The 121,896-nt window shown below is 34.7% G+C and overlaps 13 protein-coding genes across 22 annotated transcripts; 5 read left to right on the top strand and 8 right to left on the bottom strand.

The window, feature by feature from the left end:
* Positions 1-414: 414 nt before the first annotated feature.
* Positions 415-7,446, bottom strand: LOC140038324 (ankyrin repeat-containing protein At5g02620-like). Its single transcript, XM_072083608.1, has 3 exons — positions 6,084-7,446; positions 3,129-3,538; positions 415-1,626 (listed from the first exon to the last, which is right to left on the bottom strand). The coding sequence occupies exons 1-3, from the start codon at positions 6,574-6,576 to the stop codon at positions 766-768; spliced, it is 1,764 nt and encodes a 587-aa protein (XP_071939709.1). The 5' UTR covers positions 6,577-7,446; the 3' UTR covers positions 415-765.
* A 4,885-nt stretch (positions 7,447-12,331) lies between these two features.
* LOC113737032 (valine--tRNA ligase, chloroplastic/mitochondrial 2) lies at positions 12,332-36,574 on the top strand. 4 transcript variants are annotated; one of them, XM_072083602.1, is made up of 27 exons: positions 12,333-12,683; positions 13,114-13,210; positions 13,410-13,536; positions 14,222-14,305; positions 14,559-14,653; positions 16,153-16,244; positions 16,518-16,571; positions 16,946-16,998; positions 17,090-17,157; positions 19,713-19,788; positions 22,486-22,569; positions 23,099-23,247; positions 23,386-23,503; positions 23,589-23,705; positions 24,103-24,323; positions 25,776-25,865; positions 26,543-26,654; positions 28,206-28,316; positions 28,454-28,591; positions 29,957-30,007; positions 30,083-30,195; positions 31,479-31,626; positions 32,926-33,030; positions 33,150-33,251; positions 34,617-34,689; positions 34,841-35,007; positions 35,884-36,574. In XM_072083602.1, exons 1-27 carry the CDS (start codon positions 12,431-12,433, stop codon positions 36,004-36,006), a joined length of 3,021 nt encoding a protein of 1,006 aa, XP_071939703.1. In that variant the 5' UTR covers positions 12,333-12,430; the 3' UTR covers positions 36,007-36,574. The 4 variants fall into 4 exon arrangements, with proteins under 4 accessions (XP_071939704.1, XP_071939703.1, XP_071939705.1 ...); XM_072083604.1 differs by lacking the exons at positions 12,333-12,683; positions 13,410-13,536; XM_072083605.1 differs by lacking the exons at positions 12,333-12,683; positions 13,114-13,210 and having other exon boundaries at positions 13,466-13,536; positions 14,222-14,291.
* Positions 36,575-36,794: 220 nt separating this feature from the next.
* Positions 36,795-38,608, bottom strand: LOC113737033 (guanine nucleotide-binding protein subunit gamma 1). The gene is made up of 4 exons (XM_027264289.2): positions 38,044-38,608; positions 37,848-37,900; positions 37,255-37,299; positions 36,795-37,160 (listed from the first exon to the last, which is right to left on the bottom strand). The coding sequence occupies exons 1-4, from the start codon at positions 38,311-38,313 to the stop codon at positions 37,079-37,081; spliced, it is 450 nt and encodes a 149-aa protein (XP_027120090.1). The 5' UTR covers positions 38,314-38,608; the 3' UTR covers positions 36,795-37,078.
* A 1,877-nt stretch (positions 38,609-40,485) lies between these two features.
* On the top strand, positions 40,486-44,615 carry LOC113737031 (pentatricopeptide repeat-containing protein At3g20730-like). 2 transcript variants are annotated; one of them, XM_027264279.2, is made up of 5 exons: positions 40,486-40,748; positions 41,469-42,341; positions 42,454-43,615; positions 44,099-44,165; positions 44,328-44,615. In XM_027264279.2, the coding sequence occupies exons 2-3, from the start codon at positions 41,531-41,533 to the stop codon at positions 43,542-43,544; spliced, it is 1,902 nt and encodes a 633-aa protein (XP_027120080.2). In that variant the 5' UTR covers positions 40,486-40,748; positions 41,469-41,530; the 3' UTR covers positions 43,545-43,615; positions 44,099-44,165; positions 44,328-44,615. The 2 variants fall into 2 exon arrangements, with proteins under 2 accessions (XP_027120080.2, XP_027120079.2); XM_027264278.2 differs by having other exon boundaries at positions 42,448-43,615.
* Positions 44,616-46,954: 2,339 nt separating this feature from the next.
* On the top strand, positions 46,955-49,476 carry LOC113737030 (uncharacterized). Its single transcript, XM_027264277.2, has 2 exons — positions 46,955-47,312; positions 48,871-49,476. Exons 1-2 carry the CDS (start codon positions 47,037-47,039, stop codon positions 49,138-49,140), a joined length of 546 nt encoding a protein of 181 aa, XP_027120078.1. The 5' UTR covers positions 46,955-47,036; the 3' UTR covers positions 49,141-49,476.
* Positions 49,477-50,718: 1,242 nt separating this feature from the next.
* On the top strand, positions 50,719-54,683 carry LOC113737029 (reticulon-like protein B11). Its single transcript, XM_027264276.2, has 6 exons — positions 50,719-50,922; positions 51,370-51,550; positions 51,841-51,982; positions 52,078-52,147; positions 52,243-52,424; positions 54,197-54,683. Exons 1-5 carry the CDS (start codon positions 50,865-50,867, stop codon positions 52,410-52,412), a joined length of 621 nt encoding a protein of 206 aa, XP_027120077.1. The 5' UTR covers positions 50,719-50,864; the 3' UTR covers positions 52,413-52,424; positions 54,197-54,683.
* A 1,676-nt stretch (positions 54,684-56,359) lies between these two features.
* LOC113736795 (polygalacturonase-like) lies at positions 56,360-58,189 on the bottom strand. Its single transcript, XM_027263952.2, has 4 exons — positions 57,732-58,189; positions 57,260-57,549; positions 56,947-57,175; positions 56,360-56,838 (listed from the first exon to the last, which is right to left on the bottom strand). The coding sequence occupies exons 1-4, from the start codon at positions 58,164-58,166 to the stop codon at positions 56,620-56,622; spliced, it is 1,173 nt and encodes a 390-aa protein (XP_027119753.1). The 5' UTR covers positions 58,167-58,189; the 3' UTR covers positions 56,360-56,619.
* A 3,844-nt stretch (positions 58,190-62,033) lies between these two features.
* On the bottom strand, positions 62,034-63,628 carry LOC113736707 (polygalacturonase-like). Its single transcript, XM_027263782.2, has 4 exons — positions 63,174-63,628; positions 62,785-63,074; positions 62,430-62,658; positions 62,034-62,319 (listed from the first exon to the last, which is right to left on the bottom strand). The coding sequence occupies exons 1-4, from the start codon at positions 63,606-63,608 to the stop codon at positions 62,101-62,103; spliced, it is 1,173 nt and encodes a 390-aa protein (XP_027119583.1). The 5' UTR covers positions 63,609-63,628; the 3' UTR covers positions 62,034-62,100.
* Positions 63,629-69,288: 5,660 nt separating this feature from the next.
* On the bottom strand, positions 69,289-72,874 carry LOC113736468 (polygalacturonase-like). The gene is made up of 4 exons (XM_027263473.2): positions 72,443-72,874; positions 72,043-72,332; positions 70,935-71,160; positions 69,289-69,602 (listed from the first exon to the last, which is right to left on the bottom strand). The coding sequence occupies exons 1-4, from the start codon at positions 72,872-72,874 to the stop codon at positions 69,375-69,377; spliced, it is 1,176 nt and encodes a 391-aa protein (XP_027119274.1). The 3' UTR covers positions 69,289-69,374.
* A 3,213-nt stretch (positions 72,875-76,087) lies between these two features.
* Positions 76,088-77,902, bottom strand: LOC113737762 (polygalacturonase-like). Its single transcript, XM_027264941.1, has 4 exons — positions 77,471-77,902; positions 76,903-77,192; positions 76,448-76,673; positions 76,088-76,318 (listed from the first exon to the last, which is right to left on the bottom strand). The coding sequence occupies exons 1-4, from the start codon at positions 77,900-77,902 to the stop codon at positions 76,088-76,090; spliced, it is 1,179 nt and encodes a 392-aa protein (XP_027120742.1).
* A 2,434-nt stretch (positions 77,903-80,336) lies between these two features.
* LOC113736218 (polygalacturonase) lies at positions 80,337-83,198 on the bottom strand. The gene is made up of 4 exons (XM_027263089.1): positions 82,715-83,198; positions 81,679-81,968; positions 81,294-81,522; positions 80,337-80,820 (listed from the first exon to the last, which is right to left on the bottom strand). The coding sequence occupies exons 1-4, from the start codon at positions 83,153-83,155 to the stop codon at positions 80,602-80,604; spliced, it is 1,179 nt and encodes a 392-aa protein (XP_027118890.1). The 5' UTR covers positions 83,156-83,198; the 3' UTR covers positions 80,337-80,601.
* Positions 83,199-91,359: 8,161 nt separating this feature from the next.
* On the top strand, positions 91,360-98,613 carry LOC113737027 (26S proteasome non-ATPase regulatory subunit 1 homolog B-like). Of its 5 annotated transcripts, XM_072083597.1 has the most exons (8): positions 91,363-91,688; positions 94,445-94,533; positions 94,827-94,932; positions 95,138-95,246; positions 96,266-96,396; positions 96,649-96,880; positions 97,063-97,231; positions 98,306-98,613. In XM_072083597.1, the coding sequence occupies exons 6-8, from the start codon at positions 96,830-96,832 to the stop codon at positions 98,347-98,349; spliced, it is 264 nt and encodes an 87-aa protein (XP_071939698.1). In that variant the 5' UTR covers positions 91,363-91,688; positions 94,445-94,533; positions 94,827-94,932; positions 95,138-95,246; positions 96,266-96,396; positions 96,649-96,829; the 3' UTR covers positions 98,350-98,613. The 5 variants fall into 5 exon arrangements, with proteins under 5 accessions (XP_071939701.1, XP_071939699.1, XP_071939700.1 ...); XM_072083600.1 differs by having other exon boundaries at positions 91,360-91,688; positions 94,445-94,932; positions 98,265-98,613; XM_072083599.1 differs by lacking the exon at positions 95,138-95,246 and having other exon boundaries at positions 91,362-91,688.
* A 2,142-nt stretch (positions 98,614-100,755) lies between these two features.
* On the bottom strand, positions 100,756-103,161 carry LOC113736464 (polygalacturonase). Of its 2 annotated transcripts, XM_027263468.2 has the most exons (5): positions 102,862-103,161; positions 102,627-102,726; positions 101,818-102,107; positions 101,517-101,745; positions 100,756-101,306 (listed from the first exon to the last, which is right to left on the bottom strand). In XM_027263468.2, exons 1-5 carry the CDS (start codon positions 103,062-103,064, stop codon positions 101,088-101,090), a joined length of 1,041 nt encoding a protein of 346 aa, XP_027119269.1. In that variant the 5' UTR covers positions 103,065-103,161; the 3' UTR covers positions 100,756-101,087. The 2 variants fall into 2 exon arrangements, with proteins under 2 accessions (XP_027119269.1, XP_027119267.1); XM_027263466.2 differs by having other exon boundaries at positions 102,627-103,161.
* Between the last annotated feature and the right edge of the window lie 18,735 nt (positions 103,162-121,896).

The raw sequence follows: 121,896 nt of genomic DNA, 5'->3' as shown, positions 1-121,896 counted from the left end.
GAACAAGATCGAAAAAGCTAACCACATGCAAATTTGCTTCACTCACCAACTAATATTTCATGTCACCTGCCTACAGCTTTGGATATAGTTTCAACATTCGCATCCCACAAAAAATAGAGGAGAAGAAAAAACATCAAGTTCCTTCTAAATCCTCTGTCATGCCTCTCTGTTCCAAGTGCTTTTGTCCTTCCAACACAACTTAATGCATAGTCTACACCTTTAGGTTTCTACTTGACGATCAAAACCATCACTCGGTTCCCCTTGATCACTCTGCAGAATGACCTTGTTTCCCAGTTTTTTCTTTTTTTTGTTTAACCTTGTTCCCAGCTTGAATATCTTGCAGACTTGCGTTTTTTCCAAGTATTAACAAGAATAGGAAAACTGAGATACAAAGATAATAAAGCAGAATGGGGCTTCATGAAGATTAATATCAGCCATTATTACTTTATGTAACCATAGATTATTTGTAGCTCAAAACAGCATGCACCCAGAGGTTAATTATACAGAGGATACAACTCAAAATCTCACCGTCAGCACTCTCTCTTTACCTGTACAGAATCCTGATTTGGGAGCCATCATAGCATACTAAATCTAAACCCTGGTTATAATATGGCTGATGAAATCTTCATCATCCTGAGCTTCAGTGCCAAATGCAGCTCAACGCAATATGATCCAGCTAATATTGCAGGATATTGATACTAGTGCAGAAGTCATTGAAGGTATCTTTCTGCTCCAGATGCCCACGCTCACAGGAACTGACTGTCCCTACACTGCATACATCCTTTTATACTTTTCACCATATAACTCCGGATCTGATACCATTGACACTGAAAAGGAACCTGATAGTGTCTCGGCTCTCCTTATGCTCCTCATCTTTGAGTCTTCCAACCTATGCCGGACCACACAAAAGCACATTGAGCCAATTGTAGCAAGCATTATAGCACCACCAATTATGGTTGCATACACAGCAAGCCACTGTTCATGACGTCCAACAACCACATAGGTGAGAGAAATAAAGGCAATTGAAATGAAGAGGCATGCCGTCCACATAAGCTTGTTTATCACGAACATAAGTTGCTTCTTTGCCCTCTGTTCTATCACAACAATAGATGTCTGTACCACCACAACAGCAAGGGAGATAAATAAGGCCAGACTATCGCACAAAATGAAGACTAAGAAAGCTGCCTTTTTAGCTATATGGGCTTGCCCAAGTGAAAATCCTGCTGTTCGTTCCTCGACATACTGGCCGGGTACAGTGAAGATGGCTGCAAAAGCAACGGTTGCAATCAGGACAGCAACAACAGTTGCAGAGTTGATGGCATTGTTAAGGCCACTAATGTGGAGCTTCTTCACTTTCTTAGCAATCTTCCTTACTCTAAAGCCAGTCTGACGGCATTGTTGGAGTTGGGACTGCACGTCATGTTTTATGTCACTGACAGTCTGTTTGAGTTGCTTTGCAGCATTTGGTGGTTTTCCATGATCTTGAGAATGAAGAGCTCCTGCCTCTTTTAAAATGCTATCTAATTCTGGCATTGCAAGCTTTTCCGAAATATCAAGGGGGGTTTCTCCAGCCTTATTAGTTGCATTGATCTCAATGCCTTCACTTGCTATCAGACTCTGTACCATCTGCAACAGCACAGAACTAGGTAAGAACATTGTCATTGAAACCAGACAATAATAAAATAAACCCCCAGGTTTTGCTAAATTGAACCTGTAAAAATGCAAGAATCTGCCAATTCCAGATAATTCCAATAAGCCAAATTCTTTTCCCAAGAAATGTCAACATACACGCTTGTTTGACAAAGTTTTGCAATTAGATTCCAATTGCTATTCAAATGACCATGCAATTCATGAAGAAAGATTGAACCCTGCTCTTAGATGAACAGATGTCAATTACCGCGTGGAAGTAGCTAAATTATCCAACTTATGGCTGTCGTAGGACTATAATTGTACTAAAGCCTTATCAGATTAAAAAAAAAAAAAAAAAAGAAAACTGGACTTAATAGATTACTAAAAAAGTTATTTCCTGTCTGTCAGCTTGTTGACTGTATGAAAACCAAGATTGACAGTACAATAGAATATGACAAATAAAATGGTAGCTTAACCAGTGTCCCTGGAGACCATGTGCCATAAAGAAAGCAAGTGAAAAATTCTAAAACACTTCCTTGCTTAGAATGGTTCAAATTAACTGGAAGCAACCAAGAAGGCCAGATTCTGGATTTCAGCAGGTTATTGCAAATTAAAACATAAAATGCATCTGAAAATTTTCATGGCCAGAGTAAAGTGGACCAATCTGCATTTGCGCAAGTAAATTGCTTTTCCACTAAGATAGATCAAGCTATAAAGGAGGAGATAAGAAGAGCAGGCAAAGAACTTGGTTCAGTTCTCACTGCCACCTAATAGAATGAATGAAAAATCTGGACAGAGTAGAAGAATTCAAAAACATATCAAGGGACACCATTACAATGTTCACAGAATGTCTTCTCCAACAACTCAAGCTTTGCGATCACAATGTTCACAGAATTCAATCCACATGTCTGCATATAGTGTGAAATTTCAGCAAATGAGAAAGTTGGACAGAATCTTATGTGGTTTAAGGACCACTACAATTCAAGAAAGTTGGAGAAAACACTAGCCATCCTTCCAGAAAGACAGCAGATTAGTAATAAAAAGTGCTGCCCAGGACACATGTACTTTTATTATGTTCTATTCACCCATCGTAAGAAGAGTAACACAAATAAACACACAATGATTCATATTGTCACTTAGTTTAGCCAATTTTTTACAACTCATGCCTTGAGTCCATGGACAAAGTCATGCCAAGACTAAAAGTTTACTCCAAGAATGCACAGGCCTGCACGTAAAGACAAGTTAACAGAGATATAAATGCACAAACTCCATTCCCCATTTGTTTTTAAGTTTTTTAAACACCTTAGAAACCAAGAAGGAAGTACATGAACCTATAAGTTGGCAAGGGTAGGCAAGAAATAAGCTAATTTTTTTAGAGACATTGCTCACAAAATGTTAATGTTACATGTCCAAATATAAGAAGAAATATATCAAACAGGTAGAAACCCAAGAAACTTTGTCAAGCATAAAAAAGAAATAGACAGAATAAGTTGCACAACCTGAGTTCGACCCTTCCTTGTTGCGATGTGGAGTGCCGTGTTTCCTTTGTTATCTCCCAAGCTCAGAACAGAGGAGTCAGGTTTTATTAATTCCTGTACAATCTCCACGTTTTGGCCCTTCACAGCCATGTGGAGTGCAGTTTGACCTTTCTTGTCAGTCCTGAATCCTATGCTGGGATCCTTGCTTAAAAGTGATTTCACAACTTCCAAGTGACCCATTCTTGCAGCCGTATGAAGCACAGTCTTGCCATTGTTTCGAGCTATCTTAGCGATGTTAGGATCAATATCAAGAAGCAGATTGACTACATCAACGTGTCCTTGAGCAGCAGCTGTGTGTAAAGCGGTAGTATTGGATGAATCCGTGGTCATGTTCAGGTTGGGAAAAAACCGCAATAGTTCTTTCAGCACTTCTGCAATTTATACCAAAAGATACTCCAATAAGATGAATTTTAAAAAAATTTTAAAAAACAAAAAAAAAGAGCAAACTGACCTCCGAATACACATTTGAACTAAGTTACAAAAAAATTCTATCCCTTCGATGAATATCTCATCATATGATGTTAACTCACTCTTAAGGTATTAAGTACATGAATTTTAGCAAAACTTTCCATCAGAATCCAAATGCAAAACATAAGAGCCAGAATATCCAATTTTAATTCATAAAAATATTATAAATATCAGAAAAAACTGACTCTTGCATCAATAATCTGATGTGACAAAAGGAAGATACTCAGTACCAAGGGCATTTCCTCAACCCTAAAAATAAAAGCCGTAACAAGGACAGTGCATGGTCCAACTCGAAACTCTCATTGCCTCTAAAATGCGGAAGTTCAAGCTTCAGACCTTTTTTTTTTTTTTTGATAAATCAAGCTTCACACCTTTATGAGCACAGTTTTAAGAAAATACAGGATGACAACAACAGATGAAAAATGTCAGATTGTAAGTCTTCATGGTCAGTAATTTCATCAGCAAAAACTTTGCAGCCAGACAACACCTGCTAGGACATAAGATTGTCTTAAACAGGATGCCTTGGTCCTGTAATTAGATCTTTAGGGGGGCTAGGTTTAAAAGGTTCTCCACAAACCAAAAGCTCTTTTCATATTCCAAACTACCTAGTTGACAGCAACCTGTTTGTTGCACCAAGTCTTGCCCTTAGTTGTGGACCTTTAATCATTTCACCAGTTTCTTGTCAGGCTACAAAAACATCTCAAAAGGAGATCATCACATTCTCAGCTCTAACACTCCCCAGGACACTGGTCAAATTGCACATGTCCTTCAGATCATAAGTTCAGAAGGTCAGCTAAACTAAACATAACACAGCTTCAAACATTGTATAGACCTCAGTTACAATATCTCAGAACCACTTCTTGACAATCTTCACCGGCTGTCAGATTGTCTAACGTGTGGCTCTGTAGATCCTTTCCAGACAAATTTTATTGTCACGTTGAGCTAGCAAAAGTAAGAAATGAGAAATTTATTTTTTGCAGCTCCAGTTTGATACAAAAAATGTTTTTGTTTTGGCAAAAAGAAATCTTATCCTAAAAACTTAAGATACGCAAAATGCTTTATAACAGGCAGTCATTAAATAGTGAAAAAGAAGTCAAAGTTGTCCCTGTTACACCAGGTACCATCGGCGAAAAGCATATAGAATACCATAGCACACAGAGGTGCAGATTTTGAAGCTTACAAAGCATTTGATTGCAGTGAATTGCATGGTTTGAGATGACATGCAAAGAATTGCATGGTTTGAGATGGCATGCAAAGTGGAGCCTCCCTATATTTGAGTATTCACTAAATATGTTAAGAAGCAAACAAAAATCCAATCGCAACTCTCATTTTTACATGAAAACAGTAACTAGACAGGCTGCCGCCTGTAATGGAACAATTTGAAGATAAATCCTTCACGGACTCACCAAACTCTTCATATTTCTAATATTTCATGAGACTACCATATGCTTTTCCTAGATGACTCGCCGAATCTTGTTCCCTATAGCAACAAATCCTACAGAGGACCAGGGTCATCATACATTCTCTACGTATCAAAATCCAATTACACTGGTTACTAAAACAATAGTCAGAACCCTAGCTATCTTAGACGATATTTGGAGTGACAATACCACAAGTTCCAGAAGGAGAATTACGTATGTGCCTTACATACATATGGGAAGAAGTTGTAAGCATAGCTTCAATCCGCTGACGGATCTGAATGACTGGTAAATTTCATTCTTGAACTGGTGCCAAATCCTTAAACTGAAGATTGAGAATTGTGGAAGCAATTATAGAGTCTAGGATGGGAGATTGAGATGCTAGTTTCAAGCCCCCAAACAAAAAAGGATAGGGAACCTCTCACCCATCCATCACGCTCTCACTTCGAGGGCAAAACCTCAGAAAAGGAAACAAGACAACCACATGTATTTGTACATATACATAGAATGCAGATGCAACTAAGCTCTGGTAAGAGGTAGAAAGCTGCATTGCGTTTTGTGTTAAATTACATGTACAATCTTTTTAGTGACTGCAGCTTCAGATAACATCACATCTTTGAATGATCAATAACCAAAAAACACTGAACTCCTTAGAGGAAAATGTACTGAATGGTTGAAGAAATGGAGTTCACGAAGTTAGAACACTTAGGTAGACATTTTTCAAGAATAAAAAGAAACTGATCACTACTATTACTATCATTTGTTAGCATAGTATAAATGTCGATACTCTGGATATTTACTGTTGGTCCCTTTTAGCAACCAAGTAATCTTAACAAGCATCATATGACAGGTACAAAATCTCAGTTAGAAGCTTAGGTTAGATTATTGCTCATAAATTTAGCATTTGCAGACGCTAAAAGAACACTTCCCACGAATGAAACAGATTTTCTATGTATAGCTGGAAAAGGCATGAGAGAATGAAAATTATTGCATTTACATATAATGGAGGAAAAAAGAAGAAAGCACTCACCAAGTTGGCCCTGCTTTGCAGCAACGTGGAACGGATCATAACCGCTATTTGCACGAATGGAGGCAGTTTCAACATCAATGTATTTCAAGAACTCTCCAACAACAAATGCATGCCCATTCTCAGCAGCCACAAACAAAGTAGTCTCACCTTCCTGATTCTGCTTGGACAGCAAATCCTTAATGACACTACCATCACACTTCTGAAAAATGTCTCTCACCTTAGTCAAATTCCCAGCTCTTGCAGCAAGATGAAGAGGGGTGTCCCCTCGTTTTCCAGGAGAATCTTTGCTCCGTTTCTTCTCACCACCAAAGCTTAGCTGCCTCTCCATAGCCATCCTGAAACTCTTCTGCTTCTCCATTAATCCCTTAAAGCTCTTCTGCTTCTCCATTGCCACCCCACCCTGAAAACTTTGCTGTTTTTCAATCACCCCATGAAAACTTGGATGCTTCTCAATTCTTGCAGGCCTGAAGCTATTCTGCTTCTCCATGATCATACACAGAATCCAGGAAACCTTACTTGAAAAAAAAAAAACTTGAAAAAGGGAACAAAGAAAGTTCCTCCCCAATAGAATTTCAAAAGTTTTTGGCCATCATCAACTGCAAATTGTAAGAAAATTCTCTAAGAAATCTCAATCCAACACCTTCTTAGCTCAAATCCAAAATCTCAAACAGCCTCAACTTGAAACTTCACCTCAAATTCGGAAGAGATCAAAGCTCCTTAGAAACTGGACGTTTGCACCAAAAGTTTCATAAAACCCCAGTAACTTCTATTGTAGAAGCTCAAAAGACCTATAAATCTCCTTGATTAGTAACTACCAGCCTCAACAGTCATTAGAAACCTATAAAGATGCCATCTTTTCAACGAGCCACCAGTTAAGAACAAGACCCAGAAATCCAAACTCGATAAACTTATAGTAAACTTTACCCCAAGAACCAAATTTTATCCAAAGATGCTATCAAAAAACTTACTCCTACCCCAACCCAGAAGATAAAATCAAGAACACCTGAGAAACAAATCCAACCCAGATAGATTCTTTCTTCATAAAGCCCCAAGAAGCAATAATAATGGAGAAATTTGCTTTAAGGTCGGATAACCCCACACAGGACAAAAACAGAGAGACATCCTCCACATGCGTGTTACAGTGATAGATTACCAAAAGCAAAGATAAGATAAGGAGTGAAATGCTTTGGCCCTCCTCAAGATAATTCAGTACGAAACTTATTTTAACACTTCAACAGTCACTGAAACCAAACTCGACCTAACATTTCATTGAAAATCTTACATTTGCTACCATATATACTTCAAAAAGGCAATACTGCCCAAAAAATCCACTTGGATAGTGTAGGTAGTATTAAAGTAGTTTTTTTTTTCCTTCTAGAAACAAAACATTTAAAAAAAAGCTCCTAACAGTTAGTGCAAATAATGGCCGCCATTGATGATTCCATCACAAATGCAACACTAAAAGACATTAGAAATCGGGCCAGCCACCCCACCGTGGCGTGAAGCACTACGCATATATGGCCATTTTAGTGGTCTAATCGGGACCCTACTTGTGGGACCTGACTTTTTCATGGGACCTTCAATTATTATAAGGAAGGAAAACGTACAATTTCAAGTTGGTCTTGGATGGGTCTTTCATTTTCGATCAAGGCAAGTCCAATTTTGTTACGCACTTGCCATTTTATATGGTGTCTATTGCAGCAGGTTTTTTTCTTGTGGGAAATATATACATTTTGCCCACTTTCTTTAATTTTGTGACATTGGTTGCGTCGAGTTGCCGTCCCAAAGCTCGATTCCATTTGTATAGTTAATTTAGAATAAAACGTCTCGTTCTACCTCACGGAAGTGTGGAAATCAAGTTTCTTCTCACTTTCATTGTGAAGAGCACGAAGATGAGAAATTAAAATATCTTTTAAAAAATATGCCAAAGTTGCCGTTGCAATACTTGATTTAGTTATTATTATGGTTAATTTAGAACGGAACGTTTAAAGGACATACGAATTATACAAGCACGAGTATTTAACTCTCAACCTTACTTATTTCATCTTACAAAATTAAGTTCTTCTTATTGTCGTTGTGAATAACATGAATAGCAGAAAGTAAAATCTCTTTTAAACAATACACAGATGATGACGTCAATTTGACCAAAAGTAAAATTGCTCCAAAGATTACGATTGATCTAGAGTGACCAACAAGTTCAATGAAAATGGTAGACCAAGCGTGTGAGTTTACACTAGATCAAATCTTTTAGGGGCTAAATGTGATTGATCTTTTGCCCTTTTCTTCTTTTTGAAGAAAATTATGTATAGTCTTTCAATGATAATTCTCTCCTTGATGTCTTAAAAATGTCAAAGTTACATCAAGACTCTCTCTCTCTCTCTCATGAAGAATGGTGGAATTCTTTTACCATGCTGTGGCCAAACTGGCCATTAGATGATCCATGGGACCAACAACATATCCAAAATGCAAAACACATGGTCAATTGACCCATTGGATGCTGCTTCCATCCCAATTCCTAAGCATGTTTGTTAGTTATCCTATATGATTGATTGACACATACCAAAACCTTGATAAACACAATAACAAGGTGTCATGCATGGACTCTGATAATCCAATGTGTCCAAACCATGGGTCAAATATAGCTGCATAATATCCTAGTGGTGGACTTTTAATGTTGTATTAGTTGACAGGAATATTGTGAATAATGATGGGTCAAAACTGTTGCAAGTTTTTTGTACATAGCTTCAAGATTTACTTGGGATCACCTGTTGAATCTTGAAACCAGAGTCTTGAATAATTTTAAAGTTGGAACCACAAATATAAATAAGTTAGTCAAATTACTTTGTAGCAAACTTAGAGCAGCTTATGTAACTTGCTTTACTCATTGGTTTAGTCATGTTTGACTTTTTCTTTCGTAAAGAAGAGAAACCTATTATCATTATTATTCCAATATATATATTCCAAACATTCTTTGTTCAAACCTAATCTAACAGTTTCTCCAGTATTCCAAAGGGAAAAAAAAAAAGAGGAAAAACCCTTTAGTTTCTCCAATATTGGAAGAGTATCAGGAAAAGATGAATCAATTTTTAGCTTACATTAGATACTTAAAATTGCCAAGTACCTCAAAAAATTTTGACGTACGTGTTCTACTCATGCTGAAAACTTGACATTTGATTAATACGATGATATTTATGTTATATCGAGTCTTTTATATTTTACTTATGTGTGTTTGTTTGGATAGAGTAGTATTATTTGAAATAATTACTGTAGTACTTTTTGTGATGTAATGTATGTGAAATAAAAAATTATTGGAAATATAAAAAAATGGGTTGGAAAATGTGTTTATGATGCAAGCGAACTATTATTTGGGATAATTTCACTGTCCAAACACTCCGATTTCACTGTACTGATTTTTTTTTATATTAACAGTTTTGAATGTATGTCACATATGGCATGATTTGAATTTCAAGTTAGAATTTATGTTATGTAATATGATCTAAACCTATTTGTGTAAAAAAAAAAAAAAAAAATTACACTGGCAGTGGTGTATAAAAAAGTTAAATGATATTCACACTCTTATTTTATCCTTTGGAACTCCACAATGTTAAAAACCTGTGTTGTACCATACCCACACCCCATATTTGACTAGAAAAGATCTCAACTGCACAGCTGAAAATTTTTCCAAAATGCTTGAACAAGAATAGTCTAAAAAGATACATTTAGTAGCATCCAAAACTAAACAAGGATATAATCCATCCAGATTCAATGAGCCTTCTCTGCCTTGATCCTATGGAAAGCCAAGTTTCCTCTGGGGAGCCCAAAAACAAAGAGTTGAGGGCAATTTTGCCATAAAAAGTACAAAAAATTGCTTTGGAGTATCTTAGACTAATTGAAAAGTGCAAATATCATTTTTTTAGTTTAATATCACAATAACAAGTAGGTAAATATAATCCAATTGACAACTTTGTGGCCAAACTTCTTAGGTCTAAAGTATGAAGTATTCGAAATGAAAATTAAGGGTGTAATTGTGAAATTAATGACATTAAGGGTGCAAAATAGAATTTGTCCAAATTATTATAGTTTGGATAGCAAAATTAATTCAAATATTATTGTTTTCCTTGCATCACAATCACAATTTTAGTCAATTTTTTTATTTTTCCAACTATCTTTTTATCTCACGTACTCGTATCACAAGATGTGTGACAATAATTATTCCAAATAATCTCCTGTCCAAACACAAACGGCTTTCTTTGGCACAATGTGTCCAAGACAAAAGTTTTGAGATGCAATGCAGCCATAATTTCTAACCTTTTATGATTGAAGTGGAAGAGAGAAAATTAAGGGTGTAATGTCATAATTAATCATTAACTTATCCATCAATGGTGCAAATTAAAAACAAAATTACTAAAACTTTGGAAGAAACAAAACCCATTTTCTATTGGCTTTGATGGATATTATTTAGTAGTTGATTTTTGTAGTTTTAGACTTTTAGTAATTCCTACTTCTTGAAGCAAAGCTTAATCATCTTGCATTTGTCAACTTCTTAGACCAGTCACCTTTGTGCTTTAGCAAAACTTTCTCTTGGTTTGGAACGTAGAACTGTCTTAAGTGGGATGATTTTCCTTCTTCACTGATCAAAGGTAAAGAAAGCTGCATCCTCCTCTTCCTCATGTAAAGAAAGAATTGGCCTTAAATAATTTAAATTTCAAGTTTCCAAAACTTTATAAGAACAATAGCACAGTCTACAATTGCTTCTTTATATGAGCTTGATTAGTACCTCAAAATCTTCCACTGCTCATGCTAAAAAATTGGCATTCTGTTGAGTTTGTATTTTTTGTTATATCAATAAGTTATATGCATGATTGTAAAATCTTAGATGTTCTTAGTTAACTGTAATCTTAGTTAATTAAATCAAGCCTATGCCCATGGCAATCTGATTAAGTTATTGTAGCATAAGTTCCAACATATCCTGGATCAGTGTCATTGAAGCAAAGCATCCAGGCTTCGTTATGCTTCTGTGCCTTGTTAAGCAACCTTTTGAAGAATTAGGTTCTATTTGATAATTCAATTCAGCACTTAAAGTTGTTGGATTCAGATTAGATGCGTTTGATAAACAAAAAATTGAACGTCTGAATTAATTAAGTGGCACCGTCTTTTCTAGACAAGACTTGATCCCCCAAAAATAAATGATAAATTATTCATTTATTATTTAACATGTATACGCTCAAATGTATCAGATTTAGTATTTAATGATTTAATAACTTAATGGATTTAGATTTCAAACTTTTCAAATTTCAATTTTATCAAACGCACTCTTAGTAGTATTTCTTGTCATCAAAAGTTCTTGTCGCGTTGGTTTTCTTCTCTAGTGGGTACTTGTGGGAGGGATCAGGGTGGGGTAGGGAGCAAACGAGTCGAGTTTTGACTTAATCGAATCAAGTCTTGACTTAGTTTTATCAAGTTCGAACTCGAATTCGACTTCGACGAGCTGCTAATTTAAAGTTCGAGTTCGAAAAAATAAAAAATAATTATTTTATTTTGAAAAAATAAATAAAATGAAAATTTTAATATAAATAATAAAATATTAGGAATATATATATAATTTTACTATTAAAATAATATATACATATATATATACTCGAACTTGCGAGTCGAAGTTAACAAACTTAATATTTTTTAACTCGAGTTCGACCTCGAGTTCGATTTGGCTAGCTCAAATTCGAGCAATATCGAGTTCGAATTTAGTTTTGACTCGAGCTGCTCTAGAGCGGTTCGATTCGTTTGCAAACCTAGGACAGGGGAAGGGGGCAGAGGATGGCGCATGGTAGGACTGCAAACGAGTTGAATCGAATTGAGTTTTAGTCTAATTAAGTTGAGTCTTGACGTAGTTTTATTAATTCCAAATTCGAATTCAAACTCGATGATTTGACAATTTAAAACTGGAAATCGAGTTTGAAAAAGTAAATAAAATAATATTTTTTCATAATAAATAATAAAATATTAGAGATATATATGTAATTTTATTATTTATATATATACATATATATATATACACACACACACTTAAGCATGCAAGCCAATGAAATTAATATTTTTAAACACGAGCTCGAGTTTGAGTTTAATTTGACTAACTCAAGCTTAATTTCGAGATGAGCTTTGACTCGAACCACTCTTAAGCTGATTCGTTTGCAACCCTAGGGCAGGGCACTAGTATTCCTGCACATTTTCTTATTTCATGCATCTAAAACAAAAGTTCAAGATGCATAATGTGGTCATTCTTCCATAACTTTATGGTATGAAGTGTTCAAAAATAAAAGTTAAGGGTGTAACCTGATAATTAATATTTAATGCATGCCCAGTTTCATTCTCAGTTTTTTCCTTTCTGTTTTTTGGTTGATGTTTCTGGGCAAACCAAAATGGCATTCTATCTCTCGTTATCTTCTTCTTCTTCAGCTGCTGCTACTTCTTGTTGCTGCGCTCCACCATCTTCTCTGTACAGCAGGCTTAACCCTTTATTCTTCCCTCAACGACGCCGTAACTTCACTTCCACACTCTCCGGACTGAGAAGAAGAAGAAGAAGCAAGACTAAGTTCTACACTGGCAAGCGCCCCCCTCCCCCTCTCTCCCTTTTCTTCTTTCAATTATTAAGCAAAAAGAAAGAAATCCCATTGAAAAAATTAGGCAAGTTGCGAGTACAGAACAGCGGCAAAGAGGGTTATATCAGTTCTAATGCATTTCATCTTGTTGCCGATCGGTTGAAATTCCCGGAAGTTTTTACTTTCACTTCAATTTTCTGGAGTTGGGACAGCAAGAATTTTAGTTTCAGTTTTTTATAATTTCTATTTATACAAGAATTGGGCTAAATTTCACTTTTTGGAAATGGGTTCGGAAAAGATTAGCGCAAGGATTAACTGCTTGAGAATTGAAGAAATAACTGTTGGCTAAAGAATTGACGAAATGGCCTTTTGTTTTTCGTTTCTTTGTTATCCTGTTTGTTAGTTGTCTAAATACGGGTTTGTTTGAAATTCAGTTGCAGCAGCGGTATCAGCAGAGAATGCGGGCGTTTTTACTTCACCAGAGACGGCCAAGTCATTTGATTTTGCTAATGAGGAGCGCATATACAAGTGGTAATGTTTACTTCATTTCTTTGTTTTGATGGCAATTGCTCGCGCTTGCTTGTTTACAGAATAGCTGTTATCTTCCGGCACAAATCCTTGTGTTTATCGGCAAATGAATTTAGTCATCGTACTTTATCTAAAGCCACCTTTTACTAAGCCAAAGGGCTTTGTTTAGAATGTGTAACTGAGAATGCATGTTCGATATCAGGTGGGAGTCTCAAGGGTACTTCAAGCCGAGTTTTGATAGGGGTAGTGATCCTTTCGTAGTTCCAATGCCGCCTCCTAATGTTACTGGTTCTTTGCACATGGGGCATGCTATGTTTGTCACTCTTGAGGTATGACAAGATAGTTCACTGAAAGCAGTTTAGCCTCTTTTCCTCTTTGTGATTTGCTTACAACTTGAGTTCTTGTTGTTATTTATTATTTATTTATTTTTTATCAATTTTCGTAAAATCAGTTAAAACTTAGAAGTGTTGATTTAGGATTTGATCAGATGCTTGGTGAGATCTTATTATGACCTTGAATTATGGATTCTAGGTTTTTTGGTCAGATCAATGTTGATCACTTTCATGCTTATCTTATCTTGTTTACCATAGGCTATTATTTTAAAATTTCCTTTTCTATTACCTTCTTGGGCCTAAAATATATGCATTGTGTGTGGTAGTGGGAACTCAGTTTTAAACGGTTTCATTGCATGCCTTAGGATTTAAGAAGTAGCAAATTTCTGTTGATCTTGTACATGTGCTTAAACAGTGGGGTAGGATTAGTTAGGGGGGAAAAAGAGGGATGATCAATTTGATTGCTTGCTCCTGGTTACTCGCGTCATTAACTGTGGAAAACGTGACTTGTTTACCTACGTTTATTTTATTGAACAAACACAATTTAGTTTTATCTTCCTTGCTCTTATATGTTTACATCATACTGTCTGGGGGTTATCAGCTCTGGTAGATTTATTTGTGCTCTGTTCCCAATCATGCATCATCATATTTTATATTCCTGTTTAAACTTTCAATTTTTCAGGATATTATGGTAAGATACCATCGCATGAAAGGAAGACCTACACTTTGGCTTCCCGGGACTGATCATGCTGGTATTGCAACTCAGGTCTTTCTCTAGATTTGAAACGTATAATTTGGCATCGGATTTTGTACGTCACCATAGTATATAGTAAAACCATTAGAAACATTATTTTCCCAGAATAATCTCTTTTTCCTTAAACTACTTAAATGTTAATCATTCAGTCTCACTGAGATGAGACTATCAAGCATCCTCTTTCTCGCTTACTTCCACCAATGTATGATGTCAGTCTACAAGTAGGATTAGTGCTTCTCTAAATATATTTTTCTCTTGCTTTCAGTTGGTTGTGGAGAGAATGCTGGCATCTGAAGGAATACAGAGGGTTGATTTGGGTAGAGAAGAGTTTGCAAAGCGAATCTGGGATTGGAAAGAGAAGTACATCTTCTTTCTGTTCTTCCTCCAAAATTTCTAACTTGATATCTCCCACTTCATAATTGATTTGATCTTTGCATTTATATGTTTATTTAAAGGCATTAATTCTTTAGCATCTCTTTTAAGGATATTTTAAATGCTTGTGACATACTTTTAGGAGAATGTGGTCTTTTTTACCTTTTCTTCATTGGTTCACCGCAAGGGTGTGCATTCTACTTGATATTTTAAATGCTTGTGGCATAATTTTAGCAGAATTCGGCCTTTTTTACCTTTTCTTTATTGGTTCACTGCAGGGGTGTGCATTCTACTTGTCATATGATAATCTGGGACTTTTCTTTTGTTTTTTGCAGTTAATTTGAATTTTTTGGATGCGAATGAGGTAATGAAATTGGGTTTGCATAAGATAAAATAGTATGGAAATAGATAAGTTCACTACAAAAGTAGCCTCGTTCGTTATCAATATTTCTGTTACCTTGAAAAAGGCTTGTGGAGTTGCAGACAAATAAGGTGTCATCATTAATGGTGATCCTAGTTCTCTTCCCATATGGAAAATGTACTTGCCTCTTGATATTGCCTGATTCCTTTGAGTGCCTTCCAAATAAGCACAGTGAAAGTGTTGTTAACATTTGATCTGGTCCATTTTTGTCTACTTCGAGCTTAAATTCAGCAGGGAAAAAAAAAGATTCGAAAATCGCCCACAGAAGAGCTCTTTTCAAAAGTTCAGACATGACCTATCTTATTTGAACAGTTTTTTCAAGGACTTCTTTTACAATCTAAATTTAGAAAAGCCAAGTGTTAGCAAGTTATGCAGACGCATTTTGACTTGCTATAAGGTTGGCAAGATTATTGGTTAAAAAATCTTTTCTTTCCCTATACTGTGCAGGATTTCATTCTCTGTTCAGTTTTGCTTTAAATTTCTCCCCTTGATTCCTTTTTTTTGGTTGTAGACTGGCCAAGATATTTGGTGCTTAGTTGGTGCTTCCTTGTTTGACAACATATACTTCTGATGTTTTTTTTTGGTGTAAATCCAGTCATTGACAATTTATGTCTCTTGCAAGGAGGACATCTTCTCATTGGCTAGAGAATTAAACTAGTTTTTTGCTCTCCTAGCTTTGATAATCTCTCCTTTATTAGGTGAACATTAGACTCCTCTTTTCTGAGGTCAATATCTACTTGATAATCATCATGGATCCCTATGCATAAATCATGACATAAATATCAAGCTGACTCAAATTTCATGCAAGATCAGATTAAAATATTTGACAACTAAGGTGAGCATTATCTGACGCTGCTTACAAACTGAAGTTGAATTTAATAGCCCATGTTTTATATTGGTCTCCTTTTTTCGATGTCCTGCGTTTGCTGTACTACATTATTGTGAACCTGTGTTAATGTATTCATCAAATTCGGTTTTGGAGCTCTTATGGTATTCACGTGCTTGTGGAGTTATTCTCAAATTCAAGGACTATATTATGCTCTGCTTATTGGTATTCTACTTTTAGGTATGGTGGAACCATTACGAATCAGATTAAGAGACTTGGTGCTTCGTGTGATTGGACTAGGGAACGATTTACCCTGGATGCAGAGCTGAGTCGTAAGACATCTTTCATTTCGATAAACTCGAATTAGATATTATTTCTGTTAGGTAGCAGAAAAAAGAACACTGACAATTGGATAAGGTAACACATAAGGTTTGTGGTAAAAGTTTATTGCGTTGGCCTCTGAAGCCCTGTCTCCATTCTTTCCTGTCATATGGTTTTACTTTTCTGCTAATGTGTTCATTTCTGCTGACCACATGGATATTTTCTTGTACTAATTGAAATATGGCAAAAAGTATCCTAAAGCATTGAAACTCCAATTGTTGCAGGAGCTGTTGTGGAGGCTTTTGTTAGGCTGCATGAAAAAGGCCTAATTTATCAAGGTATGGGCTACCTCTTTTGTTATGCAAAAATTTACACATTTCTGGCAGACTAGGCAAATAAATTTTAATGAGTAAAATAATCTGAATGTCCAGCAACGTAAAATAATTGTGGAATTAGGATGGGTTTAGCTCTTTTTCCATTTTCTGGTTGCTGGGGCGATTTTATTATATCAACCAACAAACCGAGAAATAACATGACATCTCATCCAAACAATTGGGGGTGATAAGACATACAAAATTGGATGTTAGGTTCTTTCTCTTAGTTACCACGACATTGGGAAAGAAGAGATTTGGCCCTGATTAAGCTGGTGACAGTGGATGAATTATCATCTATAAGGGTTATTTCTACGGATCTAGTGGTGGTTTTGATGCAGGTTCATATTTGGTCAATTGGTCTCCTAATTTGCAGACTGCTGTTTCTGACTTGGTATGTTCAGTTATTTGGTAACCTTTTGATATCACAGCTGTCTTTGCTGCTTTATTTTTGTCTGTTAGTTCATGTTAATCTTTTTTCGTAGGAAGTTGAATATTCTCAAGAACCTGGTGCTTTATATTACATCAAGTACCGTGTAGCTGGAGGTTCGAGGTATAGATCAGCCATTTTTCTGATGAATATTTTGCTTACTTTTCGTTGCCTGTTGTTAGTTGATTAGTAACTTTTTTGCTTCAAGATATTGAGATGCATTCCTTATGTTGAAAATAGAGAGCATCATCTCCTTGAGCCTGACTCATGCATACCCATATGGAGAAAAAACATAGAGTTCATACCCCTTAGCACTTATCTTAGCTAAGCTTTCAACACAATCAACTAAAATCCATGAAAGGCTTTCCACTGAATATGACACTTTGGTGCTAACTTCTAAACGTGCATTGCCGTTGTCTTCTATTTATCAAGCCTATATGTTTGTGTTAAAAATTATCTCTTTGCTTCCCTTGAGAGTTTGTGTTGCTAGATTGCCAAATCCTTTTATTTTCAGAGATGTTATTAAGCACAAGCAATGGTAGAAAGGACTAGTTTCTATTGAAATTCTCAAAAAAAATTGATCACTTGAAGTTTTGCCATGAAGCTGTGATATAACATACACCACTTATACAAATATATGCTGATTTAACATGACTAATTTTAGAACCAGTTGCAGCTAGAAAAAGGCTACCACATGATCCATCAAACACATGGAGACCTCACTACAACACAACTGATTTCAGTTTACTTTCTCCTACGGAGACAACTGTGTAGATGCTCCAAATAGTGATTCATATCAAATTTATTGTTAGTGATGTTACAGGAGATAGTTTGTGTGCATCAGGCATTGGTAAAGAATTTAGGTAAAGTCATGGATTTTTCTTGTTAAGGTGTTCAAAACCAGTTCCTTCTTTCTCACTGGACTCCATGAACTGCCCAACGGAAGACGAAAAAAAAAAAAAAAGAGAGTTTGTCTCTTGAAAATGGCTATAAACCAGTCATTTATATTTTGTTTGATGGGTCAGCATCGACGGATAAGAAGGCAACCATCTGGCTAGTGCCTTGGACATCATTTTGGGTGAGGAGTGCAATGTGATTGGGCAGATACTGTGCACCATTAAGCATGGGAATGGGTAGCAATCCTCTCATGAGTTCTTATGTTTCATGGTCAAACATTTGGAAAAAAAATTGTGCCATTTCAGCTGAAATTTTCAGATAGCAAGGGCCTGATGGAATCATCTTACTGCACATAATGCCTAAAGAAGGTTTTGGCATAATGGCCTTCAATTTTTTTCTGATAGTACCATTTAGACAACATTTGCTAACTACTGAGTGTCATTCTTTTGTATTCTGACTCTTTTTTTAACCTCCCACTTTTTTCCTTAGCAGAATTAACTATAAATATCAGAAAATGGGCTTCAGAAATTAGGGTAAATGTGAAATTAATTACAGCATCGATTTCATTGGTACAGAATAAACATTGTAACAGCCATTTGACTCTCAAATCTGATAAAGTTGATGGCTGAATCATGCCAACCATTAAAATGCATGGCTTGTTAGTCACAAGGAAGAGTCGTAACATTCATTTTGTTGACAGAAGTGTAAAAGCATACATCTCCACAAACCAATGCATAATAGATATCTAATAAAAAATTTACATGTGAGTTTTAGGGGAGAAAACTGTTTAAACATCTTTGGCAATTACCAAGATCATGGAGGAATTACTTAACAAATCCCTTCAGTCCTATATCACCAGTATGGAGCCAACTGAGTCTTGATTAGATTTGAACCTGCTGTAGTATGTCTTTTAGCAATTCTAAACCATAGCATTCGTTTTGGCAGTGGGAGTATCAGGACTGAAAAGGATCCTAGGGATCCATTCATTCAAGTGCCTCATCTTGAATGGTAGAATTATAACTGCAGAAATTCCATTGCTTCAAATATTATATGCAGATTCATGACTGCAGCAGAAATTTGCCTTGTAAAAGACCCCTGAAGTTTTTTGAAGTCTACACAGAATGCAGTGAATATGGGCACATTGAAGACTCAATTTACATGGATAATAGTGTATTAGGACCATCTTCATCTTCATATGATACAACCCGTAACACCAGACCTTGAAAAATTGTATTACCTCTCTTTTGCTCAACTTGTTGGAGACAAATGAACATGATTATCTTTAGACTGAAGTAACTTGTTGCGGAGGTTAATTTGAAGGATACATAGATGTGAAAAGGCCTGGAGAAGATGTAAGCAGATGGAGGAAATATCCCAGGAAAAATGCAGTGAGTACTCTTTGCTGGGTGTGTCTGTTTATCCTTGAACATAAGCTCACAGGCCCTTGCTTGATGCTCTGCTGTTATGCTTCTGTATTCTCATAAATATTTGGAATCTGGAGGCACTTATAACTAGAATGGGGCCAGAAATTTGGACAGAATGAACTGGTCTGTCCCATAAACAGGTCCCTCTTCGAGAACTAAGAACATTTTTTACATGTCCACATTCTAGTGTATGGAAACTTATTTTAAGATGTAAACTGATGAGGCCCTTAACATGCAATTTCTGTCTTCTAAAAGCAAGCTGATTTACCATTTGTTTGTTAACATATTTATTTTTCATAGTGGAAATCTAGGACAAAGTTATCGTCTCTTTTACTTATGCTATTTTTTTGGTTGTAGGGATGATTATTTGACAATTGCAACCACACGTCCAGAGACCTTATTTGGTGATACAGCTGTTGCTGTAAATCCTGAGGTATGTTTCTGCCAGAAATGGCACTATTGTCTATTAGATTAATAGTAATGAATTCTCATAAGCATCATTTTATATTTAATATTAACGACAAGATCTATTATCGCTTTTTGCATGTCCTCGGAAATTTAAAGTTGGTGCGAATTCTCCCAATTTGTGGCCTACCATATGATCTGTTTTATAAATAGGCAGATGCTCTTTACCATTATGGATACCAATGGTATGTCCTATCATTGTGGGTATAATGGTAGATGCCCGGGATCAAGTTACTATTATTTCTTTTTCTGCTTTTGTATTAAGTTTATCAATTTTTTTTTAATAAATGATTGGCCACAAAAGGATTTTTTTTAGTGAACGTATCACAGCTTACTCTTTTCTTGTAAAGACGAAGAAAAAACTCTAATTTTTCTCCTATTTACGACGGGACGAAGAATGAAATTAACACTATATTTATTCCTTTTTCTACTTTTTGGGTTTAAGCTCTTATTTGCCCCCTCATTTGCTCTTTCTGTTTAAGTTTTTGCTCATAAATTGAAGAATAGTTCGCTCTTGCATTTTTCATGCATATACTTGAGTTAGCAGTTGCAATAGATTTCAAAGAGATGGAGAGAGAAGTTTTATCTTAATGAAGCTAACACAGTGGTTCTTGGGCATATGCTTGTTGGTCTGATTTCATACAGGATTAGAACTGTAACTTGGTTTTGCCTGACTGTCTTTTATCTTTACATTTCAAATTTAACTAGAGGGAAAGCTAACTTGATTCACTCGAGGTTTGCTTGATGCATAGCTTTTGGCTTGTAAGGTTAAGCTTTGTCAGTTGGGTCATCATTTAATGCCAATTTTCCAGTTCTCTTGCTGCTTATCTGCTGTACATACTCCTTAATCCCAGAGCTGAAGACAATGGTTAAACTTTTTGGCTTGGCAAGATTTTCTGTCGTAATGTGAGCCTTTTTCTACTGGATAATGGATTTAGGTTTTCCTTTGCCATCTGATTGAGACAAAGTTTTACAAATAGAATTCATCACATTATATTTCAGTGACCAATCAATTGCTGTTTAGCCAGGAATTGTCTTCGGATTTTGCTAGTTTCTTGTCTATTGCCTACTTTTTGTGCATTTTTTCTTAGTCATAATCAGTCTTAATTTTCTTCTGCAATAAAACCAAATTCTGATTTAATTGCTTGTGGAAATTAACCACCCCTTCAGTTGTCTTATGATATCCTTTATCCTCAGTTATGTAACTGAAAAACAATTAAAAAGATGGTAAAGAAGCTTTGAGTCTTGACTTTTGAGATGTAAGAGAAGTGTGCAGTCAGCAAGAATTTCACAAAAAGTAGCAAGTGAAAACTTGGATATTCCGAGTTTATTGGTAGGGAAAAACAAATAATTATGTAAAACTTGGACAAAAGAAATAGTCAACCGCATGCAGACAATGGTTAAATTCAAAAACTCATTCTAGTATTGGCTTTCTGTTTGTAGAGTATTGCAGTTTAGTGGCTAAATAGGACTATTGGACAGAAATGTTTTAGATCATTGATGAGAAGAATTTGGTTAAACAAAAGCGTGGTTTGAAGTTAAATCCATCTGATAGAGTCACAACATTTTATCTTGGTCTATAGTTACTTGTGCTACAAAATGTTTGAACTTCTGATAATTTGGTTAATCTGAAAAGGAAATGCTATGTTCTGGCTTTGGATTTCCTTTTTCCACTATTGCAACTTAATCAGTCACTTTGCTGTTTGCAAAATTAACCAGAATGCAAAGATGAAAGAACTGAGCTTTATTGTGTCAAATTGATATTTACAGAATTCTATGCTGTATAAACCAATTTACTTCCGTTCTGCTTTATTTATTTATATCTGACGCCCATGCCTTGTGAATGACTTAAAATATAACTATAGTGTCCACTAATGGGAAGTATTAAGTTGCATTCAAAATTCTGGATATTAATGGATGTTAGTTGGATTTGTATATTTCTCTCCTTTTTGAATTTCCAACTTTTGGAAATTGATTTTATAATACTACAAATGCATTTTCCATTGGTGTTGCCAGTAAGAAAACATAGTTGATCTGTGCATTGGAAATTCTGCACTCCAATCAGATATTTTATCCACTTGATCACCCCCTTCCAGATGGTGTTGGGGTGAAATGTGAACTTGACTCCATTATTTCATGTTAACTTACAAAGGAGAAGTACATTGAGGCAATATTTGACTTTCACTCTTATAAAGGTACTATAATGTCTTAGGGATATCCAAAGTTTGGATGTGGATGGTGAAGTATTTTTTGTGGGATCTCTGCTGAACAAAATTTGGAAAATAGGTTGATATAAAATGAGATGGAGGGATCAGGGACACTGAAGTTTGAGTGTTGTCTCATTTTAACAGCTTCAAATTGCAGTCAAAAGTTAATTTTCTGCAGAAGGTAAATCTGGAAGCCTACTGCCTGGACCTAGAATTTTTTTTTCATTTTTTTTATTTGAGTGGCCACCCATACCATGTTTTAGGATTAATCAACTTGTGTTCGAGTGAAGTAGAAGACTCTTGTCAGCTACTTCTTGGAGCGCTATTGCATCACCTCTCAGAGGCACCAATGAACTGAATGTATTTTTATTGCAGTTCCCTAGATTGTTGCTAGATGTCTTTTCCTGTGCAAAACAGAGTGCATCATATGTACACTGTTTCTTTTTCATCGTTTGCAGGATGAACGTTATTCTAAGTACATCGGCAAGATGGCTATTGTTCCATTGACGTTTGGACGGCATGTTCCCATCATCTCGGACAAGGTAGGGTGTAATTTCATTTTTTACTATTCTTATTGAATCAAGTTTCCGTGAGATCTAAAGGTGATAGAAAAGCTACTCATATGCTGATTTTGATGGTAAAAGCCTAAATGATGGCTAGAACTGTATCTTTATGGCTGGAATCTCAATAATCTTCACAGCATACTCAGAAAAAATCTGTTTACCTATTTACTTTTCAGCAATCTGAAATTACTTAACATGAGAGATGAGCTTCTTCCCTTATAAGTTGCCTTCTTTTGTCTTTTTTTATAGTCTTGGAATTCCTTTTCTTTCCATTTTGACTCTATTACGTGTTTCTTAACGTGTATGTTGTGTTTTAAATGCTCTATGCCTAGAGAAGTAGATGCATCTGTAAGCTATGTGGCTTTTTGCATATTCTTATTTGGATGAGAACTCTATGAACTTATTTTTCTTTCACGTCTACTTCCAAGGGTTGTCCCTAAAGCCGTTTATGTATGCTTCACATCAATATCATGATCTCTGAATGTAATGGGTTTTTAAAATTCGGCAGTATGTGGATAAAGACTTTGGAACTGGTGTGTTGAAGATAAGCCCTGGGCATGATCACAACGACTACCTTCTTGCTCGAAAACTTGGTCTTCCCATACTTAATGTGATGAACAAGGACGCAACACTGAATGAAGTTGCTGGGCTGTATTGGTGCGTAGCAAGATGCACTTTTGGAACATCAAAGAATTATTTTTTATCTATTATATTCTCTTTTGTTAACATCAGATACTTGTCGTACTGAATAATTTTGTGATTTGTTAATATCTTGGATTGCGCTTCTTCTTTCAGCGGTCTCGATCGGTTTGAGGCACGAAAGAAACTATGGTCAGATCTTGAGGAGACAGGCTTGGCTGTTAAAAAGGAGGCCTACAATCTGCGAGTTCCTAGATCCCAACGTGGTGGAGAAGTATGATTTTTCTTTCTTCACATAAGTTGTGAACTGCTTAAAGGTGATTGCTTATTGGGTTCTGGCGTTATATTGTGATAAGCAGATAGTTGAGCCTCTCATAAGTAAGCAGTGGTTTGTAACAATGGAGCCCTTAGCTGAGAAGGCTCTCAAAGCGGTTGAAAAAGGAGAATTGACTATTATGCCTGAGAGATTTGAGAAGGTGCATATGTTTGTAAAATTCTGTGTCTCTGTTTCTTGCAACATGTTCTTGGTGGCTACTTAGGAACCTTCTTTAAATCTTTGTAACTACTAACTCTCCCATAAGCCACGTATGGTCATTCCAATACATCAGAAAAAAGCTAATGTGTTCCAAGTTTTGAAAAGCTTTTATAGTGGTGGTTGCTCAACTGTCTTTGTTGTCTCTTTTCAAAGGAAAAGATTTCTCTGGCACATGGAACTATTTTTTTGCCTTTTTATATAAAGTGAGATAGAATAGGCATATATTCAGTTCAATTTTACTTTCATGAAGCCTGTTTTGTTATTTATCTCTTGGTTCTGTAGTGTACTATATAACTCTAGATTTTACAGCTTACACGTGTGCTACTTACTGACTCTAGATATACAAGCATTGGCTGTCAAATATCAAGGATTGGTGTATAAGTCGACAACTCTGGTGGGGACACCGAATCCCCGTCTGGTACATAGTTGGTAAGGATTCTGAAGAGGAATATATAGTTGCTAGGAATGGAGCAGAAGCCCTTGAAAAAGCTCAAGAGAAGTATGGAAAACATGTTGAAATATATCAGGATCCCGATGTTCTTGACACTTGGTTTTCGAGGTTAGTAGAATTTTTTTTTTGAGAATACTCTTAAAAGCCTTGCACCTATACCATCCTTGCAATGTGATTTTGTCAAATGGATCCCATTTATGTTGTAATCCCTTTTCCAGTTTCAAACCATACTTTGTTTGAAAAAATATTCAGTACTAGTGTATATATGCTATATTTCTTTTCCATAGGGAACTAAGTAAGTTAATAATTTTAGTCCTGTTTTGGACCAGTATCTGTTTTGAATTGTATTAATCGACACTAGATATAATAGGCTTGTTTTCAACAACTTATATAAGCGATAAGCAAATCATTTCAAATGAAATACAGTTGATTTTGAAAAATTGTAGAGACAACATGCTTTTGTTTTTCATGTTGGAAAAGCTAATCACTGTTTCTAACAGCATCTCACGGGCTTTCAAAAATAGCAATTTTCCATTGTAATTGTGTGCTTATAGATTCTTATGAGCTGTCGAGAGTAAGCCCAATGGCTGGAAAAGTCTGCTTGACCATATAATGTTAAATGGGGTATTCAATTTGAGTTGGACTATTTGATTACTTGCTCATAGATTTTGCAATGCAGTTAGCTCAGTCTGAAAAGTAGTTTGCTTTTCCTGGGAAATCTTCTCTAAGAAGATACTTTTGACTCTGTTAGGATCTGACTTTTTTTGTTGAAATTATTAAATATTATTTTGAATTGTAGATACGTTTCTCTGATAGTTATCTTAGAAGTGTATTACTCAATTTGCTTTTACATGAGAATTCTTTGGATTCTTTTTGGGGGCCTTTTGTTACCTAAAGAAAAGGATCATATTAGGTAATGTAAAGGCTAATACACATTAGGGTTCACATGGTCGTTAAGCATACTTAGTCATTAAACTTCTTTCAGTTCTTTAAACTCTGATTTTAGTTAGTCTAAGGTGCAAATTTTCTGGTTGCATTTTTTTTTCCAAGTTGCTGGTCATCTTCTAAATTCTTGACAAGCATGAAGTACTGATATTCTTCTTGAAAGAAAAGGTGCTTTATGTTGGGATTTAGAGAAATATATTAACAAAGAGTAATAGCAGAGATTGAAACAACCAGGTCAATCTGATGTTTAAATTGAATTGAAACAACCAGGTCAATTCATTTTAAAAACTCTGTTACTTGCCTGGTATATCTGATGCTTGACAAAGTGTCATCCTGTGAAACTCTTGCCAAAAGCTACCCTTGATTCATGAAAATAAATAAAAAAGAAAAATCTAAAAGATGCAAAACTAGACTACTGACTGAGCATTCTTAGTTGTAGATGTTGGTTCTGGTACTTTATTCTCTTCTTTTAATGTCTATCTGCTGAAACAATGAGAGCTAAGTCAATATTGCAGCTTGGATTTGGTTTCTGGAATTCTGAATGGTAATTATAAATCAGACACACTTCTGATGTATGATCTAGTTGAAACTTAACTATTTTATCTTTTCTTCTAGTGGGCTATGGCCATTCAGTACTCTTGGTTGGCCAGATGTGTCGGCGGAAGATTTCAAGCGGTTCTATCCTACATCAATTCTTGAAACTGGGTATGGACATCTTTTATGTCATTGGATTAGTACTATATTTGGGAATAATGAAAATGTTATTAATTGCACAGTTGCTTCTAATTGTACGTCATTTTGCTGAAACAAATTGTTTGTTAAAACATGAAAATTGCTGAAAAGAAAAGGGTTACCATCTCCAAAATACTATTGAACATATGGTAAAGATCATAACATCATGTCATTTTGATTTCAGCAAATAAATTCAGTTGCCAATTTGTTTTGGTTAATGAAAAATGATTTTGGCCTTTTGGAGGTAAAATCTATTCTTCTGTATTTCTTTAGTTATCTTGTTTGTGTTTATATGGTGATGAGGCCAGCAAGGTGCTAAAGGGTCTTTGTCTGTTTTTATTTTTTCCAGCCGGATGTTATTTCTACTATTTCAGTCTAACTGCACCATGGCATGCCAGCACTTGTTTTTATCTTCAGTTAACATGAAATTATAATGGCATACACAATTACTTCACGAAGGAATGTCTTTCTCAGTTGTGTCCTCGACTCCTTAAGTCTTCTCTAATTTGAAAAAGTTTCTTGCCGTGGATGAGCTGTTATTACCCTTTCTAGCCTTGCCCATATACAAATGTATCATACACTGTATGTGTAACACAATTCCTTTTAACTTATGCTCCTTTTGGAACATTGACCCATGTTCTGTTGAACAGGCACGACATATTGTTTTTCTGGGTTGCCAGAATGGTGATGATGGGAATTGAGTTTACTGGGACTGTTCCATTTACAAATGTGTATCTGCATGGACTTATCCGTGACTCTCAAGTTAAGTGTGGTTGTTTTCACTTGCCACATTACCACTTGTTTCTCCAGTTTTCTATGTGTTTTTTTTCCTGGTACAGTACCTGTCTCTCCATTAATTCAGCCACTGAGCATTACTTTTCTTGTCATGTACACTAGAAATGGGTGCTTATTTAATTCTCCTTCAATCTATCAATGCTTCAATTGTTGGTGCGATGAATTGTCATTAACCTTTTGTTTCACAGTTAAATCCTCGTAGTGTAACTATTCTTACTAACCAGAATGAATATTTTCATTGTGTCAACTTGGAGAAGTGTACTTCGTAACTTGATTGTTCGAATTTACATAATTATACGATATTGGCCAACATTTGAGCTTTCAACTTTAAATGTTCTCAGAAGCACTTCACTAGTTTAGTAGACTATGTCTATTTGTCAACTACCTTCCGAAAATGGGCATCTTGTGCGATATGTAATTGAAAGACAAAAGCATAAATATGTTATAGGAGATTAATTGGTGATTGAGTCCAGAAATTTTTGTTCAACTATAAATTAAGTTTTATCTCCTTTACTGGTAAAGTTGTTCAACAAACAATTGAAGGAGGTCTTCAATACTGGATAGAGCGCAATGAGAAGGCATGAATGATGTACTACAGAGAAAAAGTGATTTTTGGACCTATGTAGTGCTTCAAGTTAAAGATTTCATGCCAAAAATTGTAGTATGTGAGAATAGAATGATGGATTTCTTTATTATTAATTCCAGACAAAAAAAGTAGTAGTACAATGCTTTGGCTATGTCGTTCTTTTAGGTTATTCTTCCCCATAGTGTAGATTTTAGAGTTTTAGTTGATCATCAATTCCTCACTGTATCGAAAGGACCTACTTTCTTTACCCTTCCCACTGCTTTTACCCAAAAAGGAATAGTTATTAGTTGTCAGATTGTAATGTTTGTGTTCCATATTTCTGTCGATGAATTTTCTTTTGAAGATATAAAAATTTCCTTTTGCACATCCAAATGTTTCTGTCTGCAAAGGAGGCAATTTTTGTTTTGCTTTTAGTTCTAAATTGCTAACCTTTTGTGCATCTTTGACAAAAATTCTTCTTTAAATAAGAGTACATGCTGCTATAGTTCTCACACTGATCCAGACATCATGTATGCTTTAGAATGTAGGTTAAGATTTATTGTTTACTTGCATTTTTCCTTTAATATTGTAAAATTTGCAAACTGTTGACTAGTTATCTGTGGTTTTCACTTCAATCATTGTGTGATGTGAAGTGGCACATAATTAATCATGCAGGTCACTTGAGGTACATTTGTCAAAATGTATTGACAATCTTAAAAGAAATTGAAGTATATTATCTGCTTGATCTGTTAGGAGAATAGCTTTTCTAGTTGGACCTCTGTAATGATCCTTTAGAGTGACCATTAATTGTTGGCTTGCTGTTTCCTGTGCCGCAGTCTTTTAAATGCACTCTTGGCCTCATCCTTTCTTTCAGAGCTTAAGGTTAACAAATTCCCATGTCCTTTAACTAGTTGCTATTGCTGTAGTAAACCTTTTTAATCAACATGTTTCAGGGTCGAAAAATGTCAAAAACATTGGGGAATGTTATTGATCCACTGGATACAATTCAAGAATATGGGACTGATGCCTTACGCTTCACTCTAGCATTAGGAACTCCTGGTCAGGTTTGTTTCTTTTGAGAAGTTTGTAACTTTAGCAGTTTGTTTATTTATTTGCATGCTTTCTAAGAAAATTGCAAAACTGCTTTCAGGGTTGGCTATTTTGAAAAACTCTTAAAATTTTTGTGCCTGCTTTATTACAGGATCTAAATTTATCAGTTGAGAGGTTGGCCTCTAACAAGGCATTCACTAACAAATTGTGGAATGCTGGCAAGTTTATACTGCAAAATTTGCCAAGCAAAAGCGATTTATCTTCTTGGGAAGCGTTGTCAATTTATAAGGTTTGTATTCACTAATATGGCATGGTTACTATGTTTTTTACTTATGAAAGGTTACCTGCTACAGAATAGGGGAATTAGATGTGAGCCAATGAAAGAGTAACATAGCTATTGGCTTTTAAGTTGATGAATTGAGAATTCATATTTGCGGGTCTGAGTACTTGTTCCTGTATCCTCTTCAATTTTTATTGTAAGCAATTGTAACCCGTATGTTTTTGCTTATACATGTTTTTCTTTGGGGATCAGTACTTCATGGAATAAACATAAAAGTCATTTCAACATTTTTAGAAGCTGAGGTTCCAAGTAGACAAGGATGATTAATTGTTTAATCAGATGGGAGGCTGTGGTTGACTGCATAGGGTGTGTATTGCACAAAAAAGGTTGACAACCTAGCTATGTTTAATCAGACTGTATAGATCAGTTCAACAGGAAAGAGGTGTAAGGTCTTGTCTGGGTTTGTGCACAAAAGGTGTGTGTCAAGTTCCTTAAAGCCAGAGTTGTTAGATTGGTCCCATCATTTTTCACTCTCTGAAACTTACTGTTTGAATCTGAATGGACCTGACTGATTAAATTGGGAACCAAAAAGCAAACCTATTTGTTTGCTGGTGTTGTGCCTGAACGTTCCCAAGCGTAAGGGTAAGGTTCCTTGAGCCAAGTTCTTGATTGTTCACGTGATAGAATGCGTTTTTTGTTTGGGTGAGATTTTTAGGGATTATGAAGTAGATGAAAGATTGGGTAATTATCAATCCTTAAGCTGGAGGTATTTTGAATTATCTTATAATGAAACAGGGACAATTTGCATCTGGATCTTTGAGATACTTGCATTCCGAGTTAAAGTCTTCCCTGCTGCTTGATAATCTATATTGGATGTGGTGAGGCTGGAGATAAAGTAGATAACCCTCTGGAGTTTACTGTTGCATGATCAGTGCTCATTTCGAGGCTTTGATTTGTGAAGTGATTGAAAAAAACTGTTGTTACTTTAAAATATAGGGGATCTCATGCATTAGCCTCGATGATTGTTGGAGAGCTGTTTCCTATTCATCACTGCCATATATTTTCATAGGTGGCATTGTGTGCACTAGTGATACATTAACAAGACACTGCTTAGCACTGTACATTTCTATTCAGGAAATCAGCAAGTTGGGAAGGGCTTTTTTTCCCCCCTTTTTTGGATAATTAATTCAGTAGCATTTACTACGACTCTATAGAAGAGGGCTTTCGTAATATGTGAACATCTCTCTCTCTCTCTTATTTGCTTTTTTTTTTTTAATTTAAAAGGGTTCAACAGTGGCTCTCCACCTAACCCCGGCACTTTGACATCTCTCCTTGTATGTACATATTGCTTAAAAGTGTTCATTCCTTTCTCAGTTTGATATGGTGGAGTCTCTGCTCAAACTACCTTTGGCAGAACGTTGGGTGGTAAGAAACATCTAATACTTGTCATTAAGTCCCAAACCATTACCTCAGTGTCTTAGTGATTTCTTCAATATTCAGGTATCCAAACTTCACATTCTCATTGACACAGTTACATCAAGTTATGACAAATATTTCTTTGGAGATGTTGGAAGAGAACTATATGATTTCTTTTGGGCTGATTTTGCTGATTGGTATGTTTATGTTTTTTCAATTTCTATTCACAATTTATAGAATCTTTAGAGGGGATATTATTTTAACAAAAAGTACATTCTACATGAAGTTTACTGCAAACTTTTCTTCTTGGTGCCGTTAGAATTTAGAAGTTTTGGACATGCACAGGCTTTTTTGTTCATTAATGAAAAAAATTTAATATTCTTCTTTTTGTTTTCCCTTTGGCAGTGGCATATTAGTGTAAATCAGGAGGTTTGGCAATTAAATGCATATGTTGAATTTGCACGAAGCATTCTTATGCTCCCATGGGCTAGGATCTGTATGAGTTTAAGCATTTAACAAAGTGATTATTGCATCTTTATATACCTCATATGCGTATGTCTGTGCATATACTATGTTTCAGTGTTCTTTTGCTGTTCTTACTAAACACAACTAATCTTTTCTATTTATAGGTACTTGAATACTTATCCATTCAAGTCTTACATAGATCCTTTTGGTTATCTATTTTTTAGCTGCAAACCCCTATGTAAATATTAAAACTCCAAAAATAACTAAAAAGCTGCACCATAGGTGAATGGCAAATGATTTTTCACATGAGTTGGGGGAGGAGGAAATAGTGTTCTTAGAACATCATCTTGAATGTGAAAATAAAATTTCTTTAAGGAATATATGGCATTGTTTAAGAACATCTTTACTATACAAAGATATTTCCTTATTTGATTCTCCATAAGATTATCATGCCTAGGCTTTCTAGACTAGTCACTGTAGATCTTGTTGTTTCACAAACTTTTCATCATTTGGGTACAGTTATCTTAGCTATAGTAAGTGTGCTTAATCATTAAGAAGGCAAATAGTTGAAGTTAACTAGAAGGGTGAACGTAAGCTACATGCTTGTGTGGCATAGACGTCATACCTAGGTTTAGAATGGTCCTTTGAAAATTTTAATTTGTTTTTGGCTTCTAATTGGTAGGCTAGATGTTTACCTTGATTAAGATCTGTATTCTACTCCTACTATTTGAGAAAAGAAAAGAAAATATTATAATTTCTTTAGTAAACCTTTGACTTATCTTCTCATAAATCAAAAAATATGAACTTTGTGATATATTCTGAGTGCATTACTTATGATAGAGATGGAAATTGAAGAATTAGATATGGATCTGGTCTTCTGGAAATGATATCTATTTGTTGCTGCCATTTGATTTCTCAAACCTTCAGCCGTTACATTGTTATAAAACTACTCTAGAGGAGCTTATACTAAATCTAATTCAGATGTTTCCTATTTGCTTCTCATGTTCCCTTTCAGGTACATTGAAGCCAGTAAAGCTCGCCTTTATCACTCTGAAAGTCAGTCACGTGCTTCTGTAGCACAGTCTGTTCTCTTATATGTTTTTGGAAACATTTTAAAGATGTTACATCCTTTTATGCCATTTGTCACGGAAGAGCTTTGGCAGGTAAGCAGCTCTCTCTCTCCCTCCCTCTCTCTCTCTCTCTCTCTGCGATGTGCTGTTTTCTGGGTGGCTTATCTATGCATATATATACACAACTAGAGAAGTCAATATAATCTTTTTGTCGTCAACTGCTTCTTTAAGAAGCCATGCAAATTATTTATACAATATATGGTTGGAAATTATATGGGAATTATTTAAACTATATTGCTTCCTTTTACATGCATGAGAAAGATAATAAATGGAATTCAGGAAAAATTAAGATGCCTATGTGTATTGCTTGTGAATATATTTGGTGACCTTTAGGGCTTCAGAAAACAAATCAAGCATTTTAGAGATTTTCCTGTACATGATTTCCAAGTGAAATAATTTCTAATAATAAATAGACGAGTTGGGTGCCTTCTTTTTTGATGTCAAAGACCAGGAGTTAGATTTTGCCATTCCTTGAGGCTCGGGGTACTCCTATGTACTCTTAAACTCCTGAAATTAGGAGTTATAGGATAAATGAGCTTTCCCCTTTGCGTATCAACATGGTTTAGAATTTAGGGGTGTGGTGTGGACTGCCTTTCCACTAAATGAATGTCTGTATTGTCTTTACATTAGAGAAAGAATGGATAGTGGTAATGAATATATCTTCAAATTGGGTAATTGATCCTACTTTTTGTCCTCCTCTTTTTTTAATAGGTGGAATGTAGTATATAGAAAATCTGATTGTTTATCATCATGAAATTTGATTGACCAGCACACTGGTTGCTTATTATTCATAATTGTAATTGTGCAAGAGGTTTACCTCAACTAGCATCAAAAGCAGTCACCTTGCCAAAGTAGGCACTTGTATTTTTACCTCTTCACTAGTAGGCACTTGTATTACTTATGATACCTCTTCACCTTGCCAAAGTAGGACTCAATGTGATCTGGTTAACTAGGCACTTGTATTTTTACCTCTTCACCAGTGTAACGTAAATTTAGCTCAAATTCTGTTTAAATGTTTACAGATGCAAAATCAGAGTGTGGATGTTAATATTACCTTCATCCAAATAACAATTGAAGATAATTTTGACAGAATCCATAAAAGAAGTAAATCCTAGTCTAACTCTTTAGTAGGTGCTTCAGTAAACGATGTTATTCATCACAAATTGAGTCCCAATTTTTTACGTTGAACTTCTGACCTTATCAGATTCTGTTTCTAGATAGTTTGATAATCAGTCTGACGCCTGTGTAAAATGATATACATATTAATAATTAATTTATGTAAATGTCTACCTTGAAGAGCTTTGACTCTTCCATTTTTTAATTCATTGACAGGCACTACCTTCCCGGGAAGAAGCTCTCATGGCATCTGCTTGGCCATTGACTTCACTTCCAAGGCATGTTGAGTCAATCAAGCAATTTGAAAATTTACAGGCTCTGGTAAGCTTCTTCTGAACTTTACTCCATGTCACAGGTGCATCCATCTCTCCAGCTCCAGACTTGTTGTCTAGAATGTATGGCTTTTCCAGGGTCATTGACTTTTTAAAATTTTCATGCAGACAAGATCAATCAGAAATATTCGGGCTGAATACTCTGTTGAGCCCGCAAAGCGAATATCTGCATCCATTGTTGCAAGTTCAGAAGTAATTGAATATATATCAGTAAGTTTTTATCTCATTTATGTCAGTCTACTTGGTGAAAATTTTCTTATGCCTTGAATTTCACTGTTAATAGGTTTCACTTCATTGCTTAATGAAGATTGTTTTAGGTATGGCTGTGATAATGTGCTCAATCATGTTAACAACCTGAGAATCTCTACAGGTGATATGCATCGGGTGCCGCCATATGACTACCAATATTATGTAGTTGTATGTTTTTGCAATTAAACGTGGCCTTCTGAAATATGTATGTAAATGTTCATTCATAAGGCACCGGTGTGCATCGGGGCTCCGTATATAGTGCCTGTAACTAAAAGGAAAGACTGCCACTAGATGAAGATAATTGTATATGCTTTTATGTATGTTTCCTCTGCACGGATAGATGTACAAGAAAGTCTTCCATTGGAAGCAGAAGACTAAGATTAAGGGGCTGATTTTCCGTATTTAAAACAGAGAACTAAAAGATGTTGCCTTGGGGAAGGTGCACCTCAAATTCTATTTAGCCTCCTGCATCAATTATTGTTTCTCTCCTGAGGATAATGTGGAAGACAGAAAGCAGAAGCTAAAACACATCATCTCACTCACTATTACACATCCTTCAACAGTAAAGAAGTTAATTTTTTGAAATTAACTGCATATCTTTGTTTTAGCAACACCGAAACAGATATTGAAGTCTGAATGACTCCAGTTGGTTCCTCGACCGCTGATTAATAGTCTTTTGAGTGTGCTATTTGTTTTTTTCAGTTTAATACAAATAATAGGAGCGTGCATATAGGGGGTATGAGTCCTAAGGTTTGACGGTAAAATGAGAGTAAATTGTAGGTATTTGGCCAAGTTTTGAGCACCGAAAACATACAGAAAAATATAAAGAGCAAAGAGAAGAGGGCCCAAGTCTTGTTTTTTAGTCTAAATTCAATGGATTATTGTTTTTTAGTCTTTAAGGAAATTAAAAGGCGCATCTAAAGAACAGATAGATTATCATAGGCTCGGGGTTTTCCATAATCGGCTTTTCTATGACTTGACCTTGTAATGCCTAAAGTTGTGCAATAGTATCTCTTTTAGCAACATTGGTGTTATACCGATGCATGGAAATTTGCCATTTACAACCTGTTGTATAGTTACCCAGTAAACTGAGACGTCCTTTGTGGTAAATTGTGCACATCAATATTCGTTTCAATTTGGACCTTTAAGTAGAAGCAACGGTTGCTGAGATTCTTATGACTTTTCAGTCTGGTTTTTAGAAAGCACCGTGGGCAAGTAGTTTTGTGGTGCGGACAGTAATTTTTCTTGTCTAACGGAAGTGTGTCAAAATTCATTTTTCAGAGTTGCTCTGATCATATCTTACTCTTTCCTTTTTGCATGATGCAGAGAGAAAAAGAAGTTCTAGCTCTTCTTTGCAGGTTGGACCTGCAAAACATGATCTTTACGGATTCTGCTCCAGGTACAATTCCCGTGAGATTTATGATTGGTGGAAATTGAGATAAAATAAATTTTTGTGTTGTTAACTGTACATTTTTTCTTTTGGGTCTTGTTCTTTTTCGTCATATTTATTGGGATCTGCATGTGGCCTATTTGACGTGGTTGATGTTTAGGGAATGCCAATCAATCTGTACATATAGTTGCCAGTGAGGGTCTGGAGGCATACCTTCCACTTGCTGACATGGTGGATATATCTTCTGAAGTCGAGCGCCTTTCCAAGCGCCTTGTAAAAATGCAAGCTGAATATGATGGACTAATGGCTCGTCTAAGTTCACCCAGTGTGAGTACTTTGTTTCATATTGACTAGGAACCTATTCCTAGCTCTTAATTTCCAAATGAAACATTTTGACTTCTTTTATCTGATTGTATCCCAAAAATGTGGAAAAACTAAATGAAGTAAAAAAGAGGATGGAGTTCCAGTTTAATACGAATGGGATGATTTTCTAGCAGTAAGAATTTGGAGCTAAATTGCTCTCTCTTCTTCTGCTTCGTCTTCTTTGTGGTGTCTTTTTTAGTTCAGGTTTGTGTTTTTTAAACTTGTAATGCTCGAGTGGGGGCTGACAGCCTAAGATATATCAGCATCTAATGAAAGTAGATACTAATAAGAATCTTTGACAATGGAGTTTTCATGGAACCCATTGTTCATTACCTTTTAGGTTCCTGTCATATATAGAGATGTTGCTTCATCTGTTTTTCTGATTGCATAATTATGTAACAAGCTGATTCTGGTGGCTCATTCTGGTGACTGTAGTGGCAAAGAACGTTACCTAGTTTGATTCTGGTGTACACATCGAAGCTTTAAGTTTTTTATTCAACATAAATACATGACGGTAAAAGCCCATGTTTTTAACCAATTAAAGCACAACTAAAGATTTTACCGTTTATCCATCTTCTCACTTGTCCCTATTGTGTGGGATGCGTTGAATGTTTGTTGTGATATAGACGGACTTCTGTGCACTGAGCATGACAAGAGGAAACTTTGTTGCATAATGATTAGTTGACAGTCTTAAACTATGGGGTAAATGTTCTCGTGATGTGTATGTCATATTATCAATGCTAAGCTTTGATGATTAAATGCATAACATGGCCAATAGTTAGCTTTAATTTTTAATTTTCGCGTTTCATGCTCTCATGCATTTTTATTTGCTGTATACAGTTTGTAGAGAAAGCTCCAGAGCACATTGTTCGTGGGGTTCAAGAAAAAGCAAGAGAAGCTGAAGAGAAGTTAACGCTAACTAGAAATCAGCTAGCTTTTCTTGAATCCTCGGTCTTGGTTTAAAAATGATTCTTTTGCATTTAGAGGATGATACGTTTAGATACAGTTGGAAGATCCAATCATGTTCTCTTCTCTCTAGCAGTGCTGGATGCGTGCATTTTGATCCCATGTCCTCCATTTTGAAGGCGTTTGAGTTCCCTACTTGGCTTCAAGACTTGCTATAGTCGGACAGTTTTTCCCATGGGATTTCCAATTACTGCAAGACTCTGTTTGGACAGGAGAATCAAGCATCTTGTCAGAAAAAACATCTAGTGTTGGTAGCGATTCTGCGCTGCATGGCCACCAAGAGGAAAGAAACAGCAGAGCCATGACTGTATAGCCATTTTTTCTCTGGAAGTGCTACGCAGATAGAACTTTACTTCTAGGTTTTGTAGCTAGATGGATCTCCATATGTTATAGCATTCACAGAGTTTCCTTCCCCCAGCAAGCACTACCTAGAGATAAAAGCAGAGACAGACCACTTTTTTCCCCCCTTTGGGCAAGGACTTTCTCAAGATATTCTGTTCATTTTTCTTATCAGGAAATATTTGAGTTAGGCAATAGCAAATCTTTCTTTTGTTGTGGCTGCTTATCATTTTTGTCCTTTTTAAGTATCTGCTTGTGCTTGTACATTTTCCAGCAGGGGACAAAATTGCCTGTGAATTGGGGTAAAACTATTCTTCACTGCACTCATTCTAAGTTTTAATTAGGCAGTTTATTGCTCCTCCTGTTCCTCAAATCACTGCAATCTGAACGCAGAAGACAATTATCTGAATTTCCTTTTCTTTCAAAATTCCATGTAAAAAAAAAAGTCAGGAAGCAAATGACTTGCAACTGTATTAATGTGTCCATATCTTCATGAACAGTTTTCATTATCTAAAATTGCTTCATTTCACGCTCAATCAAAACAAAACAATGCAGTGCCAGTCAACATAGGCTATAGATAGCATATGCCTTCACATTAGTATTACAACATATGAAAATTTCTAGCACCAAAAAATTGCCCAAATAGCAGCACTAGAGCTGTAGAAGCTCTTTTCCTTCCACACCCCCACCCTGTACTGTATATTTCGTCAAGAAGTTATAGAGCCTGCTCTCAAATCCACTTTTTGCGATTTCTCGAGCCATGGCCTCCTTGAAACCATCTATCCCAGCCAGTCTCCACAGGGCCTTTAGTCCTGTAAAATTGCAGATCAATGCAAAATTCACTCCTGGCGACTGATAAGTAAACACTACTGAAATCTGAAATGTAACAGTGATCAAAGCCCTTACTCAGGAAGTAGAGCATCTGGAACAGACTCAATGCTGGTGATAAGCCTGCAAAGGGATATAACAATGGACTAATGAAAAGTTTTCTTTCACATTTTCATTTTATGCTTGAAACAAAAGTAGTGATTTGTAAGCTTCAAGACAAAAACAGTTTGATAGAATGATCGTTCAGAAAAATTAGTTTTGAAGACAATAGCCAAATTTGGCTGGCTGCAGTGATCAGCTTTTGGTTACTTTTAATTACAGCATTTTAAGATCAATCCATTTGTGAAAGTTACATCATACGTGCAAGATGGAGTTGTATTAACAAAAGATAGACTGCTAATATGGTCAGCCATTTTGCCAAATAGGTTAAAAATCCAAAGCAAAATTTTTTTGTCCAAATGTCAAATCCTGGAAACAAGCAAGAGCCCATCTTGGAAAAAGTTACAGTACTAGTACTACACTAGATAATGCAAGTCCTTTTAAACACTGGATAGGTATATTAGTACATCCCCAAACAGGCATAGGCAATCAAGTGGTGAAGGCAACTGAAGGATAATCAAGAAAAACAGGTAAAAGAAAGCCCCTTTTGACTTCTGATTTCTAAAACTTACTCTTTGCAAACGACAGAGGATTGACCTAGTGTATCGAGCTGGTCTAGTTCGTCCTGGATGAAAAAGTGAGAGCTTATTCAGAATTTAGGTAAACAGACATAAACAAATTCAAGAAATCTGCAATTAAAAAAAATGGTTATTTGGATAAATGGATCCAAAAATCTGTCAACAAAAAATGCAATAACAGAAGAGGGACCTGGATGATTTGGATTTGCTGATCAAGATAGCCTATGGCAGCTGTCATTCTGTGCTTTCCCATGAAACCCGGATGAGTGCCTCCCACTCCTCCTATCCCAGAAAGAGGTCTTGGCTCATGCCTAGTTTCTCCTCCTCGTAGTGATGATGATGATGATGATGAGACTACTACCGCCGGCAATGGTGATGATGAGGAGGAGGATGTTGTTGTGGGGTTCCGTGCGTTTTGCTCATTATTATTTGCTTCTGAAGATGAGACCATGTCCATCATGAGGAAGCAGATGCAGACCGCAGAGAGACGGAGGAGGAGGAAAATGGGAAAAGGAATGATGAAAGTTGGAAGGAGGACAAGAAATGGCAGCAGTCAAGGGACCGGATACATTGGGTCAGAGGAGGATGCCTCCCTGCAGTCAGAGTGGACCAAGATGGACGTGACAAATGATTAAAGTGACTGGTGCCTGGTGACGCCCCGCCCCTATCTATCTTCTATATCTTCTACTGTATCTAAAGCATATCAGATACCAGATCCAGAAGGAAGTCAGGTTTCCGCAGGTTGCAGTGGCATTCACCTGTTCATTAATCATTACCACTACTAGTAATACACTTATTTTTAAGTGCGGTGGTAATGTGAATCCTGAAAAAGTGTGAGTGGAGTACAACTTTCTCGATACTGAAATGTAATTTTTAAAAAATGTATGTAGCAATTTGATAAAATATATAAAATAAAAAATTATTAAAAAACGTGTTCACAAAAAATATATTGTAGAGATTTTCTGATGGTAAATCCCTTTCCGAACAAGACGATTTTATGACATGAGATATTAATAAGAATATGTTAATGGTCTAAACGACAAAATGTCTGCATTTTCGTTTTCCTTTTAGAGAATGTGAAGATAACATTATAGTTAGAGGATGTGTCTATAGCTTTGAAAGTCATAGGGTTTGTTTGGATTGTAGTTTATTTGTCAAAATATATTTGCTTACATCATCATTACAATTTCCAACACACCTTTTTATTTTTCTAATTATCTTTTTATCTCACATACATCACATTACAAAAAGTGCTACAGTAAAAATATCTCTAATAATTCCTAATTCCTGTTCTTTCTTTTTTCTTTATTGCTGTATTAGTTTGTAAAATCTACTTAAGAGTTACAAGTTTTGTTCATCTTAGGAAGAGAGAAGGTAAATAAGAGAATATTTCAAAAATGGTTTTTTTTTCTTTTCTTGTACACGTCTTAATTATTATTAATTATCAAATGTGTAAGCAATTTAGGAGGTCAAAGTTTGTAGCCCCCAATTGGTAAGTTAAGATAAGATAAGGTAATTGGGCAGTGGATGGGCAGTTGGAGAATGAAGATAGGCCTAAAGGTCAAAGACAGCTATCTTGTCTCCTTGTCCTTCCCATCATACCCTACTATTACTAATTGACAATAATAGCATATATTGTCGCTCTCATTCTCATGTCCAAGATGATGAAAACAAAATGGAATGGGATAATTTTAAAAACCTTTTCACTTGACTCTTTCAAAGTTTTAAAAATTACACTTACTTATTACCTTTCTCATTGCTTAAAAGAACAATTACTACTACTCTTAAACATTTTAATGAAATTTTCTTGTTTGGTATATATGTGAATACTGAAAATGAAATTTTTCGCTGACAAAACTATAGAACTACTACTGTTGTCTCTAACTTCTATTGTAATCAAATGATGAGCGAGTGATTTTATTTTTTTGATGAATTGACTTCATATGTGGTCCAATGTTTTTGTTGATCTTTGTTTTCCAGTTTTTTTGGTATCAAAATGAACAATAAATAAAAAAGAAATGGCCAAAATTCGCTATCAAACTGTGGTAATCCCACTGTTAGAAAAAATTTACAAACTCTAAAAGGATTTTTTCAACACTTTCTTCTCCGTCGTATAAACCCAAATCTATAATAAAACAGTATCAAAAGTAGCCTATCATAGTGTTAAAATTATTATTATTGTTGTTTTCTAAATAATAAATATAGACATGAAAATTTTGACACATTTTCCTTATAATTGTTCTAGATAGTCTTACAATTGTGTAGATAAGTAAATTAAAACAGTTTGTCAACTGTTTTGACTGCGCGCTTTTATCTCCAATGTTTTGATTTTGAATTATTATATTTTCTTAAATTTTAAATAGTGATATTAAGGGTTTTAGCATGAATCGAGATACAAATTAGAATGAAAATAGTAGTATTAAATAGACAATAATAATTCTAATTAAAATTTTTACTTTTAACGAGTATTTAAGTACATGTTCTCAATATAACTACCTCTAAATATTATAATTACCAATATAAAATTATTTTATGAAAAACATTTAAAAGATTAAAGTTTGTTTTAGTAATAAAAATTTTATTTAAAACATATGACTATAAATATTATGTATTTTTTGATTGCATACGCAACTCAAATTTGTATATCGGGCGAAGCCCGTGAATTGAGAGCCCAATACCATATCGAAAAAGGGTCCGGTCGTGGATCACAAATTTTAGAGGTCCCATATCTGTCCGTTTCAGAGGAAGTTTTGTTTTGTAGAAGCCAGCCATTGATGCAATTTCAGTTACAGAACACAAGCCGAAAAAAAAAACTCCAGTAAATTTCACTTCACTAGACTACTACTATCTTGCTGCAGTTTGCAATCTGCAAACTACCCCGCCTGCTGTTGAAAGGTACCCAACAATTCTTCTTGTATTTAGTTAGACTCTACTGATATCATTTTTTGCTACATTTTTTTCTTAGTATGTCATTCCGTTTCTAAGTGGGATTCATGGTTTGTGCTTTGTTATCTTGTTGGATTGAAAAAGATAGACGCTTTCTTTTTTTGGGGGTTCTTTTTTGGTTAGTTTTTTTTTTTTTTTTAATTAGTGTATTGCACAAATCAGGGTTGTTTCCTAGGGGGCTTCATGGTTTTTGCTTCGTTATCTTGTTGGGTTGGATTTAAAAAAGATGGAAGCTTTTAATTTTTTTTTTGGCTAGATTCTTTTTTTTTTAATTAGTGTTTTGCATAAATCATGGTTCGTTAATTAATTTTCTAAGAAAATATGAAAATGGTTCTTATCCATCTGTTGGCTGTCCCATTCTGCTAAATTGAATTGTTCAAGGTTTGCTGCTTTGTCGAGGGTCATTGCTGCAATCTCAATGTAACTCATGTATTTTTCTTTTTTCCGTCTTTATTAAGTCCGTGCTAAAGACAGTATTGTTTTTCTGTAAGAATAGACCTATAAAGAGTTCCCTGGGCACACATCTTTTTGGTTGAAGATGTCTGCAAATTTTTTGAAATGATGTTGGGCAAATGAGGCTGCTCATGTTTTATTCAAATCTGATTAGTTTTTTGTTCCGTGGATTATTTCTGGAAATGGGTCTGACGTGCATTTGTTTGTAATTAACAGCTATCAAGTTCTGTGTGATGGTACAATCCCAAGTTCCCAGAAGGCTAGGATGATGCCATTTCATGAACTCTTTCCAGTTTATGATCATTGGTACCAATCTGAAGGAAGGAACAAGATTTCTTTTGCTGTTCCTAACTGGTCATGCCAACAAATTCCCAATCTACCAATCAAGGTTGATGCCTCGATATGCATCTCTACGTTCAACTGCGACGTCACCATGCACTGCAGGAAAGTTACGAGAAGCTTTGGCATTCTTTTCTTCTGGACCAAGGCCTCCAGATTATTCTTTTTACTTAAAACTTCTGCAACTGTGCATTGGCACGAATGCCGAAAGACAAGGTCATTCAACTCATGGACACCTAATAATAAATGGCTTTCGTTCCAACATCCATTTAAATACAAAGTTGATCATATTTTATTCGAAATTAGGTGACATGGTAAATGCTCGTAAGGTATCTGATAACATGCTTGAAAGGAGTGTGGTTTCTTGGACTGCCTTGATCTCAGGTTACTCTCAAAACGGAGAATTAGAAGAAGCTCTAAAGGTGTTCTCTGAAATGCACAAGGATGGTGTTAGATCCAATCAGTACACTTATGGGAGTGCCCTACGGGCTTGCACCGGTCTAGTGTGTTTGGACAGAGGAAAGCAGATTCAAGCGTGTGCCCAGAAGAGTAGGTTTGTGGAGAATTTGTTTGTTCAAAGTGCACTGGTTGACTTGTATTCAAAATGTGGGAGAATGGAGGATGCTTTTTCGGTTTTCAGTTCGATGATGGAGAGGGATTTGGTATCTTGGAATGCGATTATTGGTGGTTTTGTTATTCAAGGATTCCATGACAATGCATTCTATATGTTTCATCTAATGCTAAGGGAAGGTATGCCCAAAGAGATGAACTTTGTGCTAATATTTGAGTTTTGGTCCTCTCCTTTTTATTTTTTTTTGGTTGAATTATTTCTTTCTATCATACTTACACTAAACAGCAATAGGTTTGCTGCCGGATTACTTCACCTTTGGAAATGTTTTGAGAGCCTGTGTTGGCAGTGTTGGACTTGGAAAAGTTGGTCTAGTACATGGTTTCATCATTAAACTAGGTTTTGCATCACATAGTAGTTTGACTGGTTCTTTGATTGATGCCTATGTAAAATGTGGTAGTGTCGACAATGCAAGACATCTGTACAAAAATATGCAGAATAAGGACATTATATCATGCACCGCATTGATCACAGGATATGCCCACAATGGTAAAAATATCAATGAGGCTGTGCAACTCTTCAATGAAGTACGTCTGATGCATGTAGCAGTTGATAATATCGTGCTCTGTTCTTTGCTCAGTATATGTGCAAATACAGCTTCTTTGCTCTTGGGGAAACAAACACATTGTCTTGCATTAAAGTATCCAACTCATAAGGATGTAGCCATGGGTAATGCTTTGATTGACATGTACTCTAAATCAGGAGAGATAGGAGATGCAAAGCATATTTTTGATGAAATGGAGGAGAAAAATATTATTACTTGGACAACTCTCATTACTGGCTTTGGAAGGAATGGCTATGGAAATGAGGCTGTTTCACTTTACAAGAAGTTGGAAGATGAAGGATTGAAGCCCAATTATGTGACATTACTGTCTCTTCTCTCAGCGTGTAGCCATTCTGGTTTGACCGGTGAAGGATGGACGTGTTTCAACAAAATGGTGAGCAACTATAATATTTCTCCAACAGCTGCGCACTATTCTTGTCTTGTAGACCTCTTTGCACGCAGAGGATATTTGGAGGAAGCCTATACTCTGATGCAAAACATGAATATTGAGCAGAATGCGACTCTATGGAGTACGATTCTTGGTGGATGTTACATTCATGGAAATACTTATCTCGGTGAAGTAGCTGCCAAACATTTAGTGAAAGTTGAACCCGAGAACTCGGCCAACTATGTGGTTATTGCAGGAATGTATGCTGCTGCAGGCTTATGGGACAGTTCAAGGATGAGCTGGAAATCCATGGAACAAAGAAGCTTATTAAAAGCTCCAGGTTGCAGCTGTTTTGAGTCTGCTAGCAATACAGTTGCTCTTCCTTCACCATGATGACATAGCAAAGTGGCTGTTCCTATTGTGATCTGAGAGTAATATCCCTTGGTTCCTAACTTGAGTAGCAGGTAGCAAACCCATTTCGCTTTCAGATTCACTGTTCTCGGACTTAGCTGTTTTGTTCACTTTTGGCTGTTGTTATTGCTTTTGAAATGAATTACTATTGGATCATTGATTGAGGTGAATAGTCATGCTCACTACCAGTTGTGCCTAATGTTATGGTGGGGGTTAATTTTGTTTACACTCTACCTGGCCTTGTTGATTTCTCCCTGTTAAGTTTACCATCTCATTAATACTGTTCTTTCTGGTTTCTAAATGGCTGTAAACTATCAGTATCATCTTCTTCTGCATCCTAATAAACCTTTCCATGGAAATAGAGCTGAAAATTTATTTGGAGTCTTAGAGCAGCTCAGACGAAAAGCATAAATGGGATTCAGCTTTTGTTTTTAAATTGATTTTTTTTTTTTCAATTTTTTTTAGCTCTCAGGTGAACTGGACATAACCATGCAGAGCTTGTTATTTTTACTTTACTCCTAATTATTCAATTGCAGGTGCTCAAATCATATTCAAGCTGATGCCATTAAAGAAACTGTTCGTTCACACTCAGTTGGGAGTTTGGTAAGCATCCTACAATCCTTGCTTTCGTGGTATATGCACATCTTTAGGTCTTACTTGTGTCAGCATGAAAGCATTTTGCCAGTGTTTAGAAAGTACTACCATATACTGCATGCATGTTTGGACGTAAGAGCCTTCACATATAGCAAATCAAACGTTGTACAGGAAAGTTACTTCATTCAAAGCTGCATCCCCAAGGGTTGGACTGCTGATGACTGTTGCTGCTCAAGACTGCAGTCTTATCTTCTTAAGAGCTCTTCAATAGCTCTCATGCATAAATTTTACATTTCTAGTTCCTCAGAATAGTAGCAACACGAGCTATACTATGAGAAATGTAGTAATTATTCTGGGGTTCAAAATGCAGCAAATTGTCACCATGCCAAATGAGTCTGATATAGGAGATTTTACTCAGTTGGATCAAAGTTATCCTGAATAAGAGAACTATTGCACGAATTGTGTCGACTGTCATATTGGATATGAAGTTTAATATGCAGGGAAACAAACTCTATGGAGTACCTAGGGTGGCTTCTGAATCAACTACTAATATGCTTTTTTTTTTTTTTTTTTGGGTTTTCTGGTTTTTTTTTTTTAAAAAAAATTGGAAATTATATTTCATTTTCAGTTTAATTGTAAAACGCAAACTTATAAAGATTTAGACTTAATTTTGTTCAAGACTTATCCTCTAAAAAAGATTTAGACTTACAAAGGTCATTTCGAACTTTAGAAAAATTAACAATTAATTTGAAGATTAATTTTTGTGTTTTACATGAGATTCTTTTTTAAGTATTTAACCATGATTTGTCATTTGTTAACTTTGGAGTTTGGTTATCTTTTATTAATTTGTTGGGCAAATTAAAATAACTAGTACATTTATAGTCATTTTTCTATATAAAAAAAGTAATATATATTTATGATGTCACTCGATTTTTAATATGGATCCAATCCAGTTGAACTCATTGACATTTGATTCCTGAGTTTTATGAAATCACTCCTCGATCCGAATTTTAAAACATAATTTTCTCAAATCTTAGGTTCTGATTAAGATTTCATCCAATTATGTCACAAAAAAAGGTTCGTTTTGGATACAATTGCTGTTCTAAAATCAATTTATAAAAATAAGAAAATAAATTTAGAACCAAGAAAAATAAAGGCAAGGAATTTAGATTAGAAGCACGGCCGATAATATGTTAAAACTAAGGCTGCAAACAAATCGAGTCGCTTGCAAGCAGCTCAAGTTCGAGCTCAGAAAGAGAAATTAAATTATTTAATCTAAAAGAGTATTCTATTAGAAGAATTTTGTTGAAGTTAAATTCATTTTTGATTGTGAATTTCATTTTGTGTATGCGTGCCTTCCCCCCAAAAAACATATAGTATTCTATCCACGGATCGGGAACAATAAAAAAAGTAGACTCAGTATTTCTTGGAATACTTATTATAATGTTACTACTAATTGTAATAATCCACCCACATATGTTTTTATCCTACCAAAAGTAAAGAAATAAAACTTAACCTCCTTTTGATTTGGGAATGAACTAATGCCTCGCCCCCTTTCATAGTTCATAGAAAGGAGGAGATGGATTTATTGCTGTATTTATTGGATCCGTCGGGACTAGCGGGGCTCGAACTTGTAGCTTCCGCCTTGACAAGGCGGTGCTCTAACCAATTGAACTACAATGCCAGCGAAAGGGATCTTGCAGAGATTTTTATTTTTTTTTATCTCCACATCGAGTCTTTATGAAAGATAGGAGGTTATACCCTCTCAAGATAAATTGAATTGGTGAATTGGGCGAATTATTGGGCCGAGATGGATTTGAATCAACGTAGACATATTGCCAATGAATTTACAGTCCGTCCGCATTAACCGCTCGAGCATCGACCTAAGAAGAACACTTTTAGATTTATTGATAATTCATAATTAAATTCCTTTCAGTACCCTACCTTTAAGGGAAGTCGAATCCCCGCTGCCTCCTTGAAAGAGAGATATCCTGAACCATTAGATGATGGGGGACTTACTTGCCCAACCGCCGTCATACTATGATCATAGTATGAACAGTTTTTTGAAATTGTCAATATAATGTAATGATTTGATTGGATCTTTCTGCCTTTTTTAGGTGTAGAGAATTTTGCGATTTGTCATTCATGAATCGTTCATTCTAATCGCCATTCTCCACTCTATTTATATAAATAAATATAGTTATAGAAATCTATATTATTTAGTCTAATATAAAAAGAAAATCAAAAAGTAGGAAATACAATCAAAAGATTTTCTAATGCATTCAAAACAAAAACATAAAAATGAAATGAATAGAGGCAGATGAAAATACAAGAAATTCTCAGAAAAAATGCGATTAAAACAAAAAATAGATAAATATCAAAATTTAGAGACTGACCCCCCTTAATTTACTTTTTCAATCAATCAAGAATGATCAACATCGAACTCGAGTTGAATTCGAGCAGATCAAATTGAACTTGAATTTGAATTCAAAGATATTCAACTCATTAGCTTGCGAGTCGGCTTGTTTCTATATATATATATATATATATCCTTAATATTTTATTATTTATTAAAAATTATTATTTTTATGTTTTTATGTTTTTAAAGTCAAACTCGATCATTACATTTTGAACTCGTCGAGATCAAGTTCGAATTTGAGTTTCATAAAACTAAGTTGAGACTCGACTTGGCTCGGCTTGTTTGTACCTCTAGTTAAAACTATACTTTTTAACGGTTCGACCGGTTCCGGTTCCAAAATTTAAGAAACCGGAAGGGTGGCCCAAGGAATAGATTGATCAATCGAAATCAGACCGAACCGGAAACCCCCCAATTTTGCTGGGCTTTGAGCGTTTTGCAGAGACCAAGAGATTGGAGACGTAATGTCGTCAGGAGGAGGAAGAGGAAGTAGGGCGATGGTGTCTGTTGCCGCCGGCGACTTGCAAGTGGTAGCGACGTCGGAGAAGCCGCCTCGTCCTCCGTCTTCGTCGTCACTTTCTTCGTCATCCAATGCACTGGTAGAGTACACTCCGCCAGCTCCTAACCCCGAGGAGGAGGATCTCGAGGTCAAGCTCCGCCGTATCATCGACTGCGTCCCCGTTCGTGTTAGTAACACCTCCGGTAGCTCTGCCGGTTCTGGCTCCGGTGACTTCCACCAGGTAATTATTAGTTCTTTCTTCTGCCTGAAGTCCTAAACCCTAGATTCTATCAATTTTCGGTTATACAGTCCTAACCTAACCCTATCACTAATCCAAGTTAGGTTCTTTGTCATTGGAGTTTGGCTTGGCTGTTTAATTAGATGTTTGCAGATTGTATTAAGTCCCGCCAAAGTATAATAACTGAGAATGGTTCCGCAATGCTGATGTAAAATTGACGATGATATGTTTTCGAAAAAATGTAGCTTTTAATAATCTGTGAATTGAGAAGATATCAGAAGATTTAGAGGGGCACTTCGACAGAAGTCCTAAATTTCGTAGAATCCAGCAAATTATTTCATGATTAGCTCACATCAACTGACAAACTAACTGTGTCTTAATGGCTGACAACAGCTTTTATTACATGATTGAGAACAGCTGAGTCGATGCTAACAGATTATGATTTCCTCTATGGTGCCTTTTCACAGAACTGATGCTGGCGTCCCTTGTTTGAATGAATATTTACAGTGTGTATTACATTTACTGATTATTGTTGTGTTAATTGTGTTTACCGGGTCAGTACTCAATATAGCATCTTCGTGAAGAAATTAATTGATTGGCTTAATCACTTGTAAGTAAAGGAATTTCTTTTGCCACTGCAATGAAAGCCTTCAGACGTTGAGAATCTATAGCTTCAGTACTGGTGATTTGGTTTCCAGCTGCTGGGCACAAGGACGAGACAAAAATAAAAAAGAAAAAGAGACTACATAGGCTGTTGGTGCACCCGATGTACATGTTGGCATCTAAAATATGGAATAATAGCCTTTTCTCTTTGTGCATTCACCAAATTTTGAACTCTACTGAACCTCAATTCCAAGCACCTCCCAATCTAAACAATCCGAGCCCTGTTGAGCGTCTACCAGAAAACCTTAATGCATGGAATTACCCATTTCAAGATTTTGAGGAACCCAAGGAAGACTATTGAGAAACCAGAGCTATTAGTGACTGGAAAACTATGACTTTTTCGGTTTGAGCATAAAGTACTGACAAGTGAGAAACAAATGGCATTAGTTTAGTTCATTTTTCTATGATCTGAGTCACTATCTTTTATTGGATTGAGTAATTGTTAAACTAGTGAACTTCTAGTGTGTTCCAGTTCAAGAACTGGCCATCATTTTATTGCTTGGGAGCAATGGGTGGCTTGGGCTGGAGCTGGGTGCTGGGTTTTGCAATTTTTATCTGGGGAACAAGCAGTTAGTTGGACCAACTGAACTTGATAACAAGAGACCTGTGTTTAGCCTCCTTTGTGGGTGAAGGGGAGCTTTGCTTAACATAAGCGCCTACTGAGGTGGCCATAGGTAGTTACTGTATTTCACCAGATTTATTTTTTGGGTAAGATGGGCACTTGTGGGTCTTTTCCCTTTTCATGGGCAGTAGTGTTGCGTGTGTTTTGTCTTTTCAATGTTATCTGTCTAGTCCAGAAAGTTGCCTAACGTTGATGGTATGGTATTTGTTTAACTCAATTACCATCTGTTAATTGTGATGAAGATCTTAACTCTTTCATGCATTTTCTGGGAGACAGTATCGGCAAATGAGACGTAAAGAGCAAGATCGACTTGCGAGGATGGATGTGGACTACCAAAAAAGAAAAGAAATAGCAGAATTTAATATGAGGAGGGAAGAAAGATTAAAAGCTGCGGAGGAGCGCACAGCAAAGAAACGAATGAAACGCCAAAAGAAAAAACAGAGAAAGAAAGAGAAGAAGACCAAAGTAAATGATGGGGGAGAAGAACATAAGAAGGACGAATCCTCAGATGATGATGCAGATTCAAATGATGAAGTTGACATGTAATTAACATTTGATTCACAGCGGTGCTTCCATTGTTTTTTTGGGGGGGGGGGGGTTGTGTCTGTGGAGGCATGGCTGAAAAATGAGCTCTTTAGCCTGGAGAAAGCAAGGGACGCTTTGTTATTGGGGGTTATGACATGTATGATGCTAGAAAAATTTTTGTAAACTAACCCTTGAGATAGAGCACTTGGACAGAGAATTTCTAACTACAGTTGAACCTTCTGTCACTAGGTGAAGTTCTGCGGAATGAAAGAAACCAGGAGTGAACTGCGTTGTAGCAAAGTGTATCTTGAAAATATGACGTCCATCCTGTGCATAACTAAATTAATTTGTGTGCTACGGCTGAGATCTTGACTTGCCTTTTAATTTTGTTCCTTTTTTTTTTCATCCCAAGTTTTTGGGACCTCTTGCCATGCATTCCAATTCTCTGGTTCTTTCACTGTTTTTTGAAGAAACCTGTATGCTAGTGGTACTGCTGGTTTGGCAAGTAGTAGTATTCTTTAAGGAGCCTATTCACAGCTGCTCATTGCCTGAAAGAACTTTTCGGCAAAAAGTCCCCTTGGTCTACAGTCCACTTAACGTAAAAGAGAAGGGTTTCACTCATCATTTTTTCTTGTGAGAACGGTTTCATGCTTTGTACTCTTTCCATCTGTGATTTTCTTGTTCCAAGAGAACCAAGCAGTCATAACCACAAGGCTAAAGATTTGCGTTCAAGTTTAGCTTTCAAATTAGGCCATTACTACTATTTTGTCCAGAATCGAATTAAGTTATAATCTTAAACGCGAGTTATTTATGTCAGGTGCAGTATGATTTTTGTTTTTTGGGTCCATCTGTTAATTATATGCATCACTCTATTTGCTTTTAAAATTTACTTCCTGTATAAAGAAAATAAAACAACGTAGCTGAATTATATCACAATTTGATGATTATTAGTATATTACATCAGAAACTAAGAAAAGTATATAATAGGAGTATCAATCGGGACTAGTCGTTAGTCTTTACTGCAAGGTCTCGGGTTCGACTTCTGTGAAGTAACTCGCTGGCATCTTTGGGCGGGGCTTTGCTGGCCTTAGGGGATTAGTCTGGCCAAATAAAGGTTGGGACACTCCTAAGTTATATATATATGTATGTATGTATCAATCGGGACTAGTTGTTAGTCTTTACTGCAAGGTCTCGGATTCGACTTCTGTGAAGTAACTCGCTGGCATCTTTGGGCGGGGCTTTGCTGGCCTTAGGGGATTAGTCTGGCCAAATAAAGGTCGGGGCACTCCTAAATTATATATATATATATATATATATATATATATATATATATATATATAAAATAGGAGTAGAACAATCTAAAAATTCTACTCAGCAATGCAATTTTTTTTCTTGCAGAGAACCATAATTTCATTACTCGTTAATCAATCCAACATTCAGCTAGGAAAATATATTGAAAGTTGAATATGTATAATAAATCCTCAATGCATATGCAATTTAAAGAAAAATTTGTACTTAATTAATCCAATCAATTGGAAAAGCAGTTATAAACAAAGCAAAAAAAAAAAAAAAAAAGGTTAAAAAGTGGCATTGATAGGTACAAAGTTACAGCTCACCAGCCTCCACCAATTGTGCAATATTACTACTCCTTCGCCCAATTCCGACCCCACCTTCAAAAATTCATCCTCCCAATCCAAATAATTTTTCCAAAAATTAATCATCGGAAAACCCTAAACCGGCCGGCCATGGGAGACTCTCATCGGCATTCTTCTTCAGTCCATCAAGCTCTTGGCTGTGGTTCTGGTACTATACATTTCCTTCCTCTCTTTCTTTCCTGTTGTTCATGTAAACATGCACCAATGCAATTTCTCCTACGCATGTATTATTTATCAAGACTATTGGAATCCGGTGCGATTCATTTGGTTAAATGGTGTTCAGATTAGATTATATGTATTGGTGGGGAAGACTTGTTTTTACTGCGTAGTATGCTGACTTTTAAATTTTTTTTTTTTGGCTGCACCAGTTTCTAATTGATTCTCATTTTCATTGACTTAGATGGTGAAATTTTTTCTGTTTTGTTGAGTATATCTGTTTTTTTAAATGGAATGATTTGTATGGACCATTAGAATTTGCTGTTGGGTAATCACTTGGTATTAGTTTCGTATAGGCTGTGTAGTTGTTTGGAGTTGGTTTCAATGTATTTTGATTGTTTTCTTTTTTGGCCTTTGGTTTCTGCTATTGTGGGTACAGTTGCTGATGTGTTGATGTGGAGGAGATGGGGTACAAGCGTTGCCGTGCTTGTGGGTTCAACCACTCTTTGGTTCCTTTTCGAACGGGCGGGTTATAATCTTTTAACCTTCATTTCCAATGTCATCTTGCTTCTCGTTGTAATACTCTTCTTCTGGGCTAAATCTGCATCGCTTCTTAATAGGTAACTCATGCGTATTTCGATTCATAATTGCTGTTCTCAATTTTCAGTCATGCTTTGAAGCATTTGTTTGGTAAAGTATTGAACTAGTGGTACTAATAATTACTTAGCATAATCACTGAAAACTGCATAATGTCCAGCTGGGTATATAGGGGAAAGAAATGGTTGAATGGAGTAGGAGGCATTTCAGTAGCCTGGAGTCTGAAAATGGTTGATCTTTTACTTTAAGAGTTATCAAATGATGTGCTTTTCCTTTTCGATGTGTTGGAATGACGAAATTGATGCAATTTTAGACCTCTACCTCCTCTTCCTGATCTGGTGGTTTCGGAGGAAACTGTGACCAAGGCTGCTGATGTTACGAGAGGGTGGATTAACAATGTGCTGTTGATTGCACGTGACATTGCTATTGGTGGGAACTTGAAGCTCTTTGTTCAGGTGTGTTTTATTGTTCTTGTGATGCTTTTTGCATATTTCAAATCTAATTGGTAAAATGAATTGTGTGATGTTTAAGTTCGGGTGGCTTTGGTCAGGTTGCTGCAGGATTGTGGCTGGTGTCATACATTGGCAGCTTTTTCAACTTTCTTTCTTTGCTATACATTGGTGAGATATTTTGCTGCTTGATTCTTTGGAGTCAGATTTTACAAGCCTTTCTGACATATGATTAACTTGGACTTCCTTCTTTTCTTTTGAATCAGGGGTTCTTCTTAGTCTCTCGCTACCTTTTCTGTATGACAAGTACCAAGATCAAATCGATACCAAGTTGGTGGTGGCTTATGATTCTGTTCAGGTGCAGTACAGAAAGCTTGATCATAAATTGTTGAGAAAGATTCCAGGCATGCTGAACAAGGAAAAAAAGACACAATAGAATAGACTTGGTGTAAGTTCTTCCATTTCTCACATAATATAGAGCAAAAGTTGGTGTCTTGTGTAACTTCCTTTTTAAATTTCTTCAGAATACAAATAAATAGGAGTGTACTCTTGATTTTCACTTATAGAGTCATGCCTATTTGTTTGGAATTTTGTGTATTTGTGGCTACTTTTAATATTCTGTGCCTTCTTTTCTATCTGACTCACACTCAAAATCTAATGGTCAGTCTTATGTGCTGCAGAATCTCCTACATCTTTACCCACATATATTGTACACTGGGTTTTGTAGATACATGTGGACATTTGTATAAACATATGCAGTTTTATGTTTTGTCCAAGGAATATATATTTATGTGCTTAAAGGTGCTATCATAGTTGAGGGCTTTTTGAAGCCAAAGGTTTTTAATTGCTTATAACATCTTGAGAAATAAGTTTTCACCCTTTTTTGAAGCCATAGTAGGTTGGCTAATGGTAGTGCTTATTTTGACAGAACTTTTATAATTTGCTATATTTGAAAAAAGGACACCCACACACACACACATATATATTTAGCAAAACCCATACATGGGGACTTTTTACATCTATTGACATGTTGCCTGTAACATTTAATAGGCATCATGTCTTGAGAAGCCAACTATTCATTTAACCAGTTTTTCCTCATTCTAGCAGATGAAGTTGGCGGCTATTCTGGGATAATGATTTCCTAGATGCAAATGTTGTTTTACTCTTACTTGGTTAGTCTTTTTTTTTTTCCCATTTTTTTATTTTTCTTAGTCTAATACCTAAGTAAGCTAAGTATGGGCATTGCATTTCAACTAGGAAACTGATGATTTAACCAACTCTGTTAAGCTTGGTTTTTTGTCTTATCCCTGAGCTGCCAATTTCATCTAGACTGTTGAAGAAGTCAATTACTTAATTTGGTTCTTATTCAGAGGATGCAAGATTCTTACTCTGCACAGAATCTTTTCGTCTTTCAACAATTTTAGTTTCAAGGCTCTTTTCATTAGTTTTGCTGCTGTCTTGATCATCATGTAAGGACTTAGACATGGAGAATGGTATGCACCTGGTGCTAAACAAGTTTTTTGAATTTGCTTGTGCTTGATGTATTTGTAGATATACTAGTCATAGGGTTTTGAAGGGGCACCTTTGTCCAATTGGTGGCAAAAAGTTGATCGAAGTCATGCATTTTATACTTGAGTATTTCTTTTGATATCAATGTAGATCACAAATCATGTCCTGACTGGTTCAACATGCTGTTTGTTTGTCTGGAGTGTTTTCTTTTTCTGTCCTCTCTTTCTCTAGATTAGGAACTCTATGGGAAATATGACCTTGTTTATATGATCTTGCAACTGAATATACCTCTAAGAGGCTCACTTCAAGTTCAAAACCAGGAAGTTGAAGGTTCTTTTTACTGGAACAATGTGAGTCAGTAAGATAATGGTGTGACTTGTCAACTTTAGTTCGTGATTTCCAGTTATTGACAGGGTTCAGTTTACGCAATGGTTTATGTAGCTTTGTTTATGCTTATGTAGCTTCATTGATGCATAAATAGAGCTTATATGGAGACTTTTTTTGCATTTTAAACTGAGGATTAGAGTTGTTGAGGTAGTTACTGCACAACATTCCTGTTCTTCCGATTGTTATTTGGTGCCTTTGTTGGGTAGTTTATTTCACCGTGTTGACAATGTGCAAAAGCTTGTGATTTTGATGCGAAGTTTCACGCTGAAAGTGTTTGGAGTTGTTCCCGCAGAGGCACTTCTGATTATTTCAAATTAATTGCAGGGCCATTTTGCTGGGCACTTATAGCGTGGGTGTTTACTTGCCATTAGGGGTATTAACATGAAGACTGGATAGACCAATATTGTCTTAAGCGGCTCCTGATAAAAGCTAATCTTGTATTTTTCACACTTACTGTAACCAATTCCTGATAACTGTGGGTGATACAACATAGTGTGGCTTTGATGCACTTGCTTCTTCCACCGGATAAAAAATTCTCTGGCGATTTTGGTTTTGGTTGTGCAAATGAGTGTTTTGAAGGGTTATGCCCATTTAGATGTACCTGGATTCCCATTAGGAAAACTATCAACCCATCAGCTTGAAAGATCCCATTGGAGGAGGCTTCCCTTAAAGCTTGGATCTACCTATTGTGATTGTAAACATTAATTTCTCTTGTTAATCCATATTGTTATGAACATTCCGCCGAGTGTTCAACCAAATATGATTGATGTGCATAAGCAGATAAGGAAAAATTTGTCCTAGAGTTGAACCATTTTTTTGTTTGGCAATTTTTTAAGGGTTAGCATTATGACTATTCATCTTTCTCGTTGCCACATGAATCTTATTACATGTTGCATATGGAGTATTCCTTTTTCACCCATAATAGCTGCAACTGCACATCATATATACAAATGTGTGTATATGTATATGCACATACACACATACACATGCATACATACATCTGTATATGTTTGTATATATATGTACATATGTGTGTGTGAATCCTTATGATTAGTAAATTATCATAAATCCATTTTTCAGTCTAAGAAATTAAAGGAAAAAATTTATTCTATGTTCTTAGCATTAGACGATTAGAAATAAATTACTCATTTTTTACAATCAAGTTCACTTGCTGGTTTGTGAGCCTGTAAATAATTGTTCATTGTTTTGTGAATTCACTCGGGGCTTTTACATAAGCTGTGATGAGGAAAATTACTTTGCTTTGCACAGAATTATCAATAATTGATCATTAGTTGCAAAGCTCGTGCAGCGATTGCAGCGGGAACATATACCACATAAATGTTGAACAGCACAAGATTCTACTTTAGCTTAAAATTTGGCTTACCATTAAGCATTGTTTTGAAAACCAGATCGGACCGCGAACCTTTCATAGCTCTGATCCGATTCATACTTTGGACCAGCAAGAATCGTCGAACAATGCGAATCGGATTTTTTTTGTTTTTGTCTATTAAATTGAAATAAATTAAAAAAAAAGAATAAGTTTTCCTTAACCCTAAAAATTAAATATTGAATGCCACATTCACTCACTTTATTCTCATTTTTTGCCTCTTATCAAGTTTGTATCTTTATTTTCTATTTTCCTGATTTCCTTCAAACTCCAAACTTCTTCTTTTTCTTCTTCTTTTTTTTTTAAAAGTTGCAATCTCTAAATCCAAAAAACGTGAATTGAAATTTAAACTCACAATGTCTAATTCCCAAAGACGTTAATTTTGTATAATTTGAGAATATTGTGGTATTTTTGGGTTGGATTTAAGATAATTTTTTTGATAGATACAATTGAAATTGTGATGAAATTTGTTTGTTTCAACTTATACTTTTTAAAATTTATTACTGAAAATCCAAGTTCTTTGAAAATATCAAACTTTTCATCATGTAAAATCTTAAATTAGTTCATTGCATGTCTTATTTTGTGCACATATATATATAAATTATTTTTTAAAAAATTCATTGAATCAGGATTGAATCGACCCGATCGGTTGAATTTCGACCCGAGCATCTCATCAGTTCAATTAACGGTCCGAATTTCAAAACATTGACGAAAATACCTCAAGCAAATATGCAGTGGTCCACCATGAAAGTAGCACTGATACAGATATTCCACATATAAGTTCTAAAAGCACCTATAATTTGGTCAAGCGGGAACATCTATCTACTGGCATTCACCTATAATGTAGACATGACCAAGTAATCAAACATATCGTTAACTATGCACTGGAAGTGAAGCTGAACTAAATTGGCCATGCCTATGAATCACATATCATCAGGTAAGTTTAAAAAGCAATAAAGAACAAGCATAGAATGTTTGACTGCATGCATAAACAGGATCATCACTGCATTTCTTTATGGATGTATTAATCATTAGTTTACTGGTTTTGTCTTTTAATTTGTCATTTCAATGCACTTGCGCAAGAATTAAGAGTATTACTGTAGAAGAGGAACATACAACTATTCATTTCCTCACAGTGTCGTACAGATAGACTCTTGCATCAGCAGAATCTGTTTAATTAAACTACAGTTAAGGGTGAAAATCCCTCAAGTCTTACTTCCCGATTACAATGAATAGTTACTGGGGATAGGAAGTAAAACAAGCCCCAGAAACCAGGAATCGATCGGTTAACTGTCCAAATGAAGGAGCAAAAATCTTTGGTAAGAGAAGAAAAGAAAGTTGGAGGGAGCTCTGAAACTGTTTATAAACAACTTTCTGGAATTATGACTCCTTTTGTAGTCCCTCCGATGTTCTTGCAAAATGATTGTGCTTTCCTGTTCAAATAGGTGAGCTTGATGTCGTGCAGCCTGATGCCTCGGCATGGATTACTAGGACTACAATCAAATATCACAGCAACCTGAGTAGTTGATGTGCCTTGTATGTTTTGGTATGTGACTTGATTAATCTTTACACCAGAAGTCTGTAAAAGAAAAAGGCAAATGATCAAAGGGAATAAGTGATGGTGAAGGATTTTCCTAGTGTCAATTGATAATCTGTGATGCATAATTGATGGTTACTAGCTTATTACCTGACGAGGACATCCTTGGTTGTTTGGGCAGTAATTCTGATCAATGATTATAGGATTATCCACATTCTTCATGATGATGTTTCGAAAGTTGATATTGCTAACAAATGCAGTTGTTGGCCTTGCCCATGCTTTAATTCTTAATCCATTATCAGCTCCAGTGAACACCGAATTCGTGAGTGTCACATTCTGCACACCATCTTCATTGAAGTCCCTGCCCAAACTCCCAATGCTGCAATTTAGACACTTGTATCAGTCAATTGCGCATGCTAACATTCGTTGTTAGGAAGTCTACCTAAATGCTGCAATTGAGTACCTGACGCCATGTCCAGGGCCACACTGTATCTTTTCCATCCACAGGTTTCTTGTTCCTGGACCAATTGATATGCAGTCGTCGCCTGTTTTAATGCTACTGCCAGTGATGGTAACGCCTGTTGAGCCTTGGACATGAATGCCGTCAGTATTTGGGCTCAGGTCTGGAGCTACAATCCTTACATTTTGAACTTTTACATTCTTGCAGCTGTTAACCACAACATGCATAAGCTGGCTGTTGATTGATGTCAAGCCGTTGATCAGTCCATTATTCACCCAATTGAATGTTATAGACTGCAATTACGTACGTGAATATGAGTCAAAAAGCTATGCAAATTCCCAGATACCGGACTCCATCCATAAATTTTTTTTTTTAAAAAAAATTACTGTACTTGAAAACTATTGATTCTCTCCACTTTTTCCTATATGCTTCTGCCACTGAAATTCAGAGACAATAAAATGGTAAGGATACATACCCTTGCTCCAACTGGGCAGTTCTTCCCTGACTGGCGGCATGCCCAGAATCCTGCTCCCTTAGCGTCCAGTGTTCCACCGATGACCGAAAGCCTATTGACCTGGATGAACAATAGCCAGTATCCTGAGTTGCCAAGAGCCCAGTAATTATCAGGAGCAACAAGAGTCCCATCAATCTTCGCAGTGATTCTGTTTCTACAGGGTCCTTTAAACACTGCTGCCTTTATCAGGTAACGCCCTCGAGGGACATAAACAGTGGCCGGTTGGATCGACCTACAAGCTGACGCCCAGGCCTTAAGGAATGGCTGAGTTGAGTCAGTTCTGCCATCCGGTTTTGCTCCAAAACTGAGCACATTGAAGGATGCTGCCCTTGTTATGCTCAAAAGGGTTGCGCAAGAAAGGAAAAGAATGGATGAAACTCTAATGCTCTTAGCCATTTTGCCTACTGGCCTCTGGCTCTGTGAACTGTTTGGCTTGTTGATGTGCAATTCTCATCTTGGCAATGAGTGCTATATATATACAAATTGTCTCGTAACGGATCTTCTGTTTCACACTCTGTGCCACTTTTTATTATATTACTATTTCTCCTATATAAACATCATGTTTTAGTTTTTTTTTGTTTTCTTAAGATCCAATAACTATTAATTGAGTAATACACAAAATTTAACAAATTCAAAAAATCAAAATGCATAAAAAATGAGATTTTTATGAATTTTCTGCTATAGTTTTTAATTTTCTATTATATATTACTTTTTTAAAGCTGCTGTATTTATTTTTTACTCAATTAATAGTTATTGGATCTTAAAGAAATAAAAAAGAATCAAAACATGATATTTATGTAGGAGAAATAGCAATATAATAAAAAGTGAGACAGAAAGTGGCACAGGATGTGGAACAAAAGATCCGTTGCGAGATTGTCTTTTGGGGTAAAGGGATTGAGGCAACAGTTAGATGGCAGTTTTTTTTATTTTCTTCTGTTAATGTACAAATGATTGATGGTGGCATCATGGAATTAGTCAATTGTTGTTAATGGTACGTCATGGCCTACTTCAACTACATGTTATGATATGTACGGTGACCATGTGATAAGCTATCATAAGAGCATTTTCACACCATTTTCATATACTAGTTCTAACTTTTTAATTGGTTTTTGAAACAAGAAAACTTTATACAAATGGGTACCAAGAAATGATTGGTGGCTAGGGATTAGAAGTCAACGGATTTGTTACTTGATAAACACTTTGAGATTCCATTGAGCTGATGATCAAATATCATTCCTATGTTTGAATTAGCACATGGCTCTTTGGCATACAAAATTGCTTGCTTATAACTTCTAGTCTTGAACAGTTTCAGTTGACTGCAGGGTTGAGCGGTTTAGGGTTTAAATAAACAGGAGATCCCGAGTTTAAAACCTCTCATTTAAAAAAAAGAATAAAATAAAAAAGGTTGACATAAAATGAAAAGGGAATATTGCTTAAAGGTCAAAGATTTAATTTTAAATTACAACTTGATCTTCAATTAATCAATTGTATGACTTTTTGGCATGGCCACAAAATTCAATGTCAATGCTAATTTTTTTTATTGCAAACTGTAAAAATGGCACTGTCATACAAGATGCTAGGTCCTAGAAACATTATTTTCAAGCAAGATTAATGGAAGAAATAAGGAAACTACAATGAACCACAAAAAAAAAAAAACCCCATATTATTCATTGAGACATGAATGACAAGGTAGGCAAGCTTATACATGCAAGCATATATAGCTAAGAAGGTTTTGGAAAAGAATCTTAGGATCCTTCAAAATGACTCAAGAATTGAAAGCAAACCTTAGTAAACATTAGTAATTTGCACTGAAAATTAGAATCAATGTATTCTAGTAGCATATATATGAGAAAAAAGAATAACCAAAAATCCCACTTTCAACTCCATGCATGTACTCTTCTCATGTCCATGGAAATATATAACTTCTTCCATTATTTGCAAAAACATGGTCTAAGTATTAACTGATTAGATTGCCACTGGCCATTTGGTCTAGTGGTCATCACCATTAAAGGTGATGCTGGAGGTCAGGGATTCAATCCCTGCCTCCCACAAATTTGTCACAATTTGTGGCGGTCTTAATTGACCTTCATCGATGGAGTCTGTACTCACATCGAATCCCCTCCCCTTCCCCTTAGACTAGGCTAGATTAGGTTATAGGACATCTATCGTTTCGACAAAAAAAAAAAAATATTAACTGATTAGATTGATGATGCCAAAAGGAATATTCTATGTCTAAATTGGCTTATTCAATTCACATTAAACAAGAAATAATTAATAGTTTCAGTGCAAAAGAAACTTATGAAGCCATGTGTATAAGTACGGAGATTACGGTCTTGGGAAGTAAATACATGCATGAACCCATTGGTTGCCATGTTATTTGTTCTTCCTTAGATTCATTCATAGCTCATAAGTACGGCTTTAATTGTACACTTATACTCTATTTAGTCAAACGCTTGAGTACGGCTTGGTTATATTACCATAAAATTAAGCATATTTATGCGTTGAAAAAATATACAATATACTTTATTTATTAATTTTTTTTTTACATACAAGAAGCCATCAATTTTTTTCTTAGGGATCGAACTTTGTTATTTAATCTAAAGAATATTGAAATTGTGTAGCAAGGAAAAAAACAAAAGAAAATGAAATCTGTATCACGCGTCACAACCCTCTATTTTTTGGATCAATTTTTTTCTACACTAACAACTGTATATTGTACACGACTTGAATTCATAATATCTGTACAAAATTTAGATTTAAGTTTAAAATCTTATACATATGACGTGCATTTAATCCGTTAGTACACTAATCTATTAGTGAACGAGAGTTTTATCACATTTTTTTTGAGTAATGCATATATATGTGTGTGTGTGTGAGTGTGTGTGTATATATATATATATATATATATATATATATATAGGGACCAGGGGCAGGAACTGTTGCAGGTGCAACCGTTCCTGAAGGTTATGTGCATTTTGCACACGGCATAACTCTGTTTGAATATGATGTAACTTACTTTCAATAACGTGTAATTTGAGAACAAAAATTTGTGAGTCCCACACATGTTGTTAAAAACGAGGTAGAAGATGAAATTTGGACTGTATAATTTTTTTTGTTCCAATCTTGACCGTAAACTGCTCAGGAACGATCCGCCTGATGACCGTCCCTGCCCCAAATCCATATATATAGGTTTGTTTTTGTTTTTCTTTTTAATATACCATAGTGAAGACTGAAGAGGAGTGGGGGCACTGATACAGTTCCACGAGACACGTGGAGCAACCGCGGAGCATTGTCAGGCGGAATAGCCGCGGATCTTGTAGTCATGATCAGTTCACTTTAAAAATTTAATTCACCGCATAATACAGACTTAGAAACAGAAAATTGAACTATATATAAAGCAAAGTGTAAGCAAAGACTCTGTTGATATTGACATATCAAATGTTGTATTAACTTAATTTATCTCACTAATCCCTCTTAATTTAATTTTCTTCTCAATCCTCTCCAACATATATATTTTTTTGGTGCTAAATATCCTCCCTATTTTTTTTGATGCCTGGATATAGTATCAGAACCCTAACCCTTGATGTTGGGGTATTTTTCAAAACGGCCCCTTTTGGCAAATGAATTTTTTGGATGTTTGTTTAAAATTTTACTGTAAATTGTAGGAAAAAATTTTTGAAGTGTGTAAATTTTTGAATATCTTGAAGTGTATAGTTTAAAAACTTTGAGAAATTTTTTGAAGTTACTGTAGATAAAGTTGTTAAAAAAAACTTGTAGTACTTAGTTGTTTGACAATTACAGAAAACAAAATTAGCCCTTATTGAGCCAGAGATTTGAAAGATGGATCTTGTCGGTAAAAAAATCCTATTGTGAGTGTTATTTTTTGGTGATATGGACGAAAAAGAACAAAAAAAAAAAAAAGAAGACTCCCACCAAATTATTTGTTTTGATTGATTGATTGAGAATTTTGATCCTATTGTGAGCAAATTACAAACGAAGACTAGAGTAATTCAATTTGCTAATTTCTTGTATAGCATAATAAGCATATACTAATTAGCACACATATATAAGACTGGTGTGTCAATAAAGACGGGAAAAAAATGGAAAGAAAGATCATCAAAAAACGCGCTCGAAATTTTGAACTGCAGATGGTGTGGTTTTTTGTATCATATATCAGAATCTATTCAAATCTTGTTATCTTGCTTCCTTATTACAATCAGCAGTTACATGGGGTTGGAAATAAAATTACAAGCCCCTGAAAGCAGGAATTCATGTGTTTGTATGATCCCTAAATGAAGAGAAAAAATCTATGGGAAGAAAAAAAAAAGGGTTATAAACAACTCTCTGGCGTGATGACTCCTGCTGCAGTTCCTCCTATGTTCTTGCAAAGTGATTGTGCTTTCCTATTCAAATAGGTGAGCTTTATGTCTCGCAACTTGATGCCTCTGCAAGGATTACTAGGACTGCAATCGAAAATTACAGCGACCGGTGTGGCTGATGTTCCCTGTATATTTTGGTATATAACTTGATCTATCTTTACACCAGAAGTCTGCAGGAAAAAGAACAAAAAACACACGAAAGTTGATTCGTAAGTTTTGATTTGTGCAAGAAATGGATTAATTTGTGGTGTATTATCATCTGTTTCTGTTCATTTATTACCTGGCGAGGACAACCTCGGTTGTCGGGGCAGTAGTTCTGATCAATGATAATGGGATTCCCCACATTCTTCATGATGATATTCTGAAATTTGATGTTGCTGACAAATGCAGTGGTAGGTCTTGCCCATGATTTTATTCTCAAGCCGTTGTCGGATCCACTGAACACTGAATTTATTAGTGTCACATTTTGGACGCCATCTTCATTGAAATCTCTGCCCAGGCTCCCTATGCTGCAATTAACATGCTTATTCCATTAGCTAATTTCTTCTTCTTTGGGATGTGCAATCTGAGAATGAGTAAGAATGAAGAATACTAATTACTATTTTTACTGCAAAAATTTTCTGACTTCAGGTTACCTGACACCATGTCCGGGGCCACAGTTTATCTTCTCCATCCACAGGTTTCTTGTTCCAGGACCAATTGATACACAGTCATCTCCCGTTTGAATGCTACTGCCACTGATGGTGACACCTGTTGAGCCTCGGACATGAATGCCATCTGTATTTGGGCTCAGGTCTGGAGCTACAATCCTTACATTTTGAACTTTTACATTCTTGCAGCTGTTAACCACTACGTGCATAAGCTGACTGTTAATCGATGTCAAGCCACTGATCACTCCATCATTCACCCAATTGAAAGTTATTGACTGCATTTGCGCACATAAAAATGTTGTTAACAAACTATGAAAGAACAGAAAAACCGTAATACTATCATGATTCCTATAAAGAAGATTTATCCAACATACCCTGGCTCCGACAGGGCAGTTTCTCCCTGACGTGCGGCATGCCCAAAATCCAGCTCCCTTAGCATCCAGAGTTCCGCCAATAACCGAGAGGCGGTTGACCTGAATGAACAATAGCCAGTACCCTGAGTTTCCTAGACCCCAGTAATCATCGGGGGCTACAAGAGTACCATCAATTTGCACAGTAATCCTGTTTTTACATGGCCCTCTAAACACTGCTGCCTTTATCAAGTAACGCCCTCGAGGGACGAAGATGGTGGCTGCCTGGACAGAGCTACAAGCTGAAGCCCAGGCCTTGAGGAATGACTGAGTTGAGTCAGTCCTGCCATCTGATTTTGCACCAAAGCTGATCACATTTAAGGTTGCAGCACTTGTGATGGTCAAAAGGGCTGTCAATGATAGTAAGAAAATGCATGAAGCTCTCAGGCTGCTAGCCATTTTTCTGATACAATTGCAGTGTAATACAAAGCTTGGCGAATGTGTGATCTTGATTGGTGCTGCTGGTGCTACATATACAGGTTCTGTAGGGAATGGGATCAGTTGGAAGCAGTTATTTCCTGTTAATGATTATGGATTGATTGATGAATGAACAAGTCAATTGTGGTTTAAAGGGTACGTCATGGCCTACTTCAATTGCATGTTAAGATATGTACGGAGACCATGTGGCTGATAAGCAATCTGAAAGAGCATGTTTGTTCATTTTCTTGTGATAATTCTAAGTCCTTGATTAGTTGATTGCTAAAAAGTCCAAAGAAGATTAAGAGACATTTGCAAATAATTCATAATTGGTGGGATGGGATTGGAAAGTCAACAGATTGTTAGTATTAAAAAAAATCTATAAGAAACATTGGGACCATTGAACCAACAATCATTTGTCTGAATTTGCACATGACTCAGAGTCTCACAAATTTGCTCAAGTATTAATCAAAGTCTTTTTTTAGTGGTTTGTTCATACTCTGTTTGGATTATGTTAAGCCAGGATGAAAATTTATCATGTACAATAGTACAAGTGGATGTTAATGGTCATGGTATTCAATTGCTATGAGTCTAGTTAATCACTAAGCTGTCAAATGTGGAAGGCCCTAATCAAAGTGAACATCAATATGAAAAAAGGAGTAAGAGGCTTTTAATTAATGTAATTGATCAAGACATAATGCTGTTTAATTTTGATCCTAAAATGTACATCACCACTTTCGCCATTGTTCCAATCATTCTTTGTTAATTCAAAGCCTTGTTAATTAGTTTGAACCCAAAAAAAAAAGAAAAAGAAAAGATTTGTTGACTAGTCTTCTCTTTTGGCTTCAAAAAGAAGAAGAGTTATGTATAAGTTTGGTGTAATAAACTTTTGATGTATTACATTTGAAAATTTATATTTCAAAATTTAAAATAAAACTTAGAATTTCAACGATGATAATGTCATACCTTTCAAGTAATATAAGAAATAGTAACGACGTATGCGATAATTTCTATAGATTTATACACACAATAATAATAAGGTAAAAACGTTTTAAATAAATTAACATTTCATACACAAATATAAGAGTTAATATTGGGATAATGGTAGAGAATCATATTATTAGTTTTATTGGTATTTTAGGTTTTGTAACCTTCAAAAATTTACGTATGAATTAATATAGAATGCATGTGTGTCCTTGTTTAGTACGGCCTTAATTTGCACAGGTCAACGTTTAAGCACGTGCTGGAAAGTCCACGTGACACGTGTAGCTGCAGCATTCTTGTATGTAGAAAAGGGTAAATTGCATATGATCCCCTATAGTTTCATCTATTATCATGTGACACCTTTAACGTTTCAATAGTGCTAGTGCTCTTACTTAAAGGATAAATCAATCGACGGCTTAATCACCTTATATAAAAGTATAGGGAAATTATATGGATAAATGCAAAAATCATAGAGAGTAAAATGGATATTTATATAAATCATAAGGGGGTTACATAGATATTAAAATTATATCACAAGCGCTTTTAAAGCGTATTTGGTATAAATGACATAATTGATTGTGCATTCCATCTATTTTCTACGTTACATGAAATTACAGGGGGATTATGTGGTTATTTTAAAACCTTAGAGAGATAATCTAACATTATATAAAATCACAGGAGGTAATAAGTAATTTACCCTATGTTCCTTCTCTAAAGTCTAAAATGCAAGAAAATATTGAACACAAGAAAAGAAAATAAAAAAAATAAATTCACATTACTCATATTCATGAATGACCACAGTCATGACTCAGTTATCCTTGCATTTTTCAGGGATATAGTTAATATGTTGTATTCCAATTACATTTTAATTACTGGTATTCATATAATATGTTGTTTCTTTTTTTTTTTTGGAAAAAAAAACAAGAATTCCAATACTTTAAAACACCATATGTACAAGGCACCCTTCTTGGTGTTTTTAGTTTGAGTACATCATTAATCAGCATAGGCAAAATATAGGTAGAGGAAGGGACAATCCTAGGAAAAGAGACTAAAAATACCCAAGGAGTTCAAGCATAGGCACTAGGGGGAATTCAAGCAATTACCCAAGGAAAATACCTCGGACCACCAATGGTGATAACAAGACCAAAGACCAAGTATTTGGATTCATAAAAGAGAGTATTAAAAATAAGCTGCAAAGCTGGAGGAATAAGCTCTTATGCTCTGCTGGGAAAGAAGTGATGTTGAAAGCTGTAATAATGGCCATGCCTACTTATGCGATGTCTTGCTTTAAACCATCAGCAAAACCATGCAAGGAGATAACAACAATGATGTCTAGCATAACGATGGTGGGGCAATGTGCAATTATCCATAATACTATAATAGTACTATCTTTTACATAGTCTAGAAAAAAGAATTACATAAAATTCTTTTGTTCTTTTTTTTTTCTCTGGGTACTTTTACTTTGTATCTCAAACATACGTGTGAAAAAAATATTATTGTCAAGTTCCATTATACACAACATAACCGAAGTGGAAAATCTGTAAGGGGCTAAGGGCATACTTGCACTTCCTGCATTCTTGAATACTTAAGGAGTTCGATGTATGCAATCGAAACTTCATTAGGGTCAGTCCATGAATAACTCTCTGTTTACGAGTGGCACAAACTTGAACAAGTTCAAATGTTGCTAATAATGCAAATTAGGCTCAGATGAAGTGTAAAATCATGCAGGATTATGTGTCTACAACCTATTTTCACCTAGGAAAAATGAAAAGTTATACTTAGTACATAGCAAATTCAAACATGCTTTCAAATGGTCACAAGAAAAGCTGAAACATGATAGTACTGTTCTTGGAATTGATTTCGCTTCTAAAAAACATATTTACCATGCAAAGATGGACTCCAAGCAATCTTATTTATCAAAAAAATTATTATTTTTGCATCACAAACACATTTTCTAACATATATTTTTTATTTCATATACATTATATTGCAAAAAGCGTAGCAATAATTATTTCAATGACTAGATAGGAGATTATTTGAGATAACTTTTTGAAACAAATTCTGTAACACATTTTTGATATGATGTATATGCATAAAAAGATGATCGAAAAATGTGTCGATAATATAAGCAAATAAAGCACTACTCAAACAAACCAATACCTATATCCCCAAGATATCATATGCAATGAGAAACATTACACTTTTAGGCTTTTAGCTTGCTATGAGATGAGTCAGAGCAATTGGAAGAGTAAAAAGGCACTATAGAAGGATTACTTACTTTAGCACCATTCAAGGACAAGGAGTAATAAAAGTGACCTAGAGAGACTCAAACGTGTACTCTTTTGACTGAAGAAAATCCAGTGTCCTCTTCTTTGACTCCATCAAACATATGATTGATAGTACTCCATATTATATACTGCCTTTCTTCTAAGTTTATGTTCCATTGATTCAGTAATGGCGGACAAGTAAAGAAAATGTGGAGGGAAATGAAATTCGAAAATTTTTGAGTCTGATCCAACTATAAAAACATCTATAACAAGTCCACACTTGATTTCAGGATCTCCATTAATTGCAAATGGCAGACAAGTTCATGATCATTCCAATGACTTTTGGCAATATAATATATACCAGCAAATAAAGTTAGCCTGTACTATGAAGTTGCAAAATTGTTCTCCACATAACATTGCTGCAAGAGATGGAAAGAAGGCTTCTCAGCCCTTCATTAGTTAAGCCAATTTTTTCCCTAATTCTGCTCTTATTGCTTGCACAATCTTGTAAGTCTTTCTTTCTCTCAGGATATATGCACGGCCATATACACACACACACACACACATACACACATTATGTATGACTAATTTGACATTGTTGATCAATTTCAGCTGTTATGGAGCTGCTCTCGACCAAGGTAGAGGCCAGAAAATTGATCCCTGTACAGCAAGAAACAGTACTGATGATGAGAAAAATGTTGCCGACCGACTACACAGATGGATGCGGGTGTTATAGCCATGATGATTGCCGGAATACACCTGGTTGCGGCAGCTACTGCATTCCGGGGTCTGTTGTTGGGATATGCAGAGAATATGGCCCTGCTCAAGCATGAAATCTACTAGCTAGCCAGGCTACTGAAACTGAAAAAGATGATGGCTGATTTTATGAACCATATTGTCTGTATATTTTCATTTTCTTCATCTCTCTTCCATCCACTTTTCTTTTCTTTATTTGTTAGGCGACTTTTAAAGACCTAACTCAAGTTCAAGCTCAATTTAGCTTCATTATGATTAGTTTTGACATAAAACTTCATAATAATTTGAGCTCGAGTTGCTTTTGGTTTTATGACAAAGTTATCCTCGTGCACAGTGTTATTGTCTTTTTATTTTCACTGATGTCTAAAGTAATGAACCTTCCTAATTTTCAAACGGGATATTGGACTGAAAAGTTCTGAAAATTTATATGACAAATTTGTAATTTTTGAAAGTTTAAGGGAACAATTTGAATTTGCCCACCCTCCCAACAACGAGGCTCCGCCACTAATTGCATTTGCGGTCTGGGAACAAAGTAAAATATATTTACTTGCAATTGCTACACATGGTCCCACATCAGTAGATTTTCCAATAAGCATTTTGATAACCCAAATTTTTTAAAAAATTGTAGAGATAAAATTTGCCCTTAAATGTTAATCTTATAACACAGGTGATTTCTTCTTCTTTTTTTTTCCGGAAACGATAGATGGATTTTATAACAACCAAGACTTTACAATATTTAAATAACGGCTCAACTACCTATACAAAGTGTACAATGACACTAAGGAGATACAACAAATCTCTCCTCATTCATAACTATGCTTAAAGCATAAGAACTAATTGTTTTACATAGAGCCATATTAGTAGATTTTCCTTCTTCAAAAAAGCCATATAAGAGAGGTGATTTCAGTTTAGTTTTTTTTTGGGATAAACAGATAATTTTATTGATAAAACTGCACCATGTCTTGGTTTGAACATCTTCTAATCTAGAAAATAAACAAAAAAAAAAGACATTTAATTACAACCGAATTTCTTACAAATTCGAAAGATCCTTGCAACTTCAAAACGATCTATGCATGTTGTCAATAGATATACTATTTGACTATCACAAGGCCAAACCATCAAATTTAGATATGACAAAACAAGCTAAGAAATAGCAAATTTGACAAACAAATTATAGAAAACCTAGATTTAACAAATGAAAAAAATGAAAAAGAACGAACAAAAAACTCTTAGAAGGAAAATCTTAAGAGCGAGGGATCTATTATTTGGACAAACTTAAAAGAAGAAATTCTCATTAGAAGGTTGTAGAGTCAATAAAACTCTCATGGAAAAATTCTAGTGGAGAGAAAATTAGATACTCTGGCATGGGAAAGAAGATTTTTTGAATGAGTGGACAAGAAAGAGGTAGAGAGGAGGAAGAGAAAGGGGAATTGGACCTTTATTTGTGTGTGGTATGTGCACTTTTTTTTTCGATCTATTTTGTGGGAAAACATCATACATATTTCTAATATCAAAAACAAATTTAAAGCAATAATAAGAGACACTTCTCATTATAATTCATTAAATGGAAGGTCTAACAATTGAGATACACATCTTACTTGTCTTAATTTGGAAAAATAATATCAAATTAAGACAAGGTACAGCTCTCCAAAAAAAAAAAATCCCACAATCCGTAGCTTAAAATTATGCACATAAAATTGTGATTATGTATCAGTCTTGCATAAATTCTTTATCATCAGATTCAGAAGCAACTCTTTGGAAAGACTGCGCCGCTTTGTCTTCCGATTGCATTGCTACAATAGGCCACTGTTGGCTTGTAAAAACGGTTCAAGTAAGTGAGTTTTATGTCCTGTAATGTGATTCCACTGCACGGATTGCTGGAACTACAATCGAACTTCACTGCTTGTTGGGTTGCTGAAGTGCCTTTTATGTTTCTGTAGATTACTTGACTAACTTTTACTCCAGAACTCTGTAGTACATCCACACACACACACACACATTTAAAAGAAAAAAAAGAAATTAGTGAAAACTTTAGAAATGAAATGAAAGTCAAAAGTGGTTGATAAATGATACTGCAATTTGAGACAGACGAAAAAGAAAAACAGAACTATTAAAATGGGGCGGAGGGAGAATTAACTAGTCTAAATTAGCATAGGAAAACGTGCTGTGCCTGAGAATAGCGCCTTCAAATTCATCTTGGACCAGCTATTTTGATCGAAGATCGAGTGATTGTTCGGGTTGAGTGAACTGAACAGACCAACAATCAGTTGACCATATCAAAATCTGTCAAGAAACCAAGATTTCTTTATGTTTTTGTGTACTTTTTATGTTACTTATTCATGTTATCTAGTTGTTTATCATTCATATATCTGTATGTTTGTAATGTCATCCAATTATTTGATATTGATCTTAATAGTCGAAATCTTTTAAATCTTGATCTCGACTGAGTCGTTATTCAGTCCAACTCTTGAAACGCTGGCTCTGATCTTCATTGTGCCGAAACTTGGGCGCTGATTTTACTTTGACTCAAAAACTTGAGATGTTTTTATGTGCAGCAGGGTGAGATAGGGTCTAATTGGCTATGTAGCTTAATACAGTAACTAGGGTCGTAGCAAATCCTTGGGCCACGTCAATGTTGAATTTGATGAATTTGAGATTTTTAAAAGTTGATAAACTGAAAGTGAAACCACTTTCGCTTTTTTGGGCAAATTCCACTTTACCCCCTTATGGTTTAGTATTTTTTACATAACCTCTCTATGATTTCAAAAGCTATATATAATCCTCTCATGGTTTGGATTAAAATGTCAAAGTGACGGAAATGATCATTCGTAACGGAGTCACCTAAAATATCAAAAATACCCTTATATAAAGTTGAAAATTATTTATTGACTAAGGGGGGTTATGTGTATATTTTGAAAGCTATAAGGGAGTTATATGGTAAAACATTAAACCATAAGGGGGTTATATGATAAAATATAAAAATCACACGGGGTTAGCGTATCATATATTTTTAAGGTTAATATTGATATTTTTAAAAGTTCCGTTACGAATGACTATTTTCGTCACTTTGATACTTTAATCCAAATCATGAGAGGGGTTATGTATAGCTTTTGAAACCATAGAGGGTTATGTAGAAAAATACTAAACCATAGGGGGGTAAAATGTAATTTGCCCTTTTTCTTTTTTGGTTAAACTAAGCAGCTAGGAGTATGTATTAGGTATTTGATGGGGAGTCTGGTGTTCAATATCCAAATCAATCCCTAATGGAAGGTGAATTAGAGATCTGTAATTGAAGAATTACCTGATGTGGGCAGCTGTTATCTGGACAATACTTCTGATCAATGATGATGGGATATGCAACACTTCTCATTATCAGGTTCTTGAAGAGGAGACTTCTTGCATAGCTACCACCTGGTTTTGCCCATGACTTTATCCCTACCCCATTCTCTGTTTCGGTGAAAACGGAGTCGGCGACTGTCACATTTTGGACTCCAGCTTCATGGTAACTATTGCCCAGACTACCAATGCTGCAGCGAGATAAATTATTTCAACTTAGTAAAATTGAGGTTACTATAAATGTAAGATGCAAGAATCAGATGTAGTCTCATTAATTACTTTCTCTTCGCTTGGGTGTAACTTTTAAGAATTTAGATACTCTATTAATTCAGTTTCTTTGGTGAATAATGTGTTTGCCGGTTGGGATCCATGTGTTTAAAAACAAGTTATTTGCCCCATGGTGCCTTGAAAAACTCAATACTCCACTAAACTATAGTTTGAAAAGCTCATGAGAGATTGATTAGAATTGTACAAATAATTAATTACTAGTACATAATATATTGACTGGCCAATTGACCATCATAAAATCAGTTGCAGCAGAAAGTTTTGAATCAGGAAAAATGTACTCCCTTCGTCCCATTTTGATAGTTCTAGTTTTTTTTTTTTTTTTTTACACAGTTTAAGAAAAAGTAGTTAACTTTGTTTGAAAAATAAATTTAAATTGCTATTTTTCTAAAATACTGTTACATTAAATATAGTATAAGTTTATATTAATTATTCATGGAAACTTGAATTAATGGTTTATGGGAATATGAATTGATGGTCAAGAAAGAATCAATCCTCCTTTTACATTAAATAGGACGACATGTTATATTCAATAATAATCTATATTAAATAAGGTAGGTTATACTAATAACAACCTACATTGAATAAGGGTCTTTTAGAGAAATTAAAATATAACTACATTCTTCAATTGAAAGGTGAGTTATAATTTGGAACGGACGAAAAAGGGAAACAGGACTATCAAAATGAGACAGAGGGAGTAATAGCTAGACAACTCCATGGAACCTGATCATCTATTCTTATTTGGCTCATGCAAATTGAAAATGCACGACAATAATGTCTATTTTTACCTGATTCCATGTCCAGGGCCACAGCCAATATTTGAAATCCACAGGTTCATGGTGCCAGCACCAATTGATATGCAGTCATCGCCTGTCTTGATGGTACTGCCCACAATTGTGACACCCGTTGATGATTCCACATGTATGCCGTCTGTGTTGGGGCTTCCACTTGGGGCAGTGATTTTCAGATTCTGTAACTTCATATTGCTGCTGTGGTCGATGCCAATGTGAATTGTCTGGCTATTATATGATGTCAATCCGCTTACCAATACATCGTTACACCACATTAGCATCATCGACTGCATTCAATTTCACCATTATTAATCGATCAATCATAAAGAATTGACTCAATTAATTCCCACAGGGCAAAGGTATCAAATCAAAACAATTCTTTGATCAGGAGACTTACCCTGGCTCCAGCCGGGCAATTGTTGCCGTCCTTCCTACAAGACCAAAATCCATTTCCCCGGGCATCGATGGTTCCACCACTGATTGTCAGCCTACTGACCTTATAAAACAAAATCCAGAATCCAGAGTTGCCAATGACATAATAATTATCAGGAGCAACAAGAGTTCCATCTATTTGGAACTGGATTCTGCTCCTACAGGGCCCTGAGAAAGATACCGCTCTAATCAAGAAGTTCCCTGGGGGCACGTAAACTGTTGCCGGGCTAGCTGAGCTGCAAGCTGACATCCAGGCCCGGAGAAATGCTGCCGTGGAATCTGTTCTCCCATCTCCCCTGGCACCAAAATTTACTACATTGTAAGCTGCAATGAGGGTTGAATAAAGGCTGAAAATGGAGAGAAAAAGTATCCCTGAAATGCAAATGGGATTCGCCATTGTTCAGCCTTTCTCAGACAAGAAGTGAGGAATGGATATTAATTCTATGTCAAGTTTGAGAAGATTGAAGAAGCAACCTCTGATTATTTATAGTAGTACAAGAATGCATTGATTAATGTAGGTGTTTAAAATGTTAAACCTGTTAATCCCACGTCATGTACTCAGAGATGTACGGTGGAATTTGGGTTTAGATTCTTTATCGGGGCAGATTAAGCAAGGTATTAGTATTGTAATCATGAATTTTTATTTGCTAATATATACTTGGGAATTTAAGATCCATGATTAACGCAGGAAGCACCAACAATTTAGTCTCTTGAACATGTGACTGACGTCAATCTGTTGTGATTAAGATAATTATAATCATTATATTTTCTGTCTTCTGTTTCAAGAAGGGTGGAAAAAAAAAGTCTTGACAAACAATTCAAAGACATTGCTGGACATATATATTGAATAGGCATTTCATGTATGCTACTCAAGAACAGAGAAAATGATATATCTGCATGAACTGATTGTTAATCAATGCTCGCCTGTTGAAAACACTCGTTCAACCTTGATTGATTGATTGATTGATTGATTATCTCGATTGTATACATTGAATTTAGCCTTGCCATATTAGCTGAATTGATTCTTGTGTGTCCGATACCAATAAGCAAAAGCTTTTTCTACCTAGATGATCATTTTCTGGAATTGTATACATTGAATTAAGCTTCCTGTATTAGCTGAATCCAAATTTTATTTGCAAAGAGATGTCCTCCACTTAATTTATCTGAAGATCAATCAGATAAACCCAGGGTATGTGCAATTGCAAGCACTTCCTCTAACCTCACATTTTGAAGCTTCGATTGCACTAATGATAAGGGTGAAGGCTCATTTTCTAGAATTTTGATAATATGACACTTATACATAGAATTGATCTTTCCTACTTAATACGTGTATTTTTTAATCACTAGACTTAATATGTGTATTTTTCGAATTACTAGCAAGTGCAAAATGCGTAATATATGTGTATAAATTGAATTTCAAATTTAAGTGTCATTATTTAGAACAGTTAAAATAAAAAAAATTCGCTGCACCGATAGTTATAGGAAAAAACATTAATCTGATTATATAACTCACACACAGTGATGCAAAAAAAATTAGACTATCTTACCTGAATATGATTTATTAGTGACCGACTTAACCTTATACATCAAACTTCCCTTTTCTTTTTCTAAATTTTGTTTACAAACCAAAGAGGAAAGGCCTTGTAGCAAAGTATGCACTATAAGTCTATAACAAATAGCACTTATGTATGTTTATGTATATTTACGAAGGATTAATCCTTTCTACACTGTCAGTACATATATACAATAACAAATCGAGATATATGTTACATCATTTCAATATGCAATTTGAACACTAAATTTTGCACGTGTGATAGGCATCTAAACTCGCTGGTGTATACACTGATTCTGAGCTAAAGGATATATTTGTTTCTGCACCACCTATAGCTCATGCAAGTGTTCATACAACGTGATATCTTAATGGCAACCGCAGACACCGGCGGGACTCTAGCTGCTGGGAACATATTCGCTAATGATTAAGAAGGAATGACAGATAAGATGTGAGTTTCTTACAAGAAATCAGAAACATGATCATGTAAAAGCAACGTAATTTTGGGGACATTTGGATCATTATACTTGGTCAGGTATCCGATCTAAAAGTTTTCAAAACAATAAAACTATTGTTGCATATGTAAAGGATATAAAAGATCAGTTATTGCATGAGACTCCATATTTTTTTTTTGTCGGTGGTTTCTTTGCAATCTCATTTTCCCAATTCTCCCTTTTGATTTCTTTGTTTTACAACTGATTAGTGACATTTTCAACCTATTTTATTCCATTTAATGGATTCTTCTTTAGACATTTTCCCTTCATTCTTCTAAATTTATTGTAAAACAATAAAAGTCTTTGATTTCTTGAGTATTGACAGTTAACTTCTTGAACAACAAGACTTTAGTTTCCCTAGATCAACAAGACTATTTCAGTAAACATATGTGAATTAGGGGAAGTAAAGTATCTCTATTGCAAAGATAACTATCAAAGTCAGTTGGTTTTTAACCAATTCAAGTAATGTACTATAGAGTTGATGATATTCTAAGATATATATATATATATATATATATATATATATATATATATATATAGGGTGAAAAGTATAAATGACAAATAGTAAATCACCATCCCAACAAGTATCCAAAAGGCATAGGCAACTATTTCAATCAAAGAATCTAAGACCTGTATTAAAAAAATCTAACAAGCACTGGAATTCGCATGTAAACACTTAGCAACCTCGAAAAATGCAAAGTTTGAAGATCGAAAACTAAAATATTGTTCAAATGGTCTTCAGCAATTCGCTTTTCTACATTTTGACGACTGGTTACAATTATCTATACTAGTATTAAAGGCACATCCAATGCGTGTGCAATTAGAAAATAATTCAAATGAATCAATTTTGTATAACTTTTGTTTGTTACATACAAAAAAATTTGTGTAAAATTTTCATGAAAGACCTATGGTTTATATGATGATAGTAGTTTGGTAGTTACAATACTTAGGATGGCTATAAGTAATTATATTGTCAAAATGTGATTAGGTGATTAAGGTAAAAACTAATTTTTATAAGGATAAAATTGAAAGTCCAAAAAACGACAAAAGTGTTTGCATCAACTATCATCGTTCACGCATTATACATTGTATAGATGTCGTACACATAATACGCATGTATATGTACATGTACAAATGAGTTTTCCATAAGGAGGAGAAAGAAGCGATAGGAGAAAATTAGGAATGGAAAGAAATCTTTAGATATAATATGTAGTTGGCACTTCTCATCATATATAAATGGAAGGCCTGATACAATTATGTTGAAAAGCTCACATATCTAATTAATTGGAAAAATGAATAGTCCAACTAAAACCAGGTAGGGTGTGTGATTGTCCCCTGTTCCCTTCCCCGTATCCCACATCGGTTTGTCCAGGGTGTGTGAGTATAGTTATAGTCTCCTCAGTGGTACCAGAAGTTACCGGCTTTTGGTATTACTGTGGGTTTAAGGTTAGAATTATTCTTGTTCAACTTTGAAAAAAAAAAAATTAAAACCAGGTAGAGCTCTCCCAAAAAAAAAAAAGGACTGAATTAAGCATAAAATTTATGTGCATAAAAGTTGGGGATCCATTTAGAAACAACTCTTTGGGAAGACAGAGCCTCTATGAGTTCCCATTGCATTGCTACAATAAGCCACCGTTGGCCTGTCAAATAATCGGTTGGAGTAAGTAAGCTTTATGTCGTGTAATGTGATTCCTCTACATGGATTACTGGAACTGCATTCGAACTTTACTGCTGCTTGGGTTGCTGATGTGCCCTTTATGTTTCTGTACGTTACTTGACTAATCTTCACTCCAGACCCCTGCAAAACCATCCGCCCGAGAAACTTAAATCATTTCTTGAAACCTAGGAATATCAAGCTAGATGAAATTGAGCCTGAACAATATTTTGCAAGGCAGTTCGAGGCGGTGGTGTTTGTGGGATTGCTTACCTGACGGGGGCAAACATTATCTGGGCAATATTTTTGGTCGATGATGATGGGATAGGCAACATTTCTCATGATCAAATTTCGAAAGTGAAGATTTCTAGCGTAGCCACCACTTGGTCTTGCCCATGACTTTACCCGCACTCCATTCTGAGTTTTGGTGAAAATGGAGTTAGTTACGGTCACATTCTGCACTCCTGCTTCATTGTAACTATTGCCCAAGCTACCAATACTGCACCAAAAATCAACATAGAAATTAATCCAAAAATGCGCAAAACTTGGCTTCTCCTAGCTAGATATAGAAATTAACTAGCTAGAAAACTTCAGTTGATAAAGGGTCACACTTAAGGTGCTTCTGCTGCTACTGTATTATGTGATTTTGTAATGAGGGTTAGATACAATTGCTTGTAATTATCATACCCTTATGAGTTTCAATCATGTTGTTCAATTTGTGATTTTACCTAATTCCATGTCCAGGGCCACAGCCAATTCTTGAAATCCACAGGTTCATGGAGCCAGGGCCAATTGATATACAGTCGTCACCCGTTCTGATCATGCTGTCCAGGATTGAAACACCAATTGACGATTCAACATGAATGCCATCTGTATTGGGGCTTCCACTGGGGGCAATGATCTTCACATTCTGTATCTTCACATTGCTACAATGGCCTATAGCCATATGCATTGTCTGGCTGTTCACCGATTTCAATCCGCTCACCAGTACATTGTTACACCAAATTAGTGATATTGACTGCATTGTTCGAAATTTTTTTTGATTAGTCGTAGTTAATCTGCATTGCCCGTAATTTAATTACAAATATTGACTAAACAAAAACTGAGATGCGATTAACACAAACGCTGAGTATCTAAAAAATCGGATTCAAATCGTCTTTTACTTTGTTTTTACCATAGAGTTGTGTCACGTATCAACATTTTTTTGCTTTGATTTTCCTGTCTACAAACGTGTATGGATTGATATAATTAGCATGTTAGATTGTTAGAATATTTGTGTAGATATGTACGACTTACCCTTGCTCCAGCTGGGCAATTACGGCCATTCTTCCTGCAAGCCCAAAAACCAGCTCCTCGAGCATCCACAGTTCCACCATAGATTGTGAGCCTACTGACCTTATGAAACAAAATCCAGAAGCCCGAATTTCCGAGTGCACGATGATTGTTTGGAGCAACAAGGGTTCCATCTATCTGAAACCTAATTCTGCTCCTGCAGGGGCCTGAAAATGTGACAGTTTTCATCAAGAAAGTTCTACGGGGCACATACACTGTTGCCGGCCTGGCTGAGCTGCAGGCTGACATCCATGCCCGGAGGAAAGGCAACGTCGAGTCTGTTCTCCCATCTCCCCGTGCGCCAAAATGTACCACATTATTAGCTGCAATATTTGGAGTGAAATGGCAAAGAATGGAGAGAAAAAGGATTGATAGAATCGAAATGCATTTAGCCATTGTTTGATTATTAGCCTTCAAGGCAATGAAAGTTAAAAGGAGATGAGAATGGAAATCAAGTTTGAGTAGATTAAGGAGTTAGTAAGCTTGAGATTATTTATAGTGCAAAGTTTGACGTGGATCTGTGGTCAGATATGTACTTGGAGATGTACGGCATGGAATCTGTAATTATTAACTATAATTAATGAGTTTAACATGCATAAACTACAATTTAGGTGACCGGCCTAATTAAACAATCTAACGTGATCAAGGTCAACAGTAGAATGATATATGTACTTGTATAAAATATTAATTGTTGAAAAAAAATTGACAACTTAAGTGAAAGACAATAAACAAATAGTTTAGTTGTATTAAAACACAAATACTTTTAAGAATGCTATGTAATTTTCAGCATCAATGTATTTGTATCTTTACAATTTTCTCGAATTTTTTCAACTCGAGGCGAATTCAACACCAATTTTTTCGCTCTTGTGGACTTAAGATCCATAATGTCTTTAAAATGTAGACCGTGGTTATAAGCTTGAAGATACAATAAATATTAACAATTGAAGTCAATGTGTAAGAAAATTCTTGCACTAACACAACATTAATCATAAATAGAATAAACTCATTCTACTATGTGCCTTAAGGGCACATCATAAGTAGTACTCCCTCCGTCCCATTGTTAATGTCATATTTCCACTTTTTGCTTGTCCCAAAATTTGAGTCACTTTGAAAAAGCCAAACCACTTTTAAAATTATTTTTCAGTTATACCCTTCTATTGAAAAGTCAAGATTGCACTAACCAATTCTGATGGACCCAGCCATAACACATCATCGGAAGTTATACCCTTCTGATTGTCTTTGCCTTTTAGTCAAAGTGACTTAATGGCAAGTGGTCCTCAACAGTTTGTTGTTTTACTCCACAAACAGCAAAGGGTACGATTGGAAGAATCAGATAAGTGTATCCCCATAATGTTACTGTACATAAAAAGTGTGTTTCCCAAAAAGCGTCCCAAATTTTGGGGAGGAGGGAGTACATAAAAAATATCATCACCCCCTAATTGCATTTGTTTTTGCATTGTAAATGATAACGCCTTTCAGATAAAATAAATATACGTGTCACCTTTTGGGACAAGGACTCAGTGTTGTTGTATTTTATACGATTCTATCCAGTTGTTGTACGTGCTTAAATTTTTCATGTATAAATATACTATAATGTTGTACTGAATATATGTCAAGTGAAAAAAAAAAGAAGAATATGTGTCAAGTATCTTGTTCTTATACTTCACTTTTATTAGGAATATAACAATATAATATATTTATACACCAAATAATATAAAAAGTATGACAACGGGATTGAATCATACAGAACTCCAACCGCACTGAGTCCTTTTTCTCACCTTTTATATATATATTTGAGAAGAACCCAAGATAATAAGGGATGGAAGAATTGTTATAGTGCAGATCATGAACCATAAGAAGCAGCACTTATATCGGTGGATTAGTAGATCTGTACGAGAAGTTTGACTTTTTGTACTGTATGATTGAAATGTGAGAATAGAATCTTATATTTCCTGTCTACATCTTCTATCTCATGCAACTGTCTCCCTAACGTGATGGCTTGATGGCAACCGAAGACACAGGCGATTTTCAAGCTTTCTCCACAATTTGTCTACGTGTTTTTCTATTTCAACAATTTAATGTAAAACTAATTCATGTACAATTAGATTATTGTTGGGATACAACTAATTTCACAAGCCATGCTTTTCCACATGCTCCAATAAGCTGCATCTTCCTTTCAATATATATATATATATATATATATATATATATATATTTTTTTTTTATGTCTCTTTTTCTTTTTTCAAGTGATTCTTTTCCCCTTTTTTGTTGTTTTATTAATTTTTTTCTTATTCGAGATTGTTAGGAGAGAAAGATGGGGTTTGTTTTGCTAATTCATTTGTTTACTTTGTTTATAGGGTAATTTTTTATACACTGTTAATATTAATGTATACATAAGCAGATGTAGCTACGTGCCATTTGAAATTCACTTTGTACATAATTGATATACATCCATACCAGTTGTCGTTGACGGTGGATAAAAACTTAATCCTTATTTTTATAAATCCATGGGGCTCAAAGAAGTTTTACCTGTAATGAAAGATATTCTTTGGCCCAATGCTCTACTCAATTGCTCCTCTTATTGTGAGATTTGCCCTTTACCCCAACTTGTATTTGGATGATTTGCGCCTAATTGTCACCAATCAACCCCAAATACTGACAATAATTGATAGTGATTGTTGCAAAATATATTTTAGTAAAGAAATAGGAGGCCCAAAGTGTACTTTGCTTTTTTTTTTTTGAGGTATAAAGTGCATTAATTAAACTCATAAATACTTTCTATATATATATATATGTATTTGCAGGACAAGGACAAAACAATTCCACTGGATACTTCAAAATCAAAATTCATTCCAAAATACGAAATCAGTCATCATAACCCTCCAATGGTATTGTTACTTACTACTCATCAAGATTCTTGCATGTCCAGGCGAACAACGAACATATGCCAACACCACAGGCCCAAGCAAGATCTAATCTATATAAATTTGAGAAGGGTCTTTTAGCAACGAGCCTCCACATACTTTTCGACTCTCAATTTCATTTTTCTAGAGGCAAAATCATCTGCATTTTTTTTTTTGACTTGTGATCTTTGCCTAGAAACAGCTTGCAGGCTCAAGCAAACCAAGTGCAGTTCCAGCAGCATTGGCACAAGATGATTTAGCTTTCTGATTTTTGTATGTCAACTTCACATCTTCCAATCTTATTGCGCTGCATGGATACTTGTTGCTACAATCAAATTTAACTGCAACTTCTGTTGCTGATGTTCCATGGATGTCGCGATATGTTACATCATTTATTTTTACGCCCGAAACCTGTCAACCAAAAAGAAAAATGAAAAAAAAAATATGTAAGGTTCAAGATATTTAGATATATCCAGAGGAAGATGTGGGGTATCCGATATTTGTTTTTCTTTGTCATTTTTTTTTAAAGTTGAAAATTAACTTCGCGATCAAGTTAAACGCATTCTTGATAATGTTTAATTTTTCAAAAATTAATTTTTCAAATATTATAAAAATTTTTAAAAAGTACTCTAAAAAGTAGCCTTAATTTTTTTAATATTCAAACAAATTTCAAAATATATTTTAAAAACTCTACTATTCTTAAATATTCCAAAATATTTTTTGAAAAATCCCAAAATGTACTCTAAAAACTCTGCTACACTAAAATTTTTCAAAAACACCCTAAAAAACAGCTAATCCAAACGGAGCAATTTCTTGAGGTGGAACAAACATTATTCCCCTTGTAAAAGCCAAATGAATAATGCATTAAATTGGTAGGACTTTACCTGGCCAGGACAATTTATGTGACTTGGGCAATAATTTTGGTCGATAACAATGGGGTTTTGGACATTGATCATAGTGACATGCTGGAATAGGACATCCTTCACGAATCCTTTGCTTGGCCTACCCCATGACTTAATTCTTGCACCATTTTGTGTATTCCTGAATTTAACTCTTTTTACTGTCACATTCTGTACTCCCTCTTCTTCAAAATCTTTTGCTAGACTCCCAATGCTGCAAAAGAAAAAACCAAAAAAAAAATAATTTACCACGTGATAATCACTTTTATTAATGTTCCATGTTAGTTAATTGAATTAATCCTTACATAAAGAAGAAAATTAATCTCAACATGCATAACAAAAATCGTATTATTATCAATTTGAATTTTACCTAATGCCGTGGCCGGGGCCGCAAAAAACATTCTCAATCCACAAATTAGTGGTGCCAGGGCCAATTGAGACACAATCATCTCCTGTGCTGATCCTAGAGCTCAAAATCGCCACCCCAGATGAAAACTGGACGTGTATTCCATCCGTGTTGGGGCTGTTTCCGGCTGCCAAAACTTTAATCTTTTGCAACTTGACTTGATTGCAACCGATGAATACCAGGTGATACATTTGGCTGTTGAGAGAAGTGAGCCTGGTAATGGCAATGTTGTTTGAGTTGGTGAATCCTAGCGTCTGCATAAAGAGTTTTAATTGGACAAAAAGCACTAAACTCAATTAATCAGTGACTTGCAAGATTCACACAATTTGCTAATCAACCATGATGTAATTACATTGAAAATTAATGTGGATTGACAAGCAAAATAGCAAAACATTTTTTTTTGGTAACCTGGAACATGCCCCGATTCGATCCACTTTGGACCCGAGCCGACACACTAAGCCAGAGGAGTATGCCATGACTCCAAGCCACGCACCCCGACCGAGTCACGGGGGTTCAAGTTCAGGGTAAGATTCAAACCCAGAACCAAATGGGTCCTTAAGAGTTCGCCTACCACTGGACCATCCCCATGGTTCCAAAAAATTTTTTTTAAAAAAAAACAAAAAATTTTGTGTAACGGAAGGGATCCAAAAGGTCTAAACTATTCAGCTGCTTTTGTTTTGTAACCACCAATGAGGACCCCAGAAATACATGACATTAATTCTACAATGAAGAATAAAAAATTAGCGGTTTAATTTAATTTATTTCACACTCAAGTGAGAGAAAAGAAGCAGCTCAGCAAGATTTTATTAAAGTTTTACTATTTATTAGTTAGTCTTCGATTAAAGTCTGAAACCTCCCACTTCCCCCACTATCATCAGTTATGCTCATAATTAGCATCCGTCCATATGCTAAAAGGCCAAAACTGCCCTTCAAGATCTGTCACAGGTAAAGAAGCAACCAAAGTAAGACGGTGAAGGACAATTTGGTCAATTTGACATACCGTCGCGCCGCCGCTAGAACACCCATTCCCGGCTGCTTTGCAAGCCCAGAGACCAGCACCTCGAGCATCCAGAATGCCACCATGAATGGTGACTCCATCAACATTCTGAAAGTGAAGCCAGTAACCAGCATTTCCAAGAACTTCATGATCTGAAGGAGCCACAAGGGTACCCCGAATTCGAAAGTTTATGACTTTATTCTTGCATGGTCCAGAGAATTGTACTCGCTTGACTAAAAACCTCCCTTTTGGTACAAGAATTGTGGATGGTTTGGAAGAGCCACAAGCTGCTGCCCATGCACTCAACAGAGACTCGGTTGAATCTGTATTCCCGTCAGCCTTTGCTCCCAATTCCAGAACATTGTACCTTCCCACAATGGCCATTGATTGATTTAACAAGAAGGAGAGAAATGTGACAACAAAAAGACCGATGGGCTTCTCCATTTTCACCTCTTGAGCAAAAACTTACAACTATCAGTAGAGAAGAGATTAGTAAATGGAGTTTCGATGATAAAGAGGTGAACGGTTGGGTGGGATATTTATAGTGGGACTTAGTGCAGCATAAAATGTGACTTTGAAGCACTTTGGAAGCAAAAGCAAGCAATAAACGCCAGAATTGAGATGGAAAGTGTGTAATTGTTGCAAGAAAACACTAAAAAGCATGCTGTTTCTTTGGTAATTACACTAAAAGTGTGTAATTGCTGAGATGGAAAGTGTGAAATTGGGTTTTTGGCTGTTTCTTTGGTGAAAGTGCATGCTGGATTTGTGTTGCTAAGTCCTATGCGGACCAGTAAATTGGACTATACTTCCATCAAGAGACAAGAGGTATAAGACCTTAGATGCATTTATAGAATGAAATATAACTGCTACCAACACTAGCTCAATAGTTTTTGACTCAACTCTTAAGTTTATCTCGTGTATAAGGCATGAAGGGGGTTTAATAAAGCTGAAAACCAAAGTCTGAAACCTGAAAGACTAAGGGTCTGTTTGATAACATAAAAAAGTGCTGAATCTGAATTTTTTCAGACATTCAGATGTTTTGAGTGTTTGATAAATGAAAATCTATTTGCTGAACTTGTTAAGCAGTGCTGAACCTGTGTGTATTTTTTTCAGCACAGGAATCCTAACTGAATGCTTAATTCTGATAAGAATCAATAGAATTACTTCAACTACCTTATCTTATCTACCAAATCTACCCTTGTTTGTTAATTAGGTTCAAAATTCTTATCTAATTAAACAACATAATATTCTCTATCTAACGATTTTTAGTTTCTCTTTTCTCCCTTTTTAATGACTTTCACATCTTCTCCATACTCCTCATATAATATATTTCATCTTTTATATTAATTTGATTTAAAAATAAATATTGTCATTTTCATACCTAACAATTTTAAACTAATTAAATCATAGATTCTATTTCTTTTTTGAATGAAAGGATATAAGGGCAAAATTGTCAAATTAAACTTATTAAGCATTCAGCTATAAATATTTATCAAGCAGCATAAATAGGTTTAGCATTAAAATTCAGACATTCATATATTTTTTTCAGTGCTTAAAATTCAGTAAATTAATTGTTTCAGTATTCATATTTCAGAATTCAGACTTCAGAATTCAGTTTTATCAAACGGAACCTAAGTGCCTGTTTGATAACATAAAAAAGTGCTGAAACTGAATTCATTCAGACATTCAGATGTTGTGGGTATTTGATAAATAAAAATTCACCTGCTGAACTTATTAAGTGGTGCTGAATTTGTATGTATTTTTTTCAGCACAAGAATCGTAGCTGAATGCTTAATTTAATAAGAATCAAGAGATTTACTTCAACTACTTTATCTTATCTACCAAATATATCCCTGTTTGTTAATTACATTCAAAATTCTTATCTAATTAAACAAAACAACCTGATATTCTCTATTCAAAATTTTTTTTTAACAATAGTATTTTTTTGCAGTAATTTTCATCCACAAACATTTATATTTTGATATATATATTTTTTGTGCAGATAAATATTATTTATGTGATGCAGCTTATCCACACATACGTGGTTTTATGACACCATGTCGAAATATTAGTTATTGGTTGTCTGATTTTTGAAATGCTTCTCGTCCAAGATCAAAAGGAGAACGCTTTAACCAAGCACATGCAAGATTGAGAAATGTAATTGAACGTGCTTTTGGAGTATTAAAAGCTTGTTTTCCCATTCTCAAAATGATGAAACCATACCATTTTCCCACACAAAGAAACATTGTCATTGGATGCATTGCTCTTCACAATCATTGTCATTTTCATACCTAATAATTTTAAGTTAATTAAATCATAGGTTCTATTTCGTTTTTGGATTAAAAGATAGAAGGGTAAAATTGTACAATTTAGCTTATTAAGCATTAAGTTATGAATATTTATCAAACAGTATAAATAGATTCAGCATTAAGATTTAAACATTCATATATCTCTTTTCAGTGCTTAAAATTCAGCAAATTAATTATTTCAGAATTCAGAATTCAGAATTCAGAATTCAGAATTCAGAATTCAGAATTCAGTGTTATCAAACGGAGCCTTAATCATTTAGCAATTACTAAACATAATAAACTTGACATTTAACTAGGCATGTCAATTCAGCTTTCTGAGCGGGTTATGATAATTCCAAGTTCAGCTCACAAATTATACAGATTTTTGGGATTTGGGCTTTCAGATTTTGAGTTTAATTAAAAGGTTCAAAATGAGCTCCCACTATTATATGAGTTTTAGACTCAAATCAGGCTCGACTCAAACTCATAATTATAAACATATTATATGTAATATATATTTTATAATTATGGATTACTATATGTATAATTGACAATTTTGCCCTTATATCCTTTCATTCAAAAAAGAAATAAAATCTATGATTTAATTAGTTTAAAATTGTTAGGTATGAAAATGACAATATTTATTTTTAAATCAAATTAATATAAAAGATGAAATATATTATATGAGGAGTATGGAAAAGATGTGAAAGTCATTAAAAAGGGAGAAAAGAAAAACTAAAAATCGTTAGATAGAGAATATTATGTTGTTTAATTAGATAAGAATTTTGAACATAATTAACAAACAAGGGTAGATTTGGTAGATAAGATAAGGTAATTGAAATAATTCTATTGATTCTTATCAGAATTAAGCATTCAGTTAGGATTCTTGTGCTGAAAAAAATACACATAGGTTCAGCACTGCTTAACAAGTTCAGCAAATAGATTTTTATTTATCAAACACTCAAAACATCTGAATGTCTGAAAAAATTCAGATTCAGCACTTTTTTATGTTATCAAACAGACCCTAAATTTAAATGTTAAGTACTAATTTGCTAAGATCATAAACTCATATGTTTGATAATCAATTGCAATCGACAATGAAATGAAATTCTTTATTTTAACACACACACACACACACACACACACACACACACACACACATATATATATATATATATATATATGAGCCAGGACCTTTTATTGAGAGGGTTCAATGGTCAACTTTAACGTAAATCATGCTCTTAGATTTATATAAAAATATATATATACTATGCATTTTGAGTTAAAAGCAAATTCTTTTATTTTATAGCCACTTAGTTTATAAATATTATCTAATATTGAAAGCAAGCATATGTGTGTGTTTGAGAGAGAGAGAGAGAGAGAGAGAGAGAGAGAGAGAGAGTATTAGTGTATCTTCCCACTACCAATTCCATTTTTCTAGTATTTCACATTTAATTTAATTTATAAAATATATTCTTCTCAACTTCCACATCTACTCTTTACATTTGAAATTGTTGGTTACTTTTTAAAATCATTTCATTTCAAATTGTTGGTTAATGTGCATGTTATCCTATTTGAACTTCAACCCATCACGTTTCTGATTGTCTCGCATTATTTATGATTCTACAACAATTAAAACTTCTATAAGACCATAAGAAGAGATAACAAATATAACATCCTTTCATGCTTTCTTATTAATTTAAATAAGTAATATTATTTACACTCCATTTTTGTTATTCATACTTCAACAATCATTTTAATCATATAATTTTCATTAATTAGACTATATGATAAAAACAAATGGTGGAATTGCAAATAATAAAAAATGGAGTGCAAATAACATTTTCTTAAGTAAGTAGTGGCTTCCATGTCTTTCTAGTTTAAAAAAGTAGTGGCTCCACTTATATAGGAATTTGGTTTGAAGTTTATTAGTGGGAGGGTAAATAAAAAGAAAACATTGCCAAAATTAGTAATAGTAAAAAAGTAAATGATAATATTTTATCTTTTAACTTAGTAATCCTAAGTAAAAGGACAAAATTAAATAGAAAACAAAAAGGAAATAATGTCGTGGATTTAAAAAATCAAGAATGGTACCATTCATGAAATCCAAATTATGAAATCACTAAATAAAAAACAAAGTACTACTAGCTTTTTAACTTGGAAATTTCTTTTTGAAATATTCATTTTTGATACAAAAAATTATAATAGCAACACCAGTTCTACCAAAAATTTTTAAAAAAGTAACATTATAGTTTAAGAGAAAGATATAGAACATTCAACCTAAAATACTACTTAATTTGTATATATCTGGCCCAAATTTGACATTAGATTTGAATAAGAGTGCAAAACCCAAACACTAACGATAACTTTTGGTATCATTAATTATTTTATGTATTCGAATTGCTGTCTTCATATGTAAACATGTATTTGCTATGTTAATATATATATATATATATATATTGATTGTAGTACTTGAGGATATTATAGATATTATCAGTTTTTCATTTCCATTTTTGGATACTAATAATTGCAACTATCGTAATCAATTTTCAATTTTATATTTTCATTATGATAGGTAAAGTTAAATATATTGGGTCGCAAGGATATGAATTTAGAGGTTATGTATAGGGGGAGGAGGGAGGGAAGAAAATGGTGAGGAGTTGAAAAGTGGCAGGAAATGTTGAAGAAGAAATATGGGTTACAAGGATGGGCGCAGAAGAGAGAGAAGAAGAAAGAGGATTACAGGGATATGACAGAAATGAAAAAAAAAATAAAAATAGAGAGAGTGGTACCATGATAGAAGATATGAAAGTCGTAAGAGGCATCTGATGACTAGCTGGCGGATAAGAGAAGAGGAAAATGATGGTGATTTTTAATAATTTTGAAAACTCTAAAAACACATATTACTGAGATTTTTTTAAAATATACGTTAAAGTTTATGAAAAATGCTAATCTAAATGCAGTCAACAATTTTAGGGGCACAAGATAGAAGAAAGATTCTTTTTCTAAAAATGGAAGAAAATAAATTGGTTATAATCTATTTTTTTATATCGTAAGTTTTGATATATGGGTATAACATACTATATTTTGTCGGATATTGATAAATTGGCTTTTTTTTAGAAAACTCTTCTCGCCTTACCACCCAACCTAACCCTCTCCTTAAATGCGTTAACAATTCTTTTTATCAGGTAAATCATTATAGATTAATTTTTTTTTCAAAATATTAAGCATACACTTCTTTAAAATTTTTAGTCTATATGTATATTTATTATTTTGTACCACAATATATAAATATATACAATATTATTTTGATTTGAACTATAACCTGTGCATAGTACGAGTCAAAATACTAGTGTGTTAGAATGTGAGAGAAAGAAAGAGAGAGAGAAGGCTTTGACTGAATTAATCATACGTATTAAATACGCAAGTAAAAACATTCTACAACACACATAAAAAAATCAAGAAAGAGAATCAAATAAAGCATTCACCGAGCTTATATGAATTGGACCAAATGCACAAGTGATTGTCAAATAAGCCCACATTTCACAAATAGCGAGGTGTGTCTATAAATACAAGATTTAAATGTACAAACATGGTGGTTTTAATGTAAAACATCCAAACACATGCTACAATTAATTGTACCAAAAGTTTGAAAAAAGCAACACATTTTTTGAAATTTCCAAAATGCCCCCTCCCATGCGGTTGAAATTCAACTCCCTCTTTGACCAAAACTCAATCTTATCTTATATAATATAAGGATAAGGATATATGTACATTATATTAGAATTAGACTCCTTTGCGTTGCATTGGAAAGAATTTCTATATATTGTACCCTAATAAAATTAATTTAAAAATTATTTTCAAAGATCAATTCCATTCATAATATCCTTATATTATATAAAAATGAGTATTAGTCAAATTTATTTTGAATTTCAATCGCATGCTAAAGATTATCTTTGTCTTTTAAAGTGAGTATTGATAGGTGGTGAGGCTATGACTACAAATAACAGAAACATCAGATTTTGTCAACTTGACTATATTGTCCTTCTTGTGCATTGAATGTATGATTATGCATGTTACAATTAATTAATTATTACCCTGTTTAAGTGTGAAATCACTTCTTTCCCGTTCGACCTGGCAATTAACACTTGTAGGTTGTAGAACTTTGCGGGGTTTTATGTCATTTCGAATTGATCATTATGTGAATTAAAGGTACGATGGTTACGGAAATCAGAACATCTCCGATTATCACATAATTGTCTCTAACGTTACGACAGTTTGCAATGGTTCTTCTTCCTCTTTTGTTTCTTTTTGTTAGTGCATAACAGCTGTTGGCATTGGGTGTTGGCTATCAGGCATTCTTTAAATTGGTTTTCGCGATTTTTTTTTTTTTTTGTTTGGTGGAAAAAGAAATCCCTCTTTTGACATACTTTCTGAATTTGATTTTTAGGAAAGATCTGGCTGCATAGACCTGTGATCCTTGAATTTGATTAATTGTTTTGCAGGCTGATTTTGATTTTGATGAAGGGATAATTTCACAAACCTCCCCTGAAGTTTCTCACAATTACAAAGAGCTCCCCTCAGATTTTAAAAATTACGTATACCTCCCATACTTTTACTATTTAGTAACAATGTAAGTCCAAGAATTTAAATTTTCTTTCAAAAATCCTAAATTGCCATTTTGTACAAAACTAAGAAAGAAAAATATAGTATATTCAATCATTTTCTTCCACACTTTGTATAAATCAACAAGCCAAATTCCTAACAACCATCCATGTATAAGTTTTACAATCAAGTAGCCATTCAAAAGATCCCAAATTGCATATACAATGTCAATACTTGTCACGATAAAAAAAACCACACAAAACTCCATTGACAACCAATTTTATACCCCCGAAGTAAATATCAATGCTCAAATACCTTTTCAATATAAGCTAATTTGACCGAGAACCACCATTACAATTCTCCTATGATTTTAAAAATATTAATATCTCAAAAGTTGAGAATAAATTCTACCTCAACAATAAAATCATAATAAAAAGTTTCTAATCCGATGAAAAAAATCATTATGTAATTATTGACATTTTATAAAAGTTTTTCCTAACAATAAACAAAATATAACAAATTTCATATCTTTAGTTCTTCTTCCTATTTTAATCATTAATTTTATTATTTATTTATCTATCACTGTGAGTCTCTTCATTTCCTTTTAGTTTGACACACAATCTACTCCCTTTGTAGATTTTATAATTTCAATTTGCTAATATCCACAAAACTAAAGATAATAAAAAGAGGTTATATTAACTAGAAAATAGACAAGAGGTAGAAAAATAGATTTTTTTTAGGTTTTGTAAATTTATTGTCTTAAATTTAAAATTGTCTACTAAATGGAGGGCATTGTAGGTATTTTACTATATCAAGAGAGGTAAGTGTAATTTCTTAAACCTAAGGGGGGCCAAGTGCAATTGTCAGAAACCTCAAGGGAGGTTTCAGAAATGATCCCTTTGATGAATTTGTATTGTTGGTTTCTTGGATTCCCTCGCGATACTTCTACATGGCACAAGGTTTGATTCATGCGATGTAACACATTAACGTTGCTGATAGTGATTAACACATTGTGTTTTTTCTACAATTGCTATTATCAACTTCAACATGGTGGGCTGCAATCTTTGTTTGTAAGAGTAATGCTCAATACTTATTTGTCGTATCCATTATTAAATGGTCACTTTCTTAAGAATCTATTGATTCTCTTGAGGCTTTCTCAACTTATCAGTTAGGGGCAAAAAAAAAAAAAAAAAAAAATATTTATATATATCTTTATATCTTATAAGAAGACGTTTTGGGTCCTGTTCATTGGGCATTTTTGTCCATAAAATTTCATCTGCTCACTTCAGGGGCATTTTTGTCCTTCAAATTTCATCTGCCGCAAGCTTTAGCCGAATGTCGTAGAACACGTTTTGGGTTCCTGTACGCAGCTATCCTCCCACAACTTTCAAAAATACCCTTGTAAGTTACACTATAGAAGACGTTTGAAAGTTACTGTTCATTGCAATTTTCATCTGCTCTCCTCTGTGGCATTTTTGTCATTTCAACTAACCATCACGCAGCCTGTCATGCTGGCTGTACTGCAACCTTTTGAATGTCCATTGAGCCAGATTACGGTTTGATCTACACTTTTTTTCATCTGTCTTGAAAAGGATATTTTGGTAATTAGGTGACAATCACAAAAACTGTGTTGACAATAATAACCCAAAATATGCCTTTTGTGTGGTGTGTAGACAACCATCTCCAGGTCAGGATCGTCCTTTTAGCCCAAAAAGAGTTTCCAGCCCTCTAAAGATAATTCCCCGCCTTCTTATTAGCCTCCATCTCTATCTTCTTCTTTTTATTTTCTCGTTCCATTTTCTCCCTTGTCTCTTTGTTCATCAAGCTCTGCTCTCTCTCTGTTTCTCTGGTCCCTCTTCTTCGATAGTATAGATCGATAAAATATTTTGATACACAATGGATATACCGTTGATTAATCTTTCTTGAAAAAGGTCCGGTTGAAAAGGAAGTCTTGAGGGGTTTTGCTGCTCAGAAGGTTCCTATGGCCGCAGCTAAGAAAACCCCAGCTCCTGCAGCTGCTCGGCAGCAGCAATCCAAGCCGGCGGCTAAGCTTCCTTCGAAGCCGCTCCCCCCAGCTCAAGCTGGTTAGCTTTCCTTTTTCCTTTCTCTATCCTTTTTTTATTTCTTCCCTTTTGTTGAAGCGGATGATTTGTAGATTAGATTGTTCAGGGAGATTTGTAGGCAAAATAGCTGGTAGATTTGAGGTGGGTTATGGAGCTCACCTACTTTAAACTAATTTTGTTTAGCGGGCAAATCTTCCATGCACAGTTTTGGCCTGTATGAAAGATGGGCGTTGGAGAACTTGTAGAAGTGACTAATGGTACTCAAGACTTGTAGTGTATGCCTAACTTGCAGGGCAATTTATGAAACCAAACCTGCTATTTCTGCAGTAGCAGAATACATATGAACAATAAATAAAGAATTGAGCTTAGAATGGAATTGTGATGATCAAGATGCATCTGCCATTAGTTGCTAATTCCTGCATATAATCAGAACAGTGGTTAAAAAGAACAAAAAGAAAATGAATTTTGGGCAAAAACTAATGGGCCTGCATCAAAGCTCAAAAACCGTGACAAAGTTACAAGGTAGGGATGCCAATTTAAACTTCTGACAATGGTAAGAAATGACTAATTGGTTCAAGGAGATCAATTTATGTTTATCTTCTCAGACAAGGGAAAAGGGCAAAAAGAAAAAACTGTAGACATTTCTTATGCATTCGGCATTTGCTGTTCCAAAAAAGAAAAAAGAAACATGGATTGCTACGTAAATATTTTTAGTTCTACTTCAGCCCCAGTTATATAGAATATGGCTTATAGTTTATAAGATAATATTAAGTGGAGCATTAAAATGCTTATTTTACAGATTTATAACACTATAGTTGACGAGGGCTTAGCTTAATGGTTAAAATTGAAACCTCTATCCGCTTTTTAAATCACACTTCTCCCCCGTGTTAATAATATACATATACTAATTGAAAGTTGAAACTTATAACTGATTGCATGAACTGTTGAGAAAAGCATGGAAAATCATTCAAAACATCCTTTACATTTTAGCAAATGATTTTTTTCATCCCTTATTTTAAAATACTGAACTTTACATTTCTTACAAAATCAAGTCAATCAATTTTGATCCCTAGGTTTCCAACTAAGTTTTGGCCTAAGTTCATCTTGTGACCTATACGTAATCATTGTTTTAGGGACAAAAAGATTAAAACTCATCTTTTTAAGGGCAAAAAATGGATGTGAGTTGGGTAATTTATTTAGCTACAAATCCTTTTTAGGAGCAAAAATGAATGCGGGTTGAGCAATTTGTTTAACTACAAATATCTGACTTTTTTGCACACAAAAATGACTATATATGGGTCATATGGTGTATTGAAGTTAAAAAGTGATCAGAAACCTAGGCTTGAACCAAATTTGAAGTTAGCATTTTAAAATTTAGGGATGAAAAAATTTATTTTAGTAAAATGTAAAAGATGTTTTGAATGATTTTTTCGAAAATATCACTAACATTTGATACAAAATATTTTAAAAATGTTTGATAACATATAACAACAGTATTTCTAATTACTTTATATTCAGTGAAAGAATTACAGAGGTAATTCTAATTACCAATCTTATATTCTTGTGAAGTATTGATTCTCTATCAATCCGAAGGAGGGAAATACTCATATGCAAAACACCAATTATAGCTAGAAAAATAACCCTCTTTGTAGAACCTACGTCTAAAAAACAGCAATTATTTTATATGGCTGCCACGTGAGGAATTTTAAGTTAGTCCTTGTAGAGAAGCATTTTGAGTTAGTCCCTGCAGAGTTAGTTGATCTTTTGTTGACTGTTACTACGGAGGATATTGCCGGTGCTTTTGGTGGAATACTTGAAAAATTACCCATGGACCTAAAATCTCATCCATGGTAGTTATAACAGGGATAAGCAAGTTTTGTGTTATGACTCAATCTGATAATTAGACCAATTAGTTGCAAGAGGAATATTAGTTACATGGTAACTACTCTATAAGCTGAATCTATACATAGGAGATTGGGGATGTAATGAAGATCAGTTTGTATGTGAATTGTAGTCTCCTTACCCAGACAATCAATTTTACTCTTTTATCTCCTTATTTTGAAGTCTATCTTCCCTATCATTTTTGTTCTCTTTCCTCTCCTTCTATCTTCCTCAATTCCTTAATTCTTCAGCCCTAATCAGTATTACATTTTGTTCTTTGGGCTCTTCGGCCTTTAGTTATCTTTTCAAAAAAATAGCTTGTTATATATATATATATATATATATATCCTTATATATTATAAGAAGGCGTTTTTGGATACTGTTCATTGGTTTTCATGTGCTCTCCCCAGCGGCATTTTTGTCATTTTGGCCCGGCGCTTGTTCGTTTTGTTGCAGCTGGTACAACTGGCTGCTGTTCATTGGTTTTTGGATACCATTGCTTGAATTCTTGAGTCAATTTTCATCTCAGCCACTAGCCCTTCTGAGTCAATAACTCATACCATTGCTTCATTTATTGAGCTAGCTTATACTTTTACAAATATCCTTAGGAAATGTTCAAAGAACAGAGGTTAGTGTTGATTACATTTGATCTGCTCTCCTTAGGGGCATTTTTGTCATTCCAACCTCTTGCTTGATCTTTTTCTTAAAGCTCATACAACTGATTACTGCTTTTGTTGGGAAAATGTCTTTTTTCTGCTCTTATTACAAGCTTTATGCAAATGTTAGTTATTGCTGAACTCTCATGATGCTACCCTTATTACTCATTCTTGCAGTTGTATGTACACAACTTTTTGTATGTTCAGAAAATTGATTACTGAGTGTTTATCGTTTTGCAGTGAGAGTGTATATGAAGATGAGGACTTTGATGAGACCCAGAGGCAACTAGCTGCATTACTGGCCTCAAAGATTCAAACATGCTTTTCCTGTATCTTTAATTCTCTTCTTGCCTGTTTTATATAATAAATTGGATGATAGAAATAATCATCTACCTTACTTTGAAGTTTATGATTAGAGAAACTCGAAATCCTTCTAAACAATAGTTTTGTTGGAAGTTTTTGTTTTAAAGCCTACTTCTACAGAGTGCTCATCTTCTTGATTAATATGTTAGCATACATTTTACCAGGTTATGTAAAATACATCTCAAGAAGAGGAAGCATAAGTTATTTTTGCTTTTGTATGCATTCATTATTTATAACAAATCTCTGTCTCCCCTCTCAGGTCATTTGTTATTTGAATGAACTAAATCACTCATTGTCGTATGCCCTTGGAGCTGACCTTCTATTCGATGTATCAGAAGATTCAGATTATGTCCGAAGTATTATAGGTAGGATGTTATTCTTGAATTCTGCCTTCTAAATTTGTTCAGTATTTATATGTATTGCATTTATAAGAAAATAATACATGGTTAGATAAATACTGATTTTTGACTATAAAGTGGCACTGGTACTACATAACTTAACTATGCATTTCTTTTTAACCATGGCATGCACTTCTTACTTATCTTTCTATTATATGCTTTTGTGTCTCAGCTAAAGCTATAGACGAATGTCTTGACCTAAAGACCAAGGCTGCTGAGTCAAATAAAGCAGCAAAGATAGATTCAAGATCAAAACCCATTGTTGAAAGGATGCTTGATAAGTATGTAAACTTCTGAAATGCTAGATTACACTAGAGATTTGAACTTTTTCTCATTATCTCATTTTTGGACCTCCCTGTAGGTTTATAACTAACAGAAAACATCAATAAGCTGTGAGAATAGCCATAAAATACCAAAGATTGGATAAGATTGGGGAAGCAGTTATAAGAAGTGACAACATTCAAGTAATCCTATACTATTGTAATCATGTCTCTCACAATTTTGTCAGCTCTAGAAAATATCAGAACAGTGGTTATATCTATCTAATTCATTCTTGTTAACCTTATTCCTAATTCTAGAGAACATTAGTCCAAATATATCAGATGTCAAAATTTGAGAAATTTTGACCCTCAACTACTTTAATGCAGATACAGCATCTTCCTGTTAGAGTATTCTAAAAACAGACATCAGCTCATTATTTAAGCATATGTCAGCTTCTCATGTTTTTGGATAGACCAGAGGACATTGCTGTTGTATTTGAGAAACTCTTAAGAACAGAAAGCAACAATGATGCTTTATTGGGATTTCAAATAGCATTTAACCTTGTAGAGAATGAACACCAAGCTTTTCTTTTGAAAATGAAGGACCAACTTTCCAGTCTCAAGGAACATGTTTATGCTGAGAGGTTATCAAAAATAAAAGGAATACTGTCTGGAGAGACTTCCATACAGTTGACATTGCAATTCTCATGTAGTTATTATAACTAAGGCATTTTCCCTATTTTCTTTTCTTCTCTTCCCAAGATAGTTTCTCAGTTTACTGGATTTCTTTGAAGTATTTTACTAATTTTTGGTTTTTTGCATATTACATTGCATGTCCTAATTCTCAACAAAATAAAGCAATCTGTTGAGATGAGAAATGGTATTTGTCATAATGCAACTATATACGCTAATAGCATTATGCATGCTGTCAGAACCGTCAACACCTTACTGTGCACCTGCTTTGCTCATCATTTTATATGTTGCATAATGATAAAAGTAGTCATTTCTATCTAACATTTCGTATTTGTTTAAACTCTCAGAACTGGCTCACCAGGGCTATAAATTAGGCTAAGTTTAACACAACAGCACTACGAGAAACACAAGCATTGTCTACTATGGGGAAGGCATAAATCAGTTCCTGTGTGATAGTCTAACAAGCACTAATGCTGAGGTATTTGCCTTGTTGTATTATGTAAAAAACTACCTATTTTTATCTTTGCACTTTTCCGCCTTTTTTAAAAATTGTCTCCTACAGGTTATTCAGCATAGTACCTACCTTAAAGAATGTCCTTTACAGTGCTTAACGTCTATAATCTATTTCTAAAATTAAAAGCTTAATGAATTCTCTCTTATTCTCTCTTTTTGTGAAAAAGAGAAATCAAAAGTCAGTTGGACATTTCTAACGATTTGGCATTGGGAATAGCTCTTGACAGTTTATGGAACAGAAGAAGCAACTCATACACTGATTGAGCAGATAACTTGGGATCAAGACCCCATACTACGTTATGGATAAATGTATGCATTGGCATTGGCTTACAGTAGAACTGCAAACAACAAGGCCATTCGACAGCTGCTGCATTTTGCTGCATCAGAATTGAGTGACAATGTTAGGCACACTGCGGTTTTGGCACTGGGTTAGTTTCTCTTATGTTCAGGTTTGGCACTTGCATATGGTTTATGTTCTAGGCTATAAGAATTTGACACCAAGGCTTTACTTCTCCAAACAACTTTTCATATGATGTATTCGCTCTTAATTTTTTCTAACCTTCTACAAGGATCGATGAAAATGCACATATTGAACAATCCATCTAATTGAGTTGCTAACCTTAAAATGTAGACTCTTCAAATCGTCTCCCTGCTCTCTGAATCATATAATCCACATGTTCGTCATAGTCCAGCTCTTATGTTTGGCATATCATGTGCTGGGACTGGTCCGAGTGAGGCCATATCATTGCTGGAGCCTTTGACATCAGATGTGCCAGCGATTCCCCTGTTGATGCATTCAGGTAGTTTTTTGCCTCATTTAACAGTGATTCCCTGATATTTTTGCCTCATTTAACAGACGGCCATTGGAAAAATTTATTCTGGATAAGCATCAGGACACTGTGAGCAAGATGCATACAATTTTAGCATTAGGAATCTTGGATGCTGGTGAAAGCAATGTGACAATAAAGTTGCTTTCAAAGACAAAACATAACAAAGTAATTGCAGTTGTTGGTCTTTTTTTAGCCAATCTTGGTACTGGAATCCGCTCATTTACTTCCTTAGCTTGTCCTCTACCACTTCAGCTGTCAAGCTTCCTGCGGCCATTTTTATGCACACCAGTCAAAGCAAAGGCCAGGACAGCTAAGAAAGAGACACAGCAGAGATAGCATCAAAATTTCTGGGTAATAACAAAATCAAAATTTTTGAAAAAACAGAGACCCAATATATTAGGCATTAGAATCAGCAAAGAAATGAGGGGAAAAAATTACACATTACAATCAGACAGAATTTGCAAGCCCAAAAATAGTGTAGATGCAGAAAACGAAAGCAAAGAACAAGAGCAGTGGTGGAAAGCTTATGCCAAAATGACCCTCTTGCACAAGAATTCGAGACATTTAGTCTATTGAATTAAGCATCTCTAAGGAGAAAAATGTAATTAAACATAGCAAAACACTATTCACTGATTTAACCTGAGCATCAATTCTCATTAATGCTGTACAATAACTCATTCTTATTAATCTTCTTGTTTCATTTTCTTCTCTACATCTGAATTATATAGACTTATTTCTTCTGCTGAATCCATTTTAGATTGCATCACCATAATAGATATTCAGTGTTTTCCCATCTATTACTACCTCTATGCTATTATACTCGCACCTTCTCCACATACCAACCCCTGCTGTTACTTTGACTAAAACTTTCCTCCTTGTGTAATGAAGATTGAGAAACGCATCATTTTCATTGCATATTTAGTCACAATAGATGCATGATCTCTTTATTATAGAATAAAAAAAATGTTTTCGTTGACAATGCTTTATGTTGGATGTTTTTTAGTTGTTACAAGCTTTGCTCATGGACAATTTTGTAATTGGTAGATTCATGGTGCTGCAGAAAAGAAATCAGAACTGGAGCTCTTTGAATGGACTAAGCATTTTGAACTCGTGTAACACACTCAGTTCACGACACAAGCCTGAACTAGCGTCGGTTATTGCTTTTGTTTTTTAATAGCAGCATAGACATTATTCTTAAACTTTTATAGCAAGAAACTCACTCTGTTGATTTCTGCTTACACTTAATATCAGAGCCTAAAACTTCATGCAATGAAAGCAATTGCTCATGCTCATTCATTGTACGACACTTATTGTGCTTATAGATTGTGTATACAACTTCTGCATTCCTACTATTTTCTGTTTCTTATCTTCGCTTCTTTTTCTCTTCCAACTTTTTCCCTTCCCTCACCCCTGCATAATACTCTATATATTTAATCAAGTTTGTTTTCTCTTCGTTACTTCTCAGTACAATGACAATTTCAAGCAGCAATCAATTATATAAAAACTCAGACCAGTTCTCCTCTGCTAATAAAACAGAAAAGTGAAAATCAGCAATTGCTTAAACTCAATGACACCTTACTAATATATACTGGTTTTTCATAATAAGGAACCTTGCTAACAGGTCTAAAGCTCCCACGCCTTGCGTGGGAAGCAATCCCTAGTATATATATAAAGATATGCTGTGAAAATCTCTTCTCTCGTTTATTTGCTTCTTACTATTCTGGTCTCGAGTCATATTTTCAATTCTACCTTCCAGTAAAATGACTTCGTTTTTTCTGAAGTTGGAAAATGATCTCTTAACAAGTTTCAGCTGCTCTTATTGACTTTTTCCGGTTTAAATTTTAAAGGGCAAATTTCACGTTACCTCCTGTGGTTTAACCTTTTTTTACCTAACCTCCCTATGGTTTCAAAAGCTATATATAACCCCCTTATGGTTTGGATTAAAGTGTCGAAATGATGAGAAAGATCATTCGTAACAGAGTCACCTAAAATGTCAAAAATACCTTTATGTAAAGTTGAAAATTATTTATTAACCAAGGGGGGTTATGTGTATATTTTGAAAACCATAAGGGGGTTATATAGTAAAGTATTAAAGCATAAGGGGTTTATATGGTAAAATATAAAATCATACGAGATTTATGTGTCATGTATTTATAAGGATAATTTTGACATTTTTAAAAGTTCCGTTACGAGTGACTGTTTCCGTCACTTTGACACTTTAATCCAAACCATGAGAAGGTTATGTATAGCTTTTGAAACCATAGGGGGTATGTAAAAAAATGCTAATCCACAGGGGGTAAAGTATAATTTGCCCAATTTTAAATTGCTCTCATTGAACATTAGATAATTGGCCCCTAATGTGAATGTTAGACAAGCCATTAGTAGTGTTTATTTCTTTAATTTTCAATTTCTGAAAATTATTAATTTGTTTGTCATTTCCAGTAGGCGAAATGAAGCTGCCCAACAAAACTTGCATTTTTTTTTTTCATTTTCATTAATAAATAAACAATGGGGCGGCTACAACCCGACCCCGACCACTTAGATGGTCGCATTCCTGACAAGAAGTTCATATCCTCAGATCTTGCTGGAATATTGCTATTCACATTCAACCAGAATCTATGAGAGGAGGAGGCATATTTACCAGAAAAGTCATCAAATTTTTTTTTTTTTTTAATCAAAGATTCGAGTAACAACAAATGAAGGAGAAATCCCCCCAACAACAAATGAAGGAGAGACCAGCCATAAAGCACCAAAATCTGAACAATTTCTAGAAAATCTCGACGAAAACCACTTAAATTTCTTATCTATCTATCTTGGGTATTATTATAACTATAAAACACATGCAATTATTATGCCCACCAGATTATGTAAATAATTAGCTTAAAATAAAAATGTTTTAAACTAGATTGGATGAAAAGTGGTTGATCGTATCTTGTAATAATGTTTCACTGTTCAAAATTTGTCATAATTTTGATCTATTTTTCACCGTTCAAATGTTTCAAGTAAATTAGAATATCATTTTTTTAATAGATTGATCTAGAGATCAAAAGAAAAGTGATGACAGAATTGCATAATTTTATAATATTATATAAATTTAAATATGAATAAAATTGAGAGACCAATTATTAATGTAGAGAATTTCAATAGAGATGATCCTAAAACATTATATTAATAACATTTGTGGACGAACTAAAAGCAAATATTCTTGTCAATATAGATTGTACAAATTCCCCATAAAAAGCTGTTATCTCTATAGAGGTTCTTATTGACATATGGGAGACTAAATTCAAATCTAAACGAAAAACATTCCTATCAAAATCAATCTTTTTATTCCTACATCATCCAATTTGAGAATATATCTTTTTAGTCATACATCATCCAATTTATATATATATATATATATATACAACAACTCCAACAACGAAGCGTAATTTAGTTAATAAGACGTTTTACATATAATCGACAGATCTTGGGTTCGAGTATCAACGGGTAAGTAGAGAAAAAAAACAATGTTAATTACTCTGAATTTAATCCATTTCACTACAGGAAATATATTTTCTGTCCACTGGACTTGTTGATCACAGATTCATGACTGTTGCATGGCCAGGCGAACAATGATTATGCCAACACCTCCGGCGCAGGCAAATTAATTTGATTGAGTCACTTGCTGTGCTATAACCTAAGTACTAAAATTTCTATTCAAATATACCATCTGTACCCCATTACACTTCCTCCAACCCCTTTTTTTTTTTTGGGGAAACGTAGTTTTTTTTTTCTTTTTTTGGGTTAGGGGGTGGGGAAAAGGGAAGGGGTTTGTGATCTTTGCCTACAAACAGCTATTAGTGCCAAGCAAACCAAGTTTAGTTCCAGCAGCATTGGCACAAGATGTTTTAGCCGGTTGATTCTTGTATGTCAATTTCACATCTTCCAATCTTATCCCACTGCACGGATTCTTCTTGCTACAATCAAATTTGACTGCAATTTCTGTTGCTGATGTTCCATGGATGTCTTGATACGTAACATCGTTTATTTTTATGCCTGAAACCTGTCAAAAAGATCGAATTACATGATATTAGAAAATTGTTCGTATCTTGAAATACCCAGAAAGAGATTTGTAGTGTATCATCCATCTTCATGTTCTTATTTTATTTTGTTTAAGTAAAAAAGGATTAACCCAAATTCTTAATTTATCCCGTGGATAGAAATACATCAAATATACTAACAACTAATAATGCCCATTAAATAATTTATATACCTGTCCAGGACAATTGATGTTATCCGGGCAATAATTTTGGTCAATTAGGATGGGGTTTTGGACATTGATCATAGTGGCATGCTGGAACAAAACATCCTTGACAAAACCTTTGCTTGGCCTACCCCATGATTTAATCCTTGCACCATTCTGTGTATTCCTGAAGGTAACACTTTTCACTGTCACATTCTGTACTCCCTCTTCTTCAAAATCTTTTCCAAGACTCCCAATGCTGCCCAAAAAAATTAAATTAGTCCTCAAAGAAGATAATACTAACTGTTAATTGAGCATCAGTTTTAGTCACCTGATGCCATGGCCAGGGCCACAAAGAACATTTTCAATCCACAAACTTGTAGTGCCAGGACCAATTGAAACGCAGTCATCTCCAGTACTGATCTTGGAATTCAAGATTGTGACTCCTGATGAATATTGCACATGAATCCCGTCCGTGTTGGGGCTGTTTCCGGCCGCCGAAACCTTTACTCCTTGCAATTTCACGGTGTTGCAGCCGTTGAACACCAAGTGGAACAATTGGCTATTGAGAGAAGTTAGGCCGGCAATTGCAATGTTGTTTGAGTTGGTAAATCCCAATGTCTGCATACATAAAAATGGTTGTTAAAGAAGTTTTTTTTTTTAAAAAAAGCATTACTTAGACTGTAGACAATTTAGATGCTTAGCTCATAGATTTTGGCAGGATTTAGAATTTAATGATTCCTTGTAAATGTGCCAAAAAAAAAGTGGTAATTAAAGCATTGAGATTCTTAATTTATTGAAAATTGACAGACCAAAATGTTGTACAACTGAAAATTCGAAGGTCCATAAACGGCAACGGGCACGTAGGAATTTGCAAATTGCTACTAATTACTTCTCATTAGTCTTTTGATCAAACTTTGAAACTTCCCACTTCCCCACTAGCGTCAGTTATGCCCATTTTTAGCATCCGTTTGAATGCCATAAGACACAAAAAAAAACTCCCCACTTCCCCACTTGCTGCATGTAGTATTGTGCTGCGAAAATGGAAAAGTACAATACCAGCCTAAGAAGTTTGTCAAGAGTAGTAAAGCTAGGGAAGCAACGAAAATGGTGAAGGCAAGTTTGGTCATTTTGACATACCGTTGTGCCGGTCGGACAATTCTTGCCGGAGGCTTTGCAACCCCAGAGACCAGTACCTTGGCCATCAAGAATGCCACCGCGAATGGAAACTCCATCAACCCTGTGAAATTGAAGCCAGAAATCAGCATTTCCAATGGCTTTGTAATCTGAAGGAGCCACGAGGGTACCATCTATTCTAAAGCTTATAGCTCTATTCTTGCATGGTCCTCGAAATTGTGCTTGCTTCACAAAATACCTTCCTTTTGGTACAAAAATTGTGGCTGGCTTGGTAGAGCCACAAGCTGCAGCCCATGCACTTAATAAAGACTTGGATGAATCAGTTTTCCCATCAGGTTTTGCTCCCAACTCTAAAATGTTGTACGTGCCAGGAATGGCCAATGATTGATTGAACAACAAGAAGAGAAGTGTTACAGTAAAAAGACTAATGGGCTTCTCCATTTTCAACTTTTTCACGCACTCACAACCGTAAAAAGGAGGGAAAGCGGACAAGGGAAGAAGATTGTAGTGGAATCAAGAATTGAGATGGAGTTTGAAGCATGAAGAATAAAAGCACTGGAGTGGGATATTTATAGAGGAATTAGGTGCAGCATAAGTTGTGATCGGTTGGAAGTAGAAAGGATGAGAAAAGAATGTTCTAACTTTTGAACCAATTGGAATCAAAAGCAAGCAACCAGCGCCGGAATTGGGTAGGGAAGTGTGTGAATTGTGATAGTCACACGAAAAAGGAAAAAGCGAACATTACTTGAAGCCTAAAATAACTCTGGGATTTGGCTGCTTTTTTGGTAAAAGTGCATGTATGGACATTGGTAGAAAGTTTGTGCCATAGGAATACTAGTAATGTGGGCTGTAGTCCTTGCCTAACTAAATTACTTTCACAATTACAACCTCGTTCCTATTTAAATGACCCGAAACCAAATCAACTTTCCTTTTATTATATCAAAAAAGCATTTATGATTTTTTTTTTCAAATTTACCCCTATTTATACTCTCAACTTTCTTGAGTTGGGATTACAAGAAATTAAATGCAGTGCTTGTAGCATTAAACATAAAAATAGTTGAAAGATTAAGGGAAGTTTTGGAAAGTCAGGTAAAATTTTTATTGAATTTTAGAAACTAACTTTCTTTCTTTATTTAAGAGATTTGGTTATTCAGGTCACTTAAATAGGAATGGAGGGAGTATAACTTAAATCTCAGATTCCAGGAATTGGATTCTGCCTTCCAAAATGCTGTCACTCTATATGTTGAGTTCTATCTAGTTCAAATTGGCTTATATAATTCTTATTATATTTGGTGTAAATTCAATACAGTTTTGGTGTGATCATCAATTTAGTTGTATTAGTTAACAAATTCAAACTTACACCTAAATTATATGAGTTTATACAAAAAAATTGTAAGAATTACATGAATTGATTTAAACTTGACAGAACTTGACCTATGAAGCCCTTAATCCGTATTAGTCACGAGTGTTTGATATTTGCTTGATCTATTTAGGTGTTGTATTATGATTAACTAGTACTCAAAACACACGCTAATGTGTGTGCAACTAATAGAAAAAATATTGTTGAAATGCTTTCAATATACTTGATGAATCATTTTCAGGAGAATTGGTTTTATATATTTGGCACTATTTTACAAATTCACCAAAATAAAGTGTACAAATAGATAGTTACTGGTATTAATCTATAATCATAATTGGTAGTTGTCAATATAAATTATGATTTGCTAAACAATCTCAAAATTAAAATAATAAAAAATACGTGGTACTTGGAAAGAGGATATATAGTCGTGGGTGGTTACTAAGGGTACTTTATGAAGAATATAAAGTGACATAAAATTGTTTACTCCAAAAGTCCTCCCCTTTATATATAGTATAGATATTCTGTTTCAAAAGTTTGCCTTCTTGCTTTTAAGGAAAAAAATCATGTTGATATAGACTATAGGATTGAAATCACTTAATCATTTAGCAATTACTAAACATAATAAACTTGACATTTAACTAGGCATGTCAATTCAGCTTTCTGAACGGGTTATGATAATTCCAAGTTCAGCTCACAAATTATACAGATTTTTGGGATTTGGGCTTTCAGATTTTGAGTTTAATTAAAAGGTTCAAAATGAGCTCCCACTATTATATGAGTTTTAGACTCAAATCAGGCTCGACTCAAACTCATAATTATAAACATATTATATGTAATATATATTTTATAATTATGGATTACTATAAATTTAAGTATAAATTATTAACATTTTATGTCATAATATGTATAATTATAAATTATATATATTGTTATATATATTTTAGCGTTAACTATTACACTAGTTGCACTTTGCACTCCAAGCTATTTTAATAGGAACTTTACACCCTCGGTCAATTGGAAAACAATAAGAAAATTAATTTCGTCCAAAATAATTGATGAAATAACCAATTTATCCTCCATTAAAAGCTTATAAGTGACAAAAATAACTGTTGGTAGAAAAAAATGTCACTTTGAATGGATTAAGTTTCACTTTATAGTAAAATTCTAATTGAAAGCATATAACAATAAAATATATGATAACTTTGAATGACAATTAAATCAAAAGAAGTAAGAAAAAAAAGGAAGAAAGGGAATAAATTCAATTCAAGAATCTCAGCAGCCTTATTTTACTACATATTTCAAGTCAGCCTTGGTAAGAAAAGATTGTTATCAAGGAAAAGTAAATAATTTAGTTGTTTTATTAAATTTCTAAGTCCAATATTTTGTTTACTAATATGTGGGTTTTAATTTTGGGTCAATGATGTGTCGTTGTTGCGATTATTGTGTTAAATTCATATGAAAAATTTTGGGTTCTACTCCAATTTTATTCCTGTCAAGATTTCAAGTGAAATTTTGTTGATTATATAAAGTTATGGCGCTATGATGCATTGAAGAAAATTATGAGATTTTAAAAATTGCAACAACAGTCGCTCAATATTTTCATATTTTTCCACCATTTTGACCCTAATAGTCTTAATTTTTGTGCCTTTTTTAGGTGACTAAGGGTGTAAAATGCCTATTAAAATACTTTAGAGTGTAAAGTACAACTAGTGTAATAGTTTGTAGGGGCTTTCTATATTTAACCCTATATTTTATTGTTAGGAAATTGGTTTAATTTCTTTTAGACAGGTTTTTTTTTTATTTTGTGTGGAAGTAACTAGTTTTCTAATTGGTTTTAGTTACTTGGAATAGTTGTCAAGGAATTTTCTATTTGGTTTAGGATTTAGAAATTATTTCCTATTCTGAACTAATCTAGGAATTAGTATTGGTTTCCTATTATTATTTGATTTTTTGGCCAAATAATATTCTCTATAAATAGGTAGGTTGGTATACTACACAAGAGACATACAAGGGACATACAAGAGCACACAAAGGCGACATGTAGCTTTATACATGGGGTGTGAGTGAGAGTTCTTGAGAGATGAGAAATGTTATATAAGGATTGAACTTGGGTTCAAGTTGTATTCTTGTATACAGTTTTTTCCTCTCATAATAAAGAATGAGTTTTCTCTCCGTGGACGTAGACTTAATGATCACGTTAAATATTGTGTGTCATTTATCTTTCATACTTGTAGTTTGTTTGTCATTAAATTGTTGTATACTTGATATCTCAATAGTCGTGTATTTTGCACTTGGATCCTAACAAGTGGTATTAGAGTTTCAGATTGCGAGATCGGGTTATTCATGGGCAAGTAGATTCTTCTCGGAGTCGAATCACTAAAAATTCTCTTTTTGATGATGGATCGAAATGCTAAAGTACTAAGGAGTTTGGTTAGTGTTGGATCAGGTGTGGCACGGATTTGACAGGGGGCTCAATTAGTGTTAGACCAAAGAGTTAAGGGTTGGCAAGGGTCCAAAAAAAATTCAGTTTGAGTCTCGAAGAAGCGTGGATTCATGATTGGGAGAAGAGGTAACCTAAGGTATCAAGGTGAATTTACGTTGAGTATTAAAGTGAGTTTGAAGAAGAGCTTGTAAATTTAGGTTTAACGTGAGGGATTACTCATGAATGGGGAGATTTGTTAGACTCATGTGTAAAGAAATATGTTCACATTGGTTCGAGAGATGGAGAAAGAGCACTTAATATGTAAGTAAGGGTCCGAGACATAACGGCTTAAGCTTTTGAGTTAGATTTGAGTTCTTGACTTACATATTGGGCTCTTTGATGGATTCTCTCGAGGCTTTTCTCCCCTAACATTTATGTGTATTGTTATATTCACATACGAGTTGGACCTTAATCAAGTCCGAGTCTAGCATGACCTAAATTCGGCCCTAATATTTAGGCCCAAATTCTGCCCAATCTAATTAAAGTTTAGACTCAGCAAGCTTTTTTCTCTCGTAGAATGGACCGGGCTTAGACTAGCCCGCCATTGATAGCCCTACGTTTAACTGCAATAAATAATTAAATTGTTCAGGCACTTTTGAGAAAGAAGCCAGATTAAGCCAAGTGATTAAGTCTAAAGTGATGGGAAACTTGATAATGAGGTAAAGGCCAAAGTTATTGGGAAAATTGATAATGGGGTAAAGGCCAAAGTTAATGTAATGTATAATTGTGATGAAATAATCCATTTTCACCTTTGCCCTATAAGCATGTGTTGGACAGTCGTATATCAAGTACAAATGTGATGAAAATAATTGTTTTACAAAATATTAGGTGTTTTATATGATTGCTTAGAGGAAAACCATTTTCTTGAATCCGCACAAGCCTCCAACCCAAAAGGAAACAATGAACAATAGGATGGAGAAGTACTTGGCAAGCAAAACTTCACATACAAAATATTCAGTTGGTCCTTAATAAAGAGACTACTAGTTAGTCGATAAAATAAAATAAATTGAAGTGAAAAAGGTGCACAAAGCAAACAACCGCCAACTTGAATAGCAAATTGAAGAAACCAAGTCCTCCTTTTAGTCCCTTTTTTGGGTACAATGCTTTGCATATGCCATTTTGGATTGCTTTGCGCACAAGAACTGGTCTAACTCTTACATCCCCATACCCCTCTTCTGGCTGCCATCACCTCCATTATGCAAAACCAATTTGTATAATTTCTTTGTTAAAAAACAAAAAAGATTCGGCAAGAGGGAAAAAAAACTGTACAGTAGTTGCTTAAGGTTGGTAAGTCTCTACGTGGAATAATTACCTCTTTGATCCTTAAAGTTTGAATCATAGATAACTTTCATACCCCCTAAGTTTGATTGGAAACCGTACTTCACCGTACAGTATTTCTCCTCACCTATGTCCTCCACATATTTTTTAGACAACCATTTTCCGGCGAGAAAACTTGAAAGTAAAGCTGAACAATTGATGGTCTAATCTTAAGAAATGCACCCATTGGTTATGGGTTCTAGCTCCAAACAACTAAGCAAAGTTCTCAAATAGTGAGGAACCCCATCAAGCGTCCTCAATTAAATCAACTTCAGAATTGAGTGGAATCAACGTGTTTTTCGCAAAACTTAAGGGACTAAAGTGATTTATGGGCCAAATATTAGGTACTTAGAAGGTAATGTTTCCTAACCAAACATATTTAAGGAGCATGTCAATAGTTGGTTCTCAATGTACATAAATTTGGAGTTTGAAGAATGATACGTGTTTGCATCTATAACGTGGTGAATATGTAATAGTTCATTTGGTTACTCAAAATTGACACTACTAATTACAGAAGGAAAGCAAGCAGTCATACGCTGAATTTCTTAGAAATTGTGTTTCATGTGCTGAATTTTCCCCTTAATTGGTAGCTTTTACATAAAGCTTTCTACTTACAGAAATTGCCCCCCAAGATGGCTCTTTAGGAGTTTGACAAAGTTTGTACCCCAAACAGTAAAGAAGTTGACTAAGAATATGAAAGCTTTCTCAATATGTGGAAATTGGTTAGCTTTCTCAATACAGTGCATGTGGAGCTTCCTTATTGTTTAGCAAATCATTTCAGGGTTCTTATGCATCCAAATGGCGGAAATTGGTTAGCTAATTGGTTCAGCTCATAAATAGAAAATGTAATAAAAATGTGTCTAAGGATTATGCTGCAAGGGCTTGTACTCAAGTTTACCTTGATTCAATCTATAGAATTTTTTTTTTTTGTCTTAGCTTTCCTTAGTCAGTACTATTCTTACCTCAAAAATAGTGTATTAGATCGCCCTGTAAATGGATTCTTAAAATACATTCGACTGTGACCTTATTTGGTCAATCTGACAGCTTTACCAGGCAGGTTCATGAACTTATTGACGTGCATATGATGAAAAAGGTTTGTGAAAAATTGGCCTTTCAACCAAAGTCAGGAGTTCTATGTAGCAAATACAGCCTCTCAACCGCCGTTAGCTAAAGTATTGCTCCACCAATTACGAGAATTAAAATGTAAATCGGGGCGGCAAAATTGCACGTGAGATGATTGAATCTGAATGCAGTTAGTTTCTTGCAAGCCAAAAATTAGTACTCTAATAGATATGAACATGTGAAGCATTACTTTGGCAACCTACGTAAGTTGATCTCTTTACACATGATCGATGCCAAAAAGTCAATTCTCCTTGAAACATTGTCCAAATCAGCCTTGGATGCCGGGTTAAAATAAGCCTTTGAAACATTATCCAAATCAGCCAAAAAGTCAATTCTCCTTGTCTCAATCTGCATCTCTTCCTTAGCTGTTCATCTATCCGTGCTCCATCCACATTTTTTTGTTTTTTTATCAATATCTGAGAATACTGTTGTTTTGATGAAATCTTATTGTTAGGAAGAAAAATCTCGAGAGAACCTATCAAAAAGCCGAATTTATAAGTCAGGAACTCAATTCTGACCCAAAATCTTAAACTATTAGGTCTCGAACCATTACTTACATATTAACTGCTTTTTCTCCATCTCTCGAACTAATGTGAGATATAATTATTTACTCATAAACCTAACAAATCTCCCCTTTCATAAGTAACCCCTCATGACGGGTTTTTTATATCAATGCAAGTTTATTTCCGAATTTTACCCGTTGGACTGCAAGTATACAGGTCACTTAGTAGTTTTGAGCAAATATCAGGTTGATCCCACGAGGAGCAATGTCTACAAGTACTAGATCCTTATTTTCTCTATTATTTAGACTTATAATGAATTTGAGCAGAGAAATAATATTGCTACTGTATACAATTCTGAGTTAACAAATTGAAAGATACAAATGGAGATTTCTTTACTAAAGCCTTAAATCTAGGGATATAGATTCTACTTACGGCATAAATAACACAAATGAATAGATTTATCTCTTGTTATTATTCTTGTTAAACCAGGGATTCATTTCCAATATTACAAAATCTCATTCTCATGATAAAATGGCTTAGAGCAGTTCAGTTTTCCCTATTTTCATGGTGAAATACTAGTTCTACTTTGTTTTCCTTCATGAAATACTAGATAATCCACTTAAGTGTACCTCTATTTTCATGAACATACAACTTAAGCTCTACTCATGTGTTTCCATTGTTACTACCAATTTTCATTGAATAATAACAACTATAAACATGCTATTGGTGATCAAACAATAACAAGTAATTACAACTACACAAATAGACAAGTTAATACAAGATACAACAAGTGTAAATCACATTCAATTCATATTATTTAACCATAAGTTTCATCTACTCCCTAGACAAAGAAGTTTAGCAACTCATGAATGATATAACAATCAAACTCACAGATTTATTAATGCAAAACATCATAAAGTACAAGTACAAGAAGGTTAAGAAAAGCTTAGCCAAGTTAATGGTGAAGCCTTCCAATTTCTGCTATGTCTTGCATTGAAAATGATTACAAGTGAAGTCTCCAAGTGCTTCCTCAAGAATCTTCTAGCTAGAGAGAAAAAAATGTTACAAGAAGAAAAACTAGCTACGTATGGTGCCTGATAAGTGACTAATTTACATAATAATTGTATAATATTTTATATTATTTTTAGTCACTTTAGTTATATTATTGGAAGAAAATGAATCATTTTGGCTATAATTGGTGAAAAATGCTTTTAAATGATTAAATGAGGTTTTTATCACTTTTTAGTGGGATTTTGTGTATTTTGACAGTTTTGATACATCTTCGTATTTTGGCTATAACTTGAGCTACAGTGATCGGATTAAGATGATTCTTGAACCAATTTGAAGATAAGAGATAGATCTACAACTTTGGTGAAGACATCTAAATCCAGTTTGAAGGTTTTCCAAGTCAAAAAGCCGAAGTACAGTCGCCAATTTCATTTGGTCAAAGCTGAAACAGGGCAATGAGCAGTCAAGGGTATTTCGGTCATTTCTCAGCCTACACAGATCCAAATGAGATGATTCTTGATGCATTGGAAAGCTAACTCAAAGGGCTACAAGTTTCATGTTTTGGTCAAGAGCTAAATCAGCTTTTATCATCAAGAAAAGTTCAGTGGAAGTTGATGCAAAATCGGAGCAGAGCTGGAAATTGAACCAGAAGTGACCAAATGGTCACTGTATCAATCCGGCCGGAATTTGGCTGGATTTAAGGCCGGATTTCTGGCCGGATTGCTGTCAGAAAAGGCTGCTCTGTACGCGTAAAACTCAATTTCACTCCCACCAACTCACATGTGATGCTATACATGTGAGAAACATTCCCAGCTGTAAAAGGGAGATGTAATCCTCATTTCTTGACCACCTTTCATCATAAAAGAGCCAAATTCATTGCAAGAGAGGGGATTGGAGTTCATAGCAGAAAAATAGAGAGAGACATACGGGAGAAGCTTGAAGTTGCAGAAATGTAGCTCTTTCATCTTCCTAGTGTTAGTTTAGCTTAGTATAGAGTAGTGTAGCTTTTCCATTCTTGTTTATTATCTAGATTAGGATGAAGATGGAGGATGAAGAAGGCAAGGAAGAAAGCTCATGTGACAAGGGTTGTATTCCTTCCAAATTCTTTATCTTTTGTATTTGATTCCAAGTTTAGTTAATATACAAGTTCTGGATTTTGTGTTTAATATGTGTATCTAAAGTTTAAGCCTTGGGTTTGGTTGAACTTTCTATAATTGTTAGTGTTTATTATTTGGTTATTTGACTGCTATGATTTGAGCAAGTTATTTAGTACTTTGGCTCTTTAAATCATGATTAATTTGGTACCATTGATTGTGATTATCTAAGGTGTTGTTTCTGCAATGAAAATTGAGATTTAACACTAGTTCAAGAAGTGCTAAACATAGGGAGTACACTCACGAAAGTAGAGGTGCACCTATGTGGTTTTTAGTGATTCATTTCATGTAATTTCACTGAAGAAATGAACTTGTAGCTAATTTCATAACCATGAGAATAGGTATGGAGTAGTTATAAGAATAATTGATTCACTACGAAAGTAGGATTCAAATGTATAAGGAAATTACACCATAATTAGCCTAGATGTAGTACTCAATGATCCAAATATAGCACTTGCATGAGTAGTTAGGGATACCACAACCCAAGGAGCTTTTATTTGTTATTTTGTATAATTTCAATAGGTTAAATTTGTTATAATTCATTGATAGTCTAAATAATAGAGAAGCTTTAGTAATACCGGTAATTGTTCACTCTTCCCTGTGGGATCGACCCGATATATACCCTAAACTACTAGTTGATCTGTATACTTGCAGTGAACGGGTGTAATTCGGTATTTTTTAGCTTGCACGTATGAAAAATACCCGTCAAGTTTTTGGCGCCGTTGCCGGGGAAGATTTGGCAATATCGGTGTGAAGAGTAACTTTATTAGTTTAGACATTTCATTAGTTATAGTGTGAATGTTATTTTCTGTTATTTTTGTATTTTATGTGTGTATGTGTTTCATTACCTATTTTTCTTACTAATTTTGCTTTTGAGGTTGTTTAAAAGCAATTTTAGGTGATGAGAAGGGTAGGTCAATTTGGAGGACAATGCTTGAGAAATGGAAGATTGGCAAGGGATGGTTACCAAGTGCAAAACTCCTTCAATAGAGGTAACCAAGAAATTACTAGAGGTATGTCTTATGAAGATGGTTTGAAGTGTTTAAAGGAAAAAGTTGATGTAATCATGTTACAAGTTCAAATGGACACAATTATGCATGAAATTGAGCAAGGGAGGAATGTTAATGCTTTTAATTCTTATCATGTGATTTGTGACTTGTGTGGAGGTTATCATGTTACTAATACATGTATGCAAGTACAAAATGTGGATTATTATGATGAATTAGAGCATTACAATCCTTGTTTTGATCAATATAGTGCTAATTGGAGCAATTCTCCTGCTTATGGTTGGAATAATCAATGTACTTATAGTGATAATTCATATTTTTATGATCACCAACCTGAAAGTGTCCAATATGAATCAAAACCATCTTGAGAGTTGGCAATAGAGAAGTTAGCTAATACACCTCTACCTTGGGAGTTAGAAAGTGAACCATTAGCTAATGATTCTAATGCATCTTGGGAGCTAGCTGTAGAAAATTTTTCTAATCAATTTGATTTAGCATTAGAAAAGCTAGCAAATGCAACTTCCGATCGTTTTGATAGGATTGAGGAAAGAATAGATGAATTAGCTTCTCACTTTGGTCGAATACATGAGCAATTGAGTGCATTGTGTGAAGTTATTTCCTTTAAAAATGTACAAAATGATTCTAGCATGAATGGTGGAAATGTTGTATGTGAAAATGGGTTGCATTTTGATGAAAATGATGAATCTCAAGTGTGTTTTAATGAGCAAATATCCATTTCACATGATAATACCTTTGAAACTAACTTTGAGCCTCAAGAGGTGAGTTTTAATGACTCATTTTTCACCCCTCTTGAGGAGTGCAGTGAAAGTATAGGTTCTAAAGGTATTCCTGCCCAAGATACTCTTATGACATTTCCTTTGGTAAGTTCTCAAGTGGTGCATATTCAAGGTAATATCTATGAAACACTTGGAATATGTAAGTCACTTCCATCTCTCAGATCATTAGATCATGTGGCTTTTTCTATAAAGCCACCTTTTAATGATCCACCACGGCCTAAAATGGTGGATTATTCGTTAACTAAGCCTCCTTGAAAAATAAGGTGAAATAGTCAAGCTATTGACTTTAAAAAAGCGCTTATTGGGAGGCAACCCAATGTTTGTTTAAGTTTATGTTATTTTGGGGTGATTTTATGTTTAAAGCATGTGTTTGAGTTATTTTGTTATTTTTCATTTGTAGGTATTGGAAATGGAAGCAAAAGTGACCAAATGAGGTGAAAAAGGCGAAATTTGATCAAGGAACTCAACCCCTCGATTTGAGTAATTGTTGTTTTTGATCCGTTAAAAGGGGCTAAAATGCATGTTTTTAATGTTTTACATGTGTGCACATTGATAAATTTTACAAACAAATGATTTATGATGCATTTTGAGTGATTGAGGTATTATTTGTAAATTTTCAAAAGTTGAATTTCTGCTAAAATTCGCAGCAGAAAACGCGTTTCTCAAGAAAACGCGCCTCTGAGTCGCGTGTTCACAGAATCGCGTTTTCAATTCTGCACCTGCAGAACAGAAAACGCGCCATTAAAACGCGACTTTAAGTCGCGTTTTGAAGGAAGTCGCGTTTTGTTGCCTGGATCAAAGATGAAAATGCGCCATTGAAAACGCGACTTCAAGTCGCGTTTTCTCACAGAACCGCGTTTTCTGTACTGCAACTTTTGGGAAGAAACGCGCCTTCAAAACCGCGAGTTAAAGGCGCGTTTCTACTCACGTTTTCTGAGCATTTTTTTTTTTGAAAGAAAAAAATGCAGGTTCCTTGGTTCTCTTTTTCTTCTTTTCCTCATATATTTTCTTGTACCTTGAGTTGCTTATTGTATATTTTTTATAGGTACATCACCAAAACAAGGGCTTGAAGTTACGGATAGCTGTTTTGATGTCTTAAGCCTTTGTTATCACTTTGGTTTCTCATTTTCCATTCTTAGGTTTATATCACTAATGGTTATCCAATGGAACTCATGAAGTGATGAAGACCGACGAACAACATACCTTGAAGCTTCATATTCAATCACAACAATAGGGGAGTATTATTTTTCTTTATCTTCATTTTCCTTTTTACACATTGAGGACAATGTGCATGTTAAGTGTGGGGGGAGAATTGAGATTATATATATTGTATGTGATTGACTTATTAGTTGCAAATATTGGACTTGTGTTAAAATTCAAATTTTTTTTCTAACATCTTGTCCAAAATTGCAAATTTGCCCCAAAAATTTTAAATTTTAAATTTCATCCAAAGGGGTAACAAAGTTCCATACCATTAGTAGTTCAAATTCCTTCTACATTTGAGATAAATATATATGATTTGGAAACTTCTTTTCTCATTTAACTTGGAAATGACTATTATGTGATTATAATTTTGCATTTGTAGGAAAATATATCTTGTGAAGTGGAGAAAATTATGCCTATTTTTTTGCATATTTAATGAAATTTCTTTTCTTTACTTGATTTTATATAGTTAAGTGATAAATATGGTCAATAAGTGCAATACTCTTCTCATGATTATTTTTTTTAGAAAATTATTATTCTCTTTGCTATTATAAAAAAAAAAGAAAAAAAAAGAGAAAATGAAAAAAAAAGAAGAAAAAAAAAAGATTTATTCTACTCCAATGATTCTTGTACTTAGTAACCGGGAGTCTTCATCTACAAATGTCGACTTTCGCGTAAAACGGTACTTGAATTAAGAGTATGCAAAGCAACTTGAGTATGTGAAGTGTTGAGTAACCGGTGATTTTCATCTAAAAATGTCGATTCTCGCGTCAAAAGGCATTCTCACATCTTAAGTAATATTTAGCTACGTTATATGAATAAATATCCTTTTAAGTAGAATAAAGAGATGATCATGAGTTTAGGAATTATTATTGACCATATGAATTACTTGCTTGTGAAATTGGGAAAGGATGAGAAATTGAATTAAACTTGTTATAATTATGGTATAATTGGCTCTCCTTTACTTGATATTATGAGTACTTGAGGTTATTGAATGATTGCATAATGGTTATTTACTTTGTTTTGAGGAAATGAAGTTGAAATGATACATATGTTTATTTTCAAATTTTGATCATTGTTGGTTTGTATTTTTTATTGCTTGAGGACAAGCAATGATTTAAGTGTGGGGGAGTTTGATAAGTGACTAATTTACGTAATAATTGTATAATATTTTATATTATTTTTAGTCACTTTAGTTATATTATTGGAAGAAAATGAATCATTTTGGCTATAATTGGTGAAAAATGCTTTTAAATGATTAAATGAGGTTTTTATCACTTTTTAGTGGGATTTTGTGTATTTTGACAGTTTTGATACATCTTCGTATTTTGGCTATAACTTGAGCTACAGTGATCGGATTAAGATGATTCTTGAACCAATTTGAAGATAAGAGATAGATCTACAACTTTGGTGAAGACATCTAAATCCAGTTTGAAGGTTTTCCAAGTCAAAAAGCCGAAGTACAGTCGCCAATTTCATTTGGTCAAAGCTGAAACAGGGCAATGAGCAGTCAAGGGTATTTCGGTCATTTCTCAGCCTACACAGATCCAAATGAGATGATTATTGATGCATTGGAAAGCTAACTCAAAGGGCTACAAGTTTCATGTTTTGGTCAAGAGCTAAATCAGCTTTTATCATCAAGAAAAGTTCAGTGGAAGTTGATGCAAAATCGGAGCAGAGCTGGAAATTGAACCAGAAGTGACCAAATGGTCACTGTATCAATCCGGCCGGAATTTGGCCGGATTTAAGGCCGGATTTCTGGCCGGATTGCTGTCAGAAAAGGCTGCTCTGTACGCGTAAAACTCAATTTCACTCCCACCAACTCACATGTGATGCTATACATGTGAGAAACATTCCCAGCTGTAAAAGGGAGATGTAATCCTCATTTCTTGACCACCTTTCATCATAAAAGAGCCAAATTCATTGCAAGAGAGGGGATTGGAGTTCATAGCAGAAAAATAGAGAGAGACATACGGGAGAAGCTTGAAGTTGCAGAAATGTAGCTCTTTCATCTTCCTAGTGTTAGTTTAGCTTAGTATAGAGTAGTGTAGCTTTTCCATTCTTGTTTATTATCTAGATTAGGATGAAGATGGAGGATGAAGAAGGCAAGGAAGAAAGCTCATGTGACAAGGGTTGTATTCCTTCCAAATTCTTTATCTTTTGTATTTGATTCCAAGTTTAGTTAATATACAAGTTCTGGATTTTGTGTTTAATATGTGTATCTAAAGTTTAAGCCTTGGGTTTGGTTGAACTTTCTATAATTGTTAGTGTTTATTATTTGGTTATTTGACTGCTATGATTTGAGCAAGTTATTTAGTACTTTGGCTCTTTAAATCATGATTAATTTGGTACCATTGATTGTGATTATCTAAGGTGTTGTTTCTGCAATAAAAATTGAGATTTAACACTAGTTCAAGAAGTGCTAAACATAGGGAGTACACTCACGAAAGTAGAGGTGCACCTATGTGGTTTTTAGTGATTCATTTCATGTAATTTCACTGAAGAAATGAACTTGTAGCTAATTTCATAACCATGAGAATAGGTATGGAGTAGTTATAAGAATAATTGATTCACTACGAAAGTAGGATTCAAATGTATAAGGAAATTATACCATAATTAGCCTAGATGTAGTACTCAATGATCCAAATATAGCACTTGCATGAGTAGTTAGGGATACCACAACCCAAGGAGCTTTTATTTGTTATTTTGTATAATTTCAATAGGTTAAATTTGTTATAATTCATTGATAGTCTAAATAATAGAGAAGCTTTAGTAATACCGGTAATTGTTCACTCTTCCCTGTGGGATCGACCCGATATATACCCTAAACTACTAGTTGATCTGTATACTTGCAGTGAACGGGTGTAATTCGGTATTTTTTAGCTTGCACGTATGTAAAATACCCGTCAGTGCCTCCTCTGCTTCTCCCTTGTGTCTCTGCATAAAAGGTGGTAGAAAGGCATTTTTTTTTTCTCCTTCATGATTTCAACCACTCAGATTTTGTAAAGGCAGTCAAAAGATATGTTGTTTTGACTTGTCAATAACTCATTTTGTCTTCCCTTTTGTTGCAGAAGCATGTGCCACCGAATACTCTCTCCCAAGATAGCTAGAAAGTTGTGTAAAAGGTGAGAAAAAACGGTTGTGCCACTCGCAGAAGAGAGAGGTAGATCCGAGGGGTGAAGAACGATCCGAGCTCGGATCAAGGCTGATCTAAGGCCTTTCTCTTATGGATCCGTGCTCGGATTGTATGACCTCGGATGCACTGCTGCAGAAATACAGACGAGGGCTCGGATCGCCATTTGTTCACACGGATCCGAGCTGGGATCCGTGCTGGTTAATTTTCTAGTTTTTTACTTCTTTCCTTTTTCTTCAATTTTGCTCCTAGTATCCTTGTACTTTATCCTCCAGGTGATCCTTACATTTTTCGTCATCTCGTGCATGAATTCCATCTATCAATATCCTTCACATTTTCACATAATTAACAGTTAATCCACTCATTTATCAAATTTTGAACACTTAAACAATATTTAAGCAATTATCACCAAAAGAGTTCAAATATGGCTTTAATCTTCTCAAAACATACCAAAAGTTCATACCAAACTTGTAAAAAATGTATGTTAAATATTCACTTATCACCTCACATTAAATCTAAGTTTATAATGTCTTCTCCTAACCCACTTTAATATTCAATGCAAACCCATCTTATCATCTAAAATCACCTTTTCTTCCAATCATGGACCCACTTTTCTTCAATATCCAAACTGGATTTCAAACCCTATGCCAACTCTTGGCTCCTTGGTCTAACATCAACCGAACCCCTTGCCAAACCCATAGCGCACCTGATCCAACACTAGTCAAACTTCTTGACGCTTTGGTCTACCATCAAGAAAAAAAATTTTACCGGTCCAACTCTGAGAAGAATCCACTTATCCATGTGTAACCCAAATTCACAATCTGAACCTCTGATACCACTTGTTAGGGAGAAAAGCCTCGAAAGAGCCTATATATCAAAGAGTCCAATATGTAAGTTAGGAACCCAATTCTGACCCAAAAGTTTAAACTATTAGATCATGAATTCTTACTTATATATTAACTGCTATTTCTCCATCTCTCGAACTACTGTGGAATATAATCTTTTACTCATAAACCTAAAACTTATGGGTTGGAATTTGTTTAGTCTTTTCAAGATTACTCTTGTTATCATTTGGTCATAACATTGTTGGCTAGAGTTTGTTAGTCAATATGGTCTCTTTGTTTTTTTGACTGATATTGCCTTATATATCAACTTATTATAGTAATTATAGTGTATATTTTGCTTCTTGGGAAGAGATTTTATGTTAACAAAAAAAAAGGCTTTTGATATGGGGTTCAAGCATGACAGGTGTTGGGTTTGTGCAATAATAAAATCCTACTCAAGAAAATGTATAATTGAGTACAGTGGTGAGTAGGGTTGTCTCCACAGGGATTAGGGAAAATCTATTCCTTCCAACCAAGAATTAAACGGGGGGTTTCGAAACTTAAAATAAGGATCAATCTTTTATATACTGACAGTATATACACTTTCACCATTGGATGTATGATACATAATCCGAATTTGAATTTGAAACCCAAATTTTGCATATATGTCGTGCATCCAACCATAATAGTGTATGCACTGTCAGTGCATATAAAATTTACTCTTAAAATAAATGATCAACTTAAGTGAAAGAAATCAAACTAAAGAAAATTAGAATTAAATCAATAATAAGCAAGCTCTAGCCAAGGAGAAAACTTCAGAAGTGGTTCACACAACTGCTTATTGATGCAATAATTATTTCATTTATTCATTAATAAATAAGTTATAATTGTCAAACAAATGATGATAATCAACGTTTTCTTACTATGTCGATAGTTAAGATACAACCATTAACTATTTTCCTAATAAAAAAATAATCCTAGGTACGGCTGTAAGATTTAATTTTTCAATTCCCTTAAAAACTAGAAATGCCCTATTCTAATCAATAAACATGTTACTAGGGTTTATATAGATTAGATCGTATGCCTTCCTGACACAAATCCAGTCATACTAGTTACCACTAATTTAAGACAATTAAACAATTACAGATTTAACTATCTTAACTGGTAGAAAATGTCATTAGCTAGGTCGAATTAGATATCGAATCCTTGATATTCAAACAACAAAACAAATATAAGAAATTAAATCAGAAAATATACGAATATTAAAATCAAATTGATTTCATAGTTGTAATTGAACCAATTCCTCAGTTATCCCCTGAGTAGAAGAAGTAAATTGGTTGCTCCTCATTGAGAACAATTCACGCAAATCTATTGATGAAAATTACACAAAGTCATTCTTCAATAATCGAGGAAAAGAAAAGAGTTCGCTGTTCATTTGTGCGTAGAGAGATAGCAAGAAAGACGTCCTCTTTTTTTTGGTTAACTACCACTGCTCGGAAAGAGTTCGCTATTCATTCTTCTAGGAAAAAGGTACATCTTGTTGCTCATCAAAATGTGTTCCTTGTCTCAATCTATATTGACAAGTGTCCGTTTTACCTAATAGTTTATGCATATTTTAGTTTATTTATAGTTAATTCTGAGCTCTTAAGATAATGTGAGTGACCATTTTGGCAATATTTGATGTCTTTGAGTAACATTGAGAAGACTTGTAATTCGTCATTTTTAGTTGTTAATGTTTATCATATTTTGGTAGAGATGAAGGAGCAAAGACAATATGGGGCCGTTTATAAAAAGTCATCACCGGATTGGATGAGAGTATACGAGGCCGGATAGTGAATTTCAAGTCAGATATCAAACCGGATACCCGCTAGAAGGTTTTGCAAGAGAAATGGTGTTGATCAGTATACGGCGTTGGATTGAGGAAGTGAAGTTGGATAATCGCGCCAGATACTCGTCAAAGAATTTTTCGAAATAGAGTGTTTAACAGTATATGGCGCCGGATAGTGAAATTCGCTTCAGATACTGTTTTGTATACTTGAGCGGGAAAAATTTGCAAATTGCGCAACTTGCACAACTTGCAAATATCCTTTAATCTTTTTTTCTGGCAGCATCCATGACATTTTGGCAGCAACTTTTTGGACCCAAGACATCAATTTTTGTTAACTTTGTGTCATTTTATCTCACAATCTTGACTCTTAAACACCAAACCAAGCTTCTTGTAGAAGATTCAAAAACTCTTGAAAATTATAAATAGGGGAGCCTTTAGTCTTAGAAGGAGCTTTTTGGGAGTTTTAGTTTTAGTTAGTTTTAGAGAGGGAGAAAGCTTTGGAGCAAAAGAGAGAAACAAAAGAGGTTTTGTCTTGCCCTTTAAGGCAAGACACAAACCCATCACATTCATAGTTGACGGGGTTTTGATATACGTACAAGTTAAAAATCCGAAATACACCTGTTTCACTGCAAGTATACAGGTCAACTAGTAGTTTAGGGTATATATCGGGTCGATCCCATGAGGAAGATTGAACAATTACCGGCGCTACTAAAGCTTCTCTATTATTTAGACTATCAATGAATTATAAGAAATGAAACCTATTGAACTTATGCAAAATAACAAATCAAAACTCCTTTAAGTTATGGTATCCCTAACTACTCATGTAAGTGCCATTTTTGGATTATTGAGTACTACTATCTAGGCTAGTTATGGTGTAATTTCCTTATGCATATGAATCCTACTTTCGTAGTGAATCAATTATACTCATACCTAATCCATACCTATTCTCATGGTTATGAAATTAGCTACAAGTTCATTTATTTTGTGAAATTACATGAAATGAATCACTTAAAACCACATAGGAGCACCTCTACTCTCGTGAGTGTACTCCCTATGTTTGGCACTTCTTGAACCAGTCTTAAATCTCAATTTTCATTGCAGAAACAACACCTTAGATAATCACAATTAATGGTACTAGATTAATTATGATTTAAAGAGCTAAAGTGCTAAATAACTTGCTCAAATAATGGCATCAAATAACCAAATAATAAACACTAACAATCATAGAAAGTTCAACCAAATCCAAGGTATAAACTTTAAAGACACATAATAAACACAAAATTCATAACTTGCATATTAACCATACTTAAGAATCCAGTACAAAAGATAAAGTGTTGGAGAAGAGATAACCCATGTCACTTGAGTTTCAACTCCTCATTCTTCATCTCCATCTTCATCCTAATCTAGCCAATATACAAGAGTGGATGAGTTATACTACTCTATACTAAACTAATCTAACTCTAAGAAAATGGAAGAGCTACATTTCTACAGACTCCCAGCTTGATCTCCCGTGCCTCTCTCCCTTGAACCTTGCA

The sequence above is a fragment of the Coffea arabica genome, chromosome 3e (genome assembly GCF_036785885.1).
Source record: "Coffea arabica cultivar ET-39 chromosome 3e, Coffea Arabica ET-39 HiFi, whole genome shotgun sequence".
NCBI classification, from domain to species: Eukaryota; Viridiplantae; Streptophyta; class Magnoliopsida; order Gentianales; family Rubiaceae; genus Coffea; species Coffea arabica.
The sequence above is the reverse complement of the archived record's forward strand: the minus strand, read 5'-3'. Positions and strand labels throughout refer to the sequence as shown.

Excerpts from the sequence above, each read along its gene's own strand:
- LOC113737030 (XM_027264277.2), top strand. The coding sequence starts at position 47,037 with ATGTCGTCAGGAGGAGGAAGAGGAAGTAGGGCGATGGTGTCTGTTGCC. Across the intron at positions 47,313-48,870 it reads GCTCCGGTGACTTCCACCAG|TATCGGCAAATGAGACGTAA; the intron begins GTAATTATTAGT and ends TCTGGGAGACAG.
- LOC113737027 (XM_072083598.1), top strand. The coding sequence starts at position 96,830 with ATGTTAGGCACACTGCGGTTTTGGCACTGGGTTAGTTTCTCTTATGTT. Across the intron at positions 96,881-97,062 it reads TTAGTTTCTCTTATGTTCAG|ACTCTTCAAATCGTCTCCCT; the intron begins GTTTGGCACTTG and ends CTTAAAATGTAG. Across the intron at positions 97,232-98,305 it reads TCCCCTGTTGATGCATTCAG|ATTCATGGTGCTGCAGAAAA; the intron begins GTAGTTTTTTGC and ends TGTAATTGGTAG.
- LOC113737762 (XM_027264941.1), bottom strand. The coding sequence starts at position 77,902 with ATGGCTAAATGCATTTCGATTCTATCAATCCTTTTTCTCTCCATTCTT. Across the intron at positions 76,674-76,902 it reads GGCCCTGGACATGGAATTAG|TATTGGTAGCTTGGGCAATA; the intron begins GTAAAATCACAA and ends TTTTTGGTGCAG. Across the intron at positions 76,319-76,447 it reads ATAATGTTTGCCCCCGTCAG|GGGTCTGGAGTGAAGATTAG; the intron begins GTAAGCAATCCC and ends ATGGTTTTGCAG.
- LOC113736468 (XM_027263473.2), bottom strand. The coding sequence starts at position 72,874 with ATGGCGAATCCCATTTGCATTTCAGGGATACTTTTTCTCTCCATTTTC. Across the intron at positions 72,333-72,442 it reads ATTGCCCGGCTGGAGCCAGG|TCGATGATGCTAATGTGGTG; the intron begins GTAAGTCTCCTG and ends AATTGAATGCAG. Across the intron at positions 69,603-70,934 it reads ATAACAGCTGCCCACATCAG|AGTTCTGGAGTAAAAGTTAG; the intron begins GTAATTCTTCAA and ends GATGTACTACAG.
- LOC113737033 (XM_027264289.2), bottom strand. The coding sequence starts at position 38,313 with ATGATGGACATGGTCTCATCTTCAGAAGCAAATAATAATGAGCAAAAC. Across the intron at positions 37,300-37,847 it reads TCCTCTGTCGTTTGCAAAGA|GCTTATCACCAGCATTGAGT; the intron begins GTAAGTTTTAGA and ends ATCCCTTTGCAG. Across the intron at positions 37,161-37,254 it reads CCAGATGCTCTACTTCCTGA|GACTAAAGGCCCTGTGGAGA; the intron begins GTAAGGGCTTTG and ends GCAATTTTACAG.
- LOC113737032 (XM_072083602.1), top strand. The coding sequence starts at position 12,431 with ATGCATGCCCAGTTTCATTCTCAGTTTTTTCCTTTCTGTTTTTTGGTT. Across the intron at positions 23,504-23,588 it reads GATCCCAACGTGGTGGAGAA|ATAGTTGAGCCTCTCATAAG; the intron begins GTATGATTTTTC and ends TGTGATAAGCAG. Across the intron at positions 35,008-35,883 it reads CTCGTCTAAGTTCACCCAGT|TTTGTAGAGAAAGCTCCAGA; the intron begins GTGAGTACTTTG and ends TGCTGTATACAG.
- LOC113736795 (XM_027263952.2), bottom strand. The coding sequence starts at position 58,166 with ATGGCTAAGAGCATTAGAGTTTCATCCATTCTTTTCCTTTCTTGCGCA. Across the intron at positions 57,176-57,259 it reads GGCCCTGGACATGGCGTCAG|CATTGGGAGTTTGGGCAGGG; the intron begins GTACTCAATTGC and ends TCTAAATTGCAG. Across the intron at positions 56,839-56,946 it reads ACCAAGGATGTCCTCGTCAG|ACTTCTGGTGTAAAGATTAA; the intron begins GTAATAAGCTAG and ends TTTCTTTTACAG.
- LOC113737031 (XM_027264278.2), top strand. The coding sequence starts at position 41,531 with ATGAACTCTTTCCAGTTTATGATCATTGGTACCAATCTGAAGGAAGGA. Across the intron at positions 42,342-42,447 it reads TCATCTAATGCTAAGGGAAG|CAATAGGTTTGCTGCCGGAT; the intron begins GTATGCCCAAAG and ends TACACTAAACAG.
- LOC113736464 (XM_027263466.2), bottom strand. The coding sequence starts at position 103,064 with ATGGAGAAGCCCATTAGTCTTTTTACTGTAACACTTCTCTTCTTGTTG. Across the intron at positions 102,108-102,626 it reads ATTGTCCGACCGGCACAACG|ACATTGGGATTTACCAACTC; the intron begins GTATGTCAAAAT and ends TTATGTATGCAG. Across the intron at positions 101,746-101,817 it reads GGCCCTGGCCATGGCATCAG|CATTGGGAGTCTTGGAAAAG; the intron begins GTGACTAAAACT and ends TTTTTTGGGCAG.
- LOC113737029 (XM_027264276.2), top strand. The coding sequence starts at position 50,865 with ATGGGAGACTCTCATCGGCATTCTTCTTCAGTCCATCAAGCTCTTGGC. Across the intron at positions 50,923-51,369 it reads AGCTCTTGGCTGTGGTTCTG|TTGCTGATGTGTTGATGTGG; the intron begins GTACTATACATT and ends TTGTGGGTACAG. Across the intron at positions 52,148-52,242 it reads TCTTTCTTTGCTATACATTG|GGGTTCTTCTTAGTCTCTCG; the intron begins GTGAGATATTTT and ends CTTTTGAATCAG.
- LOC113736218 (XM_027263089.1), bottom strand. The coding sequence starts at position 83,155 with ATGGAGAAGCCCATCGGTCTTTTTGTTGTCACATTTCTCTCCTTCTTG. Across the intron at positions 81,969-82,714 it reads GTTCTAGCGGCGGCGCGACG|ACGCTAGGATTCACCAACTC; the intron begins GTATGTCAAATT and ends CTCTTTATGCAG. Across the intron at positions 81,523-81,678 it reads GGCCCCGGCCACGGCATTAG|CATTGGGAGTCTAGCAAAAG; the intron begins GTAAAATTCAAA and ends TTTCTTTTGCAG.
- LOC113736707 (XM_027263782.2), bottom strand. The coding sequence starts at position 63,608 with ATGGCTAGCAGCCTGAGAGCTTCATGCATTTTCTTACTATCATTGACA. Across the intron at positions 62,659-62,784 it reads GGCCCCGGACATGGTGTCAG|CATAGGGAGCCTGGGCAGAG; the intron begins GTAACCTGAAGT and ends TGTTAATTGCAG. Across the intron at positions 62,320-62,429 it reads ACCGAGGTTGTCCTCGCCAG|ACTTCTGGTGTAAAGATAGA; the intron begins GTAATAAATGAA and ends TTTTTCCTGCAG.
- LOC140038324 (XM_072083608.1), bottom strand. The coding sequence starts at position 6,576 with ATGATCATGGAGAAGCAGAATAGCTTCAGGCCTGCAAGAATTGAGAAG. Across the intron at positions 3,539-6,083 it reads TGCAAAGCAGGGCCAACTTG|AAGTGCTGAAAGAACTATTG; the intron begins GTGAGTGCTTTC and ends TATAAATTGCAG. Across the intron at positions 1,627-3,128 it reads CAAGGAAGGGTCGAACTCAG|ATGGTACAGAGTCTGATAGC; the intron begins GTTGTGCAACTT and ends GTGCTGTTGCAG.